General features: G+C 38.3%; 1 protein-coding gene, 1 non-coding gene and 1 pseudogene across 6 annotated transcripts; 2 read left to right on the top strand and 1 right to left on the bottom strand.

Annotated features, from left to right (window-relative positions):
* Positions 1–16384: 16384 nt before the first annotated feature.
* LOC131910128 (U6 spliceosomal RNA) lies at positions 16385–16491 on the bottom strand. Its single transcript, XR_009378994.1, has one exon. It is a non-coding gene; the product is annotated as a U6 spliceosomal RNA (small nuclear RNA).
* A 38019-nt stretch (positions 16492–54510) lies between these two features.
* On the top strand, positions 54511–112035 carry Lnpk (lunapark, ER junction formation factor). 5 transcript variants are annotated; one of them, XM_059260720.1, is made up of 14 exons: positions 54511–54660; positions 60503–60591; positions 63854–63895; positions 64828–65015; positions 77464–77522; positions 82570–82610; positions 85646–85729; positions 85816–85867; positions 95786–95983; positions 101856–101961; positions 103439–103509; positions 104221–104391; positions 105860–105942; positions 111766–111883. In XM_059260720.1, exons 2-14 carry the CDS (start codon positions 60565–60567, stop codon positions 111772–111774), a joined length of 1131 nt encoding a protein of 376 aa, XP_059116703.1. In that variant the 5' UTR covers positions 54511–54660; positions 60503–60564; the 3' UTR covers positions 111775–111883. The 5 variants fall into 5 exon arrangements, with proteins under 5 accessions (XP_059116703.1, XP_059116700.1, XP_059116704.1 ...); XM_059260717.1 differs by lacking the exon at positions 105860–105942 and having other exon boundaries at positions 111766–112035; XM_059260721.1 differs by lacking the exon at positions 111766–111883 and having other exon boundaries at positions 105800–105906.
* Positions 112036–134579: 22544 nt separating this feature from the next.
* LOC131910196 (U1 spliceosomal RNA) lies at positions 134580–134732 on the top strand (annotated as a pseudogene).
* Positions 134733–144179: the final 9447 nt, after the last annotated feature.

Here is a 144179-nt window from a genome sequence, read left to right as displayed (position 1 = left end):
CTCACCATATGCCAGGCAAATGGTACCTTCATGGAGTAGTTCATTTATCATTGTAACACCGTAACATCTTTGAGCATATCTTACTGGTGGGGAAAACGAGGCAGAAAGAGGTAGGAACCTTTACCTAGTTTGACTGGTAGGGCCAGGATTTGAACTCAAGCTATCATTTTAGGAGTCTGATAAAATAACTGCTCTGCTTTGCTGCCAATGGTACAGTAGCTTTCAACGAATCCTTGCTGTACTACAGAATACCACAAGCGAAATCCATAGCCACATGGGCTTTCCTGGCAAAGAGACACAAGAAGCTGGGCCAGCATGGGTTACTCTGGTGGTTCTGGCCACTGTTAGGTGTTGTTATACCCTTGTAAAGATTATGTCCAGCACTGCTTATACTACACAATTATGTAAATGACATATGCAGTCATGATATTGAAAATTTTAAAAATTTCAAAGCATATAAATACTTCAAACCTGTTTGTCGATGGACTTCAGACTTCTTGATCAATAGAAGAAAAGTATCATTAATGGTATATATATATAAATGTAAAGGGGCTGGGTGGTAGTGGCTCAGGCTTTTAATCCCAGCACTTGGGAGGCAGAGGCAGACAAATCTCTGTGAGTTAGAGGTCAGCCTAGTCTACAGAGCGAGTTCCAGGATAGCCAGGGATACACAGATAAACTCTGTCTCAAAAAACAAAACAAAACAAACAAATGATAAAGGGGCCAGGGAGACGGCTCAAGGGCTAAAGGCACCTGCTACCAAACCTCAAGATACAAGTTTGAATCCTGGGACCCACCCATGTGGTAGAAGGAGAAAACTGATGCCCCCAAATTGTCCTCTGACATCTACCCGCACACTGTGGCACCTGTGTACCCACACCTCTAGAAAAAAATATAATGAAAATGATAATAACGGCACTGGATTGAAACACATCAAATATGTGAAATTATATGAGTTTTTCCTGACAGTATCATTGCCCCACATTCACAGATTACCACTGAAAAATGTTAGCAAACTCAAATGAAAAAAAGATCAGTAAATAAAAGGAGAAAGTTAAGAATTAGGGCTGGAGAGATGGCTCAGCAGTTAAGAGCAGCAGCTGCTTCTGCAGAGGACTTAGGTTTGGTTCCCAGCCCCTACATGGCAGCTCACAACCATACATAACTCCAGTTCCAGGGGAGCTGATGTCTCTTTTGGCCTCTGTAGGCATGCATACACATATAGTCAGGCACTCACACATACAAATTAAATATTAAAAACTTACATTACCTTCTGAAACATTAAAGCTATTTATTTATTTTTTATTTTTTAAAGATTTATTTATTCATTCCTTTACTTATTTATTATGTATACAGTGTTCTGCCTGCATGTCAGAAGAGGGTGTCATATCTCATTACAGATGGTTGTGAGCCACCATGTGGTTACTGGGAATTGAACTCAAGACCTCTGGAAGAACAGCCAGTGTTCTTAACCACTGAACCATCTCTCCAGCCCCTTATTTATTTATTTATGTATTTATTTATGTATTTATATATTTATTTATTTATTATTATTGTTAGTATGTGTGTGTGTGAGAGAGAGAGACAGAGACAGAGAGACAGAGAGAGACAGAGACAGAGAGACTGTTGCTGGAGAATTTCTCTCCAGCTCCCGCCACCAAGTCCCGCCAGTCCCAGAGCCCACTTATAAAATAAACACACAGACTCTTACATTATTTAAACTGCTTGGCCATTAGCTCAGGCCTGTTATTGTCTAGCTCTTACTCTTATATTTAGCCCATTTCTATTAATCTTTACTTTGCCACATGGCTCATGGCTTACTGGTACCTTACATCTTCCTTGTCCTGATGGCGGCTGGCAGTGTCTCTCCTCAGCCTTCCACTTCCCAGAATTCTTTTCCTTGTCCCGCCTATACTTCCTGCCTAGCCAATGGCCAATCAGTGATTTATTTACTGACCAATCAGCAACACACTTGACATACAGACCATCCCACAGCAAGAGACAGAGAGACAGAGACAGAGTCAGAGAGAGCCAGAGAGAGCCCCTAAGTGTCACAGTGCATGTGTGGTCAGAAGACAGCTTTGGAGAGATGATTGATTCTCTTTTCACTGTGGGCTCCGGGCATGAGATGAGAGCAGAGCTCAGTTCCTTAGGCTTGTGTGCCAAGTGCTTTTACCAGCTGAGCCAACTTGCCTGCCCTATATTGTCTTTTGGAGAGCAATCGTACTGTGGTATTGTGGAGAGCAGATGATGAGTGAATGTGTATAATTGACAGGAGCACAGCCATGCCCCAAACCCCAGTGCCTCAGGCCCATGCAAATGGCAAGGCCTTCCCTAGGCCAGGCTCAGAGGAATGGCAAAACCTTTCCTTGGTCCAAGTTTGGATGTTTATGAATGGTTGGTTGTAGTTTTTGTTTTGATTTGTTTTCCCCTTACTCTTTGCTCTTTACTTGTTTGTGGCCCCACCACTCAGCTCCCGAGTAAACATACACAGGGTCTTATTCTTTCTTATGAATGCCTGGCCATAGCTTGGCTTATTTCTTGCCAGCTTTTCTTAAATTATCCCAACTATCTTTTGCCTCTGGGATTTTACCTTTCTCCATTTCTTTTCTTTACTTCTTATTCTGTGACTTGTTGTGTAGCTGGGTGGCTGGCCCCTCTCCTTCTCCTTCTTTTGCTCCCTAAACCTTTCTTCCCAGATTTCTGCTCCTATGTATTCTTTCTGCCTGTCAGCCCTGCCCATCCTTTCTCCTGCCTCACTATTGGCTGTTCAGCTCTTTCTTAGACCAATCAGGTGTTTTAGACAGGCAAAGTAACACAGCTTCACAGAGTTAAACAAATGCAACATAAAAGAATCTTTGCATCATTAAACAAATATTCCACAGCATAAACAAATGTAACACACCTTAAATTAATATTCCACAACAGTCGGCCTTTAGCTAAAACCAGTGTTTGAGGAATCTATCTACATCATCTTCCTTCTGAATGACTGCAACCTGAGACTGCTTTCCTGCTGAGACCTCCTATGGAGATGAGCTGACCCACTTCCTTCCAGTTCATCTTGTATGTGACAAAGGCCCGGAGCTACCAGGTTGCTTTTAGTACCTCTCCATCAGAGTGCACAGCCCACTCACTCTCAGACTTTCTGTATGTGTCTCTGTCATTCATTCACTCCTTATCCCCCCACTCAGGTCACTCCCCGATCCATGCAGGTCACGGAAAGTATGATTAATATACAAAACTCTACCCATACTTAATGTATACAAATCTGTGAGTTTTGACACATGCAAATACCTGTAATTACAACTAAACTAAGGAACATATTGAACAGCTCTCAGGATCTCCTTTTAATCCTTGTGTGTAGTAAAAGTATTTAACAAATTTAAAAACTTTTATGGTGCTGGGTTTTCAACTCACAGCCTTCACACATGCTCTGCCAATGACAAGTGGGCCACCACTGAGCCCTGCCCTCAGTGGCCCGTCCATCAAAATTTGAAGAGTACACACCGAAACTACATGAAGGAGATGGTTAGAACTTATTCGTTTAGCACACCTTGAGTTTTAACCTATTGAATCCATCGTTTGTCTGCCAACCACTACTTGTATTCAATGATTCTAAGCACTTGAGTATTATAGCTATCTCATATAGGTGAACACCTGCACCATTTTTTTTCTCTTCTGATTAGCTTATTTTACTTAGTTTAGAGTGCTCCAGGAGCATCCACATTGTTGCAAATGGAAGAGTTTTTGTCTTTATTTCTGAAGTCCAAAAAATAAATACTCCAACATATGTGTCATCCCATTTTCTGTGTTCATTCATTTCTCAATGGACTTTTGGGTTGTTTCTGCATGTTGGCTACTGTGAATAATGCTACATGCCTGCTTAGACATCACTTTGACGTCTTGATATGCATTCTTATGGACATGTAGTCAACAGCAGGTCTGTTGAATCATATAATAGCTCTACTTTTAATATTTTGATTAACTTGTATACTATTTTCCATAGTTGATAAAGCATTTTATATTCCTTTCTTTTCTTTTCTTTTAATTTTTTGAGACAGGGTCTCTCTACATAGCCCGGGCCAACCTGGAGTACACTATGTAGATCAGGTTGGCCTTGAACTCACAGAGATCTGTCTGGTTCCCGGGTGCTGGGATTAAAGGCGTGTACCACACTGCCCAACCCTCTGCTTGATTTTTAAAACGAGTTTCTATTATTATGTTTTTTTTTATTGTTGTGGTTGAATTGCAGAAATTTCATTCCTACTTTGGAAATGAATCAGTTTGCAAATATTGTATATCATTTTTATAGGTTGTCTCTTTTTCTGTTCTTTATGTCTTTCTCTGTCCTTCTTTATGGAAGTGGTACCATGAACATAAAGAAACTGATAGTGTCTCCTTATCAACATATCTCAACATAGAAATGAACGGAAAATGATATTGTTTTGCAGCTCAGGATGATTGGGCATCGACACGCTGACACAGGAAAGGGAAGCAGCAGGCAGAACTCTTCCTGGTGAAGAGCACAGCAGACTGTCCAGCTGTGCCGACGGAAAAAAAACCGAACTTGAGTGTAGTTAAGCTCAAAAATTCAAAGTAGTGTAATTTACAGAAAGCACAGAGGACTGTTTGTTTAAAGAAATTTATCAGCAAAATCTAGTTAATGGGAAACTTTAGAGACAATCTTATTAATTTTTTTCTTAAGAGTTACATTTATTTGTGGTTGTATGTATGTGTATATGTACGTGTGGGCATGCACACACCTCAGCACATATGTCAAGGTCAGAGGACAGCTTACAGGAGTCTGTACTCTCCTTCCATGCTGTGGGTGCTGGGGGCGGAACTCAGGCAGGAGCCACCTTTACCGGCTGAGCCATGTCACTTACTACAGTCCAATTGCTTGACCAAAAAGATTGCAAAGAATAACAGAAAAGGGAGGATCTCTGAATAAAAGGATAAAGTACTGGGGCTGGAGAGACAGCTCGGTGGTTAAGAGCACCGATTGCTCTTCTTGAGAACCTGGGTTTGAATTCCAGCACCCACATGGAGGCTCAGAGCTTCTGTAACTCCAATCCCAGAGGTATGACACCTCTTCTGGTCTCTGCCAGCACCTCATGCATGTGGTGCACAGATCTCCATGCAGAAACACCTCCTACCCCCCCTCCCCCACCGCCAACACACACACATTACAAAACAAAAAAGATGTGATGCACAGACCTACAGGCAGGAAACACACACACACACACACACACACACACACACACACACACACATTGCAAAAGAAAAAGATGAAAGACAAAGCCCAGCTTGGTGGTTCAAGCCTGTGATCCCAGTGTGAGAGCACGAGTCAGGAGGATTGCAAGTTCAAAGCCTGCCTGGGCTGTAGAGTGAGATCAAGGCTACCCTGAGAAATTTATTGAGACCACATCTCAAAATTAAAAAAATAAAAATGAAAGTGAGGTGCAGATATATCATAGTGGTAGAATTAAACCAACTGACTGCAGTATGTGAACTAATTTTGGGAACTTGCATAATATTGTTGAGACTGGTGGAAATTTGCACACTGAATACTTCATGGCAAGACATTACTATTTTTATATAAATGTAATGATATTTTAGTTAGATTTTTAAAAAAGATTTATTTATTGTTATTATGTATACAGTGTTCTGCCTGCATGTATGCCTTCATACCAGTGGAAGGCACCAGATCTCATTATAGATGGTTGTGAGCCACCAAATGGTTGCTGGGAATTGAACTTAGGACCTCTGGAAGAGTGGTCAGTGCTCTTAACCTCTGAGCCACTTCTCCAGCCCCTTTAGTTAGATTTTTAAAGGAGTTCTTCTTCTTCTTCTTCTTCTTCTTCTTCTTCTTCTTCTTCTTCTTCTTCTTCTTCTTCTTCTTTTTCTTCTTCTTCTTCTTCTTCTTCTTCTTCTTCTTCTTCTTCTTCTTCTTCTTCTTCTTCTTCTTCTTTTTTAAAAGATTTATTTACTTATTATGTATACAGTGCTGTGTCTGCAGGCCAGAAGAGGGCATCAGTGGTTGCTGGGAATTGAACTCAGAACCTCTGGAAGAACAGCCAGTGCGCTTAACCTCTGAGCCATCTCTCCAGCCCTAAAGGAGCTCTTCATAGAAAGCAAGAGACAAGGTCATACTGTGTAGCCCAGGCTAGCCTCATACTTGCAACCCTCCTGCCTCATGGAGTACTAGTGTTTACATAAGAACTACATCACACTCAGCTTAGATTTCTTGTATGTTAGAGATATTTGCTGAAATTTCTTCAATGAAAAGATGTGATTACTAAGATTTTCTTCAGAGTAATATGGGAGGGTCTTAGTCACTGTTCTATCACTGTGAAGAGACACTATGAACAAGGCAACTTTTATAAAAGAAAGAATCTAATTGGGGGCTTGTTTACAGTTTCAGAGGGTTAGTGCATTATCATCATGGTAGGGAGCATGGTGCTGGAGCAATTGCTGAGAGCTACATCCTGATTGGCAGGCAGAGAGAGAGAGAGAGAGAGAGAGAGAGAGAGAGAGAGAGAGAGAGAGAGAGATAGACACTGGGTCTGGTGTGGGCTTTGGAGGTTTCAAAATTCTTTTGAAATCTCAAAAGCCCATCACCAATGACATACTTCTTCCAGCAAGGCCACACTCCTAATCTTTCTAAACTTTCAAAAAGTGTCACTCCCTGGGGGCCATTTTTATTCAAATCACCATAAGGAGAAAGGATAGATGGGTATAGAGATGGCTGGTATAAATTGGTTTGATAATAACCAAAGCTAGATGATGTGTCCACCTAATGCATTACCTAAATTTCTGAAATTATCCCCAGTAATAAGTGTTTCAAAATCTTAGCAGATACTAAACATGTTTTTATTTGACTTCTCATTAAGCTAAAATGAAAAGGACTAACAACATTTACACTGATGATGTTTGAAGCCATTATAAATCTTGTTCACTACCAATGGTCATTAAAGTCATGTATCACTTTGGAAACTCTTTACAATGTTGAACATATATCTATCCTACTATCCAGACTTTTTGTTGTTGTTGTGCTGTGATATGCAAAAGAGTGAACATGCCAGGCATATATTCAACCATGTGGTTATAACTTCAGTCCTGTCTTTAAACAGATTTTAACAAGAAAGCTTGTAGCCATGCTGCCCCTGATGTCTTGTTTCCAAGAAGAATTTCCCTTATATACTACTGTGGGCTGTCTTTCTGTATGCTGTGAATATGTGTTGCTCCCATTGGCTAGTAAATAAAGTTCTTTTGGCCTATGGCAAGGCAGCTTAGAGGCAGGTGGGAAATCCTAGGTGAGAGACGGGAAGAAGGGGGAGGGAGACACCAGCACTATCAAGAGAAGCAAGATGTGAAAATACCAGTAAGTCACAGCCACGAGGCAACTTATAGATTAATAGAAATGGGTTAAGTTATAAGAGCTAGCTAGCAAGAAGCCTACCATAGGCCATGCAGTTGGTAATTAATAATAAGCCTCTGAATGATTACTTTATAAGCAGCTGTGGGACCTTGGTGCTGGGTGGGACAGGAGAAAACTTCTGACTATGATATACAACTCTACCCATGATGCTCATATCTCCTTGGCAATGCCAGTGCAGGTCCTATTACTTTTATCTTAAAATTTAATTTTTTATAATTATTGTGGGTATGTATAATGCTTGTATGTATGCATGCAGATATGTATGACATGGCTCAAAGGGAGGACAAAGAAAACCTTTTAAAAATCAATCCTCTTCCTCCATTGTGGGTCCTGGGTATTGAACTCAGGTCTTTAGGCTTGTATGGAAAGCATTTTTACCCCCACCCCACCCCTCTTACTTGCCAAGGCTATTAGATTAAAGGCCATCTCAGTAATATTTCCTTTGGATAATTTTCAAGTCCTGTATCATATGTCTACCTCAAATAGGCTGATTGTTTCTCCTCTGTGGTCCTATGACACTCTGGACATACCTTCTATTGCTTCCTCATAATGCTCTGAAATGATCTGAAATGGCTCCATTCTCCCACCAGACAATGAAATTTCTGAGCATAGGATTAAATCTTACTCATTTTGATATCTTGGCTGCAACCAAACAATCAACAAATTCATTTGTATTCTGACTTTTCCATGATTCTCCTCATCAATGAGCTCAGAGGACCAGGCAGGATGATTTATAATGTGTGGTTGAAAGACAAATATGGGAAATAATCCCATTTGAAGGCTGATTTCCATTCCAGTTAATTATCAGAGTCTAAGACGCTCAGACTTGGGAAAACAATTACAGGTAATCTAATTTAACTACCCACCTGACAGTTGGAGACCTTTCGATGTTTCTCTGAGTTGAGAAGCCCAGAACAGAGTACAGTAATGATGATAGGAAAGGGGGTCTCCTTAGTTCTCTGGAGAATCTGTCATTTCTACTTTCTTCTGGTTCAGGATACTATGTGTGGAAATAATGCAACAGAGTTATTTGAATCAGAACACACATGTTTACATACAGATACACATATAACCAGCCACATGCTGTAAGTTTAAATTTGAAAGTTTCTTAAGATAATGAATGGCAAGCAATTACCTAAAATGTTAAGTGCAAGTTGGGGACTGAGACAGTACCCAGAGAGAAAATTATTTGTAATTTGAAGTTAAAACCATCTGTCAAAGAAGGGGCTCAAAGCAAAAGGAAAGAAATCGGTAGACTCCACAGATGAAGGCAGAGGCGGAGAACCCACCCTGCAAGTGGCAGCCAGCTAGAACCAGCAGTCCGGGCACCATTTCGCTGATGAACAGAAAAAGCAGACTATGAACCTTGGGTCAATTGTGGAACCTTGGGTCCACCGCAGTGGCTTTAAGTATCCTGTTGGTCTCAGAGTTTTGGGAGCTCCTGAGGTCAAATGTTCTATTACAAAGTAAAGGATAGCCATACTAAAAAGCAGAAAACTTACTTTGTCCAGAGGCAATCTGATGCATCACTGTAAAGTCATTTTGGTTTTTTCCCCCAAGCTGAGTTCAAACTAGTCGTTCTGGGGGTTTTTTGATCTTAGTGTTAGCCCTGGGCTACATAAAACAAGTTTTAATCACCTGTCCACTGATATCCTTTGACTCTTTCTAGGCAGTCTGGTTATGTGATCAGAAATCTTGGAACTCATGAACACTGTATGCTTCACATACCATTGGCATGTGACACCGCTTCACAAATGGAAGCCTTTGGAGTGCTGGGTCTCCAGGCATGTGCTACCAGGTGTAGCTCTGTAACACATTTTGCAGTGACACAAACACATCACTTTCAAAGGAGTATCTAAAAGTTTGTGTACTTAACTATGCTTGGTTCACAATGGAGCACCTGGGCAAATTGAATAAGAATTCATGCAACAGTGCACTTAATGAAATGACAATAGAGGAAGTTGGTTAAAATAAATAGGAACATTGTGGTAGTTTGAATGTAATTGGCCCCATAAGCTCATAAGGAGTGGCACTCTTAGGAGGTGTGGCTTTGTTGGAGTGGGTGTGGCCTTGTTGGAGGAAGTGTGTCACTGTGGAGGCAGGCTTTGAGGTCTCCTATGCTCAAGCTACTCCCAGTGTCACAGTCGACTTCCTGTTGCCTGCAGATCAACATGTAGCAGCTCCTTCTCCTGCACCACATCTGCCTGCATGCTGCCATGCTCCCTGCCATGATGATAATGGACTAAACCTCTGAAACTGTAAGCTGATACCTCAATTAAATGTTTGTCTTTATAAGAATTATCATCTTCATGATTTCTCTTCACAGCAATAGAAATTCTAACTAAGACATTGTCTTAGAAGAATTTGAACTTGGCAGGGCAGGGACCTAGAGATAGATCAGTGGTTAAGAGCACTTGCTGTTCTTGTAGGTGACTGGAGTTCAATTCCCAGCATCTGTGTCCAGCAGCTTACAACTGCCTGTAATTCTAGCTCCAGGGGTCTGACACCTTCTTCTGGCCTCTGCAGGCACCCATCACATATATCCATGCACATACACAGAGAGAAAAAAGATAAATATTGAAAAATGAATTAGAATGGAAGGGTTCCATTACCACTTGGTGTTGGTTTATTGTTGTACCTGTGGTTTGAACATGACAATTAATAAATGGGACCTCCTGAAACTGAAAAGCTTCTGTAAGGCAAAGGACACTGTCAATAAAACAAAACAGCCACCTGCAGAATGGGAAAAGATCTTTCCCCACCCCACATCTGACAGAGGGCTTATCTCCAAAATATAAAGAACTCAAGAAGGTAGAAATCAAAATACCAAATAATTTATCTTATTGACAATGTTGTTCTCAGTTCTGTGCTACTGGTGTATTCAGGAAGTGGTCTCCTGTGCCAAGGTATTCAAGGCTACTTCACACTTTCTCTTCTGTCAGGTTCAGTGTAACTGGACTTGTGTTGAGGTCTTTGATCCACTTGGACTTGAGTTTTGTGCAGGGTGACAGATATGGATCTATTTGCAATTTTCTACAGGCCACCATCAGTTATGCCAGCACCATTTGTTGAAGGTGCTTTCTTTTTTCCATTGTACAATTTTGGCTTTTTTGTAAAAAAAAAAAAAAAAAAAAAGAAACAAAAAACAAACAAACAAAAAAACCCAGGTGTTCATAGGTGTGTGGATTTGTGTCAGGGTCTTCAATTTGATTCCAATGATCCATGTGTCTGTTTTTATGCCAATATCAAGCTGTTTTTATTACTATAGCTCTATAGTAGAGCTTGAAGTCAGGGATGGTGAAGTCTCTGGAAATTCCTTTATTGTACAGGATTGTTTTAGCTATCCTGGATTTTTTGGAGGAAAGCATTTTTTTCAATCCTCTCTGTCTTTCAGCTCTTACACCACCCCCTTTTGCAGTGTTCCCTGAGCCCAGAAGTGGTTGATATAAATGTCTTATTTAGTGCTGAGCACTAAACCATTATTCGTTCTCAGCACCTTGAGAAGCCATAAGTGTCTGCCTTCATGGGAAGAAGCATCTAGAATTAAGGATGAGAGTGACAGTTGTCAATGGATATAAACATATATATTTTGGAGGTGATTTGATGCAATGTTAATTTAGCTCAACAGCAGAATTAAGTTTCCCTTCAGTCCTGTGACATTCTCTACGATGGATTTTAGTGGGTTTACAGTTCTAAATATGGAATGCTCGCTGTGGAGTAGGTCTCAAATCCAATCAGAGAACAGTTGGTTGTCCCCATAACAACATGCCACTATTGCATATAGGTGCATCTTGTCTGGCAATGACCTACATACTCTTTTAAAAATATTTTTAAAAATTATTTTTAAGTAAGTGTATATGTGTGTGCCTGGTGCCTGTGAACTTGAGTACCGGTTCCTGTGGGGGTCAAAGGTGTCCTACCCTTCTAGAGTTGGAGTTGTAGGGTTGTGAGCCACCCTACAAATATATATGTGGGTATTTAGAATTGAACTTGGGCTCTCTGCAAGAACAGCACACACACTTGAATTCTGAGATTTCTCTCCAGCCCCACCTACACATTCCTAATGCTTCCTTCTGTGACAAAAATAAAGACAAGGACATATATCATTTAACTCACTCAGAGTAGTTTAAATCAGCATTTGTCTGTGCTGGCTAGTTTTATGTCAACTTGACACAAGCTAGAGTCACTAGAGAGGAGGGAGCCTCAATTGAGAAAAACAAACAAACAAACAAACAAAAAAAAACGCCTCCATAAGATTAGGCTGTAGGCAAGCCTGTAGGGCATTTACTTAGTGTTCGATGCAGGAGTGCCCAGTCCATTGTGGGTGGGGCCACTCCTGGTCAGGTGGTCCTGGGTTCTATAAGAAAGCGGGCTGAGCAAGCCATGGGTAACAAGCCAGGAAATAGCACCCCTCCATGGCCTCTGCAACAGCTTCTGCCTCTAGTCTCCTGCCCTGTTTGAGTTTCTGTCCTGGCTTCCTTCAGTGATGGACTACAATGTGGAAGTGTAAGCCAAACAAACCCTTTCTTCCCCAGGTTCCTTCGGTCATAGTGTTTCAGCACAGTGATATGAACCCTAACTAAGACATTATCCAACTGAATTCTATGGCGTTTGGAAGGTTCAAAAGCAGGAGGAGCAAGCAGTTTACACACTGGGCTGTTTCCCCAGCACTCGTTAGGTTTTAAAGCCCTTTCTTCAGGTTTGAATCTGTTCCTTTAAGTCTCTGACCTTTAAGCATTCACTTCACGGTCTCACCTTTCCTTGATTTCTTTTGCTTCCCCGTGCTCCTGTTGCTCTCTCATTGGGTAGCATTGGGGCTGTTCTTTCTTTTGGTGCTGGGGACCAAAGCTGGGGTCCCATGCACACTAAGCGTATGTTCTACCATGAGGACCCACCTCCTACTATTGGGGAAATCTTTTGAAAGCCCAAGGCCTGTGTCCAACCCACAATGATTCTAATGGTCCGGAATATAGCCCGGGTGACTGTGTCTGAGATTGCAGTGTACAATCCAAATAGAAAAACTGCTGTATGTCTTTTCTGCGGTGGACGAAGCTGACTTACAGAGAGCTTGTATGTCCTGCTATGCATGGTGGGTAGAACCAAACCATGTGCTCAGGCCAACCCTAAAATTGGAAGCCTCCTTAGTTTTCAATTTTAGGATAAAACATTTGAGAAGTGTTGTCATTTTGTGTCTAAAATATCACCAAAGAATATTTGTGTCTATGTGAAAATAAGACCATGTTCTTGTTTGCCATTCTGGTAAAGAGAATAATTTTTACTTTTTATAATATTTCATTCTCCCTTTTGGACTTAATGAAAGTGATTTAATTTTGAATGAAGACAAAATGCCATTTCTAAACTGCTGATACCTGATTGAACTGGCCTTCGTGTGTCAAGAATACTTACCAGCAACTCAGGATACCGTGTTCAAAGCAGTTTGCTGCTGTGGCTGTGTAGGGGAGGGAGATCAGTGCTGTACATGATCCAAATATTTCTCTGAATCACCAGAAGTTTGGCTGAGCACTTTTTTTTTTGACAGAGTTTCTCTGTGTAACCACTCTGACTGTCCTGGAATTCGATTTGTAGCCCAGGCTGGCCTCAAACTCACAGAGATCCTCCTGTCTGTGCCTTGAGTGCTGGAATTAAAGGTGTGTGCCACCACTGCCTGGCTTGACTCAGCACTCTTAACCCATGCTGTTCTCCATGAATTCAGGAATTACCGAGTCAACTGATTCATGGAGAGTAGAAGAACACTGTTGTCTATTGCAGTGTGACAGATTATCCCCAATCCAGAAAGCACTTTATGACATCTCATGGTTTTGAGGGGCGAGCTGAGCTTACTTTGCTGAATCCACAGTCTAAGTGAGATCAAGCAAGACTTCTTACAGCCTTCAGATAGAGGCCAGGCTGCTCTGGAGAATGGAATACAGCTTTCTCATGTTTGGGTAGTGTCAGGGTAGAGATGGAAGGCAGGATCCTGTTAAAACTGTTCACCAGGCATGTTACTGAAATGTGGCCTCTCCAGCATGCTGGTCTCAGGAAAAAGAAATTTAGATTTCTTTTTCTTTTTTCTTTTTAAAAATGTGTGGTATAACGTGCCAATTTCTCTTTGTATGTCTTTTATTGTGTGATAAAACATACTTTACATGAATTTTGCCATTTTAGCCACTTTTAGGTATCAGTTCAGTGGCATTAATTACACTGACAGTTATTCAAACATTTATTTCAAAACTCGTTCCTTATCCATAGAGATTCTGTAACCTATCTTAGTTACTTTACTATTGCTGGGAAGAGACACCATGGCCAAAGCACTTTCTAGAAGAAATTATTTAATTGGGGACTGCCTTACAGTTTCAGAAGGTGAGTCTATGACCCTCTGAGAGTATGTATGTGCACCACATGCATACAGGAACCCATGGAGCTCAGAAGAGGCATCAGAGCCCAAGGAATTGGAGTTATAGATGGTTGTGAGCTGATATGTGGGTGCTGGGAATTGGATCTTCGGTGAGAACAGCAAATACTCTTTACTGCTCAGCCATCTCTCCATCTCCCCAGACTAGGCTTTAAGTAGCCTCTTAAAAAGTGTAGATCGGGGGCTGGAGAGATGGCTCAGAGGTTAAGACCACTGGCTTCTCTTCCAGAGGTCATGAGTTCAATTCCCAGCAACCACATGGTGGCTCACAACCATCTATAATGAGATCTGGTGCTCTCTTCTGGAGTGCAGGCATACATGCAGACAGAACACTGTATACATAATAAATAAATACATCTTTAAAAAAGAGTGCAGATTGCCTGAGAGAAGGAGAAAAGCTATGTCAGTGAACAGGGGTAACTGCAGAGTAGATAACAATAAGGGAAATGGTGGCCGCGGTGATGTCTCATGATTTCTTATCCAAAATCATCCATTTAATATATTTAATGCTTCATAAATATCCAAAATTACTTATCGAAATACATAAGCCATTAAAAACACCCTCTCCCCCTGTCTTTCAAGGAACAAAACACACACACACACACAAAACCCAAATGTGTTAAGCCTGTGACACAAGCCAGTAGGCAGCAAAACACTGTGTTAATTTTGGAAGCCTCCCATATGTCATCATAACACACGAGAATGCGAGTTAATGGCTCTCTTGTCACAGCCCGTGTTGGCTGAACACTGATGTCACAGCACCTTTCTGGCTTAATTGTGCACTTCCTTGCTTCCTTTGGTTTCTGTCTGTCAAAACAAAAACATGTTTATGCTGGTGCACATGAGTATAAAAAATAGTTAGTGATGGAACGATTTTATACACTGGAAATACCTTTGTTTTTATTTTAAGGTTTTGCAGTTCTATGAATCACACCAGAGTCTTGCAGACACTAGGCATATTCTCTGCCATTGAGCTACATCAAGAGATCTGAAATATTTAAAAAAATCCAAACAAAGCATACATATATGCTGTTCAAAATTATCAGTGGGATCCTCCACTGCTCTGGATAATAATTTATTTTTCAAGTTAGATTCAGAGAAAAAGGTTTCAATGTGGGCATTCAAGCCATGTACAATGTGTCATTTGTTGAAATGGATGTGAAAAACAGAGGGGACCAGCTTTGAAGAAATTAGTGAAGTTGTACTGAGAACAGTGTAGTGTATCATTTACTCACCACATAGCAGTCTCGGAATGCACTGTGGGCCTGATAGCTCAGCGAAACAGCCTTCGTTTCCTACAGTGCATTTTCCCTTGGATAAAATATCTAAGTAACTGCGCTTTAGCAATCTGAAATTATTTAAGGTATTAAGTTTATGGAATCAGAATCTTTTGAAAAGATGTCTAAATGTTTGATTATCTACAAAGTTTTTATTAGGAAAGGTTGAACAAAATCAATAAAACTTCGCCTCCTTTAAATCAGTGTTAATATTGGCACTCTTGAGAATGCAGACAAACAAAATAGTCATTCGTCCTTATAAATCCTGATAGACAAAGACCAGCTTTCCTCACAGGCACTCTTGTTTCCGTGTTCAACACAACATAATGATATTATTAATTTAACATTTAGAGTGGTAAAAATGTCTACATATATGGAACTTTTAGTTTTGGGCTGTACACGTCAAGATAATAGAACATAACAAGATGACTTGTTATGTTAATGATGGAATAATTTTATATGCTGGAAATATTAAGAATATTAATATTAAGAATAAATGAAATGTAACTGTCCTGCTCTATGATTCAGAAGTTTTCCCGCTCCCTCCCTTCTTCCTCCTTTTCTTCCCTTTTGTTAAAGAATAATAGCAAAAATAATTGTTATCCTTCCTTTCTTTGGAGACAGGGTCTCACTCTGTACTCTGTTCTTGAATTCTCTGCAACCTTCCTCTTGCCTCAGCCTCCAAAGTGCTGCGATTATAGGCCTGAGCCACCAGAGGCCGATAATCTGAGGGGCCCTCTGTAAAAACATAAATTATCATTGTTTATGAGTATAAGGAATTCTGGTTATTGCCAAACTGCACTGGGGGAAAAATCCCATGAAGTTTCCACCCTACAGAAAGAACTGTAGGCAACCGAGGTAAGCTGGGGGCAGGAGAGGGGTCTCCTCCAGGGGAGAGCACACCAACTCGTTGTCCAGTACTGAATGGGCAGCCCTGAAAACATACCTACAAGTAGTACTCTACAGACTGGGTAAGTAATATTTAAGAATATATATGTATGCACATATATGCATGACATTAGTAGTTAGTAAAATGCAGTGAATTTGGAGGAGAGCAGGGAGTATATGGAAGGACTTGGAGGGAGGAAAGGGAAGGGAGAAATGGTGTAATTATTTAGGATCTCAAAAATAAAAAAAATTCTGGTTATTTGGTTCTCAGATAGAAACTTATGGCATTTGCCTCATTTCTATGTTGGATTTCATATATTTACAGTAACTCCAGTGAAATTATTCAGACCTGTCTTTTTTATTTTATTAAATACAGAACGGTTCATGGATTTGCATGTCATCTTTGCACAGGAGCCACGTTAATCTTTTCTGTATCGCTTTAGTGTTAGTATGTGTGCTACTGACGCCAGCCCAGCTCTGCTCTTGGTGGTCTGCTTGACTGCTCTTTTACTAGCTGTTTCTTTCAATACTAAAAAATTGCGAATGAAAAATTTCAATGTCTGGGCATGGTGGCACACACCTTTAATCCCAGTACCATGGAGGCAGAGGCAGGCAAATCTCTTTGAGTTTGAGGCCAGCCTAGTCTACATAGTGAGTTCCAGGCCAGTCAAGGCTACATAATTGCAATACATCTTACCCTATTTATTTTACTTCTGATTTAATATGCTATACTATTACCTAATATTATAACATTAAATTGAATACTTAATAATGCTACATGTATTAATGCAAGTAAAATTTCTCTGTCTAACATGCATATAATGTCTAGTATACATATATATGCTTGTTTTTTCTGTTTCTCTATCTGGCTTGCTGTCAGATAAATCAAGGTGAAATTACATGAGGGGAAAATATTCCTTTGAACTCCTCAATTTTTTAAAATACATATATGTATTACAGTTTCAAAAAGTAAGGGCAAATAATTAGCACTTTATTAGACTAGATGGAGGCAGTAGCATTGTACTATTTTTTACTTCAGTCAAGATGTTTTATTTAGGAAAGTATCTTGCAGGTCCTGAATTATAGTTAAAGTGTCATTGCTTTATTCTGACGGTACTGTTTGACCTTCAGCTACTATTTGTGCCTAAAAAAGATCAATGTAAGAAACACCCCTCTTGCCGGGCGGTGGTGGCGCACACCTTTAATCCCAGCACTTGGGAGGCAGAGGCAGACGGATCTCTGTGAGTTCAAGGCCAGCCTGGGCTACCAAGTGAGTTCCAGGAAAGGTGCAAAGCTACACAGAGAAACCCTGTCTCGAAAAACCAAAAAAAAAAAAAAAAAGAGGGCTGGAGAGATGGCTCAGTGGTTAAGAGCACCGACTGCTCTTCCAGAGGTCCTGAGTTCAATTCCCAGCAACCACATGGTGGCTCACAACCATCCGTAATGAGATCTGGTGCCCTCTTCTGGCCTGCAGGGACACATGCTGGCAGAATACTGTATACATAATAAATAAAAAAAAATAATAAAAAAAAAAAAAAAAAGAAACACCCCTCTTAAAAGAATATTATGACCAAGATTAGAGAATTCTAAACAAGCCCCTTAACATTTGGAAAAGGTAGTAGCACAAGAAAAAATATTACATTGTGTTTTAAGAAACCTAGTAAGAGGTCAGTTTCTTTGTGGTTCCTTTGCAGGAACTGACAGTTCCTCGTTGTGATATGTAGAAATCAGGGGTGTGGCTGCGAGGCATTTCTTTTTCCAGATGTTCTAATAAACCTACATATATTCATATATATTTTAGTCATAGAAAGACATAGAACATGTATGTGTTGATGACTTTAACTTAAACTACCTTGGGGCAAAATGTAGAAGCAGTAATCTGGTGTCTCATGGAATTATGAGAGCAGTGTTAGGGTCCGAAAGAAGTCCCCAAGAAAGACCCAACAGTCATGTGTGCAATTTAGCAAGGGCATTTTGTAGAAGTAACCGTCTTATTCAATAAGAAACACAGAACGAATGCAAAGAAGAAAGCCAAGAGGTCAGAGCAATAGCTAAGAGCTAAAAACCTTACCCTTCCTCTCGCGGTGGTCCTACCTCTCCGAAAGAGAGCTACTTCCTGTGTGTTTGTCTTTATAAAGACTTTCTGTTCTGCCTTCTCATTGGTTGTAAACCCAACCACATGACCACCTTGTCACTGCCTGTCTGTACAGACCTCCAGGTCTTCTATGATTGGTATTGAGATTACAGGCGTGTGTCTCCAATGCTGGCTGTATCCTTGAACACACAGAAATCTACCTAGCTCTGCCTACCAAGTGCTGGGATTAAAGGCATGCACCACCACCGCCCAGCTTCTGTGATGGCTTGCTATTAGCTCTTACCCCCGGACAACTTTATTTATTAACATACAAATCACATTTTAGTACAAATATAATATCACCATATTTCCCTTTTTCTATTTTAATAAAAAGAAAAAAGGAAAAAGGTTATAACTAACATAAGAAAACTATATACAAAAGTACAATAACTATATACCATATATACAAGTAATAAATACCTAAACAATGTCTGGTCCATTTGTATTTGACAAATTCAGAGAAAATAATTCCATTATCTATCCTGTTTTGGTAAGTCAAAATGTACCTAATTCACTTTCTATCCTAACTAATCTTCAACTTCCTCAGAGACCCAAAAAGGAAATAATATTACCTAACAAAAATAAAACAGGAAGTACATGCAAGCAACTTCCAAAAAATTTGTGAGTTGACAGAAACAGCCAGCTGCCTGGACAGTCACCCGAGGTTTCTCCGCAGTGTTGGGGCATCATCTTCAGCCTATAGGCTTAGCATATCTGACAGACTCATTTGTGAAGTAGGATGTACACAAGGTCAACAGTTCAACCTCACATTGAGTGAGAGCAGTCCATGTACCAGAAACACCTGAATTCCACTAGTGTCCTGTCATGATTCAGGATTTTAAATTCTGGAAATTGTTGATTTTTTTTTTTTTTTTAAATTCAGCTGTCCATTCTTCTTGGCTATGTTTGTGTGTGGCTTCATCTCAGCATCCTGTTCTTCTCCATATCCTTCTACTAAATGCCAGTCTACTATTGAGAAGTGTGAGTTTAGTTACTCTTCAAGAATAACTGTTTCAGCTGTCATTCCACTGCACATCAGAAGCCATTGGCCCACTGCCTGTTCAGCTGCCTTCGAAGAAAAGGGTACTGTACCTTTTCCGGATTGCGAAGGTCACTTCAGGGATGGTGCCATATTGTCCTGGCCTCAGAAGATGCCTTTTGATAAAGCCATAACCACACTTGTTTTGGCAAGAATCGAGGACAAAATGTAGAAGCAGTAATCTGGTGTCTCATTGGAATTATAAGAGTAGTGTTAGGGTCCGAGAGAAGGCCCCAAGAAAGACTCAAAAGTCACGTATGCAATTTAGCAAGGGCATTTACTGTTTCCTGTTGTTGGGGTAGCCAATAGCGACCGAAAGGGAGTTGCAAGCTCCCTTTAAGCAGAGTTAGAGGAATTCCAGGGAGGAGGGATTAATCTGGTGCTGATTGGTGGAGGAAAGATTAGTCTGGGAACTGATTGGTTGGAGGCTGTAGTGGTTAGGGGCTTGTTGACTGGGAGAGTAGAAAAAGCTATCTTTAGCTAGCAGAATGGGGGGGGGGACAGGGGGACGGGAAGGGTCACAACGGGACATCGGCTGGGGGGCGGGCATCTACTGAGCCAGCCGAATGGGGTTCCGGGGTACCTGCTGAGCCAGCAGAAGGCTGTGGGGCACCTGCTGATTGGTTGCCCCTGAGTTGTGATCTTCCCTAGAACTGCTTGCTCAGCTCCAGCCTGGTCCCTGGCAGGGATATTAGAAAACTGTCACAGCTCTGGTCTGGCTCCCCAGCCCTCTCAAACAACAGGTTTTGTCTTAGTTTTTGTTGTTGTTGATTTTTCGAGACGAGTTTCTCCATGTAACAGTCCTGGCTGTCCTGGAACTTGCTTTGTAGACCAGCCTGGCATCGAACTCACAGAGATCTGACTGCCTCTGCCTCCCAAGTGCTGGGATTAAAGGCGTGCGTCACCACGTATTTTTTTTTTTTTTTTTTTTTTTAAATTTAGGATGGAACCCTAGGCCTTGTATCTGACAGGCGACCACTCTACCACCGAGCTACAGCCCCTGAGAACAAAAGGTTTTAAGAGTCGAATTTTCATATTAAAAGTTGAGATTTGGAAACTGGTGTCAGCTCATCAATTGTTTTGAATTGGTTGCCAGGCAGCCTGAGCTATGGCAAATTCTGTAATTCTCATTTAATTCTATGTCTTAATTTACTAGTGACTTCTAATAAAAATATTACAGACACTAATGACATGAACTTGCAAGATGACTTATCTTCTGAGAGTCTTGTTTGTTTCTGAATGAGTAGTTAACTATGCATCTTCACACTCCCACGTTTTTATTGAGTGCTTAGAGGGTGCAAAACATGTTGCCTGAGTTATCTTCGCTCAATCCACATAAAACCGTTATAACGTAAGCATTATTATTTCTGTATTATACCAACAAGGAAACAGACTGAAAGAAGTGAAACCTTCCCAAGGAGCTGTTTATAAAACTGAGGATTGGGATTAAGGCAGGTCTGGCAGGCTCTAAACTATAGCTCTTTGAAGTATACCACTGTCTAGACAGTGAACTCATGATAAAGAATTTCCGAAAAACTAGAGGAAAGGATTTTGAGTGTTTTTACCATAAGAAATGATTGTTTAGGGGCTGGAGAGATGGCTCAGAGGTTAAGAGCACTGGCTGCTCTTCCAGAGGACCCGAGTTCAATTCCCAGCACCCACATGGCAGCTCATAATTGTCTGTAACTCCAGTCCCGTGGCAAAACACCAATGCACATAAAAAAATTAAAAAAAGAAATGATTATTTGAGGAGATAGATATATTCCCTTGGATTTATAAATTACATACCATAGACAAGTATTGAATCATCATATGACATTCCATAGATATTTGTAGTTTCTATGATTTTTATGTATCAGTTAAAAATAAAATAAAATTAAAGAATAAAAAAAAATTGAAGTTTTTTTTGAAGTTGAAGTTCTCAAGGCTGTGTGGTAGTTCTTAGGTATAGATTTTTTAAGTGGAAATGGAACACAGACACCTTATTGTCATGTCTTCTGGCCCAGAGCATTGCTCTGGCTTCCTGTGAAGTTGTTACAGTATGGGTTTGTGGGTGTGTTATGTGGCCATGAGTTGTTCATTAGCAACTCAAGAACAATGGCTTTACTGTGTACTTTGTCTTTACGTTTTTATTTATTTGTGATTATTTTAAAATGATTTTAGGCTAGCATTGTTTAATTCTAGAAAAGTCTGTTCTAAACCTTTCTACATGAGAAAAAAAACTAAGGAGTGGGAGAGCAAGTGACTCTCCTGAGCTGTAGAAACATGGAGACACACCTTCAAACCACATCTCTTATTCTTGATATTATTTATATGTACGGTGCTTGTAAAGCAGCTAAGTAAAGTTCTATCTGATGATGTTAATTAATTGTGATTTAAAACTGTCCAAGTAGGAAGAAGTACAGTATTTTCACATAAAAGCCATTCAAGATAGAATGTCATGTGGCAGACAGATAACAAGTGTCAACGAGTGAATGAAATTGTTTTAAACAAGGTGTAATTATTACTTGATACTTCTGAAGGCATAGAGATTGTCTACCCCAAGCTTTACAATGATACCTACGTGGGGAGAGGGGATGGTCAGTTTCTCTGTAGAGGCAAGGAGCTTCTGAAGACAGTAGTATCCACCCCTTTCACTGAAGAAAGACACTAAAATGACCTAGTTTCCAGAATCTCATTTGCTCACTGGAAATGTGATAAGCCTTATAGTAAGACATCATAGGCAACTTTCTTCTCATTTTCTCTTTCTTTTTCCCAGAAAGAGAGATAAAATAATTCCTTTTTCATTGTCAACTTCTCTGGGACCTTCAGTAGTTCCCTTTCTCTGCTGAAATCTAATTCTTTCTCTTAAGATAATCATGAGCAGGCTGGAGAGATGGCTCAGCAGTTAAGAGCACTAGCTGCTCTTCCAGAGGACCTGGGTTCAATTCCCAGCACCCACATGGCAGCTCACAACTCCCTGTAACTCCTGTTCCAGGGGATCTAACACCCTCATGCAGTCATACATGCAGGCAAAATACCAATGTATATAAAATAAAAACAAATAATTAAGAAAAAGAAGATAATCATGAGATACAACTAACAATAAAAAGTGCCTCCCAAGAACATAGAGAAGTTTCATGGGTTCCATAGGCAGGTGTTTGTTGACATGACTTCTGACTACATGCTTCTAGACACAGAATGAAGTGAAGCCGAGAATATTCTTGAGTCTTCAAACAGCTCTCTACCCCACACCTGCCCCAAGTACTTGCTCCATTTCCTGAAGCTGGGACAGCAATTAGGCCCATAAAAATGAAGTTCATTAATGAAAACTAATTGAAAATTAATTCACCATGACTCCAGGGAAGAGCTTGCATTTAAAACATTGTGTTGTTAGCAAGTGAGACTGTAATCATCAGAGCATGGCAAAATACTTCAGAATGACACATAGGTTAATGAGGTGGCGGAGCGTCAGAAAAGCAAAGGCTTGTAACATTAAAATAGCCACCATGCTTAGAACGCTGCCTTGCCCTTCCGCCTGCCTTCCCTTCCTCCTCAGCCCGCCTTCTTTATTCTGTTCTCACCTGACAGAGCAGATGCCACACCACTATCCCTTCACCCAATCATCTTTCCACAGGAAAAACTCGACGGTAATTCTTCCATTTTTGAGTATTAAGTAGGATTTCTGCAAGTGGCAATCTATCTACTTTCCAAACCCTTAGGAATCTTATTTTATGCATTTTAAGTGTATTCTTATAGAAAATTCAGACTTACATAAGAGAGAATAGTGGAATGAAATCCTCTCCCCTGCTTCCAACAGTCATTTACCAGAGACATATTTTAAGACATATTTCAGTAAATGTTCAAAGACAAAAATTCAGATTTCTGAGACTTTTGTTTTTGCAAGTTAGATACTGCATCAGAAACACATTGACTTCTTCTTCTTTTTGTCTTTATTTACTGGGCTTGAGATGTAGCCCAGGTAGTAAGGCATTTGCCTAGCATGTGCAAAGCCTTAGATTTGAGCCCTCCCACCAGGAAACAAAAAGTGTTAAAGTGTGGAGGTGTGAATGTAAGAGTGGTGGGGCGCTTAGTCCTGCATAGTTCACTTACATTTCTCCTAAGAGCTCATCTGAAGCACCCTCTGAAGGCTTTTTCATCTGCAAGTTTCTAATTTTTTGTTTGTGTGTATGGATTTAAATCATTAACATTTTGTTGGTTTTATTCACTTTGAGTGTGATTGTTATCCATGAATACAAGCTTTCAAGCTTTTTTAATTTCCTTTCCTTTCCTTTCTTCCCTTCTTTCTTTCTTTCTTCCTTCCTTCCTTCCTTTTTCTTTCTTTCCTTCTTTCTTTCTTTCTTTCTTTCTTTCTTTCTTTCTTTCTTTCTTTCTTTCTTTCTTTCTTTCTTTCTTTCTTTCTTTCTTTTTGATAAGAGTGGGTTCAAGACATGGTTTTTCTTGCTCTATAGACCAGGCTGGCCTTGAACTCACAGAGATTTGCCTGCTTCTGCCTTCTGAGTGCTGGGATTAAAGGCATGAGCTACCACACTTAAAACAATCTTTCTTATTTAGCTCTTGATATCATTCATAGTTAGTTTTGACATAAAAATATTGGTAAGAATCTACGGAATGATTACCTTTCCTCTCTACATTTATTTATTTATTTATTTATCAATCATCATCATCACTATTAGAAAGTGTTGAATAAGAATCATCATACACTGAATTTTGTCATGGATGAAAGAAAACGCAGTGGGTTGGCCAATGTGGTAGTAGAGAAGAGATTGTGATGTGATGAATCAATTCTTTTTAGATCACAAAAGAAAGAAAGATGTCTTAATGTTAATGTTAAATCATTAACAAAAGAAAGTTAGCGTTCCTATTGCTGTGAGAAAACACCGTTACCAAAAGCAACTTGGAGAGGAAACGGTTTATTTCAGACATGTCTGATCACAATACCAATGCAGAGGGGTCAGGGCAGGAACTGAAGGCAGGAGCTGAAGCAGAGGTCATGAGGAAATGCTGCTTACTGGCTTGCTCCTCATGACTTTCTTAACCTGTTTTTTTTTTTTAAATAATTTATTTATTTTTATTTTATGTGCATTGGTGTATGTTCATGTGAGGGTGTCAGATCTTAGTTACAGACAGTTGTTAACTTCCATGTGAGTGCTGGGAATTGAACCTGGGTCTTCTGGAAGAGCAGTCAGTGCTCTTAACTGCTGAGCCATCCTTCTAGCCCCTCAGCCCACCTTCTTATATAACCAGGGTCACCTGTCGGGGGATGGCACCACCAGCAATGGGCTGGTTCTCCTGCATCAGTCATTAGTCAAGAAAATGCCCCACATCACTCAGCAAATATGTTATTAACAGTATTTCAGATCTTCTGCAACGTTTTGAAACAAGACTTTTTGTTTTGTTTTGTTTTCTTTTTTCGAAACAGGGTTTCTCTGTGTAGCTCTGGCTGTCCTGGAACTAGCTCTGTAGACCAGGTTTCCTCAAACTCACAGAGATCTGCCTGCCTCTGCCTCCCAAGTGCTGGGATTAACAGCATGTGCCACCAAGCCTGTCGAAACGAGAGCTTTTAAAAACAAAGCACACAAATGAAACAAGGGAGTGTGGCAGAGTCAATGGTTAAACAGCAGATGACATTCCCAGCACTTGTCCAGGTAGGAAGAGACTGACATTAGGTTCGGACTTTGACTTTTCTTCTTAGTATTTAATTGCTAAGAAAAATTCTATATACTTCCATTTTTAGAAGACTTGATATAATATTAACATTCAAAACCTTACTCGATCCATCTTCATAGAGGAGCCAGAGACACAAAAATGATGTGGATGCCGGGCGGTGGTGGCGCACGCCTTTAATCCCAGCACTCGGGAGGCAGAGCCAGGCGGATCTCTGTGAGTTCGAGGCCAGCCTGGACTACCAAGTGAGTCCCAGGAAAGGCGCAAAGCTGCACAGAGAAACCCTGTCTCAAAAAAACCAAAAAAAAAAAAAAAATAAATAAAATAAAAAATGATGTGGATGATTTTGATGTTGAGTCCGTCTGTTAAATGTACCTGCTATACTTGGTCAGATGTTTCCCTCCCTGGATTGCATTTTTTCTGCATTTACAGCTTTAGGGGATATTATGTTGTCTGTTTCACGGGACATCTTTGCCCTTCTCTGGAATGTACAAGAATGCGGCTTTTAGTACAAAGCACAGAGTAATTTAGCAAGAGTCAGGGGCCGTAAGGGAAGGAGATGGTTGAACTACCGAGTCACAGTGTGAGAGGAGTCCAAGGCTGACTGGAAACAGCAGTCCAGAAAGTTCTGCCCTGCTGTACAGGAAGGCCAGGATAAACACAGCGTGTGTGCCTTCTGAGACCTTTGCCAAGTGGAACGCATCTACGTTCCTTGAGTTTCCCCATGTATCTTCCTAAACCCTGGACTTCCTGTCTGTACATTAAAGTCTTCGGCAGATGCCAACGTAGCGACTTTTAAAGCAGGAGCCATGTATTTGAATGACAGCATCAAAGAAACTATGTCCAAGTCCCTTTATTACCAACAGCTATCCGATTCAATGCCTCCGCTTTTCCTTGGATAACAGGCATGGAACTTACAGCAGAGACTCGCTCTTGGAAACAGTTACTGGTGAGAAAATAGAAAAAAGAGACCCTTGACTTAATTTTAGTTTGAGCATTTCAAAGCTGGTATTTGCAAACTCAGAAAAAAAGGGGGGGGGGCTTTTCATTAATCCAGTATTTTGGAAACAGTAACTCCTAGCTCACAACTGCATACAAATACAAAATTCCTAATGGGACTATTTTCTTACTAAGCCAGTAACAGTTTACATTCACCTAATGGCCTGGGGTTATGAGCAAACTACTCAATTAGAGAATTTAGGCTGCTTGCCCACATATTTTAGAGCAAATTATCCTTTCACAAATGCAGAACCCCTTATATAAAAAGCCTAACTAGTATTTCCTGGAAAAAAAAAACATACTATTCCCCAAATTCCCACCTTGAACCTACTAAGAGTTTGTCTTTCTGCTAGGGCAAAGATTTTTATGAAAATATTTGTTTTTATGTCACAAACTTCACTGTTGGTCTTCCTGCTGGCTTGTGTTTTGACCCTAAAGTAGCTGTGGAATTATAATCAAAACACTTCTAAATGAGGACTTTCTTTCTAAGGCCTTTTCTGAAGTTGAGGATTTCAGATTAGAAAGTATTGAATCTGGCCAATTCTTTGATAACAGATCTCGGCTTGGGGGGTTAAATGAATTTCATGGTTATTCTTAACACTTACTATTTCTTCTTAGGCCTCTTTCATTTAAAAGGGGGTCGGTGCTTCCAATCTATAAACACCCATTAAAAGTTGTCCACCCTTTTATACTTGGCTGCTGGTCTTAATTGTCTGCAGATGGGTGGAGCGCTGCATTTTATTTCAAAGGTAGAGATTTGCAAAATGTAAACGGGGCCTATTAAAAGTTCTAAATCAAGACTCTCAACATCCATTAAAAGGATCCATGTGTAAATGGGAATTGAACTCAACGGGAAAGTGTCTTTTGCTATCAAACATTTGTAGCTACTTTAAAGGAAAAGTATCTGTTACTACCAGTGAGTTGTTCATGTGTTCAACACAATGCGTTGTTGGAGAGTTATCTTAAAAATTCCAGCAAAGGTTAGAAGAAAGGAAATAGGAGCTGCTGTGCACCTTATCAATTTACATTGCCTTTAAGAGGAATAGAAACATTTGTTACACATTCCATAACAAAATAAAAATTCCATATATTTAGTCCTGTAGAGTATTGAATAGAGAATCTTAAAACGTGACTATTTCCAGTCCATCTATTGAACTATTACTTTCTATGCTATTAAAATTCCTTCCAAAAAGTGAATGGTTCTCAGTTCTGCCTGTGACTGAGAGCTGAACCCAAGCTCACAGATCTTGCCACTGTGGTGTTCTGGCTTATCTTGCCTAAGGGGTTGACAGTTTATCTCAGATCCTACTGTTTCATTTACCCCTCCTTCACCAGCCTTCCTCTTGCTTCTCATTAGCCCACCCCAAGGGCTGACAACTTCTAATCCATAAACTAAGCACACCTTAAACACAAAAAGGGTGTGCCTTTTATCTCTGCAAAATAAAACCCATTACAGATGTGATTTAATTTGATTTTCCTGGATTTAAAATGAAATATTCTGAATAGTACAGGACAATGCTGAAATCTTTGTCCTTAAAAAAGCAGCCTTATATAAGCACCTTCCAGTCAAGACTATAGTGGAATTGCTGTGGAATATTTTGTTCACTTTGGCTTTGAGACCCATAATTGATACCCAGTAGTCCAATAGAGCCTTGAGCATTTGATAAGTATATTGCCTTCATCCTTTCCCTAAGTACAATGAACCATTTAGTTTTAGACAAATAGTATTTCCCCCTAAACTCAGTTTCAACAAAGAGGCTACAGTGACAAGGTTTAAAAGATATTCTAGTCTTTGAGATTGCTATTTATTTATTACATTTGTCTGCGACGAAAGAGGAAACAATTTGGGTACCTCAATAGAAACATATATATATGTTTGCAAAAACACATTTATAAGCTTTAAACAAAATTTTACTTTCAAAAACCATTTCAATATTTGTTATCTTTTTTTGGGATAAGATCTCCGATAATTTTCCATGTGGCTCTTATTATGTGAATAGCTATCTAAGCTTGCATATGTAATTGTATGAATTACGAACTGTGACTTTATTTCTTTTATAATCTTTGTAGTTCTTGCCATGACTTTTACATGTCTATGTCTGGCATTATGTAGCTTTGAAACTGTGCCAAAAATATTTATTGTTGTATATCTGGCGTTCTCATTCTATGTGGTTGGGTTTGGTCTCCAAGCTGGGTAAAGCTTGTTAGCAGATACAGTTCTTGGCATTTGTGTGAAAATGTCTTAAGTAATTTTAGTATGTCCCTGAACTATATAGCCTTTCGCATTCCTTGAAACAAATATGAAGTTGGAATTCAATGCTTGAGTTATCTTTTTTGTTTAACTCATAAGGTGGGGAAAAAAGAAACAAAAATAACAATAACAAACAAATAAAACCACCTCAGAAAATGAAAGTATAGATTTAACTGCAAACTGGAACATTCTGAAATATTCACATGACAGACTGGATAAAATATTTCCTTATATGCAAATCCCGGAAAGCTGGGGCAGACACTGGTACCTGGTAGTGTTGGTATTTTGTGGTCATGTGAACTGATGATGGTAATAAAAAGCAAAGCATCCATGAACAATCCTTTCCTTAATCTCCTTGCAGCATGATTGCTTTATGGAAGTATTACAAAGACATTCAGATCCTGCGCTTAGGTTTGAATCTCACTCTTCTTCACACGGCTGTTTATTATACTCAGACGCAGCACCATGCTCTTCTATGGTTCATTCTCGATATACTTTTTGTACATAAGTACAGTAACCTATTAGCATTGTTTAAAGTGTTTCAAAGGTATTCTTAAGCTGGTAAAGTTCTTTACAAATGATTTTTCGATTATCTAATGTGCGTGAATGTTTTGCCTGCATGCACACATGCACATCAGGAGCCTGCCTGGTATATGAGCAGGTCAGAAGAAAGCACTGGGTTCTGTAATTGGAACTGCCGCTGCTTGTGGAGACACGTGTCATCTCAGTGCTGACAAGTGAACCTGCCTGTGACTCCAGGATAGCTGGCCCCCTCTTCTAGCCTCAGTGGGCGCCCAAACTCACGCGTTCAAACCCCACATACACATAATTAAAAGTAAAATAACATTTTTTAGAAAGAGGGGCTTGAGAGATGGCTCCGAAGTCAAGAGCACTTGCCGCTCTGGCAGAGGACTCGGGTGTGTTTTTCAGTGCCCACATGGCAGCTCACAGCCGCCTGTAACTCCATCACTACTGCATGTAACTCCATTTCCAGAAGATGTGATACATACTTCTGGCCTAGGCAGTCACCAGGTGCCAGGCACACACATGGAATCAGGGGTACCTCAGTGGTAAAGTGTTTGCTGTTCATGTCCAAAGCTCCAAGATTCAGCTCTCAGCATTGCAAAGAACCTTCTCCTGGGCTTGGCGGGAGGACCAATCAGGGAATGTGGGAGACAAGACAGGAAGAGAAGACAGAAAAGTAGGACAAATACCAGGCTGATTCCATCACAGGAGGTGGCTTCAGCCTCCCTCGACCGGCCCATATCTGGAATGTAAGTTAGGCACAGAATTGTCCTGATTAGGGAGAAGGGACTGGCCCTTCATATGCCTCCACCCAGCAGTTCCCCCAGAGGAGGGCAAAATGGGGGAAATGAAATGCCAGTCACCTTCTAGGGTTGACAAAATGGGATACCGTGTCTCAATGACATCTTAGGAAAAGAGTTGGGCGTCAGCTATTGGAAGCAGAAGCAGCAGACAGAGAGGTCAAAGAGGATTTGAAGCTGTTGCCAAGGAGTTAGTAAGTGCCACTCCGGAGGCAGCCTCCTGGAAATAGTGTTTCTCCACCTTGATGGTTGGAATTCAGGGTGACTGGACTTAGAGATAATAACAGTGACCTGAAGAATGTCGATACATTTCACCTGCTTTTGGGACCCTTTTCCTCCTACTAGGGTTACTAGGGTGCCTCATCCAGGCTTAACATGAGGGACTGTACTGAGTCATACTGTAACTTGATATGCCAAGTTGAGCTGATATCCCTGGGAGGCCTGGCCTTTTCTGAGGGGAGACAGAGGATAAATGGATCTGGGAGAGAGAGAGGAGGTTGGGGGAGGGACTGGGAAGAGAGGAAGGAGGGGAAACTGTGCTTGAGATGTAATATATGAGAGAAGAATAAATAAAAATAAAGAACGCTGATACGAAGTGATAGTGACAGAGGGTTCCCTGGAAGATGCCGAGGAGCAGAGATTTTTTGATGTAGATTATTCACCTAGGAAAAGAAGGCAAGGGAAATATGCCACTTTGAAGGCACTGCATGGTTTCTGCATCTTTATCACAGCAAACCTGCACTTTTCCAGTCAATACGATGTTTTATTTTTTACCTAAAATTGTGTGTATTGTTATTTTCCCTACTAGAACATGTGTTATAAGAGAGCAGGAGATTTGCACTGTCCTCATCGGTACCAGGTAAGTATTTACTTAGTGAATACCTGAAAGTGTAGGGCTGAAGTTGTAGCTCAGTGGTGGGGCACATACTCACAGCCCTGGGTTCTACTCCCAAACATCACAGAAAACCAAAAATGTAAACGTCTGTCTCTCCTCTGCTCTGCGATAGTGGACATGAATTATATCATAATGGAAGAACTAACTGCAAAGCCAGCTACGAGTGGTATGTAACAGGTGAAAAAGTTCAAGGAAAAATAACCTAGATAAGAAGGTGAGGTAGTGATATACTAAATATGGAGAGAAGATAAATTGCACACTGTAGAAAAAAAAAAACAACCAGGTGCCAGAGCGCCTTGTTCCGGGCTGTGGTGGATTGGAAAGGTGATTACAAAGGGCTTGCTGACCAATTGTTTCCCATGTCTTCAGAGGAAACCTCCGCAGCAAAGAGCTTAAACCGACCCGACAGCGATGGTGATTAAACATTAGAGAAGGTGCCAGGGGGATGGTGTAAAGTCTCTGTCTCAGGTGAATTTTAGGGAGAAACCATCCGTCCTAGACATTTTAGGCAGAGCCTTGCAAGGAGAGAGAGATCTGGACTAAATGATGCCTTGCTCTAGCTTCTTTTCAATTTTAGATGCCTATGCCACTATCTATGTAGGGCAAGGAGCGGGGTCTGGTAAGCACATCGTTCACTGCAAGGACCAGTCTGATTAACTGGCATGTCTTGTCTCTAACCAGAGAGTTAGATCTTAGGTTTGAGTTAGAGTACAGGGAAATGAAAGATTAGCTGACCAAATAACAATATTAAAAAGTATATCTTGCATCTAGACCTTCTAAGATACTAAGTGATTTCCGCACAATAAAAATGAACCAGAGAAGTCCTAAATCTTATTTGATACATTTTAAGTGCTATGCTTTATTTAGTAAGATTAAATTTAATAACAATGATATAAGCATAATGCTTTACTGTTGACAGGGAAACGCCACAGGAGAAAATAAAACTGTTTATGTTTATTTGTAAGATTTATTTACATTAGTGGTAGAACTGTAAAAATGTAATATTTATTAAAATACGAGGTTGGCATGATGGTGCATGCCTTTATTTTCAGCACTCAGGAGGCAGAAGCAGGCAGATCTCTGTGAATTCAAGGCCAGGCTGATCTACATAGTGAGTTCCAGACCAACCAGGGGTACATAGTGAGATCCTGTCTCAAAATAATTGTACTGTTTTAATGTTTCTCATTAATAATCACTGTAGTTGATTTCCCATCACTGTCACAAACACTTGAGAGAAGAACCCAAAGGAGGGAAGATTTTAGCTCACAGTGCCGGAGGTTCGTGGTCAGTTTGCTTCATTTCTGTGGGCCGGTGGTGAGACAGAAAACCGTGACCCCAAGAGCATGTACTGAGACAAAGTGGCTCACCTCATGGAAGCCAGGAAGCAGATGGATGGACTGGGACAAGTCGTCTCTTTCTAGGGCACATCCTCTGCTAACCTTCTTCCTCTAAGTAGCCCCTGTCTTATCAGGGTTTCTATTGCTGAGGTAGAACACCGTGACCAAAAAGCAAGCTAGCAAGAAAAGGGTTTATGTGGCTTACACTTCCACATCACTGTTCAACATCGAAGGAAGTCAGGACAGGAACTCAAACATGACAGGAACCTGGAGGCAGGAGCTGATGAAGAGGCCATGGAGGGGTGCTGCTTACTGGCTTGCTTCCTGTGGTTTTCTCAGCCTGCTTTCTTATAGAACCCAGAACCACCAGCCCAGGGTTGGAACCCCTCACAATGTGCTGGGCCCTTTTCCACCAAGAACTAGTTAAGAAAATGTCTTACAGCCAGTTCTTATGGAAGCATTTTCTCAATGAAGGTCCCTTCCTTTCAGATACCTCTAGTTTGTGTGTCAAGTTGACAGAAGACTTGCCAGCACACCCTCATCCTATTTTTTGCCACTGCCCAACAGTGCCATCTTGTTCTGAGTGCATCACAGGAGTCACACACAGAAGAAGTCAGAGCCTCTGTGTTCCCGTCACTTCTCTGAAGTACCAGCTCTCACTACCGCTGCTCTGAGAACCAATCCTCTGACTCATGAGTCGTTTTGCTCATACGTCAAACCATAGTTATGTGAGAAGCTCCCTAAAGACAAACTTTCATTAGAAGAGGGTGTTGCCTCTGTTTTTTTTTTAAGTTTGATTTCTTATTACTGAATAGTACCATAACAGTTGCTTTCAAAGTAAACATTTAAATTTTTGTAACTTTAAAATTCTACTTTGAGGGCTGGAGAGATGGCTCAGTGGTTAAGAGCACAGACTGCTCTTCCAAAGGTCCCGAGTTCAATTCCCAGCAACCATATGATGGCTCACAACCATCTGTAATGAGGTCTGGTGCCCTCTTCTGGCCTGCAGGGACACATGCAGGCAGGATACTGTATACATAATCAATAAAAATTAAAAAAAAATTCTACTTTGAATTTTTATTTTGTAGTACTCAAAAGAAATACAAAAGTAACTTTATACGTTTATATAAAACTGTATTTTATACTCTGGCACAGTGTTGTGGGAAACAAACACTAGAATTTATTTATTTTGGCAGATTTCCAATTTTATTATTACATAATTTTACATATCTATTTTAGTTCCTAAGATGGAATTTTTAATTCTTCCAGAAATAGTTGGAAATGTGTCTCTGTATTTTAAGACACTATAGTATAGTTCTTTCTTTACTTAAATACCAGATGCTAGAAAGTTACAACTTGGTAGGTCTTTATTTCATTGAGGGTGAAATTAATCTAACTAGGTATAGTAGGAAATCATTGACTACTCTTCAAGCAATGAAATTTGAGAGCGAACAATGCTCCTTTAAACACACAAAATTATGTTTAACCTCATTCAAAATTTTAAGAGTACAAATTAAAACTATAATTTTTTAACCTCTCGTTTCTACAAAGTTAAAAAATGATCACAATCTGGTCTGAGATAGAGAAAAAGGGTACATTTATGAAAGGCATGTAATTTAGTACAACTTCCATGGGGGTATGCTTGTCAATATACGTCAAAATTATAATTACACATATCTTTTAATCAGCAATTATACTTCCAGAATTTTTTTTTGTTAATAATGGATGTTGACACATAAAGAAATGGCACATGTACCATGTTACATACTGAAGTGTTCATTGTAATAGTGGGAGCCCAGAAGAAGGTCAATGCCCACTAAGTGAAGACTGGTTATAAATGTTACATCTGTTCAGTTGAATACAATACAGACACCAAAATGAATGAAAGTACTTTTTTTTCATTGAGAATAATTCTTAAGATATATAGAATAGTGCATTAGATGAACTCTGTGTTGAACAAATAATAAAAGCTAGGGATGTAGCTCAGTAGCAGAGTGCTTGCCTAGCATAAGAGAAGTCTCTTAGTTCCTAAAACATTACAGAGGGAGGCAGGAAGAGGAGGGAGCAGAGAGGGAAGAAGAAAAGAGGAGGAGGAGGAGGAGGAGGAGGAGGAGGAGGAGGAGGAGGAGGAGGAGGAGGGATTATATCTAAAAGTCCAGAGGGGACTGTCACATGTGTGTAGGCAGAGGGGCTAGGAGAAAGACTTAATTTCACTGTACATACACTCTTTCTACAATTTAAAAATTTTGTATATGTGGTGATTTGAAAGAAAATGGCCCTGCAAGGGAGTGACACTATTAGGGGGTGTGGCTGTATTGGAGTAGGTGTGGTCTTATTGGAGGAAGTGTGTCACTGTGGAGACAGGCTTTGAGGTCTCGTATATGCTCAAGCCACGCCCAGTGAGACAGTGCATTCCTGTTGCCTTCAGACCAAGATATAAGGACTCTCAGCTCCTGCTCCATCACCATGTCTGTTTGCACACCAACATGTCACATCATGAGGATAATGGACTAAACCTCTGACCTGTAAGCCACACAGTGAAATGTTTTCCTTTCTAAGAGTAGCCATGGTCATGGTGTCTCTCCACAGCAATAGAAACCCTAAGACAGAAGTTGGTACCAGAGACTGGGGTGTTGCTGTGATAGGCTGGAGCATGCTTTTGTTTGGAGGAATGTGGACTTTGGATTAGAAAAGCAGTTGGATGCTTGAAGTGGGTCTTAATGGGCCATCCTAGTAGGAGCATGGAAGACAGTGGTGTTGAGGGTGATTTGAACTGTGACAGGGCTGGCTCAAGAGGGTTCACAGGAGAAGAATGTTAGTATGTGACCTAGAGACTGGTCTTGTGATATTTTGATAAAGAATGTGGCTGCTTTTTGCTCTTGTCTAAAAAATTTGCCTGAGGCTAAGGTGAAGAGTTGGATTAATTCCATTGGCAGAGAAAAATCTCAAAACAGCATTAACTCTGACAAAGATTTATAATGAAAAGGAGCAAGCTGAGCAAATAAAGATACAAAATGTACAGGTTGAGAAAAGAGACGCTGGGAAGTGGAATAGTCCTGTGTTCAAGGAAATACATGAATTAAAAAATGGATAAAGAGAGTGGTGACCTCAGGGCAAGATCCACCCAACTTGTGGGATTCCAACTGTCTAAGGCACCTTCTGATTGGTTTGATAAAGTGCTGAATGGCCAATAGCTAGGCAGGAGAGGATAGGCAGGACTTCTGGGGAGAGAGAGGAACTTGGGGAAGAATCAGAGAGACAGAGTTTCTCCAGTGAGACATGGAGGAAGTCAGATGTACAGTATGGAGGAGAGGTAACGAGCCACATGGCAGAACATAGATTAATATAAACGGGTTAATTTAAGTTATACCAGCTAGTTGGGAACAAGCCTAAGCTGAGGCCAAGCTTTTATACTTAATAAGAAATCTCTGTGACATTATTTGGGAGCTGACAGTCCAAAGAAAGTCTGTCTACAGCAACTCTTATAAAGGAAAACATTTAATTGGGGCCTACTTACAGTTTCGAGGTTTAGTCCATTATCATCATGATGGGAAGCAAGCATGGTGGTGTTCAGGCAGACCTGGTGCTGGAGGGGTAGCTGAGAGGGAGAGCTATATCCTCTCTGCTGACTGATAAAGAGAGAGGGATTAAGTGAGAGGAGGAGAAGGGGACAGGGGAAGGGAGGGGAGAGAGGGAGAGAGGGGGAGAGAGAGAGAGAGAGAGAGAGAGAGAGAGAGAGAGAGAGAGAGAGAGAGGGAGAGAGAGAGAGAGAGGGGGAGAGAGAGAGAGAGAGAGAGAGAGAGAGAGAGAGAGAGAGAGAGAGAGAGAGAGAGAGAGAGACTGCCATGGGCTTTTGAAACCCAAAGCCCACCCCTAGTGACACCCCTTCCTCCAACAAGGCCACACATGCTTTCAAATAGTGCCACTCTCTGGTAACTAAGCACCCAAGTATATGGGGGCCATTCTTATTCAAACCACCACAGTCATAAATAAAATTTGGCTAAATAATTTTCATGGAAAGCTAGAATGATTGGTTGGCATGCAGTGGACCATCTACAGGAACACAAAGTCTCTCACTACTGAATGAGATCAGTGAGCCATGTTGCGTGCATAAGGTTGAGAGGGACATTTAAATTGCTTCAATATAAAGGTACGTTTGTCTAGAATGAAATTGTGTCCAATAAAAAGTTAAAAATTATTTTTACTTTGGTAAAGATATTCTTGGTTTTTCCTTTAATTACACTTGTTACTTATTTGTGTGTGTGTGTGTGTGTGTGTGTGTGTGTGTGTGTGTGTGTGTGAATGGTATGTGCATGTGTGGACTCACGTGTGTGAGGAAGTCAGAGAACACTTTGCCAGGAGTCAGCTCTCTTTTTCCACTATTTGGTTCAGAGACTGAACCCAGCTACTCAGGCTTGGTGGCAAGTAGCTATATCAGCTGAGCCCCTTCTATGGCCCTTATTAAAAGCTTTTAAAAGCAGGAAATTACTTTTCAATATCACAATATATTTCAAAGAGATTTGATTGCATTGGTCTGCCCTGTACGCTCAACTTTTAGGATAGAAAAATTACTATTGGTGATGTTAAAAGTTGGCATCTGTAAAAATACCTTGCAATGAAGATAAAATTTAAAAATTTCTGGAAGTAATTATGAAAAGAAAAATTATTACAAAATTTTCAATCAGTTTATGATCAACAGTATGAAGCTAAGCCATACTGAAATGAAGCCTGAGGTGAAAGGGGAAAAAAAATCACTAATACTGATCCTGTATTTAAAGTTTGAAATTATATTTTATGGATTTTTGGCGCTGATTTTAGAAACTAAATTAAAATCTCATTCATAATGATTACTTTGTTTTAAAGTATCCTTTTATGTTCTTTACTTAAGACAAATACTGCACCCATTTTATCATAGAACGTTCTAGAACTTTCATCACTCTAGAATTGATAGGAGAGAAATAGGAGCGCTTTTTTAAAGGATTTTATTGTGTATGTATGTGTATCTCAGTGAATTTATGCATACCACATGTGTTTGTGCAGGTACCTACTGAGGCAATGATATTGGGAAGTGGATGAGTTTTGAGAGATTGTGTGTTATTGACATGAACACAGCTGTGTCAAGGACCCTGGTGCCTCACACCCTGGGAATGGCAAGGCCTTTCACTGGTGGAGTATGGACATTTACACAGTGTGTAAAAAGTGAAAAGCATCAACTGCCTCTTCCTCTTCCTGGATGTTGACAATGTGTCAGTGTGGTTGAATGTATCAACCACATGACTACAGCCTGATTGCACTTCCTTACAGAGCCCTCCTACTGAAACTAGCTAGCTCTGCCTCCTGCTTCGTGCTGCCTATAATAAATGCTCTGGGCTGTGGCTGGTGCCTCTCCCTAAGAGCATGTGGCCCACTTGATTCCAGCTTTTCTGTAAATGTGTCTGCCATTTCTTCATTCTCCCATCAGCCCAGTCAGGTCAATGACAAAGTCAAGCAGGTTGTGGCACGAAAAGGCACTGGATTCCCTGGAACTGAAGTTACCACCAGATGTGGGTGCTGTGAACTGAACCTAGGGCCTCTGCAAGGGCAATAGGCATTCTTAATCCTTTAGCCACTCTGCCTGTCTCTCTCAAGCACCTTTTGGCTAATATTTGAAGACTACTATAAAGATGAATAAATATAAGGCTACTATAAAAATAAATGACAAATAATGACTTAATGAACTATTAAGTTTAAAAAAAAATCTGATCCTTGGGTGGTGGTGGCTCATGCCTTTAATCCCCTTGCTCTGCCTTGTGAGTTCGAGGCCAGCCTGGTCCACAAAGTGAGTTCTAGTACATCCAGGGCTGTTATACAGAGAAATCCTGTCTTGAAAGATAAACAAAAACAAACAAACAAACAAACAAACAAAAACCCCAGACAATTCAGGAAATTATATATTCTTATCTATATTTGCCTTTATAAAAATGCAGACAAAGAAGTTAATAATTTGCTTCTGATACACAGTTTTTTACTGAAGTCTCCGAATATGTTAGATTCTTCCTCAGGAGTTAGATATTTGAGCCATGCTCTGAAAGAAGTGTGTGGATTCAGCAGAAAGAGAAAAGGAACAGAATATTTTGAGCAATGAAAAAAACTCATTAAAACCTGGAACTAAAGTCTATAGGTAGTTTCACCCTAAAGTAAAAATTAAAAATTTAGGACCCCCCTTTAAAAAAACAGCACAACGTTCTGTGGAAGAAACGGTGATTCTATACTCAAAAAATCATTAAAAGATTTTTCCTGCATATATGTATGTGTACCACGTGTGTCTGCTATCCACAGAGGGCAGAAGAGGGCACTGGATCCCTGGAACTGGAGTTACAGTTGTGAGCTGCCAGGTGGGTGCTGGAAACCTGAACCTTGGTCCTCTAGAAGAGCAACAAGGGCCCTTTTTTTCGAGACAGGGTTTCTCCGTGTAGCTTTGCGCCTTTCCTGGAACTCACTTGGTAGCCCAGGCTGGCCTTGAACTCACAGAGATCCGCCTGGCTCTGCCTCCCGAGTGCTGGGATTAAAGGCATGCGCCACCGCCGCCCGGCTGCCCTTAACTTTTGAGTCCTCCCTTCATTCCCAAGAATCTGTATGTTTGCAAAACTTGCTCGTGCTGAAGTATTTTAAGTACTGTCAGTTGAAGATAGTGTGCCTTTGATTTCTGGCTTTCCTTTCATCACACTTGGCCTTGATGGCAGGGTTTTGGGACTGTCAAGGTGCTGTGGGGACCCATGTAAGAGGTGGCTGATCTGGAGACAGGCTGTGTTGCTTACGTGGGATTTTATTTCTGTGGTTTGTAGTCACTTTGGTAGTTCTTCAGGGTAAGAATAATTTCTAGTGATACTCTAGCTGCACATTGTGTCCACTTGCTTTGCTGTTGTGGTGTTATCTATCTATCTATCTATCTATCTATCTATCTATCTATCTATCTATCATCTATCATCCATCTATTGATTTATTTATTTGAGATAAGAGTTTCTCTGTGTATCCCTGGCTGTCCTGGCATAAACTCTGTAGACTGTCTTGGTCTTGAACTCAGAGGGCTGTCTGCCTCTGCCTCCAGAGTGCTGGGATTAAGGGTATGTGCTACCACATCTGGCTCCGTTGTGATGTTATGATTGGCACCTGGACAGCAGGGATAGGTTGATAGTGAGATAGAGACAAACTTTGCAGAATATGGAGACAGAAAGTAGTCTGGAAATTTCTTTCAGTCATCAGACAAGTAGAGTTGTAAATTGTAGGTTAAAATTTCACCAGCATGTAGTGGAATTTGGTTACTATAAAGAACACTTGCTCATACAATGTACACAATGATGTACATCTCACATAGTTTTTTGATAGGAACTATGCAAATTATTTTACTTTTATCTTTATTTTTTTTGTGTGTATATGTGTGGTGTGTGTGTGTGTGTGTGTGTGTGTGTGTGTGTACATGGGTCTAGAGGCTGGAGGCTGACTTCCTTGATTATTCTCCTTTCTCTGTATTGGGACAGGGTCTCTTGCTTGAACCCGGAGTTTGCTTCTTTGGCTTCTCTAGCTAGCCAGCTCACCCCCAGGACTTCCTGTACCTGCCTCCTGCACTGGGGTTATAGATGGCTGCCAAGCCCACCTGCCATTTGTGTGGGTGCTGGGGACCCGAACTCTGGTTCTCATGCTTTACCCGTCGAATCATTTCCCCAACCCCAGCATTCCGATTAAATGTTCGTAAGTACTTTTAGAAAGTCTTTTTGTTTGGTTTTGTTTTTCTGACAAAGGGTCTAATTCTATATCTATCCAGGCTGTCTTTGTACTCAAGGCAATCCTCTTGACTCAGATTCTCAAGTTTTAACATTATAGGTATGATCCATGACTCCTAGTGTAATCCTGTTTTATTAATAAATTGTTTTCATGACAGACATAATTTATATTTATACACTATATTTATGTATTTATTTATTATATATTTATTATTATTATACATTATTTGCATTTGGCGATTGCAGGTAGCACCAGAGAAGCATGTTTTCTTGTATTATATATAAATCAAAGAACAGGTGATAACTTCCCCTTTTATTTTGAAGTGCTGAAAGAACAGATGAAGCTATTATGTCTTACAGGGAACTGTCGGACGTTATTGATGACAATAATGGACATGATGCAAATTATTAAAATCCAATGCAACTCCTAGAGCTAGTTATTGATTTCAGCTAATTTTTGCATGAGACTTGAAGGAAAGATGTTCCAAATGAAAACAATGGTGGTTTGTGAATGATTAATTGAAATAATGGGAAATATGTATATACAGTGAGGGACTCAGCAAATGAGCAGTTGCCAACCATTGCTCTCACAGTGTAGGTTCTGTCAGATGTAAGCAATGTCATTAGTCGGCCATTATTGTGCTTTACTGCTCTGACTAAAAAGCTTATGAGTCGTTTTCAATTTTGTCACCAATGGAAAACTGGCCTACAGCTTTATTCAAGAACGTGGAGCATGGGCCAGGCCTGGTAGTGCACATCTTTAATCCCAGCACTGGAGGTGTGTGTGTGTGTGTGTGTGTGTGTGTGTGTGTGTGTGTCTTTGCGCGCAAAGACAGGCAATCTCTAAGAGTTCAAGGCCAGACTGGTCTACATAGTGACTACCAGGACAGCCAGAGCTACATATAGAGATTTTGTCTCAAAACAAACAAACCTCCAAACAAAAACAAAAACAAAAATCTTCCAAACAAAACAACAACGAAAAAGAATGTGGAGCAAAGTTTGGACAACAGTACCCTGTGGCTGAAAACATTCATAGTCACCCGACAAGACTGCAGCTATGAAACTTGGGGAGAAGCGCCCCCAGTACCCTTTAAAGATGGTAATAAGGCTGCAGGATGCACACCGCTTGCAGCTCAGTCCTTCACTCCACTGAGGGGGAAAAAAAAAATCTGTCTCCACAGTTGCTAACTACGTTGGCCTTTACCTGCTTCTTTTTCTTTTCAGGTTCCCCTCAGAATTGGGGATGTTAAATACACATGCTAAGTCAGGTTTTTAAAGTTGAAGTATAATCTAAGGCACTGGCTATTATAAAGCCATTCAAGTCTTGCTGCACGAAAGTCAAGTACATTTATACATTTTTAGATGCAAAATTTTATTTTTGAAGGCTTGGAAGGAAAACCCCAGTACAAACAAAACAAAACAAAAAACAAAAACAACCCTCTCCCCCCAAAAAAAACCCCAAAACAAAAACCAAAAAACCAAACCAAACCAAACAAAAACAACAAAAACCAAACCCAGAAATAACTATAAAAACTTATTCTAAAAGCTGACAAAGACCTGAAATTCGTCATTTTGATTGCAACTGAGAAAGACACTTTGGAATATTCCAGCAAGTCACTTAGGGAAATAAAATTTGCATGAAGGGAACCTTCTTTTATGTCTTTAAAAGTATTTATAAAGGACCAAGAAAAATTTATAAAAAGTGGAATATGGAATAAAAATAAAAAGAAAATGGCAAAAATCACTCTAACATTGAGCATAAATGTAAAAACCAAAGATTTCAAATGAGAATGAAGTCAGGACTGTACTAGAAGGAACATATTTCACAGAGAACCAATGAGGAGGCTCTTTGGTTGTATGATAATCCAATTAATGAGAAGAGGGGATCATACACACGCACATTGGAAAAGGATTGAAAATTCTACTTTATTTGACATAATAAAACAGAACAAAAATAATAAAACAATAATGTTACTGCAACAAAAACATCAAGGGTGGATAGTAATTGTCACTGATTAAAAAAAGTTTCTGATTGATTATTGCACAAAATTCTAAAGCCCTGAATTAAAAAAAAAAAAACTATGTGTATGTGTGTGTCTATATGTGTGTATGTGTGTTTGTGTATGTATATGTGTGTGTGTCTATGTGTGTGTGTGTCTATATGTGTGTGTATGTGTGTGTGCATGTCTATGTGTGTGTGTGTATGTGTTTGTGTATGTATATGTGTGTGTGTCTATGTGTGTGTGTGTTTGTCTATACATGTGTATGTGTGTGTGCATGTGCATGTGTGTGTGTGTGTGTGTGTGTGTGTGTGTGTGTGTATGTACATGTCTGGAGGTCAAAAGACAACTCTGCAGTAGCTTCTCTCTTTCCACCTTTACATGTGCTTTAGGGATCAAACTCAGGTCTTTAGGAAGACACCAAAAGCACCTTTACCCACTAATCCATCTCCCCCCGCCCAGCCCTGCATTTTTATAGTACAGATACAGAACCCCAAAGCACTCTTCCCACATTTGACATCTATCCTAAACATTTATCCATTATTAATGCAAAGTTGAAACATTACTATCAGTAATAATAAACCAAACTACTCAATTATGTTTCTCTTCTTCATAGGAGATATTAAAAAAACATCGCCAAATCAACAGATTATCAAAAAGTGTACAGGCTGAGGGTCGGGGAATTTTATTAGTGGGGTGGGAGTGTGGCACACCCCTTTAATCCCAGAACAAGGGAAGCAGAGGCAGGCAGTTTGGGGCCAGCCTGGTCTACAGAGTGAGTTCCGGGACAGCCAGGGCTACACAGAGAAGGCGGGTCTTGTAAAAGAGACATTACCGAAGCATTGGAGCTTGAAGCTGCAGCATAGGTCAGCAGTGGAGGACATGCTTAGAGAACTCGAGACTTTAGTCAGAGCTTCATGCCCTGCCCCCACCACCGCAAAGGAGGCAGGTGGAATTCCTGATGTCTGATATTTGATATCTGTTTGATAATTAACAACTTAAAGTTCTAAACAAAGCCCATGAAACAATCATCTGGCGACTTTAAAGAGTGAAGCATAGGTGGGGGCCGTTAGGAGGTGAGCTATTCAGGGGTGAGTGTCTCATTACTCCCTTTTACTCACGGCCAAGGGCTCCTGAGAGCACCACACATGCGAACTGCGGACAGTTACAATTCTGAGATCCTAACTTCTGTCCAGAAGACCAGGAAAAGCATTGCTCACAGGCCAGACTGCACATGGTAATGTATTTTTTTCTTGGCTAGTCAAAGGCAGACGAATAGTGGAGGTGAGTCTGTGTCCTCGTTTTCTGTTCAGAGGAGTCGAGAAGCAGGGACGTACTGACTCTCAGAGAGTTCATAGTTCTAAAAATCATTTTTTTTTCTCTTGCTGTTTCCTTTGTGGGTGGCCCCAGCTTGGGAAGCCTGGCAGCTTGGAGTGGAAGAGGAATCCTATCATTCTACCAGAAGATTAGGAAAAGGACCCCTGTGGACTGCAAGGTGGGGGAGAAATCCTGGAAGATAAAGGCTCGAAGGTGATCCTCCAATTCTGATGGTAAATCAGCATAATACTTGGTCTCACTTTTGAGCTGCACATGTGCAGAACAGACCCAAAGCTACACAGCCCACGGCTTTGACGGCTGACTATAAATCTCCAAAGTCAGACTAAACAATAGGTGGTATGTGAGATAAACATAACAGCTTAGCTAGACAAAACAAAACAGAGCAAAGCAGACACTCCCCCGACCCTCAAACACTGGACGATTACTTACAGGAGAGATGAAATCTGTTTTCTGATACATGTCAATGAACCAAACTATGAGGAATCAGTCAATGCCATCCAGACATCTGAAACTACATTTAAGTCAGGGTCTCCCCCAAACCATGCTTTGTTTATAATTCACTGGAAAGGGTGTTTTTTTTTTTCTTTTGTGTAGCCCTGGCTGTTCTGGAACTCGCTCTGTAGACCAGGCTGGCCTCAAACTCATAGAGATCTACCTGCCTCTGTCTCCCAAGTGCTGGGATTAAAGGCGTGCGCCACCAAACCTGGTCCATGCTCCACATGCTTGAATAAGACTATAGGCCAGTTTTCCATTGGTGACAAAATTGAAAGCAACTCATAAGCGTTTTAATAACAGCAGTAAAGCACAATAATGGCCGACTAACGACACTGCTTATCTCTGACAGATTCTACACTGTAAGAGCAATAGGTCCTTTTTTGATAACCATATTTTCTAATTCAAAAATTTAATGTGTATTGATGTATGTTTCCATGTATCATAATGTGTTTCTGGTACCTTCACAAGTCAGGAGAGGGCACAGGATCACCTACAGCTGGAGTTGCAGTTGTGAGCTGCCATTTGGGTGCTGGAAATTTAACTCTGGTTCCCTCCAAGAACAAGTGTTCTTAACCTCTGAGCCTCCTCTCCAGGCCCCATTATCTTTTTTTTTTTTTTTTTTTTTGAAGACAGGGTCTCAGTATCCCAGGCTGGCTTGAAACTCTAACTCTGTAGTCTGTGTTAGTCTTCAATTTGTGGCAGTGCCTGTTTCAGCCTTTCTAGTATTAGGATTATAGGTGCGAACTGCCACACCTACCAGCTGCCTCACCACCAACAACCACACATCACCACCAGCAGCATCATTCATTGTGTTTTATATTGTTTGGTATCCAACTAAAGATTTGAGCATGCTAGGTAAGTGCTCTATCATTTAGCTCCATCTTCAGCTAACACACACACATTTTATATGTGTATATATATGTGTGTATATATGTATGTTAGCAAATAAGTAATGTGTTTCATTGCAGCATTTTCACAAATAATTTGTTCTTATTCACCTCCCTCTCACTGCCTTCCCTGTCCCATGTCACCTGTCCACAAGCAGCCCCTCCTTGCTTTCATACATGTATTTGATCGCACTCCCTTGCCTGGTGTCCACAGAGGCCCCAGAAGGGTGTCAGATCCCCTGGAACTGGAGGTAAAGATGGTTGTTTGCTGCCGTGTTGGTGCTGGGGATCAAACGTGGTCCTCTGGAAGAGCAGCCAGTGCTCTTAACCACTGAGCCGTCTCTCCAGCACCCTGCATGTTTGATTCTGAATTTTGTGTGTGTTTGTATGTTCATTTATTTCTCTAGACTTGAAAATTTTTTCTGCTATAATTTTATAACTGAATTGTCCGTGCCCTTAATACTTAGCTCCTTTTCCCCATCTTGTAGATTCTTAGGTTTGGGCTCCTGAATAGTTCTTGGAAGTTTTGGCCATGCTCATTTTTTTATTTATATATGTCTGAATGCAATATTGTCTCAATCCTATCCTCTATCTCCAACATCTATTCTTTGGCTTAGTCTTGTCTGGTAGTGTTTGAATTTTTTACATCAGTGTATACTTTGCATTGTAAAAAACAAAAACAAAACTAAGTCCAGTGGTTGAGGGACAATGTTTTTAAACTAGAAAACAGAAAATGTATAGACTGAACTTGAGTATATACCTTATGTGAGGGGCAAAGATGACAGGCATGTTTGGAATGTGTGATGGAGAGAAAAATGCTGTGAAGTGAGCTTGGAGGATCAGGCAAGATCCAGATCATGGAAGATCAAAGCTGGGAGTAAGCATTTCATAGTATTTGAAATGGGAAGCTTCTATAGTGGAAGAATAGCATGATAGAAACTACATTTAGAGGGTCACATATATGCTGTCATATGGAGTTCGGGTAAGAGGAGAGGACAAAAGTCAGATATCTAGGAAGCTGCTATACAAGTTCTTTTGTTAGGTTTTGTTTTTGAGAGTGGGCCTCACTGTGTGGCCGTGGCTGGCCTGGAACTCACTGTGTACACCATGCTGGCCACTGTGTTGATTGACTCTTTCATTCCAGCGTGTCTCTTTCCTTCTTTTCCAGAGTCTGTTTCCTTACTGAAAATTTCCTCTATGATTTGGAATTTCACCTTCAAATTTCTTCTTCATTCATGCTGTTTAACTTTACTATGTAGGCTCCAAATTGATTTCCTTATCCATCTGCTTATCGAGTCCTTTGTGTGGTCACTGATCCTTTTAAAAACTTGTGGAACTTCAGCTCACCTTTAGTTTCCAGCACTGGAGTTGTTACAGAGGTGTGATGGTTTCATTTCTCCGATTGTGTTTCTTTGTTGTATTTTGTCTGCTGGGATGGATGTGGCCTCCAGTTTTCACCTTCCCTTTTAGTTCACTCCCCACTAATTGGTTTCATAGCTGTGATTCTTCCTAGTGAGTTGTCACCTGAATTTACGGTCCCCACTCTGCTTTAGGAAGGAAGCCTGCTGAAGTAGTGCACACCATGACTTGACATCAGTACTGGTGTGAACCTGCAGAAGCAGGCATTTACCTTCCATGGACCCCAGAGAAGGTGCAGAGACAGCAGCCCCAGGGACTGGATTAAGAAAAATGTAGTTGACAGTGTTTTTAGAACCGTCATGATTGATAGTTATGATGTAAGAAGAGGATGGGGAAAGAGAGAGCAAAGAATGAGCAACCTGGAAATTGCATGGTTAGAGGAAAGAGGACGATGAAAGAAAATAGTGGAGACACAGGGAAAAGGTCATAAAACAGCACTGAAAGGGAATGGTTAGAGGGAAGAGAGCTACAAGGGGAAGTACTGTATATACAGGGAAAGTGGTCATAAAAGTCTTTTCAGATGAATTACAGTCTAAAACAAAATGAAGTCAAAATGTGTTAATATGTGTATTTAGGTATGGGGTTAGTGGGGATAGTGGCCAGGAAGCTAGAAAGGGGCCATGGAATGGGCTTTAAGGCAGGAGGTGGGAGGGGAACAGAACATGGGATATAAAGAGGCATATTGGAGGGAAGGTTAGAGCAGAGATGGTGGTGGAATGGGAAGGGGTGTGTGTGTGTGTGTGTGTGTGAGAGAGTGTGTGTGTGTGTGTGTAACAACAAAAAAACCATGTTAAGAAAATACCATAAAGAAACCTGCTACTTTGTAAACTAAACTAAAATAAAAAAAAAAAAAAACAAAATTGAAGCTATTTTAGTATGGCTCTTTCTGGTAGCTGAGGTGAATGTGGTTTCTCCCATCTCATTTGTAGCAGGGTCTGTAGGAAGAAGAAGGCTGTTAGCTCAGTTATTCAGGTCAGAATTCTTCTCCAGCTTACTACACAGAGCTCCACTTTTACAGCAATTCCCCGGTGTGAGACTCTTGCCTGTCCTTAACAACTTTGTCTCTGGTGTGCTGGTGTGCTGGTAATCACACTTCCCATTCTTGGCTTTCTGTGGCTGAGGCTATAAGGGGTGTGGCAAGCTTGTCCACACTTGTGTTTACCTTGGTTACTGGGTGTTAGCTTCTGGCTGGGTCTTAGCTTCCCCCATTCCAAGTTCAGCATACTTAAGTTCCTGTACTCTTGCTCCCCTGACTGTGGTGAGGGTGGTGGCTTCTCTGGGCTGCTCTGGGCTCCTCAGCTTCAGGTTCCTGACACACTTCTCTCTATCTCTCTGCCTATATGTATCCTGCCCCTGAGCACATCTCCACAGTTCACTCAAGACATTTATAGATTTCATTCAACTTTGGTGTGTAGGCATTCTAAAGGTGCATACGACACTTATCTTGACTCACCTAGGTGACTACTTCAGAAGAGTGTGATGGATGAACCCAAATAGGCAAACAATGCGTATCACAGTGTGACCTTGAAGATGTCACTGTACAGAAAAGCCTCTCTGATGAACTATCAAAGGTATTTTGCTTGTAAGAAAGGTTTTTCTTTTTCTGCAGTTAAAACATTGCTTTGTTTAAAAAATTTTTAGTGTGTTCAAACACATCTCTATGCCATGGCACAAGTGTGGAGGTCAGAAGATAATCTGTATGGGTTGTTTCCCTTCCTCCACCACGTGGGTAACGATCAAACTCAGGAAGTCAGTCTTGGTATCAAGTGACTTTACTCACTGAACCATCTAGCCCCAGCCATACATTTAATACCTTGAAGTAACATCATCATATTGTTCTGTAGGTCAAGAATCCAGACAGTGTAGCTTAGCCTGTTCTGTTTTAGGTTTCACAGAATTTGAATATCAGCAGGGTGTGCTTCTTCTGCTGCCTGAGAAGAACGTTTCCAGGTTTCCTCGGAGTTTGAGTTTAATTCTGCCATTGGCAGGGCTGAGTTCCTACTTGCCAGCTGTTAGTCAGGCGAGCCTCTGAAGGGTAACTGCACTCCTTGGCTCCTGGCCCTTCCCGTTTTCAAAAGTCACAGATGAAGCACCAAATCCTTCTTACGATTTGACTACCTCTGATTACTTCCTATCTCATTTTTCCTCTTCTGCCATATCTCTTGGACTCCAGCTAAACTTCTCTTTTTGCCAGGGAAGTAGTTCAATTGGCTCCACTCAGATTGTCCAGGAGAATTTTCCCCTCTAAAAGGTCTATAGCTTCAATTTCTTCTGCAGATTTCCTTGACAGCAATACTTGGTTTATTATTTTATTGACTAACCAGAGGTGAGAATCTTACAGGAATACTTTTAGAATCCTGCCTTTTACAAAGTATGGAATATAATGAAAATGAGATCAAATTTGGAGATTCAGAGGCTTATATGGGAACACTGTAGACACAAACTATGTTCCAGAAAGGCTTACATGAAAGGAAATGAATATACACAAAGAAAGTTGAATGAAAGTCCAATTGGATATTTTTTTGGGGTGGGGTGAGGTTTTTGAAAACCTGATTCCAAAGATAAGACAAATAAAAGGCAAAAATAATAATTGACCACAGAAAGGCAAGTATATTCTGTAACTCTTTTTATGAAGTTAGCTAGGCTGCCGTTGATACTAAAAGCAGAGAAAGACCTTAAAGGACAAGTAATTACAGGTCCACACCATTTGTGAAAGCTCTCTACATCTGAAGCAGAATAGCATACGAAATCCAGCAATATACAAAAGGATAATAGATCAACAGAAAAGAAAACCAAAGTCACAAGTATTTCACACATACATCATGTTTCCAGTTCACATGCAAATGCTATGGTTATGCGTGTCCCCTAAAGGCGCATGCTTTTAAGCTTGCTTGACAGACTGCTGTTGGGAGGCAGTGGAGCCTTTCTGAAGAGAGTCCTAGTGAAGGAAGTCAGGTCTTTTGGGCTCTGCACATGAAGTAAGATACTGGGAGTCCAGTTCTGTCTTCTCCTCTCTTTTGTTTGCTTGCTACCACGAGGCAAGGTAAGCAGATTCTTCTACCACACATTCTTACTGTGATGTGCCTTCTTGTCATAGGCTCAAAATGAAACCCCAACAAAGTACTGCAGAGGGGAGTACGTCACCTCTTACTATTGTTCATTCTCCCCAAGGAGAGGGGTGAAGAACTTTAGTTTAAAATAATAAATTAAAAAAAATAAATTTCTAGAGCAAAGGAAAATACTAAAATTTTAGAAAAAAATTAAAAGTCTTAATGTAGAAGGACAAGAAGAGATCTCTGAAATAGGAAATAGGTATTTCTAATAAAGAGAAAGACCAATAAATTGGTTTCATTAGGAATTTTTTCCCATCAAGATATTATGAGTGAAGAGATGAACCACAAAAGTGGGAAAACAACTCACAACATATAATCAACCTAAGATTTATTTCCCCAGTATGCAATGCACTAACACAAATCAATAAGAAAAATACCAACAACACACTATACAAATGAGAAAACACGGAATAATGAGAAAACTTTCAGATGAAGGTGATTGGCTTTTCATTACAAAGAAATGCAAGACAGAACATTTCTTTGGTTGGTGTACTGTATCCATTAGATGGGTGAAAATCGAAGTATCTGAAAACATCACGTGTTGGTGAGGGCAGGCTGTGGTATGAGTTGCAGTGCCTTTATTGCACACGTAACATTTTCTCGTCTTTGGAAACTTAATGGCTTAACTACACAAAGCAAAGGCTTTTATAATATTTCCATTCACCATTGCTCAGCATGTATCAAATTAGCATGGCTTTGATTGCATTATGTTAGAATACTTGATTTTCAAAATTACTGCTTGAGTTGCTGGCTTAAGCCTCATAAAAACTGTTAAATTTTGTGTTGGAATTAGGATAAAATTTCAAACAGTATTGGAAATAGTCTCAAACATACTTCTGTCACTTTGCACTAAGTATTTATCATAGTACTGACAATAAAAATAAAAATCCTGATCAACTCTGAAAAATGTTGAAGATATTCTACAGCCTATGTAGAAGCTGTTCTCAACTTGTGAGTGGAGATCCCCAGTGTTGAATGATCCTTTCACAGGGGACACCTAAGACCATTGAAAACACAGATATTTACATTATGATTCATAACAGTAGCAAAATTACAGTTATGAAGTAGCAACAAAAATAATTTTTATGATTGGGGGTTACCACATCATGAGGAATTGTATTGAAGGATCACAGCATTGAGAAGGCTGAGAACCATTGTCCTATAGTATTAAAATACTTAAACAAGATTTAAAAATAAACAAAGCATATCTACCTCATGTAATGTGAATTTTTTTTTTTTTTTTGGGTGTTTCGAGACAGGGTTTCTCTGTGTAACAGCTCTGGAAGTAGTACAAAAAAGTTATCTAAGTGGGCTGAGAGCCATTTCTGTGACCAGGGCAGGAGTCCCAGGCTCAGTGCCAGGAAATTTATCTAGCTTGTAGCTTGCAAGGCCCAGTTTCCTCAGAGCTGCCTTACCGTGGAGGACCTAGGCCACCTCCATCAAAGATGAAGGGTAAAGCCTTATCCACAGGAGATGATACCATCTTCCTTTCTCTATGTTTTTCTTCTTCTAATTCCTAGTGATTTTAATTTGCAGGGGCCAAGAATCTGTATTTTTAAAAAATAATTTGTTAATTTATTCTGAAGGGTAGAGCTTTTGTGGCACAAACACCACCCTTGAAGTAAATATAATACTAGTTGTCTATAGTATGTTTAAAACTATAAAGCAGAGATAACGTTTAGAGTTTCTAAGAAGCCAAGAACATTTAACAGTCTAGTGCTCAGGCCAGAGGAAGGCATTACTACAAAGGAAAGGATAGCCATCACATCCTTTATGAATTTAAAATTGTAAGTTCCAAACAAATTATCACCAAATAAAATCAATTATGTACAAAGAAGTATATAGCTAAGCCAGTGAGATTTCTTCTCACTGTGCAAGTCTGTTTCATTCTTCAAAAATCAACTAAGTAATTCGTCACATTTACAGTAACAAGGAAAATCATGTAATCAGGTAAACACACATAGGAAAATACTGAAAAAACAGAGTAGCTATTTGCAACAATAGTCTTCTAAACTTCATAGAGAAAAATGTATAGGAATTGGTAATATAACTCAGAGACAGACTGCATGCTATCATGTTTGAGGCCTTGTATCTTCAACACTGCAAAACATACCAAGGAACAAACTCAAGCCGGTTGGTGGTGGCGTGTGACTTTAATCCCAGCACTCGGGAGGCAGAGGCAGGTGGGTCTCTGTGAGTTTGAGTTTTAGACACAGGGAAACTCTGTCTAAAAAACCAAAAACCCCAAAACAGAAAAGGAAACAAAAGCAAAAGAATGCAAAAAAAAAAAGAAAAAAGAAAAAAGAAAAGAAATGGCTGTATCTTCTTAACTCTATTTTATTTGTCTATTTATTTACTTATTTTAATATATAATCAATGGAACCTAGGTCCTAGTACATGCTAGACAAGTGATCAACCAATGAGCTACATTCCCAGTATCTCAATAACTGCTTTTTTTCTTTTGTTGAAAAATAGATTTTCCATGCAATATATCTTGATTGCCATTTTCCCTCCCTTCCCTTCTCCCAGTACCTTCCTACGTCTCTTCCAATCTGGATCTACTCCCTTTTTGCCTCTCATTAGAAAACAAACAGGTAGGGGCTGGAGAGATGGCTCAGTGGTTAAGAGTACTAGCTGCTCTTCCAGAGGTCCTGAGTTCAATTCCCAGAATCTACATGGCAGCTCACAACTGTCTGTAATTTCAGTTCCAAGGGATCTGATATCTTCACACATGCAGACAAAACATCAAAGCACATTAAAAATAATGATTTTCCCTTTTCTCAAAAGAGAAAACAAACAAGTATCTAAGGAGTAATAAAATATAAGACCAAACACATTGGAGTAGGTCAAAACAAACAGTAGGAAAAGAGTCCAAGAAAAGGCAAAAGAACTCACTATTGATGTACTATGCGTGTTCGAACACTCAGGAATCCCATAAAAACACAAAACTGGAAGCCATCATAGATACAAAGGACCAGCAGGGTAAAAAGAGAAAAAAATTAGAAAAACAAGAAAGGAAAAAGCCCAGCCAGGACATTTATGAGGCGAGGAACCTTGAAAGATGTCACTGAGTTTGTTTTGTGTTGGCCATCGACTGCTGGGCACGCGGCCTACCCTGAAGAGTGGTTTGTTTCCCCACCCATTGAGAATTGTCTGTATTTAATAAGTACCTTGATATTCTCATGCAGTTAGTCTCTGGCGCCATAGTACCATGCCTTGAATAAACTTAGTTATAAAAAGGATCAACAGTGACACTTATTAAAAATACAAATTTCAGGCCCCACAACAGACAAGTATCTCTAAGGGGAAGCCTGAGAACGGGTTTTTAACAAGGCCCTGGTGATTCTCAGGGAACCCTGGGACACTGCTATGGTGACTTCTATTTTGTATTTTCTATTCTAAATGTAAGACAAAACTGCTTACTTAGAGTAAGGACACTCCATTTGAAAGAAAGTGGCTACAGAAAGGGCAATACATTTTTGTCTAGCCCAGACTTCTTGGTGTTTCAGACCCATAAACCCAACTGTTTATACTTCCCTTTGAAGTCGTAAAAACACCCTAAACTCTTTGTTCAAGTCAAAAATCACCATTTTCCTCTAACCCTGGCTCTTTTCCAGTGTTCCCCATATCTCCATGATGGTATTAGCAGTGATCTAATGGGACCACCAGAAATCTCCAGTTATTTTAAATTTCTCATTCCTTAAATCTTGATCTGAATCTGTCACAGAGACCTCTCATTTTACTTTCTAGCTTGTTCCATTTGCCCTACTTGTTTCCACTTCCTTGTTCTTACCTCCTTTCACTTGCACTCATCACTTGCGTACCCTCACTGGTCCAGAGTTGACCACGCCCGCTCTCTCGCATTTTGTTTGGATCCCATCAAATCTGCTGTTTTCTCAAGGAAAGGATTAACTTTTGTTTCTTAAAAAACAAGGCCAGAAAAACAATCTTTCAGCGTGGTGCCCAGTTTCACACTGTATCACTGTCTCCCTGTAGTCTATGACCCAGTCACAATGGCCTCTTTTTAGTCTCTTAGGCTTGCAAATGCCTGCTTCTAACAAAAGGCCTTTGCATATGACATTCCTTGTGTTTTTCCACAGTTACGTTTCTTATTCTTCGGATCTAATTTGAGTGTGACTTCCTTAAGGAAGCTTTCTCTAACACCTCTGACCAGATTGATGAGTGCCCCTCCTGTAAATTTTCTTAACACTTATGGAAATTGATTTTTTTTTTTTTTTTTTTTTTTGTGGCTGAATTAGACCATTTAGGATTCCACCAGCTTGAACAGTTTGTTTCCTCTCTCAGAGTATTCTCTGGATTTCACTTCTTTAGATGCAATCCTGTTAAGTTTAGGCTTAGTAGGGAGCCATATTTGAGATCTGGATTTGCTAAAGCAGCCGCTTCACTGGCTCTCTGACATGGTCCCTGGCTGCTGTGCTATGTTCTAACACCTTGAACACAGGTTTACACAACAACACTTAACTTGCAGTTTTTCTCTCGCTCCTGTTGGATGCTTTACTACAGCTCTTGTACATTTCCTTATATTTAACCCAGGGTCTGTAGTTTAGCAATCCATCCCATGTTTAGTTCTCTGCTGCCTCCCCTTCTTGTCCCTTGACAAACTCTTCCTTTTTACTCCCTTTTTCACTTCTTTCATGGTACCGAGGACTGAACCCTGGGCCTTGGACACACTAGGTAAGTGTCCTACCATTGCGTTATATCCTCAGGGCAGCTCTTACCTCCCCATACAGGAGACAGAACGGCATAGTGCTATCTTTAACAGCGTACATATCCTCTCACTTTGTTTCCTCATTTGAAAAATGATACTTACTTTGAAAGATCTGGGGGATGATTTAGACTTTATGTTTTCCTTCACACCTGACTAGGTTAAAACTTTTTCTAACTTTATTCCCCTGGGACATTTTCTCTCAGGATTAGATTTTTAGACTCTATTGTAACCAGCTAGCTGTTCTCTGTCTTGCTGTTCTGTTTTTATTTTGAAACTCCCTTTATGATGACAGTCTTTGATGGCCCATTGAAAAACTAGAGGACAAAATATTAGCAAGAGTCAAACATGTTCTTTCCTGTTCTCTTGAGGAAAGACCTGAGACAAGATGCAGTAGCTGCACAGCAGCACAAGATTTCAATACTTAGAAGCTGCAAAGGCTAGGAAATAAAATGGTAAAATTTCCAAATCAAACCTGGTGAAACACGTGTTCATTTTCTTCCACACTTGTGAGGCGACTCACACTGCACACTAAAGTTTAGATCTCTCCTTCAATTCTTTTTACAGAGCTGTAGTGGAGGATTTTAGCAGTTAGAGAATCATCTTACCAACTCGATACACTACGTCTATGTCGTCTTCTCCTTCTTCGCCTGCGTCATCATTGTAAACATAGCATATTATACCCGTTACACCTTGGAAATCAGAAACATTTTCTTTAGTAACTAAAGTACAAGAACCCATAAAATGATTGCACACAGGACAAAACATAAAAGCCTTTGTTGAAGTTTCCCTTCTTCTTACGGGTACACATCTCTAGTTTTTTTTCCTCCTCATTCAAGTGTCGTTTATTATTGATACTTGACTAGGAAACTTAACATTCTTTAGGCAGTTTTCAACTCTTAGGAAAAATACATCACGATGGTATTAGGCAGGCTCAGTTATTTAGATCTTTAGGAGAGTGTTCTTGAGGTTCAGAGTGTAAAGGTGTAAAGCTCAGCCTTCGTTGCTACCCACAGGTTTGAAAAGGCCATCCTTTGCATTTGAAGTTCATCTCATTCTGGTGAGGTAAGCGCCCAGTCATCAAAGGACCTTTTTTGACGTCCATGAACAACAGACCTCTCAAGCCCTTACAGGATCTAGCCAGGCCTATATATATATGTCTCCACTGGCTTGGCTGGGACTGGTCTCTTCTGAGCTATGTAGTGTAAACCTTTTTTGCTGCTTGCTGGATCCGTGATAGCTGATCTGGGACCTCAGGTACCTGTTCTTTTTCCAGACACACTCGTCTAGACCTTCAACGCCCCTCCTCTTTGTCCCCTCCACTCTTCTTTCCGCTCAGAAGGACTGGGACACTCAGGATCAGTTTCTTTCCCCGGCGAGACCTGGGGGAGGGGGGGTTGTTCAGAAGCAAAGGAGGCAAAGGAAGACTAAGAGTCAAAGACCAGTAAGAGTCGTCGGAACAGCCATACCCGGCAGTGATCTAAGGACCGACAGCCTACACGGGCCGCAGAGGATACGCAGCCTGAATCCTCAGACCAAAGGCATCGCTCCGAAGCACCAACCGCTGGGCGGGCCGGGTCACGTGACGGGGGAAGCGGCGCGCGCCGGCCGCGGCGCCCATTGGCTGGCGGCGGGAGCGCGGGGTTTGATGGGAAGGCATGGGCCGGGCCCAGCTCTCTAGCAGTAGCTGCTGCTGCTGCCTGCTCTAGAGGCGGGCTAGGCTGTGGCGACCCGGGCTTGCCGGAGCGGACGCCGGGGCCGGGCGGGTCCCGCTTTCCTCAGGTAGGACGGTGAGGGGGGAGGGCCGCGTAGACGGAGGCGTTCCGGGCCGCGGGAAAGCAGTTCCCGGGTTCCTCGGCGCGCCGGCCCGGGTGCCTCCGCCCATGCCAAGTGGCCTAGGGCTCGGCGGCGGCTGGGGACACGCCGCGCGGGGCTGAGCCCCCGTCCACGGTTGCCACCTTCTCCCGTGGATTGCCCGGCACAGCGGCCCGAGCGGCGCCGGAGTGCACGAGACCCGGCTCAGCCTTCCCCCCAGGCCGGTGTTCTCCCGGCTGTGTTCTCAGGGGTTCCGCGCAGTGGTTGTCCGAAGCTCGAACCCCTGGCCCCCACCTGTGTTGAGAAGTGCCCTCAGGTCCCAGAAAGCACATTCCCTAGCTGAAATAGCCACCCCGAGTTCTCCGATCACCTACCTCCGCGTCCGCTTGAGCTGGCCGGATGGGAAGAATTGAAAACTGTCAGTGTCATGCTGCTCAGACCGCGGTGTGGGCGTGGATTGTGAGCGACTTGGAGGAGCCACTCCACGACCATTGTCCTTATTTATTAGAAGGACAGCGGCCGGCCTGAGGGGTGGAGAGGAAGGACGAAGATGAGTGGTGTTAGGGACAGCTGGGGCAAAGCAACTCCAAACGACATCAGTAGATTTAATCCTTTGATGAAGTCTTTTCGGACGGAGAGTTCGGACTGGTGAATTTAAGTTTTGTGTGTGCAGTTGTAAGCAACACCTGTGACTCACTGAGTTTTCCATGTTCTGCTCTTCCTTTTTGGCTTCTGGTTTGTTGTGCTGAGAGTCTATTTTCTGTCTCAGTGGCCTCGGTCTCAGCGTTGACAAAATTGCCCAGAGGTGTAAAGGATTATGCGTAAATTTAGTGTCAGGCATGTGTTGAAGCTGGCAGCAGGACTAATCCCTAGTCCCCAAAAGTCTCCATAGTGCCTTCTTCGGGGAACGGAGTTGATTGTGAATACATTTTCTTAAACAAGATTGGCTCATTTAAACGTAGAGTTTTTAAAAAGTTCCTTGACGTCTATTGTCAGCACAGTAGTGCTATTAATAAACGTATATTGTGTTTATATGTTGGAAGAATGCAAGGTAGGACAGGTGACTGTCATGAAGGTATGATTTCATATAGAAGTCCCCCCTTTATTTGTGGCAGTCATCTCACACATCTAAAGTGCTTTTAGAGATGTGCTTCTTTTCATTTGTTTTTGGGCAATAAACCTGGTACAAGAGATTTCAGAATTTCCTGTTTGGATATTTGAAAGTGATTTTGAACAAGTTGCATTGAATTCTAGATTGTGTAGTAACATGGAAGTGCTGTTGAAGATTGACTAGTTTATATTTAAGTTTGAAACTTAAGTTAAACACAAAACTCTTTTGCTATTTTCTATGAAGGCCTACAAGTTTATTATAATGAGAAGTGCCTGAAGAATATTGTTATTTATTTCCATGCTACAGTAAAGGAGAAAAATATTTTCAGTAAAGATACAAACTTATTTTTAAACATTTTAAGTTATGAAATAAGTGCTCATTTTTATAAAAAGTTAGGCATGTGCTTCATTTAAATTTTACATGTGGGTTTTTTTTGTAATAGCAGTAGTAATGGCTACAATTTATTAAACACTGTGTGCTGAACATTGCTAAGTGATAAATAATTTCATTTAACTTCTACAATTCCATGGATGTAAGTATTTTCACTGCTTTATAAACCAAGGCTTAGAGAGTTTACGTAATTTACCCAAGATCATATAGCTAGTATATAGCTCAACCATGTTTTGAATCATTATCCCATTGTTTTAATGTGATTTGAAATGAGTTGAGAATTCAAGAAAAACATTTAAGATTTTAAGTTCTGTCACTTAAACTTGAGTGTGAATAATAGAAAATATCATGTAATTTGGTAGGTAGGCATTGTTGCTTATGGAAAAACACTTAGGAGACTGAAGAGATGACTTAGAGGTTTGGAGGACCCACACAGTGGTTCACAGCCATCTGTAACTCTAGTGCTAGGGTATCTAACATCCTTTTCTGACTTCCCTGGGCTCGAGGCATACATATGGTGCTCATATACATGCAAGCAAAACACTCATACAAATACAATTAAGTAAATCTTAAAAAAATAGAACACATTTAGATGTACTCAGTCCTTAAGGTCGTGCATGCTAAGTCCCATTGTGATATCAGAGTTGGAAGGAAATGGTACAGTTTGGAGACAAGCTGCTTGAGGTCTAGTTAATGGCAAGTGAGTGCTTTGTGCTTTAGAAGGAGATGCTAGAGTTACTTGGCAACAAAGTAGAGATGGATTAGAAAATGGCAATAACTACAGCAAGAGAAAATTTATTCTGAGTAATTACTGTATTATCAGGTACTGGAGTAAATAGTGTAGGCTGTGTTATTTAAGCCTTTCAGCATTTAAGAGGATTCTAACTATCCCTCTTTTGCAAAAATAGAGAAATAGGGATGTTTAAGTAATTTAGTTGCTCATTGTTTCACAGTAAATGATGGGCAATCAGAATTGGCATTAAGATGTCTAGTTGGAGCCGGGCGGTGGTGGCGCACGCCTTTAATCCCAGCACTCGGGAGGCAGAGCCAGGCGGATCTCTGTGTTCGAGGCCAGCCTGGGCTACCAAGTGAGTTCCAGGAAAGGCGCAAAGCTACACAGAGAAACCTTGTCTCGAAAAACAAAAAAAAAAAAACAAAAACAAAACAAAACAAAAAAAAAAGATGTCTAGTTGGAAAGGACAGAAGTAGTGGGTGAGATAGAAAAATGAACTTAAAAGTATAGAAATATTTAATTTTTTTGTGTTTCCTATCTATTAAAAACTATATGTGCATATCATTTATAGTAAATTTGCTTCTTTAATAATAGAATTTGATAGAAAAAGTTTCTGAATCAATAAGGATTGATTCTTTGCTTATGAATATGAAAGCATGGATTTAATGACCATCACTAACATTTCAGAGGGTAAATTTAAAAGCACAGCTTCTTGCTTCAGGGAGACTAGAGACTAACCCATAGTTTGTTTCTTTAACACAAAACATTCTCCAAACAAATAATTGATATAAAAATAGATATTTATTATGAATTATGAGTATAGTTTATATACTCATTAAAAAGGTAATATACAGTAATGACTGTTTTAGGCCGTTGCTCTAAAAGTTCTAACTGGAGTCTTAGAAATTTAGCAAGCCATTTAACTTCTCTCTAATACAGATTTTGGCACTTGTATTTAATCTGATAAGGGAATTGGGATACCTGATACATTGCCATAAACACTGTCTCTTGTGTTTATAACTCATTCTCCACTTTAGCAACTCTTCTTATCAACTATTTGAGAAGGTCCAAGGTGCTTTCCTATATTTTGTTTCACTTGGTTTTTATTTTATTTTATTTTATTTCTTTACGGTGGTGAGAATTGAGCCCAGGACTCCACATGTACTAGGCAAATGCTCTGCTTCTGACCTGTATCCTCAGCTATCTATATCTTATACATAGATATTCTAGCCTATATTGATATATTCCAGCCTACGCTATATAAGTATTCTCCATTTCTTATTTTATGCTGTTGGGAATAACCGTTGCATTAAAAAAATTCAAAACTAAAATGCAATGTTTGGTTTTGCTACTTAGTATCTTTGGAGCTTACCATATTCTTCTCCAGCCTCAGGGTCTTAGTTTGTGAAGTGGAGGGACAGTATCTAAATGATTAAGTTCTAACAAACCATCTGTTTCAGGGCCCTTAGAGATCTGGAGCCAAGTGAGTACCTGATGCTGTCATTGATTTCCAACAGTAAAAACCTGTCTAACCCAGGCAGGGCATGATGGTGCAAATTTGTAATGCCATTGCTCAGGAGGCTGAGGCGGGAGGGGGAAGTTGAGGGTAGGCTAGACATGTAGGGAGACCCTGTCTCCAAAAACCCAACCAAAACAGAAACTTTGGTCTCAAGGTGTGATGGCTACGAGCTTGACGTAGAAGGATGTAGTTCTTTTAGAAATGGAACTATGTAGTCCAGTTGTGCATGAAACACTGTCAGATATCACATGCTAGTTTCAAAAGAGCGGGGTGATGTGTAATTTGAGAATATCAAATTAAGTAGTTCATCTGAATTTCTTTCCTTCTACCTTTCTTGGTAACTATTTTTAGAATCTTAAGGTTTTAAGATTTGTTTAATATCTTGTCTCAGAAATGTATTCTTTTTGTTCATTAGAGCTCTAGAATACCTCACTGTCACATTTTAGAATTTTGAATATTGAGCTAATGTTGCAGGGTTAATAATTGCCACTTATTTGTCATTTATAAAATTATGTTTGTATGTTTCAGATTGTCTTAGAACAGATAATATTTTTGTCCTGAAGAATCACTTTATACATGAAAGTGCTTTAAAATTAGGCATTCATTACTTTCCTAAGAAAAGAAACTCTTAAAATAGGTATGCCTTGAGCTAATTCTGATATATAAATAGTATTGAAGTTCTTACTGGTTGCTGATAATTATTTTTTATGGTTAAGATATGGGGGATATACCTATGAAAATAAGTGTGTGTGTCCATGTGTATAAATGAAGTAGCTTCACACAGATAAGCATATATTTGTAACCTGATAAAAACATGTCAATTTGAAGGTATAATTTTACCATTTCAACTTAAAAGAATAAGAAATTATATAATGATTATCTGTTAAATTGATTTATGATATTATCATTTCTGAGTCTTTATACAATGTTTGAGAATCATAGATAAACAAAGGGAATACAAAGTTAGCTGAAATGAAGGTTATCCAGCTTGAGGGTCTTAGAATTTTAGTAACACATGCTTAACTGGGTGTTGGACAGTAGTGTTTTAAGAAATAGGAACCAGGAGTCTGAAGGTAGGGGAACTTTAGGGCAGGTTTCTTAATGTGCTATTGGACAAATCACTAACTCCGCTGTCATCGAGTTTTCTTGTCTCCAAGGTGATTTACACTAAAGGCTGTTCTGTGACAAACTGTTGACATTGTTCACTTTAATTAACAAAGTTAATTAAGGCTCAGACTATTGAAGGAGTCATTCTTTTATAACAAGGATAACATAGGGAAACTACTTTAAAAAATAGAAAGTCTGTAGATATGTGTATACTTCTAAAGTGGTTTGTCATTAAAAATTTCCAACTCTGTTTTTACCTTTAAATATGTCCTCACTTTAAATATACCAGTGGCTATCTGGATGCAAGTTTCATTTAAGTGGAGGCTAACAAATACTTTATGGTATTTTAATGTAGTATTACAACCTAAAAATTTTAGAGAGAATGTGCTGGGTATTTAACTTAAAATATTTGCTTTGTTTCTAGCTGTGACTTCTTTTGGACAACCAATGATATTTATTATTGTGCCAAGTTTCTACAAATAAAAGATGGGTGGATTATTTTCTCGATGGAGGGTAAGAAAACATATTTTCTGTATTGTAAGTTTTCAAATCTAACATAAAAATGTTACATAAGTTTTTTTGTAAAGGTATCCTTTGGGGTTTACTTTTCAGTGAGTTTAATGTTATATATTTAATTTCATTTAACTCCATTTAGAGTTACTTCTTTGCACATTTTTTTGGTAGTTCTGTATATTTTATGGGTATCTAATGTCTCTAGTAATTCATTTTTATTTATGTATCTTATGCAAGTAGTTTTCTTCTCATCTTGCCCAAGTTCTAAGTTTATTTTAAAAGTAGTTGAATTTAAAAGTTTTATATTTATGGTTTTTATAGAGTCTATAATCTATTTATTAACTTACTTATCTGTTTATTTATTTAATTACTTATTTTGGAGACAGGGTTTCACTGTGTAGCTGTGAACTCACAGAAATTTGCCCTGCCTCTGCTTTCCTAGTTCTGGGACTTAAGGAATTGTAATTTTTTTTTTTTAGCATGTCAGATAAATTTGCTGGTGTCACACTAAATATGCTTTTAAGTGTTATAGGTTGAACAGAATTAAAAATGAAGATTTTATTAGTTAAGCCTTTAGAGAAAGTATCTCAAATTTAGAGATATAAAATATAAAGTATATTGATAAATATTCTTCTATTGTAAGAAGAGATAATATAGTCTAGGACAAACTAATTTCCTTATTTTTTTTCTTATTCCTTATCATACTAATAAAGACTAGTGATGATTTAGCCTTTGGCTTGTTAGATTAATCCATGTTTTAGATTTGTGTTAAATTGACTTCCTCTTTTTTAAAAATCCACAGGTAAAATTGTATGTATTTATCATATGCAACATGATGTTTTAAAGTATGTGCATTACATTACATTGTTTGATCTAGCTAATTAACATATGTGTTAGCTCACATAATTACACTTTTTTGTGGTGAAAAAAATAACATTCCCTCTGTTAGCATTTTTCAGGAATATAGTATGTGAGGACTAGAGAGATGGTTAAGGATTTAAGAGCACCTGTTGCTCTTGCAAAGAGCCTGAGTTCAGTCCCCGGTACCCCAATCTAGTTATTCCAACTGCCTGGAGCTCCAGTTTCAGGGATGTGGCACTTCTGGCTTGACACCTGTACTCATGTGTGTACACACAGGCACACATGTGTATGTGCATACCTAAAACTGAAATAAACTTTTTTGAGAAAGCTCAGAAAAAGATATGGTATATCACTATAAGCTATAGTCATCATGCTGTATGGATCTGTAGAATTTATTCTAGATGTAGTTTTGTATCCTTTAACCCCTAATCTTTCAACCCTCTAGCTCTCTACTCCAGTTTCCCTAGACTGGTAACTTTTTACTTCCTTCTTCTGTGGGATCAACTTTTTTTCATTCAATAGATGGATGAAATGACTCTTCTTTAAAAACCTATGACAGACTGAAAAATCTTATTATTCCTTTGTTTTTCTTATTTGGTTGAATTATATGAACTTCCAGTATTCTGCTTTGACATACAAAAATGGCAGTTTTGTGTGGTTCAACCTTATGTTAACAACTCTTGTAGGGACTATAGTGTAGCTGGAGTTTTTTCCAGTTCTGTCCAGGCCTGCAGCCACTCAGACCCAAATAAACACACAGAGGCTTATATTAATTAAAACTTTATGGCCTAATGGCTCAGGCTTTTTGCTAGCTAGGTTTTGCATCTTAAATTAACCCATTTCTATAAATCTATACCTTGCCACGTGGCTCATGGCTTACCGGTATCTTTACATCTTGCTTCTCATGGTGGCAGCTGGCAGTATCTCCTCACTCTTCCTTCCTGTTCCCAGAATTCTCCTCTCTGCTTATCCCACCTATACTATACTTCCTTCCTGGCTACTGGCCAATTAGCATTTTATTTATCAATTAATCAGAGCAATACATTCACAGCAGGATAAGCAGAGAGGAGAATTCTGGGAACAGGAAGGAAGAGTGAGGAGAAGCCAGCCCGCTGTTCAGGGAGCAGCATGTAATGGCACACAGGTAAAGCCACAGAAAATGTGGCAATTTATAGATGAACAGAAATGGGCTGAGTTTAAGTGTTGGAGCTAGTCAGTGGTAGGCCTGAGCTAATGGCCGAGCAGTTTTAATTAATATAAGCCTGTGTGTGTTTACTTGGATCTGAGTGGTTACAGGACCAGGTGAGACACAGGAATTTTATAAGTGGCTGTGGGACCTTGATGCCAGACAAGCACAGAAAAACTTTCAGCTACACTATTGCATTAAAATTTGTTATTGTCTTGATAAATGTTTTCTCAATTGTTATTTGAACCATTCTGGCTTATGTAAAAATACCTTTGGCAAATAATCTCTATTATAAATTATTATTAGATACTCTTTAAAAATCTAATCTTTACAAAGCTGTGTACTTGGGGCTGAAGAGATGGCTCAGAGGTTAAGAGCACTGGTTGCTCTACCAGAGGACCGTGGCTCAATTTCTAGCACCTATATGGTGGCTCACAACTGTTTATAACTTCAATTCCAGGAGATCCAGTGCCCCTTCTGACCTCCGTGGGCACCATGGATGCATGTATATACAGGCATACATGCAGGCACACACCTGTACACATTTAAAACAAGATAAACAAGCAAGCAAGCAAACAGCCCTCCCAAACTGTACTTTAGGAATCAGAAGGAACTTTCAGCCTACAGATTTTGACCTCCGGAGCCTTGTTGTGTGTCAGTGATGCAGTCAGTTAGTGTGGTGCTTACACAGAGCCCAAGGTGAACTTTCAGCGTTGTTGAATTAGACTGAAGGTAGGCTGTGAATATTTTGGTATATAAATCCCTTTGGATGAAAATTTATTTCTCTGTATAAAAGTCTTTCTGTTGAGGTTAAGAATGGTAAAAGTAGAGCTATCACAGTTGAAAGATTTAGAAAAAGGGTTATTTTAAGAATTCTACCTGGGCAGTTATGGCGCATGTCTTCAATCTTAGCACTTTGGAGGCAGAGGCAGGCGGATCTCTGTGAGTTCAAGGCTAGCCTAGCCTACAGAGCAAGTTCCAGGACAGTCAAGCCTACACAAAGAAACTGTCTTGAAAAACAAAATAAAACAAAAATCCTACATAGATTTAGTAATTATAATTTTTATAATTTTCCAATTTTAGTTAAAACAGGTAGACATATTGCTTGATAACACTGAGAAGCCTAGTTGCGAAATAAAATGTTTTAATGACTATAAATCCAAGTGTTTTTAGTAACAAGTTTTAATGCATGTCTTATTTCTGTTTCTAAAACAGGCAAAACCTTCAACAGTAGAAGTTCTAGAAAATATAGATAAGGTATGTTTGTTGACTCTAAAGTATTTTAATTTAATATTTTAGTAATTTTATATTAGAGAAGAGATATGAGAACTTAAAAGATATTATAGAGGAATCCTGAGATCTTTAGTGTTACATGATCTCAAAAAAAAAAAATCTGGTCTCTTAGTGACTTAAGAAGCCTGTATCAGGTAATAGAATATCAAGTAATAGAACCCAATAGAATGCAATTAGAGCTAGCGTGGTGTAAGTCAGTGTGACAGCTAGCATAATAAAGGTTGCACGCTACTGTGCAACTTTTATCAGTCTGCAACAATTCTATAGATTTGACATTTTTCTCTTATTTAAAAAGTGATTTTTCCCCCCTAGGACTATAGGGAATAGTGAATAGACTGAAATGGTACAGTTGCAGCCACTGTTTTGATTTTTTTGTTGTTTGTTTTTGGAGACACTCTCACTGTATTATTCTGCCTGTCTGGCCTAGAACTGACTATTTAGACCAGGCCAGCCTCAAACTTGGAGAAATCTGCCTGCCTCTGCCTCCCGTGTACCAGGATTAAAGGTGTATACCACCAATCCTGGCCCTACATTGTTATAATTTTTATTCTTTTTTTTTTCTTGCCAGATTTTTAAAGTCCGTATATGGAGAATTATTTTTTTTTCACTCAATAAGTATTTGCTGATATCTGTTTCATTTCTCCAGTTTTTACTAATTTGATAGATTAAAAATAATATTTAATATTTAAGTTTAAAAAATAATTTGTTGGGAAAGGCTTATTTAGTTTTTAACTTCATTTTTAGTTTTCTTTCCTTTATGTTTGCTTTGAAATATTAGAGCATTAAATTTCATTGAATTTTAGGAATCTTATATGATCTTTCTGTCATGTTCTTTCATTTTAATTTTTAAATGATTTATGAGATTTTAATAATATGGAATACTTCTCTCTTAATAGGAAATTGAAGCACTGGAAGAATTTAGAGAAAAAAATCAGAGATTGCAGAAATTATGGGTTGGAAGATTAATTATCTATTCTTCAGTTCTTTATCTGTTTACATGCTTAATTGTGTACTTGTGGTATCTTCCTGATGAATTTACAGCAAGACTTGCCATGACACTCCCATTTTTTGCTTTTCCTTTTATGTAAGTATTCTCTTTGCTGATCTTTTCCTTTTCTGACAAGATACTTTTAATATATTCATTCTCTTCTTATTATAAAATATTAATGTCTTAGATTGAATAAATTTGGATTATTTCTGAAGTTTGATAACTTAAAAAAATTGTAGTATAATTTCTATTCTATAGCCCAAAGAGTATATCTTAGGGATATTACCATTGTTACTAGTAGTATTTTATAGTTTTCTGATAGGTGGCTGTGGTTCCTGTAGGCCAGTGGTTCTCAACCTATGGCTAGCGACCCCTTCAGAGGTCAAATGACCCTTTCACAGGGGTTGCATATCAGATATCCTGTATATTACAGTTCATAACAGTAGCAAAATTACAGTTACGAAGTAGCAACGAAAATAATTTTATACTTGGGGATCACCACAACATGAGAAATGGTATTAAAGGGTCACAGCATTAGGAAGGCTGAGAACCACTGCTATAGGCATTGGGCATGGTATAGTGTATGGAGTATGGTGATGAGTATGGAGCGTTTGTAAAACTGAAATAATGTGTCCAAATGCTTCTAAGTATGTATCTTTCATCCTAACTCCTCTCTTTTTAATTATTGCTATAAGCTAATCATTCCTTCTTAAGTATTTCATAATCTGGCACTTTATAGGAGGTGTATTTCAGCTGAGGACTTTGGGAAACAAGTCTTTTCATTTAATTAGCAAACATTTATAAATAACAATTGTGTAGACATTGGGTTATAATAGTATATGGTGAACAAAATTGGAAAATTATTGGCTATAAATTTTAGGCTATGTATATTAAATAATAAATATGATGTTATGACAGAGAAATACAAAATGCTATGGGAACATTTAACAGGGGCCCTAACCCAGGCTTAGTGTGGGGACAGGGTTCTAGAAAGAATCTTGGTTGTATTTTCCATTGTTCTCAATTTATGCAGCTTAAAACAACACTCATTCATTATATCAGAGCTCTGAAGTTCAGAAACTCAGGCAGATCAACTGGGTCTTTGCTTAGAATCTCATAGGCCTGAGTCTCCAGAGATCAGACAGCAGTCTACTTGGAGTCTCTGGTGGGAGAAACTGCAGACTTAGATTGTTGATCAACTTCCGAATCTCTGATTTATGTGGGTAATCCATGATAACCTCCCACTTAAAATCAATAACTTTGATTATATCTGCACAGTTCCTTCACAGCACTTGTCTAGATTACTGTGTTATTTATTATATCACCCAAGGCTGCATTGGGAGGAAGGATTTCTGTGGAATTGTTTACTCCAAACTCCTGTAAAATTGATGTTTAATTTGAGGCTTGCAGAGTGGATATGTGTAAGGTGGTGTGACATGGCAGCAAGAGGAGTTGTGGCCATGGCTGAAGGATCATGGTCACATTGCATCTGCAGTTGGGAAGCAGAGTGAGGTGAATGCTGTTGCTATATTTGCATTTACCTTTTTATTAATCTGGGACCCAGCCCAGAGCACAGGTCTGTCCACATGCAGTGTAGCTTTTCCTACTTTAGTTAGGCCTCTCAGACATGTCCAGATGTCTTTCTCCTAAGTGATTCTAAATCCAGCCAAATTGACAAGATTAACCACCACATCATTATAGCCACTGAGAGTGTAGCTCTAATAATTAGAAGGAAGTAAGAGTGGATCTAGAGTAGGAAGCTAGAAGGATATTATAGTTGATAAAGAGAAATGATGAATGCTTTGTATTGGGTGGGTGGGAGAAGAGCAGATGGATTGAACGAAATTGATAGATTGGAGATTTAGAAAGTAGAATTGAGAGACTTTTGGTGATTGGTTTATTATGGGGTGAAGAGGAGGAATCATTTCAAGGGTAAAATTCAGTTTTATAGTTTGGGATGTTTGAGAGTATTATCATTCATCAAAATAGTGAACAGCATGAGTAGGAGCAAGTTTAGTGAACCACTGTATTTTCCAATTGGAGCTGTCAAATGGATGGTTAAGTATGAGTATGAAACTTAGAGAAAAATCTAATAGGAGATTAAAAATTTAGGATTTTGTAGCTTACAAATGTTAATTGAAGTCAGACCTGTAATCCCAGCTAGTTGGGGGACTGAGTCAGGAGGATCACAAGGTCAAGGCCTGCCTAGACTATAGGGAGAGTTGACTTATGCTGTGTAACCTACTGAGACCCTGTCTCAGAAATAGAAAGTACAGAAGGTATTGGGGAGCTATAGCTTATTGGTAGAACATTTGCTAGCATATGTGAGGCTCTGGGCTCAAGTCCTAGTAACACACATACACACACACACACACACACACACACACACACACACACACAAATTTACCAAAGCCGTCATCTCTTTATAAGTATTAGGCATCTGCAATGTGTTGGTAGTGGTCTAGACCATAATAATGGGAAAAGTAGTGGTAAGAGTCTACTTTCATGGACCTTGAATTCATCTGTGATTGACAGATGAAAAATAGAGACAAGTTAACAAAGACATAGTTAATTTGGAGAGAAATATGTGCAATGAAGGAAGTGAAATGATGTGATTAAAAAAAGGTTTCGGGCTGGAGAGATGGCTCAGAGGTTAAGAGCACTGACTGCTCTTCCAGAGGTCCTGAGTTCAATTCCCAGCAACCACATGGTGGCTCACAACCATCTGTAATGAGATCTGGTGCCCTCTTCTGGTCATACATGCTGTATACAAAATAAATAAATAAATCTAAAAAAAAAAAAAAAAGGTTTCTTGAGGAAGGTCCTGGTCCTGGGAGACCTTCTTTTAGGAAGTGGTGTGAATTGAAGAACAAGTATAGAAAAAGTTGAAATTTGTGAAGACTATGTGCAGCATATAGTGGCACATATACCTACAAAGTTACATATAAAGGATTATTTCCAGAATATTAGTGGTAATTCTTTCTAATGGTAGGATTTTAAGTAGTTCTTTTTGTTGGGGGATGTCTTTCTGTACTCTGAATATATGTTGTTCCCATTGGTTAATAAATAAGCTGCTTTGGCCTATGGCAAGGCAGCTTAGAGGCAGGCGGGAAATCCAAGGAGAGAGACAGGAAAGAGAAAGGTGGAGTCTGGAGAGACTCAAGCCAGCAACCGAAGGAGCAACATGTAACGGGATGCAGGTAATGCCATGGAACATAATACAAAACAAAGATTGATAGAAATAGGTTAATTTAAGATATAAGAGCTAGCTAACAAGAGCCTGCCATAGGCCATACAGTTTGTAAATAATATTAAGCACCTGAATGATTATTTTATAAGTGGCTGCAAGACCACAAGGCTGGGCAGGACTGAAGAAAACTTCTGGCTACATCTTTTATTCTGTGTTTTCTGGTAGTGTTTGAATTTTTTTTATATCACTGTGTACTTTACATTGTAAAAAAAAGCAAAGTCCAGTAGCTGAGGGATGATGTTTCTAAAATAGTAAACAGAAAATGTGTAGACTGTGAAATGAGTATATACCTTTGTGAGGGGCAAAGATGACAGATATGTTTGGAATGTGTGATGGAGAGAAAAATGCTGTGAAGTGAGCTTGGAGGATCAGGCAAGATCCAGGTCATGGAAGATCAAAGCTGGGAGTAAGTATTTCATAGTATTTGAAATGGGAAGCTTCTATAGTGGAAGAATAGCATGATAGAAACTACATTTAGAGGGTCACATATATGCTGTCATATGGAGGTTGGGTAAGAGGAGAGGACAAAAGTCAGATATCTAGGAAGCTGCTATACAAGTTCTTTTGTTAGCTTTTATTTTTGAGAGTGGCAGTGGCTGGCCTGGGACTAACTGTGTACACCAGGCTGGCCTCAAACCCACAGAGATCTGCTTGTTTTTGCCTCCTGAGTGCCAGGATTAAATGCTTACACCACCATGCTTGGTTTAGTAAATTTAATCTAAAGATAAAGATGGATCGGACTGCTCAGTAACACCAGAAATTACTAGATGACTTTGAAATGTTTTGGGAGTTAAAGTTGATACAATATGATAGGAGAAAATGGGATATAGAAAAAGAAGGTATTTCAGGTTTTGGTTTAGTCTTTAGTGAGGGAAATATTTCTAAATTTGTACTCCCAAACTCAAGATAATTAACTTTGCATGTGCGAAGGTGAACACATTTATTTCTATGTTCATATACGAGAACTGAAATTGAGATCATGTGTAACATTGAAGTTAATCTTCTGGGCATTGGCTGTGGGACCTCCTCATGTACTAGGCTAGATCTGCCTCTGAGCTGTGCTGTCAGCCTCGCTCTTAGCTTATTTATTTCCCTTCTTTTTAGAAATCTTGGATTTTTTTAAAAATTCCAAAGTAGATGAGCTTATAATGCTGAGCTCTTTTACATTGTTTCCTTTCTATTTTTCATAAAAATCAGGGAGAAAATAATATTAAAAATATGAGATAAGCTGGGCGGCAGTGGTGCATACCTTTAATCCCAGCACTTGGGAGGCAGAAGCAGGTGGATCTCTGAGTTCAAGGCCAGCCTGGTCTACAGAGCAAGTTCCAGGAAAGGCTCCAAATCTACACAGAGAAACCCTGTCTCAAAAAATTTAAAAAAAAAAAATAGATAGTTGATTTAAATATTTTCATAACACTAGGAAAAATACTCCTACTTGACATTCAATTCTATAGAGCAGTTGATTTTCTGATTAAAAAAGGTAATTTATAAATGCCCAATAGAGAACTCTGTTAACTCCAATTGCTGCCCCAAATTCTGCTTTGCTGGATCTGTCACTAAATCATGAGAATTACTTTTGAGACAAATAAATCACTTTATCATAATAATTATAGTCATTATCATTGCTGACACTGGGGATGGAACCCCAAGCATCAGTGAATTTCCACTGTGTAGCTGTGGAAATTGTACTCCCGCTAAGCCCCGGCAGTCCAACAAAACACCCAGATGCTTATATTATTTAAACTGTTTGGCCTAATGGCTGAGGCTTCTTGCTATCTAGCTCTTATATCTTAAATTAACCCATTTTTATAAATCTGTGCCTTGCCACATGGCTCATGGCTTACTGCATCTTCACATGCTGCTTGTCATGGTGGCGGCTGTCAGTGTCTCCCTCCGCCTTCCTGTTCTCTCAGTTCTCCTCTCTGTTAGTCCCGCCTATACTTCCTGCCTGGCCACTGGCCAGTCAGTGTTTTGTTTATTGACCAATCAGAGCAACACATTTGACATACAGACCATCCCACAGCACCACTGAGCTATATTCTTCACCTGAATCATTTTTAAAAGTAGAAAAACTTTACTAAGTGTTCCAGAATTGCCCTTGGTGGTAGAGTATCAATGCTCTGTAGCTGGAGTTTTCTCTAGTCCCACCCGGGCCCACAGCCACTCAGACCCAAATAAACACTCAGAGACTTATATTAATTAAAACTGTATGACCTAATGGCTCAAGCTTCTTGCTAGCTAGATCTTACATCTTAAATTAACCCATTTCTATAAATCTATACCTTGCCATATGGCTTGTGGCTTACCAGTATCTTTACATCTTGCTTCTTCAGTGTCTGGCTGGCAACTCCTTATCCTGCTTTCCTGTTCCCAGAATTCTCTCTCTTTGTCCTACCTATACTTCCTGCCTGGCTACTGGCCAATCAGCACTTTATTTATTAACCAATCAGAGCAACACATTCACAGCATACAGAGCGATATCCACAGCAATGCTCTATATAAGATGCTTTGAGAATTTACTTCATCTTCATGTTGTTATATAATGTGGATGAACTATAGATTCCATTATTGTTTTCTAGAACATAGACGTTAAGTGAATATTCATATTTTTTTTTCCATTCTTTTTGAAATTTAAACACTGCTTTTTTACTGCTGAGGATTAAATCCAAGCACGTATACATGCCAAACAAATGCTCTGCTACTGGAATATATTCCCATCATAAGGTTTAACCTGCCCTTTTCCTCCCCTGCCCAGTGCTAAGGCTCAAACCTCAGGGCTTCACACATACTAGGCAAGTAACTGCCACTGAACCACCCTCTAGCCTCACTAAATTCTAATCAAAATGCAGCATTTGTTTCATAGATATTAGGCTTTTCCACAGGGAAGGAAGGTTTGGGTAGGTAATATATATCTGCAGAAACCTTCTTTCCCTTTCCACAGGAAAGGAAGGTTTCTGCAGATATATATTACTTTTGGAATTGATTGTTCTGTTTTCTTTGAATCAGCATTTCAGTACCTAGTCTAGGGTGGCCTCCAGCTGATAATCCTCATGCTGGGATTATTGGTGTGTTTTACATGGCTGTCTGAGTTGCCTGTACAGACACAGACATATATGTACATGCATACATAATACTTTTTTGTTTGTTTGTTTTTAGTGGTGCTAGGGATTGTATGTGTTAGGCAAGCATTTTATCTGAGCTACAATCTTAAACCTTCTTTGGCTTTTATTTTGAGACAGGGTCTTGCACAAGGCTGGCTTTGAAGTTACTCTGTAGCTTGGACAAGGATTGGAACTTTTGACTTTCCTACGTCAGTCTCCTGAGTGTCTGCATTAAAGGCCTGCACTACCAGGCCTGCTTGTTGTATGTGTGTTGTGTTATGTGAGTGTGTCCTCCCTCCCCCCTTAATTTTATGTGGTGTTTAAGATCAAACCCAGGGCTTTGTACACACTAGGTAAATAGTCAATAAATTGCATTGAGCTCTAGTTGGTTCATTTTAAAGTGAACAATTTTAAGTGTCTTGTGTGTGTATGTGGTCATTAAATCCTCCCTCCCTCCCTCTTCTCCCTCCCTCCTTCCTTCTCTCCCTCCCTCCTACCTTCTCTCCCTTCCTCCCTCCCTTCTTCCTTCCCTGTCCTTTCTTCCTTCCCTTCCTTCCATCTTTCCACACAAACTCACAGGTGTGGAGGTCTGAGAACAACTTGAAGGAATTGATTGTCTCCTTCCACCATGTGGGGCCCTGAGGATATACTCAGGTCCTTAGGCTTGATGCCAAACTCCTTTCCCCATCTAAGGGTCCCGTAACAGTTGTTTTTTCTTTTCTTTTCTTTCCTTTTTTTGTTTTTTTTTTTTTTCACAGAAGTTTAAAATTTTTTTTGGTGAGATGCTGTTTGTCAGTTTTCTTTTTATGAATCTTGATTTTCTTGTCAAGTTTAAGAACCTCTTGCTTAATTATATGCCCCGAAGATTTCCTTCTGTGTTTTTTTCTAAGCCTTTTAAAAGAAATATATTGTACTTGTTTGTAATGTACTTTTAATTGATTTTTGTATAGGGATGAGGTATTGTTCGAAGTCCCCCCAAACCAGATGCTGCCTAGTGGGCAAATTTCTAGAAAGGAACTGTACCTTTAAAAACTATTTTAATAGATCTTTTAAAAGTATAGTATGCACATCTGTAAAGAAACATTATTTATACAACTAATTTGTGGTAGTAAAATTAAAAAGATAAGTGACTGTCTCTGGTTAAGTCTTTCTTTTTGTGATATTAACATACACACTTTCTATTTTATTTGTCCCTGGTGCGTGTCTGTTCATAATTTTCAATCTGAGAAAACAGTTTGAAAGTTAGTTCATGTTAAGGACTAGATTTTAGAAATCTTATGATCCTGTATACCAGTCTCTTTTTGAGTTTCTGGTTTAAAGTTTAGTGCACTTTGCTGATAAGAAGTTAATTTTAGTTTTGAAATATAATATACTTTTTTTAGTTTTATAAAAAAGACTTCCATATATTTTGTTTACTTTATTTTGTGCCATTATTTGTGGGAGATTTGTGTGGGATGAATGGAATGTCTTCACCTGTGTTCTAGACTGACTGGAATTTTCTTTACTATCTAGGCTTTTGTGTGAAGTGTTTGTATCTTTTCCTTGCCAGTGAAGTTAGGCAACAGGGCTGAATCTCTTTTCTCCCTCTTTGTCATAGAAACAATGCTCTTTGTAAATGCAATATTTCTGGATAATTTCTTTTTAATCTCTGCCTTTTCTGTTTTTTGTTTTTTGTTTTTTGTTTTTTTCCAAGATAGGGTTTCTCTGTGTAGCCCTGGCTGTCCTGGAAGTCACTCTGTGGACCAGGCTGGCCTCAAACTCACAGAGGTCCGCCTGGCTCTGCCTCCCGAGTGCTGGGATTAAAGGCATGTGCCACTGTCGCCTGGCTGTTCTTCTTTATGACTGAAAAAATTCCATTGTGTGTGTATGCCACATTTTTTTTTATTTTTCTACTGATGATCATTTAGGTATTGATTCTACAATTTAGTTATTGTGAATAGTGTTACGATAAACACTGATAGGCAAGTATCTCTGTTGTGTTGGCCTGGAGACCTTCTAGTAAATATCTTGGATTGATAGACCTGTGTCTTAGGGTAGATGTGTTGGCAAATTTTTCAGGAACTTCCATGATAGCTTACATGGCTGGATTAGCTCCCATGCCCACCAGCAGCATATATAAGGTTCCCTTTTATCTGTGTGCTTGCCAGAGCGTTTGCTGTTTTCTTAATGACTGTCAGCATAGTTTTAATTTGTGTTTCTTTGATAGCTAGTGAGGTTGAACATTTTCCATGTTTATTGGCCATTTAATTGGGGTGATGGCTTACAGTTTCAGAGGTTCAGTCCATTATCATCATGACAGAGAGCATGGCAATGTGTAGGCAGACGTGCTGGAGCTGAGAGTGCTACATCTTGCAGGAAACAGGAAGTCAACTGACTGTTACACTGAGGGAAGCTTGAGGAAAAAGACCCCAAAGCCTGCCCCCACCCTGATACACTTCCTCCAACAAGGCCACACCTCCTAATAGTGCCACTCCCTTTGGGGGCCATTTTCTTTCAAACCACCACACACATCTATTGATTTGGTGGTTTGACTTCTTGTTGTTTGATGTTTGAGTTCTTTGTATATTCTACATGCTGATCTTCTGTCAGATGCATAATTAGGCACCATTTCCCTCTCATTCTGTGTGCTGTCTTTTTCACTTAATTGTTTTCTTTGCTGTACTGCACCTTCACTTTTCCGAGATCCCAATAGTCAACTGCTAGCGTTATTTCTTTTGATACTGGAATCCTATTGAGAAAGTCTTTGCCTTTGTCTCTATATTGAAGTGTTTTCCCTTCTTTTTTCCTTAATAGTTTCAGAGTTTTAGGTCTTACAAAGATTGCTGAACCAATTTTAGTTGATTTTTAAAAAGACTCTGTGTGTGTGTGTGTGTGTGTGTGTGTGTGTGTGTACACACATACGTACGTACGTACGTACGTATGAGAGTGTGCCCGTGGCTAAGGAGGCCCGAGGATTTTGGATTCCTTGGAGATGTTTGTGAAGTGCCTGGTAGGGGTGCTTTGATTGGAACTCCTGTCCTTATGATAGAGCAACAGGCGCTGTTAACTGCTGAGCCATCTCTGCAGTATCTGGTGTTGATTGGCTTTTTTTTACAGGGTGAGAAGTAATGATCTGCTTCCCATTCTTCTGCTTGAGGATGTCAAGTTTTTCCTGTGTCATTTGCTGAAAAGGCTGTCTTTTCTTCAGTGTGTATTTTTGGCATCTTTGTCAAAAGTCAGGTGGGCAGGTGGCTGTCACTGTGTGGGTTTATATCTGGGTCCTCTGTTCCATTGGTGTGTGTGTGTGTGTGTGTGTGTATTGTTGTTTTTCTCTAAATCTTAATTGTTCGATTTTACCAATAAAGACTTGGGAGCCAGATGCTGGGGTGAAAGCCTGCTGTCTCAGAGAGGCAGAGAAAGCACCCAGCTGACCTTCCTCCCCTGCCGACTTTCCATAAAAGGACTTTCTCCTATGCCTTCTCAACTAAGATTCCTCAAACTGAATGTCCTCCCTTCTACTTTCTTTGTGTCTTTCTGTCTGTGCTCCTCTCTCTTACTCTCTGGTTTTTTCCTGTCAACTGGTTGCTTACTCTGCCTCTTAACCTATGGTTGACTTTATTTAATCCTGCCTGTTTACAATATTAAAGCAGAAAGCTCTAGTTGAGCCACACCACAACTAGAAACAGTTTTTTTTTTTTCTGCAGTAAACAATGTAATTTCAGGGTTCATAATGTGATCAAATATCCTGCAACATGGTATTTTTATTACTATAGCTCTGTAGCATAACTTGCAATTAGGTATGACAATATCTCTAGTGAGCATGCACGCGCGCACGTACATACACACACACACACACACACACACACACACACACACACACACACACACACTTTTTTGTGAGCAATGATGTTGGAAATTTGATGGAGGTTGTATTGAATGAGCCTGTATATTGCTTTTGGTAGTACAGTCGTTTTCTCAATCTTAATTCTTCCTGTCCATGAGCATGTATCTGGGGAAGTCTTCCCAACTTCTAGTGTCTTCTTAAATTTCTTCAGTTTTACAAAGTTTTTGTTGTAGAGATCTTGCATTTCCTTGGCTAAGTTTGTTCCAGAATACTTTATTTTTTTCTTGAGGCAGTCGTGAGTGGGATTGTTGCCCTGATTTCTTTGTCAGCACAGTTACTATTTGTACCCAGGGAGGCTGCTGATTATTAAATGTTAATTTTGTATCCTGCTTCTTTGATGAAAATGTTTACCAGTTTTTTTTTGTGGAGTCTTTAGGATCTCTTATGTGTGGAGTTCTATCACCTGCAAATAAGGATACTTTGGCTTTTTCCTTCCCTATTTGTAACCTTTTATTTCCTTATCTTGTCTTAGTGCTGTAGCTGACTATAAGCAGCACTCTATATCAGAGTAGAGATAGTAGACACTGTTTCTTGCTCTTGATTTTAGGTAATGCTTTGAGTTTTTCCCCCACTTAGTGTAGTGTTGGCTATAGGTTTGTTTTATATAGCTTTATTATTCCTTCTAGTCCTACTTTCCTCAGAGCTGGCCCCCGACCCCTTTTCAATGAAGGAGTATTAGATTTTATCCTGGAGTCTGTTAATGTGATGCACTATATTTATTGATTGTGTGTGTTGCACCATCCCTACGTTTCTGGAACAAAACCAGCTTGACATGGTAGTTGATCTTTTTGATGCTTTTTTGAATTGTAAATATTTTGTTGAGAATTTTCATATTTCTGTGTTCATTAGGGAAACTTGCCTATAGTTTTTTTTGTTTTGTCTTTTTTTTTTTTTTTTTTTTTTGGTATCAAGATAATACTGGCTTCAAAAACGTTTGGTAGGGTTATCTCCTTTTCTGTTTATGAAGTAGTATAAGAAGCATGGATGGTGGTTCTTAAAAGTTAAAAAGAGTTCACTAGTAAACCTACCCGGGCCTGTTACATTTGAGAGATACAGTTCTTTATTATTATTTATTTAATTTCATTGCTATTAATATTCCATTTAATTTTTTAATCTTTTCATTTGTGTTTGTGGGGTGTTGCATACATGTCATGGCACATTTATGAAGGACAGAGGATAGTATTGTGGGGTTGGCTATGTGGGTTCAGAGGAGTGAACTCAAGTTGTCGGGTTTATGGCACTTTACCCACAGAGCCATCTGGTTGGTCTGGTCTTTTCTATATTTATACTGAACTGAAGAAATGACCTTGTGAGAGGATTATTTTGAGTTTCTCTTAATTCTTTTAATATTTTTGGATATAATAGGAGTACAAAGCCTAAAGAGTTATTACCATAAAATCTTTTTTGAGACAGGATTTTTCTGTATAGCCTTGGCTGTCCTGGAACTCTCTCTGTAGACCAGGCTGGCCTTGAACTCACAGAGATCCACCTGCATCTGCCTCCCTTGTGCTGGGATTAAAGGCATGCGCCACCACCACCCGGCTACCATAGAATCTTAAAAGCAGTCATTTAGCTAATTTTTATCAAGTGTTTATTTGAAAGTAAGGCTCTCCCCTCCCCTGGCTAATTTCTTTCTCCAGATAGTTTATTCTGTTGAATAAAGAAGATCTCTCCAGTGAATTGTGTAATAATGCTCATGTTTGGAAAAGAACACGCTTGCCTGTTAACACAAGGGAACATATAATAAAATTTTTTGGAATTGATACTTATTTAGAAAGCATCTTGAGGTTGGAGAGATGGCTCAGTGGTTAAGACTTTTGCTGCTCTTGCAGAGGACTTGAGTTCAGTTCCTAGCATCTATGTTAATAGGTTTACAACTGTAACTTCAGCTACCTGTGATCTCATACCTTCTTCTGGCCTCCATGGGCATCACCACATATAGGCACATACAAATAAACAGACACATACAAATAAATAAAAATAAAATAAGTATTAATAATAGAAAGCATTCTGTAATATTGTTCTTAATGTCTTGGGGGATTCATAGACCCTTTAGATGTTGACAAAAACAATGGTTTCTGTAGAGAAATGTACTCACATATACAAAGGCAGTTGAAGGCCCATGGAGTTTAGGTTGAGAACTCCTCTATTGAAAGCTCAGGCAAGTTTCTGGTATTCCTCGACAGAATATAGTATTTTTTTTTATTTTCAATATATATATAGAGAAATACCTAACCCTAATTCAATTCTATGGATTCTGATTCACCTCTTGTAATGATGATTTTGTTTTGAATTTTGCTTCCTCTCTAGCATCTGGACCATAAGAACTGTGCTTATTTTCTTCTTTTCCAAGAGAACAGAGAGAAATAGTAAGTTTAAGTTCCATAATTTTTTATAAATATGTATTAAATAAGCAAACATCTTACTGTGTGATATTTTATAAGCCAGTTATGAAATGGTTTATGAGATCATAGTGTGTATGAGATCATAATGTGGTATCAGAATTGTTTGCTATACAGTAAAACAAAGTTTATGAATGTAAGAAATTTCTATTTTTAATATGTGTCAGTTCTTATTTAGATTTTTTTTTTACACAAAACATTTTCTTAAATAAAGGCAAATTGTATTTGTTAAATTAGTCTTTGTGGGAAACATTGGTGCAGATTAAAATCTAGCACACATATTCTTGTTCCTTTTATTCCTTTTATTATTTTATGTATATGGGTATTTTACCTGCATGTTTGTGTGTACCATGTGTGTGCTGCCTGGTGTGCTCCTGTGGAGTTCAGGAGAGTTCATTGGACCCCCTGGTTCCAGATGGTTATGAGTGGCTGTGTGTGCTGGGAATCGAACCTGGGTCCTCTGGAAGGGTAGCTAGTGCTTTTAACCACAGAGCCATTTCTCTAGCCTTCTGACTTTTAACTGTATTACTCTCATCATCCTCACAGCCCTTTAGCTTTCTTTTAATTAAAATATAAAAATATAATAATCAACTTCTGTGTATGTTTTATCTATGTGCAAGTTTTAAAGATTTTCAGGTCTTACAAAATATCTTAATCAGTTATACATTTATTGAAAAAAATTTTCATACAATATATTCTGATCACTGTTTTCCTTCCCTCAGCTCCTCCCAGATCCTCTCCACCTCATACCTAGCCAACTCCACACCCTTTTTTCTCTCTCTTTAGAAAACAAATAAAAAAAGCAAGAATAAGAAAAGCAAAAACAAAGAAAAATCACAAGAAACACTCATACACACACTCAGATACATGCAAAAACAAAACCCATAACACAAAATCAAAAATTATGATAGATAAGCAAAAGACCAGTAAGAAATATATGTCCAGACAAAGCAAATATGAGACAGAAAACCTATAAAAAATAACCCTTAAGTGTGGTTAACATGCCCAGTGAGACTCTACTGGAGAAAACTAATTTTTCCTTTACAAGAGATGTCATTTGGAGATAGCTTTTTGGTTAGGGATAGGAGATTGTATCCACTTCTACCTTTGCACACTGAACCATGTCCAGCTTGAATCTGTGCGAGCCCTGTGCATGCTGCCCCAAGGGATTCTTTGTGAGTTCATATCCATCCTGATGTGTTTGGAAGACACTGTTTCCTTGGTGTCACCCATCCCCTCTGGCTCTTACATCTTTCCACTGCCTCTTCTGCATAGCTCTCTGAGCCCGAGGGAAGGAGTTTGATGAAGACATCCCATTTAGGACTGACTGTTCCAAAGCCTCTCACTTTCGGCACATTGTCTGGTTGTAAGTCTCTGTGTTAGTTCCCATGTACTACAAGAGAAAGGTTCTCTAATGATGGTTGAGTGAGGTACTGATCTATGGGTATGGCGTAATGTCATTAGGAGTCATTTTATTGCTAGATTCCTTCAGCGTAGTGGTTCTCAACCTTCCTAATACTGTGACCCCTTAGTTTCATTCCTCATGTTGTGGTGAGCCCTAACCATAAAATTATTTTTATAGCTACTTCATAACTGTAATTTTGCTTCTGTTATGAATCATAATGTAAACATCAGATATGCAGGATATCCGATATGTGATCCCTGTGAAAGGGTCATTTGACCTCTTAAGGAATTGCAACCCACAGGTTGAAAACCACTGTTCTGGCAGAACAATAGTATTTGGTTTTCTCCTAGGTCCATGGCATGTCTAGTCTCAGGTTTTTGGCCACCTGAGCAGTGTCAGGCATGAGTTCCAGCTTGTGGAGTGGGCCTTACATCCAAGCAGAGAGCGATTGGTCACTCCCACAACTTTTGTGCCATTACTGCATTAGCATGTCATGCAGACAGGTCACCATGTAGATCATGGCTTGTAGCTGGGTTGACGTTTGACTCTTTCCTCTATAGTGTGTGCAGTATCTTTCAGTACCATGAACACTAGTCTTCCCTAGGAGTGAAGGCTCTAACTAAGCACCAGCTTGACTTCTCTGTGTTCAGTGAGAAATATACATTCATCTTAAATGAACTTTCCATGTGGTCTGCTTCTTTTTCTTTTGTTTTTTCCCCACTGTACAAAGTTTAGTATACTGAACTCTTAACATACCTATGATCCTACTTACAGTTATCATCTCATGGGCTGTCTCAATTTTGTTTTTGCCTTCACCTTCACTGCTTACATTATTTTGAAGTATATCTTAAAATAGAGTAATTATAATATAATGAATTAATCATACTTAGAAATATTAATAAAATATTAACACGAAATATTAAATATTAAATTTCCAGTAGTTTAAAAAGTGCTACTTGCTTTAAAAATATTTTGTTTGATTCAGTATGTAAATAAGGTTGTACAAATAGATGGCCTTTAAAGTGTCCTCCTTGCATGTGACCTCACTTCTATCCAGTTTAGGATATGTGGTCTAGCCCAACAACCACTATTTTCAGACACCTTTGCTGTTTTTTTTCCTTCACACCTTTCCTTATCATACTTATTTGGGAAACCCTACCCTGTTTAAATATATTACATGCTTAATCTTCAATAAACATTATTTGAATACACTTAATTTTTCCACTTAAAAACACTTTTATTTATTGTTTGTGTGTGTGTGTGTGTATGTGCCTGTGTGTGTTTATATGCCAGATGTATGTAGTGTAGGTGTCTGCGGAGGCTAGAAGAGGGCGTTTGATCATTGGAACTGTAGTTACAGGTGGTTGTGAGTTGCCTGATATGGGTGTTGGGAACCAAGCTCTAGTCCTGTGCAAGAGCAGCAAGTGTTGTGCAGCTGCTCCTCTCCAGGTCCTTAAATACACTAAACTGAAATCTGATTACCAACCAAATCTGTATGTTAGTTGTTCTCTAGTCCATGTATTTTTTTCTTTAAAAACCCTACGTTATTTATTTATTGTGTTGTGTGTGGGCATACATGTGTGTGGGTGTATATGTCCATACTATACATGTTTGGGTGTATATGTCTACACTATACATGTGTGGGTGTGTATGTCCACACTGTACATGTGGGGGTGTATATGTCCACACTGTACATGTGGGGGTGTATATGTCCACATTGTACATGTGTGGGTGTATATGTCCACATTGTACATGTGTGGGTGTATATGTCCACACTGTACATGTGTGGGTGTATATGTCCACATTGTACATGTGTGGGTGTATATGTCCACACTGTACATGTGTGGGTGTATATGTCCACATTGTACATGTGTGGGTGTATATGTCCACATTGTACATGTGTGGGTGTATATGTCCACACTGTACATGTGGGAGCTGGAGAACAACCTTCAGGAGTTATTTTTACTGATTATTTCTACAGAAAAACTAGAAACTTAATACATTTGTAAGGGGATTCCTCTTTATTAAGGTTTTATTTAATGTGTATGTGTGTTTTGTCTGCATGCATGTATGTGCACCACGAGTGGAGGTCAGAAGGAGGATGTCAGATCCCCTGGAACTGGAATTAAAGATGGTGGTGAGCCATCATGTGGGTGATGGGAAGTGAACCTAGGTCCCATGCAAGAGCAACAAGTGCCCTTAATCTCTGAGTCATCTCTCTAACTTCTCTTATTTTTCCAAAATTATTTATTTTTATTTAAAACATTATTATTTTGGGGACAGAGTTTCAGTTTGTAGCTCTGGCACCTAGAAATCCTTATGTAGACCAGGCTGGCCTTGAACTCACAGAAATCTTTTTGCTTCTGCCTCTCCTTGGAATTAAAAGTGTGCAGCACCATGTCTGGCTTAAGGAATATCTTTTGAAGTGATTCTTCATGTTTCATTATGCCAACTTAAATAAGCAGGCAAATTTTAGAAATCTTTAATTTTGAAAAGCTACTGATATCCCTTTGTAAGTCTCTTCTCAGATATAATAAAGATTTTCAAAAGCTTATTTTTTATTAAAATGAGTAACATACTTCTTAGAAACAGAATATCTTTTTACTATATAAAAAGACACTTGGTATTTGTAAATTAATGTGGGTGGAATGTTAAAAAAGTAAAAGTGTTGTTTCTGAAAACATTAAGAATTTTTGTCTAGGGGCAAGAGAGATGGCTGAGCAATTAGGAGCACTGGCTGCTCTTCCAGAGGACCCACGTTCAATTCCCAGCAACGACATGGCAGCTAACAACTGTGGTGATATATTGTGTACCCCAGTAAAGCTTGCCAGAGGATCAGAAGACATAACCAGCTACTAGATTAGAAATAGAGGCCAGACAGTGGTGGCACACACCCTTAATCCTATTACTTGGTGTGGATCTCTGTGAGTTCAAGGCCACACTGGAAACAGAGCCAGACAGTGGTGGCACATGCCTTTAATCCCACACACCTTTAATCCCAGTACTGAGAAGCACACACGCCTTTAATCCCAAGAAGTGACAGCAGGGTGGAGAAAGGTATATAATGCATGAGGAAACAGGAACTAAGGCAGTTCAGCTGAGACCCTTTCAGGTGAGAACTCAGAGGCTTCAGTCTGAGGAAACAGGATTGGCTGAGGAGTTGGTGAGGTAAGGTGGCTGTGGCTTGTTCTGCTTCTCTGATCTTTCAGCTTTCACCCTGATATCTGGCTCTGGGTTTTTTATTAAAAGACCATCTAAGATTCAAACAACAACTGTCTATAACTCCAGTTCTAGGAATTCTGACACCCTCACACAGACATACATGCAGACAAAACACCAATGCACATAAAACAAAAATAAACTATTAAAAAAAGAATTTTGTCTATATAAAGTCCATTTAAATTTTTCCTGAATCTTGAAATGTATAATACAGGTAGAATATGAAATGTATGGGTAAATATTGATAATTTTTACTCTATATATGTGATAAATTTAGAGAAATTCAGAACATTTTCTTGTTTGTCTCATGTATTTTATTTATGATGATTGAGTCTCATATCTAAGCATCTTAATATTTGATTTAGCTTACATTTGCATCTTGTTTTCTAGATGAAGCATTGGATGATTTAAAATCCCAGAAGAAAAAGATAGTAAGTTAAATTTTATTTAATGTTAATTTATATAAATAAGTTAAGAACTGGATAATTAATGCTTATATATTATACCTTAGTGACTCTTCAAGGAACACTTTTGACAGTATTTTAATGTTGAAATTATTATGATTTTTTTTTTTTTTTAGTTAATAGTAATACTCAGGAAAAAGTAGGTTTTGAGATTCTGAGAACTTATGTTAATTGGAAGCTAAGAAATAAGCAAATAATTGAAGAACTAAAGGAGGCAGAGAAGGTATAAAGGTGAGCCCCAAATGGAAGGAATGTATTGTGTCAATTCTTAGGTCTCCTTAGTACCATAAGACAAACAGAAAGAGAGAGAGAGAGAGGGAGAGAGAGGAGAGGAGAGAGAGGAGGGAGGAGAGAGGAGGGAGAGAGAGGGAGAAGGAGAGAGGAAGGGAGGGAGAGAGGGAGAGAGGAAAAAGAATATTAGTTATAAGAGACAAATTCAACGTGAAAAGACTGAAACAAGAGGGAATATGATATTTTCTTCTAGTATCTTCTACTTTACTCCAGCATTGGTGAGCACATAGATACCTGTTGTGAGGCTAATTAGTGAATGCTTTGGGTGTTTGGGGAAGAGTACTAGAGTAAGAAAAAGGGCCGAGGTATTCAGAGGTCGACATATGAAAGTCTGTAAGTGAGTTGATCTTGGGGTTTGTCTTAGTGGTTTTACACATTTTCTTAGTATTAAAGTGTGGAAATGGTGATTGTTGATAGCATGATGTTATGTAGAAACTCATAAAATGAAATTTAATCAAGTATATATGGTCTGTTTAATGTACTTTTGTCTAGAGTATAAGTTGTATTAGTTTTCTATTGCTCTTATAAATAAACGAGGTATTTAATGTAAACTGGTGATAATTTACTTTGCTTCCTGACTTTAAAGGTTTCAGCCCTTGATCACTTGCCTGTGGTAGCATAGTACCTCAATGACGGGTGCGTGTTGTATGAAAAGGATTTTAAGTAAAAGTTAAACATAAAGGGGAATGGGTTTGTACCTATTAGTGCCTTAAGAATTATCTTAATTGAAATAAATAAATGAAACACAGACACACAGTGAATACTTAAGGCTGACTGATCTACTAGGAATTACAGTTGTTAAAATAGCATTTTGACTTTTGAGTTTTGTGTTAAAGATTATAGTTATATATAATCTTTAAAATTTTAAAACATTTTTATCTTTTAAAAACTTTCACTGCATATATTCATTATATTTATTATGTTACATAAGGACATATTCATACAAATATGTATTGTATAATGAACACATTCCCCTCTCATATCTCCCTGCTCATCCCACTTCCGTTAGTCCCCTTTGTTCCCATAGACAGTTTCACTTTTTCTTCCTGTCATGTATGTACACATGGTTTTGTGTTTGTCTAAAATCTGAGAACCACATACAGGAGAAAACATACAATACCTGTTTTTTCTGAGACTAGCTTAATTTTCTTAATATGCCAGTCTTTGTAAACCTAGCAGTAGATTTCATCCATACCTGTACTGACCAAATCAGTAGCTTCTTACCACATTGACTATTTACATTTTTATTATTTATTGTGAAATAAAACTGTAAATTTAATTTGTAGGTCATAAAGCAACATTTTAAGTGCTCACTTACCATATTCTATTGTGCCAGTGTAGAGAATTTCTGTCATTACTGAGAGGTTTGTTATAGTACAACAGATCTAAAAGTTATTAGCATCAGAGGTTAAATTCTTTAATATCCATGATGACATTGATTTGGGTATATATTTCATGATACTCTTTCTCTACCTCCATTCTTAATTTTCCCTAGTCCAAAATGAATTTTACATCATAAAATTGAACTTGCTTGAGAATTTATTATAATTTTGAAATAATTAGTAAAATATTTCAGTTTTACTAAATTAGATTTATAAATCATCTAAGGACTTGGCGTCTTAAATGTTGAACATTTAATGGGGAATCAATTAACTTCTATTGTGTTTCTTTTAAAGCTATGCTTTAACTAAGTAAATGTTGTCTGGGTTGCTTTTTAAAATAAGTATCCTTGGAATGAACATGACATATAATGAATATAAGTGGTTATTGGTCACTGAGAAGGAAAAGATCCTGTTCCAGTTTTTCCAAAAGCATTTTATATTGCACAGTAGTTATTTGTCATAACTGATTATTTTATACTAAATTTCAACTTTTTCTGCTGAAATGATATTTTACTAGTGATTACTTTTAAAATCAAACTCCTGTTTTAGGCTATAAAGTGACTTGAGAGCATTGTAAATAAAGTGCTATAACAATGAAGTATTTTAATTACAGCCCCTAGTGTGAGCATAAAACTCAGTAAAAATTGACTTACGTTCTGTGTTTGGTTTTTTCTTCTAAAGTTGTTTGAATCTAAGTAAAAAAAGAGGAGGGGAGGACGTTAGCTTTTGAGTCACTTGAGCAAATTCCATGGCTGCTCTCCCAGTTAGTGAGTTCTCATTGCATTTGCAGCAAGCTAATTGCTTCTGCTAATAAATAATCTAAAATCGATGCTGACAGCAGTTAATTGGCACAGAGATTTTATTTTGTAAAGCTCTTGGCTAACGACCTTCTTAAATTAATAGCATTAAGTGCTATGAGGAAATAAATCTGAGGAATTGCCTGTCATTTGCTTGTCATGTCTAATAACTTCCAATAATGATGGCTGATAGATTTTTGCACATTCCATTATTGAAGTTGGTGCATGTAATTATTCTCCTCATTATATGTAAACAATTAGCGATATTTGGTATTTCCTTGCAGTAAAGCTGCTAAATACAAGCAGTGTTATTAGAGGTTAGGAACTATTTTAAAAGCTTGGATTTTAATGATTTGATTGTTGGAAATCTTTCTATTTAGATACATTTGTGAATATAAGTACAAATAGGAGAGGAGTGACTTTATTTTGTTTGATTCCAAGATTGATACTTTAATACCCCTTGAATAAGATTTATAAAAATAAATAGTATATGTTTCAAAATATAACAATTTATGGAAATTTTTGTTTGTAGCTTGAAGAAGTCATGGAAAAAGAAACTTATAAGACAGCTAAGTTAATTCTTGAAAGATTTGATCCAGACTCAAAGAAAGCAAAGGTAAAACTGTGACATTACTGTTTTTTCATTACAACTTATACATTGTATTAGGGACTGTATAACTTAAACATTATTGTAATTGACAGGAGTTTGAGCCGCCATCTGCTGGAGCAGCTGTAACTGCAAAACCAGGACAAGGTAAATAACTTTGTAGAAACTGCTGCTGCTGTTGGAAAGATCCATATTTACCCAAGTGAGTTCACAAGTGTGTGTTGGTGGTGTGTAAAAAGTTAAATGCTTTTATGTTAATTTATACTTGATAATCTGACATCTGACGTAGGCTAGATAACAATAATTTTTATTTTGTGGGAATATGTTGATAAGTTAGAATATTAAATATTTATTGAGATTAAAATATATAATTGATTTTAATCTTGAAATTTAATTTATTTCACTTATATTTTATGAGCTTTTTCCCTTGCAAATCATAATCTTTGGAATATCCGTTATTAATATCTCTTCATTTTTATGATTTCTTTCTGGAGAATGAAGATCTTTGTGATGGTTAAAAAAACTTTAAAATAACACATTTACTTAATACAAAAGCAAAATAATTTAAAAATGAGAAAAAATAAAATTGAATATATATGAAATTTTTTATATCATTTACATAGAAATATATAGAAAGAAAAATTTCATGTAACAACAAATTTTTGGAGTTGTATTACCTACCATACTGTCATCACCAATACATTAAATACTATATAAAATTTCAAGTCATTTTATTTTACTGTGAATTATTTAAATTTAGTTTATTATTATTATGTGTATGTGTGTGGGAGGGGGCATGTGTACCAGGGCTTATGTGTAGATGTCAGAGGTAACTCTGGAGTTGACTCAGTCCTTCCACCTTCCTGTGGGTTGTAGAGATTGAGCTCAGATTCTCAGGCTTATGGGTAAGCCTCCTCAAGTCATTTTAAATGGTATATAAAATGTCTGCTAAAGTGGAGTGTGAAGATATCTTGAGTTTCATTAGTTTTTAATCTTTGTAGTTTTCTACTAGAGTCTGGTAAGTTTTTAAGATTTTGTGGCATTGAGGAATATAAAATACATAGAAAACTGCAACTCTTGTCCTTGCAGAATTGAAGCCTGGTTTAAAAGTTACAATACCATTTATAACTTTGAGAAGGGAATCTTTTTATAAATATCCACAAGGACCATGAAGATGAAATGAGTCACATTTTAGGTTTTCTAATTGATATTGCTGGTGGGAAGAATTCACTCAGTCTTTATAACTAGGATTTTGGGTTAGAAAAATATTAGCTTGTTCTTTATTTTTTTTCATTGCTTTTTTTGGTAAAAGTAAAAGTTCACATGATTAAAATAAATTACATATATGTGTTTCTAGTGAAATTTCCATATTTACAATCAGTGTTAAGTTTTTCTATAATTTATACATTTGTTAAGCAATCCTAGAAAAAAGTTTTGTTACATGTAAAACATTGTTTGTATATATACTTTTAAGAAGTACTACTTAAGAAATACTGAGTTCATAGAAGCAGAGAGTAATATTGTTGTTTCCAGAGATATAGAGGTGATGGGAGCAATAGGGAGAGATTGGTCAAGGGATGAAATTTTAGTTATATAGATGAATGTAATACATAGACAGCTAACGGATAGGGTAGTGACTATACTTAGTAATGCTGTATTGCTTACTTGAAATTTGCAAAGACATTGGACTTTATGTGTTCTCGCCATATACAGGAAAACCGGTATGATGGATATGGCTAATAGCTTGACTGTAGGAATCATTTAATAATGTGTAAGAAGTTTTTTGACTAAGTAAGAACACTAGTAAACATGTTTTTCAGTGTGGTATTTTACAGAAAGCCATGGCTGTTACTGTCCTAGGTATTTTAGTATTTAAAATAGCAATTTTAAGAATTTAAACTTTTCTTAGAAACTTTAGAGACCCAAATAACGTTTTTCTTCTGACACGATAATTATAGAAAAGCTGCTGCTGATTTCATTTGCTTTTGGATAGTCTTAGAGAGAATATTTAGCTATATTGTGATCAGTCACTTAAAAAACGCATTTAAGGAGCAGGCAAGAGGACTCTGGTAAAGGCACTTGCTGCCAGCTTGATGACTTGAGTCTATCCCCAGGATCTACATGTTGGAAAGAGACAACTGACTCCTGCACGTTGTCCTCTGACCTCATATGCATCATGGCATACAGGACACATTCCTCTCCCTCAAACTAATAAAGACGTTGAATTAAAAAATGTATTCAATACGTACAGGCAGATATCTTGGAGAATAAAGAGATGAGGGTATCATTTTTTAACCTAAAAAATTGATAACTGTGTGCAGCTGTACATGCATTTGCATGTGGACCGGGGACACTCTCATGCTGTCACTTCAGGTGCTGTTTACTTTTTTTCGGAGGCAGGGTTTCTCACTTCCTTATAGCTCTCCAAGTAGGCTAGGTTGCCTGGCTAGCAACCTAGAGATCCACCTGTTTCTGCTTCCCCAGCACTGAGATTACAAGGGCAAGTTCCATGTCCGGCTTTTCATTTTGTGGGTTCTGGGGACTGAGCTCGGCTCATGCTACTTGCACAACACACATTTTACGATTGAGCCATTTTCCTAGTCCCATCTCCCTCAAAAAACTTAAAACTTTAAATAAAAAAACATTACTTCTTTTGGGTGTCTTATTCTAGAATATCTTACTCCTTTTGGCATATAATTACTGTTTTGGATTTTTTCTTAACATTTAAAAGTTCTAAATTTTGTTATAATTTCCTTCTACCTTTCAGAATTGCATTTTAGTTATGTTGAATCTTATTCAGTATCTTTTAGTTCATATCTTTATTTGTTTATTGGAGACAGGGTTTCACTCTGTAACTCAAACTAATCTGGAACCCGTGGTAGTCCTCCTGCCTCAGACTCCTGAGTGCTGGGATTGCAGGTGTGTGCCACCTTTCTTAGCTTCCTGTTGTTATAGTTGTTGGTTTTGTGTTTGTGTTAGTTCTGAGCTTCTGTTAGTTTGAATCTTGAGTTTTTGCTGCACTTGCATGCTAGCTTTCCCCCTTTCCTCCCGTCTCCTCTTTTCCCTTCTGCTCTCCTTCCCTCTTACCTTCTCTTTTTAGTCTGATTTTTGGTTAACAGAAAGTGCAATAAAGTGCTGATACATATATTGCATTCAGATATGGCCCTTGAAGTGATCTACTCTCTAAAAGGATTTTAATTTGAAGTGTCTATTTTGCTAGCTCTCTTGCAAATTGCTGAGCTGCAAAAACTGATGCGTGTATAATAGATATCTTTATTTTGTGTAACTGAGTTGTTAATGATGTTTACTATACTTAGACTGATTACAGATTTTGAGCATAGTTTTGTTTGAGTTGCCTATTGTTTGATTTATGTTAAAAGAAATATGTGCTTACTGTGCTTACTGGATGATTAACCCATCTTCCCTGACATTCTCTTTCAGTGTCAAGTAGATTTCAATATATTTATTTATTTATTTATTTATTTATTTATTTATTTATTTATTTATTTATTTATTGGTTTTTCGAGACAGGGTTTCTCTGTGTAGCTTTGCACCTTTCCTGGAACTCGCTTTGTAGACCAGGCTGGCCTCGAACTCAAAGAGATCCGCCTGCCTCTGCCTCCCGAGTGCTGGAATTAAAGGTGTGCGCCACCACCACCCGGCTCAATTTATTTTTTTAAAGAACAGCTTTGATTTGTAGACAAATGTTAAAGTTCCTGTTTGTTCTTGTGCCAAGTTTCTCCTATTAGAACAAGAAGGTATGTTTGTGGCCATGTGATACATATGTGTTGTTAACTGAAGGCCGTACTGTACCCTTTCCTGTTCTCTGATACCATTTGAGTTCTATGTTATGTTTAGTTGTCTGTTCTTCTTAGACTGCTTTTAACTGGAATGGTTTCTGGATTTTTCTTTATTTTTTGATGACCTTGAGAGATCTTTCCCTAACATTTTTTGGTAAGGAATTTTTAGAGTGTTGAATCTTAAAAAAAATTAGTTATCATTTGATATGAAGGGTTGAGCATATAAAGTAAGGATCTGTGTGTATATACATTAAATAGAACCTTTTGCTACTTAGATGCTTGTATTGTCATGGACTAGAAGATGGAAAGATTTTGTCTCACTATATTAAAAAGCAATAAAGCTTGGACAGAAATAAAAAATGAAATTTGTCACAGTATAAACTCCTGAGTACCGTCTATATTATAGAGAATGGGAATGATAAAAAATTAAATTTCTTTCAAGATCTTGATTATACAGGACTAAATTTTTTAAGGACTGAGCTTTTTCATTTTCAAGATCTTGAAATCCAGGACTATATTTAATTCTAATGTATTGTCCTTAGTTAGGGTTATCATTGCTATGATGAAATACCATGACCAAAAGCAAGTTGGAGAGGAAAGGGTTTATTTAGCTTACACTTCCACATTGCTATTCATCATCAAAGGAAGTCAGGACAGGAACTCAAACAGGTCCAGAACCTGGAGGCAGGAGCTGATGCAGAGGTCATAGAGGGCTGCTTACTGGTTTTCCCCTCATGGCTTGCTCAGCCCACCTTCTTAGAGAGCCAGGACTGCCAGCCCAGGTGTAGCACCACCCACCATGGGCTGGGCCCTCCCCCATTGATCACTAATTGGGAAAATGCCTTACAGCTTGATCTCACTGAGGCCTTTCCTTAACTGAGGCTCCTTCCTCTGATGACTCTAGTTTGTGTTGAGGTAATACATAAAACTAGCCAGTACAGATGAATAGGAGATTTTTAAGTTCACATGTGCGTCATTCCTGTTGATTTAGAGGGCCATATTTCCTTGGTATCCTCCATCCCTTCTGGTTCTTACACTGGATCCCCCTCCTTTTCTGTGGATTCCCCAATCCCTGAAAGGAGGAATTTGATAGATCTCATATAGAGATGTTTTGAGTCTCTCTCACTCTGCATATTGTCTGGCTGTGGGTCTCTGTATTTGTTCCCATCTACTGTAGGAGGAAGCTTCTCTGATGATGGCTGAGGAAGACACTGATCTATGAGTAGAGCAGAACGTCACTAGGAGTCATTTTGTTGCTGTGTTATTTTAGTAGAACTGAAATACTTGGTTTTTTCCTTGGTCCTTGGGCTATCTAGTCTTAGGTTCTTGGTCACCAAAGCAGTGTTAGGTATGGGTTTAATCTAGTGGAGTGTACCTGAGTCACATCAGATATTGGTTGGTTATTCCCACAAGCTTTGCCCCACCATTGCATTAGCATGTCTTGTGGATAGGAGAGTGTTGTAGATCAAAGGGTTTGTAAGCCAGGCTGGTGTTTGTTTCTCCTTTGGTAGCATGCAGAGTACCTCCTGTACCGGAGACAATAGCTTGTAGGGGAAAGTCTCTATGTAGGTACCGGCTGGATTTCTCCACATTCAGTGATTTGTTGTAGGTGCTGTCTTCAGCAGTAGGGCCTTGCCACCAGTTTGTGGAGAGCAACCTATAGTGTTGGCAAGAGCCTGGGTTGTTTGGGGGTTCCCATGGGACCCCTTTGACCAACAACTCAAATGTAATCCATTTCTGGTACTGGAGGCTTCATTTGGTGATGAGAGCTGTCCAGTTGAGGTGGTTTTATTTAAATTGCCTTCATATATTTATATATTTTAGGAAGCTTCTTCTGCATTGGGCTTCTGTACTACCCCTCAAATGGCCCTTCATTTTAGCTGCCTATCCTCATATCCTCTCTCATCTGTCTCCTTCCCCCTTCCCCACTTGATCCCCCTGTTCCAGTTGTCCTCCTCCCCCATCCCAACTATAATTATTTATTCTGTTTCCATTTCCTAGGGAGATGTATCTGTTCCTGCTAGTCTCTTACTCTATACCTACCCTCTGTGGTTCTAGATTATACCTTGGTTATTATTGACTTAACAGCTAATATTCACATATAAGAGAATACATACCATTTTTGTCTTTCTTGGGTTACCTCACTTAGTATGCTTTTTTTCTAGTTCTACCCATTTACCTGGGACTTTTACAATTTCATTTTTTAAAAATCAGCTGAGTAATACTCCATATTGTAAATGCACTATATTTTCACTATCCAATCATCTGTTGAGGGACATCTAGGTTGTTTCCAATTTATGACTATTATGAATAAAGCAACAATGAACATGGTTGAGCAACTGTCTCTGTAGAAGGATACCCAAGAGTGCTATAGCTGGATCTTGAGGTAGATCGATACCCATCTTCCTGAGGAACCTTGCCACATTGATTTCCATAGTGGCTGTACAAGTCTGCAGGCTCACCAGCATGGATAAGTGTTCCCCTTACTCCACATCCTAGCCAGCATAAGTTGTCATTTGTTTTATTGTCTTAGTCATTGTGACAGGTGTAAGATGAAATCTAAATCAAGAAGACTTTTTTTTTTTCCTTTTCTTTTTTGTTAGCTTGGAGATTGGGTAAAACAGAACAAAGCTGAGACATAAACTTAGGATATAATCCAATATAGATATGAGAGGAGGACATAAATCATACAAAGTTATGGCAGCGTAAATGAAAAAGAAGCAACTAGAGCAGTGGTTCTCAACCTATGGATTGCGACCCCTTGGGGAGCAGATATTTACATGAAGATTTATAACATAGCAAAATTACAATTATGAATAGCAATGGAAATTTTGTGGTTGAGGGTCACCACAAGAGGCGCTGTATTAAAAGGTCGCAGTGTTAGGAAGGTTGAGAAGCATGGAAAGTAGACTGACGTGGTTTGATGGTGATTACATTTGGAAAGTAGTGGGTGGTAAGAGGAGTCAGTAAATCATCTAGATTTTCTACCGAGAATCTTAAGAGGGGTTACAAAAATAATGTCTGGTAGAATAGCTTCTAAGACATGGTGTCCTTTCTCTGTGAGTATCTGCAAGCAACTATGTGCTTGCACAGTCTTTCCAGTATTGCTAAGGAAATACTTCCATGAATAATCTACAGTGTCTATGAGCTAGAAGTTGATATTCAAATCACTATTGGAAATGCCTAGGTCAATTTTGAAAAATTAAGTTATAGTTATTTTTATTATAGAATATTTAGTTCAAGAATTAATAGAAAACTACAGATTTTAATTTTTTTTTTCTGTTTTTCTTTTCGAGACAGAGTTTCTCTGTGTAGTTTTGGTTCCTGTCCTGGATCTCACTCTGTAGCCCAGGCTGGCCTCGAACTCATAGAGATCTGCCTGGCTCTGCCTCCCGAGTGCTGGGATTAAAGGCGTGCGCCACCACTGCCCGGCTCAGATTTTAATTTTTGCATAGTTAGATTTTCACTAAAGAACCTCAAATAACTTGTGAACCATTTAATGTATAAATTAATATCTATATTTTATTTTATGTAATCTGTATGAGTGATTTGTCAGCATGTATATCTGTACACCGTGTGTGTGCCTAGTGCAGGAAGAGGCTAGAAGAGGTTATTAGATCCCCAGGAACTGGAGTTACAGACCACTGTGAGTTGCCATATGGGTCCTGAGAATCAAACCCAGGTCCTGTGGAAAAACAACCACTTCTCTTAACCACTGAACCATCTCTTCAATTCCCTAATAACCATATTTTTTAAAAAAGAAATTTTTAGAGGCTAGAGAGATGGCTCAGCGGTGAAGAGCACTTGTTCTTAGGGAGAACCTGGGTTTCCTTCCCAGAACCCACATGGTGACTTACAACCATTTGTAACTCCAGTTCTGGGGATCTGATGAAGACACTAGGCATGGATGCGGTGGGCATGCATACACAAAGGCAAATACATATAAAATAAATAAATAATTTTAAAAATATTTGTTTTTGTTTTATACAAATGTTTTATATGTATACTTTTTTTTTCCATTTATGTACGTGTGCTGCATGGCTTCCAGGTACCTGTGGAGGACCGAACAGGGGACTGGATCCCCTAGAACTGAGGTTATAGACAGTTGTAAGCTACCATGCAGGTGCTAGGAACTGAACCTAAGTACTCTGCAGGAGCAACCAATGCTCTTAACTGCTAAGTCATCTTTCCATTTCTTGTAAAATATAATCACTGTAGATACTAGATTGCTTAAGAGCACTTACATTCTTCTTTTAGTTTTCACTTTTCCAGTATTAGGAATTGAACTTAGGACTTTGCTTGTTCTTGGCAGTTGTTCCACTACTTAACTATAACCCCAACCCTTGATTTTTTTGACCCTGGGTCTTCCCATGTAGCCCAAGCTGACTTTGAGTTAATCCTCGCCTTTGCCTCTTTATACTACTGGGATTCCATGTGGAGTACTATACTTGGCTTAGATTGCTTAATTTTTGGTTATTGTAATCTATGAAACCAGTTTATTAATGCTAATACTAATAATGACTACTTATTAAGTACTTTTCATGTGCTTGGCTAAGCTCTTTTTGTTGATTTTCTCATTCTTTACAATAACCATAGCGATTCACTATTTTCATTATGAGGAAGCAAAATTGAGAGATGTCATCAATTTAGAAAAGGCTGTGTGCATATGAAGAAACCAATATAGCTGAAATTAAGGAAGCTTGAATAGAGAGTCTTCTGGTCATAACATGATGCTTTATAATTACTTGTAAACTTTATTTTCTTCCTTTTTGTTTAGTCTAACATAGTTGGAGTTTGTTGGCTTAATTTTGAATTTAAATCCAGTACAGCTAGGCATATTCTCATACTTGGTAACTGAATTTTATTGACTGATTATTAATAAAAGTATTAAGTCATCCTTCTGTCGAGAATTTACTTTAAGACTGGAGTGTAGCTCAGTTGATAGAATGTCTGTGTAGCATATGTGAAGCCCTGGGCCTGATGCTGCATGCCTCTAATTCTACTACAGGGAGATGGAGGCAGGAGGATCAGAAGTTTCAGGTCCTTCTCAGTTACCTGGGGGAGTTTGATATATGTACCCTGTCTAAACAAACAAAAACGGTTTTTAAATTGTCAGGAAGAATCCAAACCAAAAGTGTTTAATGCACTTTTACTGTGTAGACCAATGAACATATGATTTCTTTAGTTTTAGCCCAATAATTTAGGCTTGTGATATATAGAATTAAAAAGTTACAAAGGGTGTCTTTACTTGATATCTAATGCTAAGGTGTAAAAGGGACTGCTAGAAGTTCATGTATGTCATCTAGTAGGGATCATGAAATAGTCTGTGCAGCCAGTTAGTAAATAGCTTTGAAAGCCATATGGTCCTTTTTGCAAGTGTTTGAAAGCAGCTGTAGATAATATGTAAACAAGAGAGAGAATACCATCCAATAAAACTACAAAACCAGGCAGCAGATTACATTTGGCACATTTGACCAATCTCTGCTCCAGAGAATCTTCTAATTTCTGACTGAAAGCTGAGGTTCATGTATGACAAAGCATGTATACACAGTGGGAGTTTTCCTTCTCTGAATGGATTGGTGCAAACAAATGTGCCAAAAGTCACCATAGTGTGAAGGGTAGGTGCCTAAATAGTGAAGCATCCTTTTTGAATAGAATTTTTATGACTACTTCAATTATTTTATTATTGCAGAATATACATGTATATATTTCCTCATTAAATTTGTTACTTTTAGTCTTGAAAAGCAAATCTACTGTTTGAAATTTTCACTAATTCTGATGTTTTCTTTTCCGTATCATAGTTAGGAAGGCTTATTATAAAAGGATGTGGCACATAACTGGGTGGTGATTTTGAATTTATTTTTAAGATGTCAGTAGATAGACAAATTAACTTGCTTTGTTGTTGTTGTTGTTGTTGTTTTTCCTCAAGACAGAGTTTCTCTGTATGTAGCCTAAGCTGTCCTGGAACTCACTGTATAGATCAGGCTGGACTTGAACTGACAGAGATCCACCTGTCTCTGCCTCCTGAGTTCTGGGATTAAAGGTGTGCGCCACCACCAGCTGGCTAGTTTGGTTGTATAAACATGTACAGTTGAATTACTGGTTATTAAAAGAGTTCTCTGGTTTTGGTGTTATGTACAATTCGCATTATAAATGGTTAGATACAGTGCCTTTTGGTGCTACAAAATTTTAGCAAATGTCATTTATGCTTGTGGCTAATATGGTGTATTAGACATTAAGTATAGACTATACTTATTATTCTCAGAGATTCGTCAGCGAACTGCAGCTCAAAGAAACCTTTCCTCAGCACCAGCAAGCTCTACTCAGGGTCCTCCTCCACAAGTTCCAGTATCTCCTGGGCCATCAAAGGATGCTTCAGCTCCTGGGGGACCTCCAGAAAGGACTATTGCTCCAGCCTTACCCAGGCGCCTTGGATCCCCTGCTACTTCAGTGCCTGGAATGGGTAAACAGAGCACTTAATGTTATTTACAGTTTATATTGTTTTCTCTGGTTACCAATAAAATGGGCCATTTTCAGACAGTATGGAAATGGCATTTCATTTGGAAATAGCAGAGCAGTTATCTGATTAAGCAGGAGTTCCATATTCAATTAGCTATAACTCTTTACAGCTGGCACCTTGTGATACCAAAACCTATTTCTTGAGCTCATTTAACTGTTATGGCTTCTTTGTTTAAATGGCAATAAAACTTTGTAGCATTCTGTAGTCTACAGTGTAGCATTATCTTTTTATATTCAATTCTTAGAATGGCTCCAGATTTATATATGGTAGGGATAGAGGAGAGCACTTTAGCAAGTACTCATATTCTTTGCTAATTCCTCGTATAGACACTAAAACTTGACAATTACCATATTTCAGGAAAAATATTCAAGCATTGTAGTGTCTGATATTACTTTTGTAAATATGAGCTAGTAGATTTTTTTCTCTTAAGTTGTGGAACTATAGTGTTTTCTGATAGGTTCCTTTTAAGTTCTCTTAATAGTGTGATAGATCTGTAGATTTTATTCAGGGGTGTAACATATGGCCAGCTACTTTTTTTTTGAAGTGTGATTAGGGCATGGAAATCTATTCACTGCTTTAGCAGATGATGCTGTTTCATGTAGATTTCCATGTCAGATTATTAAATAAGGGTAAACTATATTTTATTTATGGTATTTAATTCTAATACAGGTACTTTAGTACTTCATAACTAATTGCTACTATATAAATAGAGTAATGATTTTTGAGAGTAGACACTACTTTAATCAAGTGAGTTATTAGAGCATTTATGTAAATAAAAAGTCTTGCTTGTGTTCCTGTAAAAATGCAACTAACATTTTAGAAGACTAAGAAACTATTGATTTACAAATGAAAATAACTGACTATAAATGGAATCCATAAAAATCTTAGTATTTAAAATGATTTTAATAATACATCAAAATTTTATGTGTAATGATAAAAATAGCCATATATTTTGTGAAACTGAGAAAGTTTAATTGGTTGAAAACAATTCATTTTCCAGTTGTTATCTAGGTGATTTGAGATACCCATAATTTGTAAATTCAAGTTTTGGTTACTGAATGTAAGAACTTCGGGTTGAGAGTCTTTGACTCCCATGCAGCTTACCCACTTACATAGTTGTAAGGACGACACTGTATAGCATAGGGCTATACAAGCAACTGTAGCTTAGATTTCATGTACATGTAAGTAAAGCATGTGTTGCCTAAGTTTCTAATTAGTTTCTGTGGAAATACTGTTTATATTGTACATTGCCAAAAATATGAATTAGTTAAATAATTTACTATAGAGAAAATTAATAATTCATTTTCTATTCCAACATGTTTGTGAGAGAATCAATTTAATGTATATTACCGCAGTGCTCCCATATGTTTGAAAATTAATAACCAGCAGGTACTTGATAATTTGCCAAACTGTAAAGATGCCCAGTATTCCTACAATAATTGCTTTTGATGGTTATTATTTACTGTTCCCCATGACAACATGAGTATTAAGGTGCATTGTTTTCTTTTTCTTTTTTTTTTTTTTTTTTTGGTTTTTCGAGACAGGGTTTCTCTGTGTAGCTTTGCGCCTTTCCTGGAGCTCACTCTGTAGACCAGGCTGGCCTCAAACTCACAAAGATCCGCCTGCCTCTGCCTCCTGAGTGCTGGGATTAAAGGCGTGCGCCACCACTGCCTGGCCAAGGCGCATTATTTTCAAAGTTACCAAGTTATTTAACCAAGTTATTACCAAGTTGCAGGAAGCTTAAGATACTTTAATGAAATCTTTTATGTATCCAGATTGCTTTGTGTACATGTTCATTTTAAATATATAGAAGTAAAGTACTCCAGCAAGTTAAGTTGATGTGAATGCTTTCAAAATCCAGTTTGGAAACAACTGGGAATGTAGCTCAGTGGTAGAATGTTTGCCTGAGTACTACACTAGCTACACGTACATTTTTATGTTTCCTTTTTTTTTTTTTAAATTTAGCTAAGTATTTTCTGATTTCTGTTTTGATTCTGCTTTTCATCCTGGGTTAGTTAGATATGTTACATAGTCTTAAATGTTTTGTGAACTTTAAGATGTTTCCTGTTGCTGATTCTAATTCTTTTGTAGTCAGAAAATATACTGTGTGCTGTTTGGATCTGATTAAACATATTAAGACTTGTATAATGACCCATTACGTCATACCTTGGTAACTGCTTTCTCTCTGCTTGAAAAAAAAACATGTATTTGTTCCTGTTGGGTAGACCAGTTATAAAAGTCCATTAGATAAAGGTGTTAGTAGTGAGTGTTCAAGTCTTTTTTTTTTCTGATTTTATGTAGATTTAATTTTTTATCAATTATTGGTAGGAAAATGTTAAAACCTTCAACTGTAATTTTATATTTGTCTATTTTTTCTTAAATTTCTATTAGTTTTTGTTTCATGTGTTTGAAGTTCTGTTATGATGTACTTACATGTTTGGCATGTTTCTTTAAGGAAAAACTGTAACACTTATTCATTTATGGGTGTGTATGCATGGGTGTGTGCATGTGTATGGAAGTCAGAAGAAAACTTGCTGGATTAGGCTTTCTCCACCGTGTAGGTTCCAGAGATTGAACTCCTGACATCAGGCTTGGTGGCAAGCACCTTTACCCCCTGAGCCATCTGGGTGGCCCCTAGTTCTTGATAAGCTAATGCCTTTGTCCTTGTGAACTGTATAGTCATCTAAGGTTTCTTATGCTTCGTGTTAGCATAGTTTTATATTTTACTTAAAATTTATTTTCCCTATTCTTAAAAATATATACACAGCGTATATTGAAGAGTTGCTTCTTTGTCCAGTCTGACAGCCTGTTTCATTGTGGGGTGCTGACCATGATGCAGTGCTTATGTTTGGGTTTGAGCTTAAATGTTCCATGTGAAAATGAACTCATTTGTTCCACGCCTCTGCTACCCTTCTCCTCATTGGTTGCCTCCCCTTGAACTGAAGGTTTTTATGACTACAATTTAATCCTTTTTCACTGCTGTATTGTTTATAACACTTCTTTTGGCATGTGATTTTAATGGCTGTGTTGAGATTTAGTAAATACCTCTAATCACAGTTGTTCATGTGATATGATATTGTCTCACAGTTTTAAAGATCTGATGAAAATATATTTAACATTTTCCCTCTCTTGTGCTATTTATTTAGTATTTATTTTAGTTCTCTTACCTTTATTTTACATTTTACTTCTACACATATTATAAATCTCACAGTTATTTTTTATTTAATCAGTTGTGCAGTCTCAGTATATAGCCTTGGCTGACATGGAACCTGCTGTGTACACAGAGTTCCACAAGCTTCTGCCTCCCAAGTGCTGGGATCAAAGGTGTTCACAACCAAGTCCACCCTTCTATGTTTGTGAGCCTAGCTCCCGTGGAGGACAGAAGAGGGCATCAGATGTTACAGGACTGGAGTTACAGATGGTTGTGAGCCTCTATGTGGGTGCTGGTAAACAAATCCCGCTCCTCTGAAAGAGCAGCCAGTGCTTTAACAGCTGAGCTACCACTGGAGCTTAGATCCATTTCTTCTCTCTCTCTCTCTCTCTCTCTCTCTCTCTCTCTCTCTCTCTCTATATATATATATATATATATATATATATATATATAGTCACTTCCTTTGGCTTCAAGGACTTTTAAAAATTATTCTTGAAATTTAGTTTGGCCAATGATGAATTCTTTGTTTTGACATTTGGAAAAAGACCACATTTTGCCTTGTCTTCATTTAAAAAAGACATTTATGTTGGATGCAGATTCTAATCTTACAGCTTTCATTTTCAGAATGTTAAAGATAAGTTTCATTTTAGCTTGCATCTGATGAAAAGTCTGCTCTAATTTTTTCTCCATAATGTACCCCTTTTGGCCTCCTGTTAAGCAGTTTGATCATTTTTGGGGTGTGTGTGTGCAAAATTGTGTGTCTTGTGTTTGGGATTTGTAAGATTCTTTGATCTGTGGTTTTAAAACTTTCAAATTTGGAAAAAAGTTATATATTATTTATTCAATTATGTGTATTTTTCTTCTCCCTACAGAACTGTTCATTTGACTGTTTGAAATTGTTCTACAACTTACTGATTCTTCCCCCTGCCCCGTTTAATTTTTATTTTGTATGGTTTCTATTGCTATGTCTTCAAGTACACCAATATCTTTTTTTATAATGTCTAAATGTCTGTTTATCTCATCTGTGGATTATTTTTATCCTACACATTGTAGACTTCATCTGTGAAGTTTAATGTACTTGTAGTTTTTTCTCATGTCTTTACTTAGAATACTTAGGTTCTCAAACATGTAGAAATGTTTTAGTATTTTTACCTACCAATTCAGTCATATCTCAAACAATTTTTCTCATTATACATTGTATTTTTGTTTGTTTGTTTGTTTGCATGGCTAGTATTTTTTGAATGCCAGACATTGCAAATTTTACATTACTATGTTTCTTCTTTTTCCTCCTCTCCCCTCCCCCTTTTTTTGTTATTGTTTTTTGAGATTTTCTATTCTAGCTCTTGGAAGTAAGCACTCATTCTGACTGTGTGTGAATACTGTTTCCTTTAATCTTTTAGAGAAGATTTTTCTACTCTCAGGTAGATTTTTAGATACATGGGCTGGTCAGTAATGTGCTCAGTGTTTTCAGAGGCATTCTGTAGTGCTTAAGTGTAGCAGGCTTTCTTTTGGGCCACCAGCCAGCTCCCAGATCATGACATGGAGACTTATTATTAGTTCTGAATGCTGGGCTTTAGATTAGGCTTGTTTCTGGCTAGCTTTTTTTTTTTTTTTTTTTTTTAATCTGAAATTAAACTGTTTTTCTTCATCTACATTTTGCCTCAGGGCTTTTTACCTTTCTTTCATTCTTTATGTCCTACTTTTTCTGCTACTTCTGTGTCTGACTGTCCGGTGGCTGCCTGGCTGGCTGGCCCTGGCCATTTCCTTCAATTTCTTCTCCTCGAGCCTAGATTCCTCCTCCTGTTTATTCTCTCTGCCTGCCTCCTATCCCTCTACTGCCTAGCTATTGGCTGTTCAGCTTTTTATTAAACCAATCAGGTGCCTTAAGCAGGCAAGGTAAAACAACAACACATCTTTACATAATTAAACACATGCAACATAAATAGATGTAGCACATCTTTGCCTAGTTAAACAAATGCAACATAAACAAATGCAACACACCTTTACATAGTTAAAGTCATATTCCACAACACTTAAGTGAATTTTTTTTTCTTCATGTCGTCTTTGACACTGTCATATGAATTTGAGCTCGGTGGTTTCCCTAGACTTCCAGTGCTATCTTTTCAGCTCTGGGAGACAGCTGTAGTTCCTCTGTGGTTAGCTCCCTTCCTCTGCTTAAAAACTGTCTGTAAGCAAAAGGCTGGTCTGTTTGCAGGGTTTTTCTTGGTTTTTAGTTTTCTAAGGGAAATTTAACCTATATTGCTTGCTACACATGTTGTTAATTCTTAATATACTTCATCTATTTCTCACAGTCTTTGGGGAAGGTAACCCTAATCTGTTACTCTGAGTCCAAAGTAAAAGTCTCTAAATTATTACCATAGGCTTTTAGGAATAGGGTATTTTAAAAATTAGTTTATACAGAACCCAACATAGTTTCATATCGTAATAAATTACATTGGTGGTTCTGATGTACATATATAGTAGATTTTTATAGTATGGTTCATTAAACATTTAATGCTGTATAGAGATTTATAAGAGTTAGTATTTTATTGTTTTAAAATCTTTTAAATGTTCTAACACACCTAAATCACTTTGGCAGTTGAATTGAATCTTGTGTATGTATCTTATATATACAAATTTCATGTGTTTTTATTTATTTGCTAGGCCATCATCCTCCAGGTCCACCCTTAGCAAGACCCATTCTCCCCCGAGAACGAGGTGCTCTGGATAGAATTGTTGAATATTTAGTTGGTGATGGTCCACAGAACAGGTAATGTTTGCTAAGCTAGTAGATAAAGGGACATGAAACAACATTATTGGCAGTGTATGTACATATCTGTGATGTTTTGTGGCTTGTATGTGTACATTTAATTCTGCTATCATATTAGAGAAATTGAATTATTTTGTTCAAACTATTAAACTTGAAGAGAGCAAAAATAGCAAAAACCTGGTAGGTTAATGGGAAATTGATTTTTTAATGTGTATCACTGTTGTTGGTGATGATGGAAATACTTCCAATAGTAATGAAAACAATTTGCATTATTTAACTCTTACTATTTTTCAAATGTTTTTCAGATTATTGTATTACTTGGTCCTTACCATAAATCTAGGAGGGTAGTTATGAGTGTGCAAAGCATTTGTAGGCTTTCAAAAAAGGGGTAGTAGAGTACATGTTTGACAGCTTTACTTGTTGGTATTAGTTTCATAAAGGGAACATAGTTTAATTCTAGTATAAGTTGTATGTTATTCAAAACAGAATGATTTGATTAAGCCAAGAATCTGTTGGGTTCTGATTGTAGAACAGAAAATGAGAGTGATGTTTAAGTGTAACTGATAATGAGAAAGGTACAGGAACCACATCATATAAAAATTTACTATTGGCCTTAATTATATAGAATTAAATGTATTTATTTTCTGCAAGATTTCTCAGGGCTTCTTTTTATTTTATTTTTTATATTTGTTGTGAATCTCTAAGAAGGTTGCATCATTTCTGATTTTATGAAATCACAAATTTGGAAGCTATCATACCAAGGAATAAATCATTGAGAAATTTAAGTGTTCGTTGCTAAACTTAAAAAAAAAATTTATTATTTTTTAAGTTGTGTATATGTATGTGTGTCTGTGAATATTAATGTAGGTACACAAAGAAGCCAGAGGCATGAATCCTGGAGCTAGAGTTACAGGTGGTTGTGAGATGCCTGTTGTAGGTACTGGGAATCAAACTCAGGTCTTCTGGAAGAGCAGTATATACTATGATCTTAACTGCTGAGCTATTTCTCAAGCTCTTGATTACTAAACTTGTTTCTGTTGACTTAGGATATGTTCGACTGTTCTTCAGTTGATTTTTAATATCATGTATAAACTATATATAGATACATATGTACACATATGTATACATCTGTTTATATATACATATATACATTTAAATGCTTTATGTTCTGTGTTTGTTTTATTTTTAAGGATTTATTTATTAGGTGCTGGGAAAAGAACTCAGGATCTTGCACATGCTAAGCAAGCATCCTATCAATGAGCTATACTGCCACTTCTTAAATTATATTTCAAACTGGTTGAAATTTTGGTTTTGGTTAACTTCAGCTTTTGCTTAAGGAGTGTTATTAATGATTTGCTAACATTTGTTTATTATGGCATAGTCATCTGTTTTGATATAAGTCACAATGGCTGAGTGGCCTCTCTGGTGAGCTTTATATGTAGTTGTAACCGGTGTGTTATTTTCCCTTGTGGTATAGGTACGCCCTTATATGTCAGCAGTGTTTTTCCCACAATGGCATGGCTTTAAAGGAAGAGTTTGAATACATTGGTAAGGATTTTTGGAGAGTTAGGTTTAAATATTTTACTCTTAAATATATTATTCTCATCTACTCCCGTGTAATATCATTTTATTTTAGGTACTGCCTGTACATATTAACCAGGTACATTGTCTCCTTATTTAATACTAAAAATGAAGGAGAAAAGCTAACTCAATTCCTTTTTAAAATGCACAGCTTCTAGGCTAGCTGTTTTCAGATATTCTGCTACCCAGACCCACCTACAGGGAGTCTGATTTAATTACTGGGGTGGCATCTAAGCATTAACGTATACTTTTGAGATCACCAATTATTTTCACATGCAGCCATTATTAAATGCTCACGTGATAAATTTTGCTTTAGTGATATAACACTATATCTTCTTGGACAAGATTGTGGGTTTTAAAATATGTAATTATTCTATTGACTGGAAATGCAAGTTCAGTCAAGTATTTAATAATTTATATAGTTTTGCTATTAAACTGCTATTTAACTTGTTACACCTTTTCTACTTTAAAATTAATATTTGAATTCTCATAGTAATCATGTAGTATGCTTTGAAATTAATGTTGATTAGAACACCTATTGTAATAGTAAGGTAACAAATTCAGAAGTTATAAATTTATAACTTGAGTCTGACTATTTATAAAAGTAATCTTGTAAGTTATCTGGTTTGTTCTTGATTTGGTTGATTTTTTTCTTTATTCAAAAAAAATTCTATGCAGCTTTTCGATGTGCCTACTGTTTTTTCTTGAATCCTGCAAGAAAAACCAGACCTCAAGCTCCACGACTTCCAGAGTTTAGTTTTGAAAAGAAGCAGGCAGTGGAAGGCTCAAGTTCAGCTGGTCCCATGTCATCAGAAAGTGTACCCTTACCAGAGAGCCAGTTCAGTGAAGGTAGGAATCTGTTAACTGAAGTGTTTGTCTTGGTACTGTGTGTAGCTTAATAATAAGAGCACAATACTTATAAGATGACAATGGGTTAATTTATCAAGTTCTTCAGCATGCATATGTCAGCTGTTGCACTGATGGCTTCTTCTGTGATGGATATGATTGATGTGTTTCAGTTTTCAAATGCAGATTATGTTGTGATCAACAGCATTTAGCACCAGTTGGCTAAGCATTGTGTATGGAATGAACTCTTCTGAAGTCCAAGAGACTTGTTAGTGATCCTCTCGTGGAATCATTTGGTGTGTCTAAATGAAGCACTGAAATCATGAAACAATTGTTCTAAGGACAAAATATTTAGAATATGTGTGGGTAGAATAGGTGTATGTCTACCATTCAGGTTGGTCATTGGTAGAAATGACCAGAAAGCAGGAATGTTAGGAGTTGGAACGTCATGTTTGCATGTTTTGGACAATTTGGTTAATAGTAATAGCACTTTGTTTCATTTGGACAGTTTATTAGAAGTTCATGAGCTTAACAGTGCCAGTGATAAAGGAGTCACTTTGTTGTATGGAAATAAGATTATCAGAGCTTGTGTTTTAGAATTATTCTTGCAAGTCTATCTTAAGAATTCTTAAGGAAGTTTCATGAAAAAATGGAAAAGGTGAAATAGAAAACCGCCAGCTATTTCTCGTTATTAGTATTCACTCATTTTTTTGTTACTCAGTTCTAAATTATGAAGATGGCTAAAATTATGAAACAGACCATAGTATTTTGGTACTGTTGCCTAGTGTATAAAAACATCCTGGAAGTTCACAAATTTAGTAGCAATTATCATTTATATACTTTTGATTTATCTTTATAAAAGCACTAAAATTGCTTTAGCTGGATTATATGAAGCAGTGAATATTTTAGATATCAGAAGGTTAGTATGAGAGTCAAGATTTTTTTTTAAACTTTGAGGAATGAACCTGAAATATGTGTGGAATTGGGCTTGGCTTTTGGCTTACTAACAAGTGTCAAAGTGAACATGAATACAGACAGCTGTGACTGAGCCTGTGTCCTTCCAACGCTGAGTGAATGCATCTTCGTCTCCAAGTCTGCAGCATCAACTCCAAACACAGTGTCAACCTTGTTTTTGCTTAAGTCATGCTCTGAGCTGCATGCTGACACATGCAAACCATCTGCCTTGGCATTGCGGCCTCTTGGAACTGAGAATAAAGGGTTTTATACCGAAGATCTAGAGGAAAAAACTGAAGTCCCTTCCATGAGTAACTTTGCTTATGAAAGCTAAAGTGAATGCTTGAAAGCCAGTAGTATTTTTTGTTTGATTTTTTCTTAAAAGAGGAGAAGAAAAAAAAATCCAATAAAATATAAATCTTGATAATGGGTCCTATTCTTTATTTCTTCTACTAAGGTCAAGATGGATAGTTAGCAAACAACACACAGCTATACCTTTCCTTCTCATCTAATCTAGGAGGAACAATACCTCAGATGTCTCATTTTCTATCTGAAATCTCCGGAATGAAGTCTAACTGGCTCAAAGTGAACCCCAGTAAGGTAATGTTAATAGGTGAAGACTAAACTTGAGGCAGGGTCTGATGACTCCTTAGTACTAAAAGCTGAAGCAGTAATTCCATTTTGCTAAGGACGTTTTTAGAGTCGTAACTTCTTCATACTTCTCTTTGGATTCATCAGAGTGGCCGGCCACCTTTTTTCTTCTTGTTTCTTCAGAAGATGGAAACTTTTCTCCAAGACTCCTATTATTACACTGCGATACAGTTATCAGTCCAAAGATGGATCCTGTAGTAAATGTTGCCAAGTATTTCTGATGAACAAAGAGAGCTGCATTTATTTTAAACAGTGGTGGTTAAATTGAGCTATTAAATAAGACAGTATGATTTCAGTCATCAACTTTATACTAATAGCCAATGTAGTTGGAGATTAAAGTTCTAATTTCTAAATTCATCAGTGTTATAGGAAAGTGAGAACTGGGCAGAAATTTTGTTTTCCTTTTGTATTTTTAAAGCATATTGAAATAACTTCTTGAGAGCATGAACTGGTCAGATATGTTGCTGAATTTACAGAATTTACACTGGAAAGGTAACTTGCTTCTGATCAATGATCTAGAACTAAAAACTTTTCCTCCCAGTCTGTGCCACATGTCTCTGCAGTTAAATTTTGTCTGGATTCTGATATTAGAAGAATTCACATTTAGGATGAGGTTTTAAAAAGTTTTCTATCATTTAGAATTGGAATCTTGTCAAATTTTTACCAAAGAGACCTAGAAGAAATTCTTGTTAATCTTGAACTTTTTTACATTCTAGAATTGTAATCCAGATACTTTGATAACAGATAACAAAACCACAAGAAACTAGGTGTATTGCTGTATTTTTAAAATTGTACTAGATACCAAAAAAGGACTTGCTTTTAGATTAATTATTTCCTTTTATGATTAGATGATAATGTATAAATACACAATCCATAAATACATAAAAAATTAACTCTGCCAACTGACATTAAAGTAAGTGGTTGATTGTTTTTTTCCTATCCCCAAAACTGGGGTCAGCAAACGCACTTGCCATGAAAGTTTGATGAGGCAAGTTTGATCCCTTGAGTCTGTGGAAAGGTGGAAAGAGAGAACCTCTCCACAGGGTCGTCCTTTGGTTTTGACACGCATGCTGTGGCACATGCACCACCCCAGCACTAATAATGATGATAAATAAAAACCCTTTCCAAAGTGCTTCATAGCTAGCATTCTAGTCACAGATGTAGTCATCAGAACAGCAAGGTCTCCACATTCTTGTGTGAGTTTAGTGCTTCTGTTTTTGCTGCCATGTTTGAAAAAAATATTGTTTCCATTACTTAATTATGTTTGCCTAGGTCCCAGGTAATTGCTTTAGTTGAAAATAATCTTTTATTCATTCGATAATATGAAAATTCATGCCTTCTATCCAATACTGATAGTTCAGTAAACTTTATATAATATAAAATTTGATAACCTGATATCTATTCTTTTTTTCTTATTTGCAAAATACTGTTACTATTAGGTTACAGTGAATGAATAAGAATTGGTTTTAGTGTTTTTCTTATGATGCTCTAGGAAATTTTACCATTTGATAATGAAAATTTTATTGGCTCCTGTTTATATAAAAGACTCCTCATCAAAGCTTCAACCTTTGTTTATGTTGAGCTTTCTGAATAATTTGATCTTCTGATTCCCTTTTCTAAATACTTCCACCCAATGGTTTAGGTGGCTTAAGTCATTGCTCTGTAATGAAACTCTTAATTATTTTAATTGAATTGTTTACCAATGATAAATAACTAAATAATAGTCTATGTTTTGAATTTTAACTATTTTTTAAAAACTGGTTATAATTTAATTGGGTTATTTATTGAGTCATTTTTATGAATTGTGATGAAATTCATGCCTTTGTTCCTTAAATATACTGACCCTAAGGAAGGCAAAAATGTCTTCTTTACAACCTATGACTATGAAATTGTCGGTTTTAACTTAATAATGGGAAGGAATATGTATTGTGTACATGTATAGTGAGCACTGATATGTTAAGAAGGCCAAGTTTTGGTTTCTCTACAAAGCAAACAATTTTTTTTCTAAATTATTTAGTTTTCTTTCTTAAGAGCTAGGATAAAAATCTAAATTTAAGGTAAGGCTCATATGTTTTTGCACGTGTGTGTGTGTGTGTGTGTGTGTGTGTGTGTGTGTGTAGGTGAACCAATAGTATTTTTATTATACAGTTACATTGTTTTGAGTTTGAGTTGTCTAGCTGAGCTGGGGCTAAGCCTAAACAGTCAGTTACTAATTGCTATTTGTTTTGGTAGAAAAACACTGCTGTCTTAGTAATATTGGAGTGGTGGTGGATAGGATGAGGTCATTCAGATCATTATTTTGAGTCTTAGTCTTTTGGTATCTTATTGTCAAATACTAACGTCTTTTGAACTGTATTTTATATTACCAAACTAGTTTAAACTGAAGCTTCATTAAACAAAACAAAACTAATTTTTGTTTTTGTTGTAATAGGCAAATGATGCTCCCATAGAAATAAGTACTTTGGGGATAGTACATGGTCTTCTTATAATGCTCTAATGTTTAAATGTAAAATTGTTATGGATCTGTTAATACTGTGCACCTGGTCTTTTAGCTCTTGTTTGTATGGTTTCCTGTAAGGTAGACTTGGCCTCTCAACATCAATGCTAACTGGTTTGTGTCATAGGTGTGTAACATGCCAGTGTCTTTTTTAGTATTGTTTCCATCAAGATTGTTTTCTACAGATCAACCCAAGAGAAGAAAAGTACTTATAAATAGGCATTTCAGTTATTTCAATCCTTACTTATCATTTCACCAAGTTTTTAGTTTTCTTTACATTTTCTGAAATATAATTTTGACTGGAAACTGTGTCATGTTTTCTAATTATTGAGACATAATGCTATTTCTTTGAATTCATGTATTATAGATGTTTAAAATGTCTAGTTCCATTCTTTGGATTAGCTTTCTGTGCAAACCTAGAGTTTTAAAATTGGCTTTGACTTGGTTAAGTTTTTGAAGTTAGTAATATTGTGAAAATTTAATATAATAAACTTGGAGCTGTGACCCCTTTGCTGTTGTGTTAGTCGGGTTAGAATTTAGCCAATGGTGTGTGCCTGTGTTCACTTAAACATGGTGTGTGTTAGTTTTGCCCTATGTTGTTAGCTTTTTGTTTTTTCATTTTATATGGCTTGATGGGTTGGTTTCAGAAGGCTTACTACACAAATGACAAAGTTCTTGCTGAATAAATATTGGTTTATGGCCAGAGAGTTTTGGAAAACTGTGACTCTTAAAATTCTACTGTGAATAAATTCTGTGAGGGGTGAATTACAAATGGTTATAACTCCTAAGTTTTCTGCAGAAGAACTTGCTTTTGTAGCAGACATGATTTGTTTATATCCATAGAGTTTCACTTGCCCTTTCTGCTTCTCCTTTTTGCCTGCTCATTTAACAAAACTGAGTGACCTACTGCTTTTCTTCCATCAACCAGATTTCTCTAATCATGTATCACAAGTGTGATTTATGATCATTCCTCACTACTTTTTGTGATCACTACTATTTGGATTATCATACAGTAAGACATCATTATGCGGATGCCCCTAACTATGGAATCTGGGCCTTTTATTCTGTAAAAGGAGAAAGTTGTAACTAATCCTGTAGATGGGAGTCCAGGATATCTGTTTTAGGAGTTAATACCTTAAAAATATTTTCCAAGTTCTGACAAAAAGTGTGTTTGTGCTAAAACCATGGATTTCTAGTATTTCTACAATGGTGTGTGTATAATACACATAATTTTCTTGCAAAACTATTTAATTTGTGAAATTTTGCCTATATGTTACAAGGAATTTAGCTAGAATCTTTCCTTAAGCAGGCTGACCTTCCCCCAGATTTTTTTTTTGTATCAACAGCACTTGTAGTTTATCATAAAGAACATTTATAAGTATAGGAAATTTTGTCTTTTGCTTAGCTAATGTGGTTTAATTACTTTTCTGCTAGCAAGAATATTAGGTTTATTATGAAAGAAGGGAATGCCTTAAAGCTGGAATTTCCCTTTGACTTGAAAACTAGGTGACTCCAGGCCTTCGCTGCTTCTGTCACTTCCTCCTCCAGCTCATTCTTTAATATCTAAAGAATTTAAGAGAGTTTACTTCATAAACTTTTCATTAAATTATTATTAAGAGATTTAAATTAAAACTCAAAAATAATTAGAACTTAAAGGGAGTAAATTTTTGTGTAGAGACAAACTTTCTGTGTATAGATAGAAGGAAAAAGACCTTTCTTTCTCTTTGTCCTAGCACACTGAAGTATGCAGCATATTCTAATCCCTAAGTTTCAATAGTGAGGGCTTGGATAGGCATAAAGAGAGACAACATATACAGTTGGAAAGATGGATCTTGACTTCTCTCATCCTTGAATAATGGAGATGTATATAAGGTCTGGAGAGTACTGCCTGCATATACATCCATATCTACATGCACATATATGCATATACACAAAAGCATACACTTTTACATTGCTTACAGTTTTGCTTAGGTATAAGGAAAACAATTTTCTATTCAGTAACATGGGAGATTGTACATTTGTTTTGTTTCCTAGACTCTTGCCTTATTATCCTAGTTAGGTTTCTCTACTGCTGTGATAAACATTTTTAAAGAACGAATTTCATGGAAGAAACGTTTTATTTCACCCTATAACTACCAACTCCCTTGTCACAGCCCATCATTGAGGGATGCTGGGTCAGGAACTCAGAACCTGGAGGCAGGAACTGAAGTAGAGATTGTGGAGGGGTGCTGCTTACTGGCTTACTCCCTGTGACTTGCTCAACTTGGTTTTTTTTCCCCTATTCTTTTTTTTTTCATTTTTCTTTATTAAGAAATTTTCTACTCACTCTACACCACTCACAGATCCCATCTCCTCCCAACCCCCAGCCCTCTTTCCCAAGGCACCCCACACCCCCACACCCCCCAAATCAAGGTCTCCCATGGGGAGTCAGCAGAGCCCGGCACACTGAGCCTAGACAGGTTCAAGCCCCTTCCCATGGCACCAAGGCTGCACAAGGTGCCACATTGCAGGCATCGGATTCCCAGAAGCCTGCCCATGCACCAGGGATGAATCCCGATTCCCCTGCCTGGGTGCCCCCAAACAGTTCGAGCCAAACAACCATCTTCCATATCCAGAGGGCCTAGTCCAGTCCAATGGGGGCTCCACAGCCACTAGTTCACAGTTCATGGGCTTCCACTAGTGTGGCTGGTCATCTCTGCACGTCCTCCCATCATGATCTCGACATCCCCTGCCTGCAGACTCCCTCCTCTCTCTCATCAACTTGCTTTTTTTAAAAATATGACTCAAGGTCACCTGCCCAAGGGTGACACTGTCCACAGTGGGCTGGGCTCCTCCCACATCAGTCATTAATCAAGAAATGCCCTAAGCCCACAGGCCAATCTGATGGAGGTAGTTCTTCAGTTGAGTTCCCTCTTCCAGGTGTCTCAAGTTCGTGTCAAGTCATCAAAAAAAAAAAAAAAAAAAAAAAATCAGTGCGCTTACAGAATCTCATCCTGTTGGAGCCTTGAGATTGGATGCAGACCTTACAGATGGACCTTTAGAAGCTTATTGTATATGAAATTATAGAAGTATGGGTTTATTTCCTTCATTTTTTCCTTTATGCTAATTCCTAAGTAGTATGCTATAGTTCAGTACTTATTGTAGAAGATTTAAAAGGTAAGACTAAAAGGTAATAAATTTGTCTTAGTACATGTGTATGTTTATCTTTGATTTTGCCTTACTTAGCAGTTTTGACATTTGGATATTCCTGAAGTCTTATGTCTTTCTCTTTTCAGAATCTTTAGAAGAACAAGATGTTCTTGGTAATAGTACAGAGCAGGGAGATGACAAAATACCGGTGGCAGAGCAGACGAGCCAAGTGATTGAAAAAACATCTGGTTCAGAGGAGCCAGAGGCGAAACAAGAAGAGACAGAGAATGAGGAAACGTCAACAAATGAAGAAGCCAAGTCAACAGTTCTCAGAGCTGATTCTGTTTCTAATCTTGAACCAAGTGGAGAATCTTTGGTGACACAGTAGTAAATCACTCCATGTGCCTTCTACTGGATATTTGTAGTCTTGTTGATGTCAGTTACTGCTTTTTTTTTTTTTTTGTGGTACTCAAAAAAATGCCTTTTAGATATATGCTTAATACTATACAAATTCAGATTGCCTAGCAAGTTCAGTGTGTTCAAGTCCTGTCTACTGGGCATTGAAAATAAAAGCACGTGATATCACTGAATGTGCAGAGACCCACATAGCTGTTAGATTCTTTGTGCATTCTAAAGTTTAAAAAAAAACATTTTTGTTTTCTACACCTATAACTTGTAAATAATACCCATTTGACATAGGAACAATTTTGGCTAGGAATAATTTCTTTAATGGTGTTTAAGGATTGAAACATAATTAAGATTTTGAATACTTCATCATTGAATTTTAACTCCTGAGATATTTGCCAGTGGGAAGGATATATCTATTTAGGTGTTTACATTAAGTGATACTGAAAGCTGTAATCTTAATTACATAGGCATTGGTACGAATTGTCAATAAGAATGCAACTGAACAGTCAAGTGCAGTGTTTCTTTTGATGTCTTTTATTTTGCAGCTGGGCCAAAGGCATGTGATGTATATAGTTAGTTTATGTTTACATATTAACAAATAGGAACTATGTCTGCACTTGACTGTACTTGAATTCTTGGTATTATTTATATTTGTAAAATAATGATATATAAATGAATTTGTGTGTGCGTGTATTTTGGAAAATAAAGATGACCTGGCAATGTTTTTTCTTGGTTAAATATCTAGACTTCTTCATGTAGTGTTTTAATGGATGACTAGCTATCTGAAAAAAAAAAAATCTTGGTAGGGAGAGTTACTATGATAAATACATAGTAAATTATGTTTTTGTTTTTCATTTAGATTTTCAAATTCAGAGAAATAAGAAATTTAGTGTTTTTAATCAGAAGTTATAATGTTCTGATTTTGGAACACATTATGCCCTTTGTCGTTTTTAACTTTGAGAGACAAATACATTTTTGAACTAGGCAGTTAGCTGCTAATGAAGCTCGCTGGATTGAGTGTGTATAGCAAGGAGCAGGTGTGAAGATTTTTGATATAGACTAGTTAATCTTAAACACAATCCGATAATTGGTTCTAGCTTCCTTTTATGTGTCTTCTCCAACATTGAAACAATTGGAAGTGAAGTTATTATGCCATAGGGGAGACATGTTAGCATAGTGTGTCTGGTTTAAATTAAATATACTTTTATCATTTAAACGTTCATTTTTATGATTTAATATCTCATCTGACATATATTAAAGAACCTAGTTTGTTAATAGTCATTTTAGTTTGGTGCCCATAAATTCAAGGATGTGGAACTAGACTTGAATGTCAGCTTTGTAATCCTGGGCATTTCACCTAACCTCTCCACATTTATTTCATCTGTAAAATGGGAAGAAGAATATCTGTTTTCCATAGGTACTGGGATGATAAAAATAGTTTATATGATGTGTCTAGCTTTCTTGCTGGATAAGTAGTAGATATTAGAATACATGGTATAAATTATTATTATTATTATTATTATTATTGAAACCCTTGTGAAATATGGAAGGGCCATAGATTCCTTCTATGGCAGGTAATGAAACTTAAAAAACATGAACATACAGTTCAGTTGCTCTGAACAGAAACGGCTTTCTGCATAAATGTCATATGCGCGTGTCTAAATGATAGATTAAAGAAATGGAGAACTGAAACTATGAATTTAACCCTTCTTAAAAAGCTGTGTTTCTTTTTTATGAGGGTGAATGTTTCACTTGCATATATGTTTATGTACTGCATTTGTGTCAGGTACCTGCGAGGCCAGAAGAGGGTACTGGATCCCTTGAAATGAAAGTTACAGATGATTGTGAGCTTCCACGTGGGTGCTAGGGATCAAATTTGGCTGGAAGAGCAGGAACTGCCCTTAACCACTAAAGCCATCTCTGCAACTTCATGTAACATTTTTTTTTTTTTTAAATTTCACTAGCTCTGTGTGTGTGTGTGTGTGTGTGTGTGTGTGTGTGTGTGTGTTAATCGTACCTTGTTGAGTCTTTTTAAAAACATCTGATATACAGTGCTTGAATATGAGTACCTTAGAGAAAAGGAATTTAATGATGAAACCGAGGAAATATTATAAAAAAATCTCCAAAAAGAAATACAAAGGGAAGGCTAGAGAGACGGCTCAGTGGTTGAGTGAGTGGCTCTTACGGAGTGCAGGAGTTCGCTTCTCAGCACCCAGCCTGGGCACCTCGCGCCCACCTGGAGCTCCTTCTATCTGGCCTCCTAGGACACCAAACTCATGTGCATTCTCTTCCTCACAGATACACATACTTAAACATAAAAATCCAGATCTGAAAAGGAGGTTAGTAAAGCTAACACAACAGAGAAGTAGTTAGTGTATTTGAAATCTCATTCTGATGTTATGACAACGGCTGAAGAGAATGAGACGCCCCATTTCTGATCGTCAAGACTAGTGTGAATGAGGGAAGCAAGCTGTCAAGCCAGAGTGATGGCTTCCCTGTCCACAGTCAACAGTCGTTTAGTGTCCCCTCGTTGTGTCCGATGTGACCTACAGACAGCGTTTGGCCTCTTCTCCCTGTCTTTCCCCACATCCTCCTCTCAATCCCGTGGCCCGCATCTCTCGTGTGTCCCTTTGTCTTTGCTCAGGGTCCTTACTGCAGGGTGTCCTGTTTCTCCTCAGCTCTCTCCACAGTTGGCCTCTCTTCAATCTGTGTGTTGAGGGTCTAGCAGGGCTCCACTCATTGAAGAAAAGTTCTTCACTCGTTCTCCTGCTTGGCAGCTTGATTTGCCTGAGTGCTCTTTTTTTCGAGACAGGATTTCTCTGTGTAGTTTGGGTGTCTGTCCTGGAGCTTACTCTGTAGATCAGGCTGGCCTCGAACTCACAGAGATCCGCCTGGCTCTGCTTCCCGAGTGCTGGGGTTAAAGGCATGTGCCACCACTGCCCGGCTGGCTGAGAGTTCTTTTTTCCTTTGAGACACATTTTTCCTTTTGGTTCTGGACAGATGCTACCATTATCTTCTGGTTTCTTGTTTTTGGTCCTTTGAATGTTGGTATTCTCTGGCTTTTACCTCCTGTCAGCTCTTCATTCTGCACATTCATTCTCTGGGAGCTCTCATCAATGCCCAGGTATTTAACAATTACTGTCTGTCTATGAATGTCAGCTCTCTAGCTTGCTCTGTTTCTTTTTCTTCATAGCTCTATATTTACCCACCTACTGCCATGGCATTGTGAAGTCAGTATATTTGAAAAAGAATGCTTATTCAAACTTGTTTCTCATTTCACCAAATAGCACCAGTATTCAAGCTAGAATTTAGAGTCTGTTCCTTCTTCCTTTCTCTCTGTAGTCCAACTGTCCATCCCAACTTCTTAACCTCCCTGCCCCCTCCCCAGAATATTGCAGTATAGCCTAGCTTGGTCTGGAATTTGTGACTTGTGGCCTCAGCTTCCTGGGTGCTGGCATCATTTCTGTGAGCCACTATGCCTTGCTCTCTTAACCCCTTACATTTATTTTATTTCTCTGTCTCATTTGAATGATATTAATAATAAATTTGCATTGTTCCATCAAACAACATCTGCCTGCTGTATATATGTGTGCTTACACACAAGTTTTTTTTTTTTTTTTTTAACAGTCCTGTGAAGATTTTATATATTGAGTTATGGGAAAGAAACAAGATGTAGAGAGAATAAGCAGTTTTCTCTGAGTGAGTTCTACATCTGGTATGTGGAAGTCAGAGATCTGAATGTAAACCAATGACTAATGGTGACTTCTTTCTCGTCTTTGGAGTTGAACCCACAGCCTCATACATGTTAAGCACAGCTCTGCTATTGAAATACTCCTCTAGCTCCTAAAAGCCTTACGTTTAATCATGGGATTGCCTTTTAATGCATGCCTCCATGGCCTCAGGTTATGAAATCTACCTTTTAAACTGTCTGTCTTCATCTTGATGCTTTCCTATCCGTTCTATGCAGTTCAGACCTTGCTCCTGCCTTCCATGTTTGCCGTGTTTGAGAGATCTGAACTTAGGGTCTGACCGACACAGCCAGTCCAGTTTCTTCCTCCTCAGCTCTGACATCTCTTCTAGCATTACAGCTAGTGTCACTGTCACCTCCCCTCACCACACACATACTCTCAGTATACATACATTGTTATTTTCAGTGCTGATACATACAGAATTTCTCTCGGCCTCCTAGATGTCTCAAGCTCCTGCTCCTGAAATACCTCCTTGATGTAGGTCCTCAAGGAACTCAATATATAGTTGTTGAATTGGAGTAGCTCCACTTGGAATCCAAGGTTGGACAGTTTATTATTCATTAAACTATGCATTTTTTTATCATGTACTCATTGTGCATACACGCCTTCAGAGTAGAGTCAAGTCTGTAGCTGTGTGTATGTATGTGTGTGTGGGAGACTGATTTTAATTATGTAATGATTGTCATTAAATACTATATGCTGAGTTCCAATGCTGAATGATTGTCAATTTTAGGTCAGGAACAGCGAGCATCTGAGCTAAGTCAGATCTAACTTACTGTAGGATGATTCTATTGAACCATTAATTTTTCAGTGTTTCAATCTTGGTAAGTTTAGGACTTCTTTAGCAACTTTACTTCTGTTTCCAACTGACAGTGCCTAAATTATGAGACGGCCTGTTAGATTTTTGTATGTAAAGGAGGAGGACAGGTGTTTTGAGTGGCTGTGGGTAATGAAACTGCTGCTCTAGGACAATAGCAGAAAAAATGTAGAAGACATTAGATACAGTTCAAGAACCATCAAAAAAATAATTCAAGTTCCAAGTAGTAATGAATCAGAGTAGAAATGGTTGTGTATTGAGACCTGTTAGATCATAATTTTATAATTTGATGTATTTCAAGTTTATTAAATTTCTAAGTGTGTTAATACTACTGGTCAGTGGATAAATATATTTTAATTTAGACAGACAGTTATATAAATATGGAAAGGTTATGTCTTTGGAAACAATAAAAACTGAATGCAGAATTAAAACATTATTTAATTGACTCAATCTGTGAGCAATTTGTCTTATTATTATTAGCTTATTTGAACTAGTTGGCATTTTGTACTTCCATTTTATTTTTTACTGTTACCTTTAACCTTTCTAGGGCCCGAGAGATGAATCAGCAGGTAAAGGTAGGCACCTGCTGCCAAGCCTGATGACCTGTTTGATTTCCAGGACCCACATGGTGGAAGGGTAGAACCACCTTCCTCAGGCTGGCCTCTGACCTCTGCATGCCTGCTGTGGCTCATGTATGCCCACACATATACACAAATGAAATCAATGGAAAAATAAAGACTTTAAAAGCATTGCTGAAGTTGGAGCTGAGAAAGCATTTTTTGTAAGCATGAGTACCTGAGTTTGAGTCTGTAGCTCCTGTGTAAAAACTGGGCATGGTTCCCTGGGGCTGTCATCCCATCACTGACGGGTGGTGACAGGTGGGTTCAGGAGCATGCTGCCCCCCCCCACCTTTTTCCTCTGGCATCAAAACTGATAAATGTTGCAAGTACTCTTAGAAGATTAAAAAGTGTTCTTAAAGCATCCCTCAGTCCAGGATTGTGTAAAAGAGGCCAAATTTTTAGCTACTCAAGACTTTTACCAGATCTCTGGCATTTGATTTAGGAAAACTTGAGGAGAATGTATTTTCATGGAAATAAATATTTCTCAGTCTGCTTTGAAGGCAGGGCATTTGGTGCACATATTTGTAATGCCTCCTATTGGTCAAGCTTATGCTCTAGGTACTAAATCTCGTACACTCTTAGGATTCTCCCAGTGACTTCGAGGAGAGAGCAGTGTCACGTGGAGATTAATTTCATTTCCTAAAACTATTTGGTTTATGGGGCTGAAAATAGGATTTAAACATGGGGACTGCAGCTGCTTTCTTCACCACCTGTGAGCTCTCCTTTAGCTGAAGGAATTAGGCTAAGGCTCTTCAGTTTTTCATGCTTGTGTAGTATTTCACAAGTCATTCGTGCAGGAAACACCTGGCTGCTTGTTATTTCTGCTTCTCAGTTCTCACCGAATACTGGAGATAGACCATGTTTCTTAGTTATTGTCTCCCTTTTTTTTTTTTTTTTTTTTTTTGGTTTTTCGAGACAGGGTTTCTCTGTGTAGCTTTGCGCCTCTCCTGGGACTCACTTGGTAGCCCAGGCTGGCCTCGAACTCACAGAGATCCGCCTGGCTCTGCCTCCCAAGTGCTGGGATTAAAGGCGTGCGCCACCACCGCCCGGCTTATTGTCTCCCTTTTGATCGCAAACCAAAGTAAACCAGAACTTGGCACAGGATGTGATACAACTATAATCAGAAAGCAGATTCCTATTACTAAGTGCTGGACTTGCCTTTGCCAATACCAGAGGTCGATGTGCTGTTTCTGCCTGAAATTCCTGTGAATGATGGAGTTAGGACTAGAAAGTGAGTACTTGCCCAAAGCACTACTGAGGGCTAGGATATATTGTCTTTGTCCTCTTGGTGCCCGACATTGAAGAGCTCAATAACATGAATGAACTAAGCTGGAGACGGCCTAGGCACATATGCTGCGGTGGGAGAGTGGAGAAAGCATGGCCCTTGCTCCAAAAGCCTGTTACCTGGGCTGGGTTTATGAATTTCCTTTTTCCTGCTTCCTCTAAAATATTTAGAGAAACCCATAAATATTCAGTTTTACTATACACCTCTCTCTGGCCTTGAATTTGCTCTGTAGACCAGGCTGGCCTCGAACTCACAGAGATCCACCTGCCTCTGCCTCCAGAGTGCTGGGATTAAAGCCTGTGCACCACCACACCAGGCTCTATATTGATTTTTACTTACCTATTTCCAACCCATTTGATGCTATGACTGATGTTAGCTTAGAGCTTTTCTTAAATTCCTGCTTTTTGACATCTGGATCTAGTGGGGCCTAGAATCACATATCCCCTTGTATGCAATGATTCAAGAATATTTTCTTTCTCAGTATATAGATTTTAAAGTTGGGTATTTGCCTCAAAGAAAAACATAGGAAAAGGAAATGGATCCTGTGCTTGTACAAGTATAATTAAGACATTCCAATGTGTGTTTTATGAACTATAAGCTGTTTGCTAAAAGTGAACCTGCCTACTCATGTCTTATTGTCCATAGCAAGAATTCCAAAGGCTTTCCTTACTTTCTAGGAGTTGACAGATTTTTTTTTTAAGTTAATAGTGCTTTGCTTTATACAATCTTTCAAAAAAAATTAAATAAAATTTGGAACTTTTATTCTCAACTGTGTGTTCACATCGCTACAGTATATGGATTTTTCAGATTCGAATGCTTTGGGTCTTGTAATTAAAACTGAATACAGATTGAAATAAAATTGATATCTTGAGACCTATTTTGGTTGAATGTTGTGATGGATTCTTGCTGTTCCTATCCAGCACATTTTTTCTTTTGAATTTCAAGAATCTTTTTTTTTCAATTCTTTTTAATTGTGAGACCTTTCTTCCCTTAAATACAGCAACCTCCAGTTTATTTCAAAATAATGATAGGCAAAATTGCTCAGTTGTTAAAGGCACTTGCTGCCAAGTCTGACTACTTGAGTTCAATCCCAAGACCCACATGGTGGAAGGGAAGACCTGATTCCAGAAAGTTTTCCTCTGATCCCCCATATATGGGTCATGACACAATACTCGCATCCCAAATAACTAATATATTAATAAGCCATAGAGATTGTCTTTCTGCTCTTGTCCACTCTTCCTTCCTAGTGCCCCCTGGTCACTGATGGAGAGACCAGCAGCTGTTCAGATTTCAGTAGATTCTGAGAACCAGTTTGTCACCCAGCAAACACTGGTTTTGACTTCAGGATGCCACACAACTACTAGATTGTATGTCAGCAGGGTTGTTGTGTGAGGAGCGTGAGAAACAATGACTTGTCTTCTGATCAAGAAGGTACGTTTCAGGCTCCTGCATTCCAGATGAGTAGTGAGGGGTATGGCAGCTGACACTTCTGGTCTCAACAGTGCCTTCCACAGGCGTGCAAATGATTGGTGTACTATGGGTTTTTATTATCTCTAAAGAGTGATTTATGTCCTTATTTTTGCATTATTGTCCACCAGGTACTGCCCTCTGTCAGAGGGCCTGTGCTGTTTAATTTTTTAGAACTTTGTCTTCATTAGTATAGCAATTTTTGCTTGTAATCATTGTACTAGACCTCGCTGATAAGCCAAGACACTGTGAGATTCATAGTGCTGACATCTAACCTTGCCACTGCCTTCTTGACCCTTCTGCTTCCGAAACATGGGTTCATTTTTTTTTTATAAAACCAAGGTAAAACTCCATCTATTTTTCACACATATTGTGGGCAGTTTAAAGGTTGGTCAGAATCAAATATTGTGCTTTCAAATCTGATAATGTATGAGTGCAGAAGGTTGACCTTTGCTACATAGTCATACATCAACGTGACATGAGCAGTAGATGCAGCAATTACCTTTAGTGTATTGGAATGGTGCTTTGGCTGCTATTTTCTGTGCAATTATTGCACAAAATTTAAAAAGGCGTTTAAGTTCCAGTTACGAAATTTGTAAAGATTCGAATTTTTGAAAATAGTTGTAATTTATACATTTATTTCCAACACAAGCTTGGTCTTCATAAGATCCACTTGTTTACTAATAAAGATTGTTAATTATTGCTCTGATAACAGGCAGATTAATCTAAAGCTATTTTGTGTTTTAGGAATAAGTTTTAAGACAGCTCAAAGGAGTTTTACCAAATAATTTTTAATCCATATGCCAGTGGTCAACTAAAAGCATTTAGTGATAATAAGGGCCCTGTTGTAATAACGCAATGCTGCATATAGGTTCTGCCATCTGTAGGATTTTTGTTCTAGTGTGTTCATTTAATTATTCATTTTCCCTTTGATGAATGTTATCTATGAGCCAGGCATGGGAGATAGAAATGGTATTAGGGTCCTATTCTCAAGAGTTCATAGTGTCTCTGTTTTGTCTGATAGCCTGGTTCAACCATAGGAAGTTCTGAGATGAAAACACAGTGACTTCACTTAATTAAATGCTAAGTGAAATGTACATTGGCCAGTGTGGCCCAGAATGGTAAAGTTATTTCTGTAGTTCCCACCCTGTCTTCATTTCCCCGTGATTCAGTTTACCCCTTTACTAGTTCTCTTTAAATCCCTCCTTTTCTGACATAGAAGTTAGTAGGAATTGAAGGAGTTCAGAGGCCTCTGGGCCTCTGGGAATGCTTTTTTTTTTTTTTTTTTTACAGTTTTGTATGTGTACACACGTTGATCCTGGAAGAGAACACAGATGTCATTTAATTTTCTAAGAGGACCAGGAGTCAAAGAGGGGAGGTAGTTTTGCCTTGGGGAATACTTAACTGCTAAATGATTACTCAGCATGATAGTAGTGTTTAGACTGATGTAAAAAGTTGAATCTTTTTTCAGGTGTTAGAGAATTCTTCAAACTGTCCTCATGGACAGAAGCCACACTAAGTGGTAAAATTAATGGAAAAGTGTGTTCAGTGTGTTTTTGGAGTCATGGTAGCTTTTTTGATGATCACTTTTGTATGGAAGAATGGCTTGAACTGTGTCGTATTTTTAAGTTTTGAAAATGAGGTTGAGTATTGTGAGGAATCCTAGTACATTTGGTATTATAAACACGGTATTTCTGCTTACTCCATTCTATTTTATTCTTTAGTTGTTCCAGTTCCTCCCTCCTAGGAAGCTCCTGCTTCTGCAATGATGTCATGAAACTCATTTTTCTCACTCACGTCTGCTTTTCTCTATCTTGTTTTTGTCCTTTCTGTTCTGGAGAGTCAAGCCAGGGCCTAGAAAGCACTCCACCACTGAACTTCATCCCCAGCTCCGAACATTTCTGCCTAGCTATTTGACAGCTTTCTATATTTTTAACACATTATTTTCTCACCTGTGGGCTTTCTTTTTAGTATTTAGTCCTTTTGGTTTGTATATTGTATAAATTATTTAATACTGCTATATAATTAACTATATTCTTAAAGCAAAGCTGGGTCTGAGCAAGATGCTCCATGGGTGCCACCAGAATTGGCTTCTTGTAGCTATTTTTACATGAACTGTGGTTACCAAACTCCAGAATCAATCACTGTCCACTTGTTATCATCTGAGGCCTTGTAGACATCTGCCACCAAGAAGAGACTGCGGCCCTTTAACCTGCTTTTTACAGACCTGGAGCAGCTGCCGATGTAATGAGGTTCCCCTTCCATGTAGACAGCTGAGGACATGGATGCATGGATGGATAGTCTCAGTTCTTGCCTAATTTCTCCTCCTTCATTTCTTCTGCATTTGTTTTTCTTTCAGTTTGAATTATTTAGTATAGTGAAAAAATAAATGATCAGAATGGAAGAGGAAGAGTCTTTAATTCCTTTAAAATACTTTTAAAGTTTAAAACAATGGTGTGAGAAATGTTTGTTTAATATTAGGAGAAAAGTGGATACAAAGTTACAGTGCATATGGTCTGAACTTGCATATAAGAATTCAGATGTGTGCGTGTGCGTGTGCGTGTGCGTGTGTGTGTGTGATGTTGGACATACATAAAAAGAACTTGAAAGAAATACAACAATGTTTTGACTATTCCCACTGTGGGATATGCATTACTTTTTTCTTTTTTCCTTATGTTTTCTAAATTCACTATCAAAATTCACTACTTATTCTTTATTTCTGGCTATCTACATTTACTATTTTAAAATAAATTTAAAATCTAGAACGATGGCCTATAGCAAATCACTGTTCCAGAAAGATTGCCAGATCTCAGTTCATACTCTTAGTTTCAAATTCAGAACATTTTTATATGTTTAAGTCTTTTGGGAAAGAGTTGACTTAAATTCAGCTCTAAAGTGGAAGAGACTCAGAATCTGGGGAGGAAAAGAATTTATGTGAGCAATAAAATCTAGAGACCTCTGTTACCTGGAAAATGGAGAGGAGGAATGAATGTTTTATGCATGATACAGGGTTAAGAATTAGGAAGGAACTAGAGCTCAGCTCACTTCAGTAGCTTACAGCACTCTCAGCTTGTCTGGTGCTGGGAAGGGCCTTCTGCCCACATTTGCATATTTCCTTGGCCTTCTTTTATGTGCACATATATAGAGATGCACAGCTCATTAATTCTTCTAATTAAGAGAAATGAGTCAAGGCTTTTGTCTTCTAGTAAGTACTTATTTTATTATATTCAATATGGTGCCATAATCTTTGATCCTTTAAAATATTTCTTTGGACATCTCACAACTAAGTTCTTATGGAGACTATTTCTTAATTGTGTTCAAATAATTTCCTAAAGTTTGCTTTGGATGTAAATTTAGAAATGATTATGCTACAATATGTAGTAATGCATGCTAGTATAGTTTTGTCTAGAATTCTCATGCAACAAAGAACAGTTACTACAAAATAATGCAAGCCTCACCAATTGAGAATTTATGACAATTTGTAATAAATTTGAAAATTAATTTCACTGTTTAGGGGATTAAAATACAGATAGATTTATAGTATATGTGAGATTTTGTAGGGCTATTACTTAAGAGTTACATGTTTTAAATGTCTGACTATGTATAACAGTGTAATTGGAGGCATTTTGATGTATTAGTTTCCTATGAGATGGAACTGTTATTCATTACTTAATATTTGTCCAGCCTGTTGTAAGACCTTTTATATTTACAGTATTATTTGATCCTTAGAATGCTTTTTTAGAATGTATAATTTTTATTCCTATCTTGTAGATAAGGAAACTGATGTTCAAAGTTAACTAACTCATGTAAGATCACTCAGTAAGTGGTAGAGGTAGGGTTTGAACTTAGGTATCCATTGTGTAAGTATTTCATGTATCTTCCACTCTTTTTTTAAACCTATTTTTTTTAATTGATTCTTTGTGAATGTCACATCATGCACCCCCATCCCACTCATTTCCCAGTACTTCATGTCTGTCCCCCACCCTTGTAGCCTCCCCTCAAAAGAAAATAAAAGCTATACAATGATTTAAAAAAAACCACTTTGCTCCTCCATCTTGCCCTTCTCTCCATCACGTATTGTTTGTCATAGTGGTATTGGAAGCTGCAGTGTGTCACATAGTAGACCCTTTTGCCAAAACAGTTTTACTTGCAAATATTTATTACAATGAGTTGTTGGTCTGGTTCAAGGTCTCTAACTTCTAGTACACCATCAATACTGGACCCTCACTGAGACTCTTCTCGGTTATCCTGTTGTTGTTCTGTCATGGAGATCCTTTGGCTATGGATCTGCAGAACTTGTCCCTTCACGTGCTCTAGCAGGTCATAGATGGTGTAAATATTGGGTTGGGCTAACTCAAAGCTCTGGATGTGAGCCTGGGTAGCCTAGGTTGGTCTGCCAGGGCCTCCTCCTGGAACTGCCCCTCAAGTGAGGGGTGGGGCTATCTCTCCAGCACTCACACCAACGGGCCAGCTCTCTGGCTGCAGTGGCCACTGAGGGGTAGCTCCAGTTCTCCCAGGGCTGGCAAGGGATGAGGCCAGCTCTCCTGGGCCCAGGCCTCTGAGGCCAGCTCTCCTGCATCCACGGCACTGGGAACAGCTTTCCTGCTGCAGCAGCCATTGAGGAGCAGGGCCAGCCCTTCATGGCCAGCAAGGGGCAGAGCTAGTTTAGCATAGCCCTCAGACATCAACATAGCTTTGGGTGACAGTCCGGACCCCTGCATCCACATGGCCTTGGTGGTAACACAGGCCACAAACGTCAACACAGCCCCTGGCTGCAATAGGGCCATGAACCCAGATGTGGGGCCCTCGGCTGCCTCTCAGGCCCAGATGTCATGATGGCCTCTGGTGGTGTCCCAGACTACAGATATCTGCTTGGCCTTTGATGATAACATGGGCCATGAGACATCAACACAGACCCTGGCTGTGATAGGGCCACAGCCCCAATATGGCCCTTGGTGGCAGCACAGGCCCAGACATCAATTGGCCTCAGGTGGCAGCTCAGGCCACTCACACAGGCCTGGTCCTCATAGCCGTCATGTCTCCAGTTCTGCCTCTCTCCACAGCACACATTTCTCCACCACATATTTGCTCACTGTCTCTTGTATCTTCCACTCTTAACCATTTGGTAAGGTTGGATTTTTACTAACATTTTCCTTTACCTAATGTACTTTAAAATGATTAAAATATACTGTGATAATAATTTATAATGTGTTACTCAGTATTTGAAGAAGTAAAGAATACACTGAAGAATTTATTGACCAGGTTTTCTGAAGCTCTGTTGCAGATATTATTAAGAAACTAAAAAAGAGTATCTACTGCCTACTGACTTCGCTACTTAGCAGTAGGGAGTACTGTGTTTGTTCTGCTTGCACTATTCACTGTAACTCTTCTAGGATATCACAAAATGGAACTAGTTTGCAATAACACAAAAGATAAGTGAAGTTGCTCTGTGCATAAATGCATAAATCATATTTCTATTCTTGATGTTGAATAAATTTCTAAGACATTTACATTCTTGGATTCTGTGTCATTTAATAAATTGTCTCTCAGCTAAGCATGATGTTGTGTGCCTGTAATCTCAGGTCTTGGGAGGCTGGGGTAGGTGGATCACAAGTTCCAGGCCAGTCTTGATTACAGGACAGTTCTAAGACTAGAATGGACTATATAGTGGACAACTGTCTGGAAAACCAACTAGCCAACCAACCAACCAACCAACCAACCAACCACAACAAAGCACTGTTGTGGGGTATTAGTTTAAAATGTTTTACATTCGTTTATACTGTGGAATATTTGTTTAATGATGCAAAGATATGTTGCATTCTTTGATGTTTCATTCGTTTAACTCTGTAAAGCTGTGTTACTGTGTCTGTCTAAAACATCTGCTTGGACTAATAAAGAGCTGAACAGCCAATAGCTAGACAGGAGAAAGGATGGGTGGGGCTGGCATGCAGAGAGAATAAATAGGAGAAGAAATATAGAGAGAAGGGTGAGGAGCGAGGAAAGGAGGAGAGGAGAACTGTAGGGGCCAGCCACCTAGCCATCCATGGAGTAAGAAGGAAAGAAGATATATTGAATAAAGAAAGGTAAAAAGCCTAGAGGCAAAAATGTAGTTAAAGAGAAACAGGATAATTTAAGTTAGAAAAGCTGCCTAGAAACATGCCAAGCTAAGGCCAGGCATTTGTAAGTAAGAATAAGTCTTCATGTATTTATTTGGGAGCTGGGTGGTGGACCCCCAAAGAGTAAAAATCCAACTACATTTTAGTGCCCAATGTGGAACCATATTTCCATGTAGGGCCTGAGAAGGTAAAAAGAAAAAAAAAAGATGATATAGCTCCTTTAAGAGTTTTTACCTCACAGCAAGCCCTTGAGCAGGGGGTACGTTAAGTTAAAAAAACACTGAGTAAAAAATGCTTGACACAGTGCAAGCGTGGGCATTCTAGATCTCTGGGGGGTTGAATGCAATTCCTATCAAATGCACTTCTGACTGGGTCTTGAGCTTTAGGCTTGGCTCTCATGAACCTAGAATCGGGCAGAGCCAGCCACCAAAAGCCACACGGGGGACCCAGCTGTACCTTAGTAGTTTTAACTTTGCTCACACGGTTAAAAAAGGCTAAAAGATACACAGTAAATAGGTCCAGATGGAAAAACCTCTAAACGGTTCCAGTGTGTTTTACAGTGTGTAGAAGCTTAAGAAAGAAATAAAAAGAGTATGCACAGTCATAGAAAGAAAAACAGTTTAAAAATAATAAAATCTTTAAAGAGAGAAGTAAAGTAATATATAAAAAAGAATAATCCACATAGAGATGCAAAATACACAGGGAGTCTGGCTCCTGTATGTTATTGTGTTGATTTTGAATTTTTTGATTGTTAATAAGCAAACAACAGGTGCTAAGAGATATGAGATTGAAAGGACTGTTGAAATAAACCAGCCTAGATATTTTAAGAATGCTTTAACTTTAAAATGGAAGTAAAAAAAAATGTATTTGTCAAATGGAAGTCAAAAATGCTTTGGAGAAGAGGTTTTGCTTTCATTTCCATAGGAAACAAGAGGCTGTGGATTTGTTCCAGGATAATGTGGATCTAGTTTGATCAAGGGAGACTGGCTGAAACTTGACAGGGGATATATCAACAAAGATTACTGATTACTAATTAAAGATTACTCCCCAGGTCTTGGCCATTATCTCAAATTTCCTCAGGGACCCTTAAAGATGTCTTTGCCCACAGACAACAGGAAGCAGTCTGGAGAACATGATGCTCACATTCCCAAGAGATGGGATGGGTGGTCTTTGGTTATTTGGTGGGTTATAGATGTTTGTTATTTAAGAGAATATAGGAATATAGGATAAAAAATGACTTATTAATCTCAGATATTTTGCCCTGGCATGGATTTTGGTATATTGATACAAATTTAAAGTTAATTTTGTTATACTGTATACATGTTTCTACTTTTGTTTGGGGTATTGTGCTCATGCAGCTCATTTAAAAATGTAATGTGTAAGTAGGAAATGAGTTAATAGTTAATCTATAATAATCAAACTTGTAGTCATATTAGGTATGTTTTCAAGATTAAATGGGTATATTTTAGACAGACGATTTTCAAACACTTCAAAGACCTATAGAATATTGCATTTAACATGTTTAATAATCTAAGGTTTTCATGTCAATGAGACACATCTGCTCCTGGCAACACCAATTTACTTCATAAAAGGATGATGAGCATCGAAGAAACTCCATAGGAGTTTGCTTTCATTGTGGCAAGGCTAGCCATTTGGGCAAGACACTTCTTTTGCCTTGATTGCTTGACAGTATGCTGTATAAACTGGACATGCAGGACCCACAGTAAAGTGACTGCTGAACTTTGCCAAAATAAGGTAGGATGGTTCTTCAGGGTTCCCGCTTTATGGAAGAGTTTGCCAGGCATTTTGTAGGACACAGAAGAAATTCCTTCAAATTTTCTGCTTCACTGAAAAATCTACCAGATACTCTAAGCCTTTAGGCTGAAGATGGATGTTCCAACATTCCAGAGGAATTTTGGGTGACTGTCCAGGTAGTCAGATGTCTCTGTCATTTCTAAAGTTTTGGAAGTTGCTTGCAATGCACTTCCTGTTTACTTAGGTAATATTACATCCTTTTGATGGAGTTAAAGACTAAATAATTAGAGTTTCTGTTTTTCTTAGTTATGATAGAAAGTAAATTAGGTATAAAACTTTGGAGTCACTGAGATGGGATGAATGGTGGAGTATTTTCTCTGAGTTTGCAGAATATAAATGGACTGAAGATTGTAAATGTAATTCTTACTTGAGAACTGTTTTTGCTGCATATAGTTTTACTATGTTAAAGTCAAAACCTTTCATTTTTATTTAGACAAAAAGGGGGAAGCACCTTTCCAATAAGGTATTCACTTAAATCATTAAAAGAATTATACATTTTATTGTCTCATCAAAATGTTTGTTCTGAGTCCACATTGTTGGTTTGGTTTATACAAAATATGCAGACTTTTGCACAGACTGGATGTTCACTGGGGAACCAGTGTTGTTTAGGTAGCTTCAACTGTCTGTCTGTACATTGCTTCGCAAACAAACAGTAGTTCTCCACAGTTGAACTTTTTTTGTTGTTGTTGTTAGTAAGGCACTATGCTAAAGTATCAATATTCACCTTCGCTGGGATTTAAAGTTTTTCACCAGAATGCTAAAATCTTAGTTTTAGAGTTTTGTTTTAGAATTTCTTGTCCTCCAGGTCTTTGCTTTGGTATAGTAGAAGCTAGGGAAGGAGGGTATGGGTGGCTGCTATCCATAGATCCCAACCCCAGAGTTTTACCCAGAGGAATAGGCGTTTCTTCGTTTAATTTGTGGATCTGTAAAGCCTGTGTGCCTGGCCCCTCTCACCTTATGTTCTCAGGTGTTATTCTTATGTTTCTAGACTGTGCTCACCCCACACTTTCATCTCGAGTACTTTACATGTTCTGTTGAATCTGAGGTGAGGGTCAGCCTTTCCCTTAGTTCTTTATGAACGTACATATGTTTTTCATAATTCCTGTTTATATGTAATTCTTATACTGTGCTAGTTGCAAAAAGCATACTTTCTACAAATGCATATTGTAGCAGATTATTGTCAGATGTTTGATAGATAGGCAAATGTGAGATTCTGGGAAGAGAAGTGGATTGTCCTCTTCCAACAACTTCTGTGGACACTCCGAAGAGCAGTCCTAGGACCTGACAATCAGCCTTTGCAGGGAATGGCATCCTTTCCAAAAGCCCAGGGAACTCTTTTTAAAAAACTTATTTTAATTTTTATGCTGTGCTTCATAGAATCTCCAGATTCCGTGTAGTTATTTCTCAATCATTTGACTCAATTTCTTTTGCCTGAGAAGATTGTATCTTTAATCATTTAAGTATAGCTAGTGCATGAGAATTGTAAAGTAAGATGAAGCTAAAGAGTGTTGTTGGGGTCTTTTACTCTTTTGAGGGTCCTGCCACCCAGCTCCCAAATTAATCACACATGGAGGCTTATTCTTATTTATGAATGCCCAGCCTTAGCTTGGCTTATTTCTAGCCAGCCTTTTGTAACAACTCATCCCATCTACCTTTTTTTTGCCCCTGGGCTTTTCCCTTTCTCATTTCTGTATACCTTTCATTATTTCCTCTTGCTCCGAGGCTTGCTGTGCAGCCGGGTGTCTGTCCTCTTCCTTCTCTGGCTACTTCTTCTTTCCTCCCAGATTTCTTCTACATATTCTCTCTGTCTGCCAGCCCCACCTATCCTTTCTTCTGCCTTGCTATTGGCTGTTCAGTTCTTTATTAGACCAATCAGGTGTTTTAGGCAGGCAAAGCAACACAGCTTCACAGAGTTAAACAAATGCAACATAAACAAAAGTAACACACCTTAAAATAATATTCCCCAAGACAAGAGACTCCTGATTGAAAGCTAAAATTACAAATGCTTAAAAACCTTTTCCAATAAACCCATATAAAAACTTTCTTGTATTTGTTTCAATGATTTATACTGTTAAAAAGATACAGCACAAGATGTAGCTCAGTGTAAAGAGCTCTTGCCAGCATGTGTGAGGCCCTGGAATCCATCCTTAATACCATAAAAGTGAGCGAACAAAAACAAAATTTGTACTTTAACTTTTGACTTTTAAAAGTTATGACTCCTTTCAGATCTCAATTCTTGTTGATTCAAAACAATCATTACCTCTTTACTTAAAGGTGTTTGTTCATCTTATTAAAATTTCTGCAGAACTAGAGAGATGGATCAGTTGTTAACAGCACTCAATTCTCTTGCAGAAAACCTAGGTTCGTTCCCAGTATCTACAGCTTACAACCATCTGGTGATCCCTGTTCCAAGGGCTCCATCACTCTCTTCTGGCTTACTTGGGCACCAGGCATGCACATGGTGCACAGGCATATATACATGCAGACTCATACACATAAAATAATAAAAAATAAATGTCTTTAAAAAATTATGTCTATTTGTTGTAACAATATTCACACTTCATAATACACAAGCATAAGACCATGAGATGTGTCATTGTAATTTAATTATGTGATAGGTTAACTTGTAATTATTTTCTTTTTTAGCTCTGAGGCTTTGCTTGCTATGATTATTGACTCAATCTTTAATGTAGATATGCAGCAACTTTAAATGATACACACACAAATAGATTCTATAATAAACTTTAACACCCAGAAGCCACTAATTTGTATCCTTACTGATGAATCATGTTTTATAATACTTAAATGTTATGAATTAGAATTTATAATATAAATGTTTTTGCAAGATAGATAGTGATAACTCTAGCTGTGGGCTCAGCTTTTCTCTCAGATCCAAAGCCCTCTCATGTCTTATCTAGGCTGTTGGAAAGGCACTTACCTGCTCTCCCATCATCGCTCTTCATATTTATAGTGGAAGCCTGTCTTCACAATGGCTTACAAGTCCTACACTGTCCATCCTTATGTGCCTGATGGTGATCCTCTTCCTGTATTCCTTTTTTCTGCCTTAAACTTATCTGGGATACTCAGATACCAACTTGCTGTCTCTGACTTGATCATATCCTTTTAAAAATATTCCTTCACTCCCCTTTCTTGCTTTCTTTATTCCATTAAAACCAATTTCACTATTACTAGTATCCAGTAGCAATATTGTCCTTGTCTAACATACTGTGTGTGTGTGTGTATATATATATGTGTGTGTGTGTGTGTGTGTGTGTGTGTGTGTGTGTGTATAAAACTAGATCATCTCCCCATCCTCAACCAGTAGAAAAAAATGCTTGTTGCCAGAAATACCTGAAGTTCTGTTCTATGCCATGTTTACAATACCTATAAGATGGTTGGTTGTCAATAAATATTTGAATTGTCTAGGTATAATCTATGAGCTCCTAAGCATTAGTAAGTAGGCTAGATTTTCCTGGGTCTCCTGCAGGGGAGAGGAATAGGATGGCTTATATAAAGGAGCTTCTCCTAATTACTCCTTTCCTGGAGCAATTGTAACCAAAGTATTTAGGCTTAAGAGAGTTGCCCCTTTTTGGCCGCTGTTTTATTCCTTTTATTCTTTGAGAATTTTGTGCAATGTTTTTTGATCATACTTACCCCTCCTCCAACTCTTCTCAGATCGCCTCCCTTCCCAACCCACCCACTTTGTGTCCCTTTTCCCCCCTTATCAAATCCAATTTGTGCTGCCCATATATTCTTGGATGTGTGGCCTTCCACTGCAGTGTGATCGATTTACCAAGGGCAAATCTCTTAAAGAAAACTGATTCTTGTCTTCCAACAGCTATCAATTGCCAAAAGCTCCTTCGAGAGAGGTGGGACTTCATGTCCACCTTCCCTCTCCATGCAGGAATTTTGTCTGGCTTGAGCTTGCATGGGGCTTGTGCATGACATCACAATTGCTGAACTCCTGTGTGCAGCTGCTCTGTTGTTCCCAGAGGACACTGTTTCCTTGTACTCATTCACTACCTCTGGCTCTTATAGTCTTTACACTCTGTTTTTCACAATGATTCTTGAGCCCTGTGAGGAAGGAATGTGATATAGATATCCCATTAGAGCTAAGCATTCTGCAGTCTCTTGTTCTCTGCACCTTGACCAGTTATGGTCTCTGTGTTCATTCGCATCTAATGATGAGGATTGAGATATGCATTAGTCTATGGGTATAATAAAGAATCATTAGGAGTTGGTTTAATACTATGTCCATTTAGTAGAATAATAGTAGTAGGTTCTTCCCTAGAGTCTATGACTGTCTAGCCACAGATTATTGGCTTGACAATGGTGCCCAGGTTTCATCTTGTAGAGTGGAACTTAAATCCAATTAGAAAGTGGTTGGTCACTCCATGGTGTTCATGCTACTATTACATGAGCAGGCTTGTCTTGCCAGGCCAGACATTATTGTACCTTTCAGGGTTCTTAGCTAAGATTGATGATTAGTTTTCTCCTTTGGTAGTGTGCAAAGTTAGCCAATAGGGATGAAGATTTGAAGCTTGATATATCCATGTTCTATGACTCAAGTACATAGTGTCTTCAGCAATAGAGTCTTACCATCAAGTTATGGAAGTTGATCAATAGCATTGACAGTAGCCTGTAATATTTGGGGGGTCTATGGGAACTCACTGGTCAACAACTTCAAAAGAAATAACTTACTCTTGGCACTTTTAAAAAAGTGCCTGTCATGTCTACATGTCTAGTAGGATCATTGTCATCCTGTTACTGGGTAGACCTACTCTGTCTATCTATCATCTATCTATCTATCTATCTATCTATCTATCTATCTATCTATCTATCTATCTATATGTAAATTCCATTAGGAAGCTTCTACAGTAGTAGGTTTCCATTTGGCTTTTCAAAAGACCTTTAGTGTTAGTTGTCTTGACCCATGTTCCTTCTTTACCTTGCTCTTCCACCCTTTTCTCATTCAATCCCCCTACTTTTGCTATTATCTCTTTATAACACCATATTCTAGTTTTCCTTCCTTAGAAGGTTCCCTCATCTTCCCTTGTCCCTTGCTAGCTGTCCAACTAACATCTAAATATAAGAGAAAACATGCAATATAAATATATATATTGATTCATACTGATGGCAAGGTCCTATTGCTGAAGACAAAACTTAGGTCATCAACCACGGAGAACTTGAATTGGTGCCCAACTAGTAGCTTCACTCCTACTGACTAGTGTTTATGGTGCTGGAAGGTACTTTGCATTACTCTGATAAGAGTAGAAAAGTAATCATCAATAGCAAGTCATGATGATTGTTTCTAGCTCCATCAATTTATATGCAGATTTCGTTTTTCTTAACAGATGAATAATATTCCATTGTGTAAATAAGCCACACTTCCAATTGATTCATTAGTTGATGGACTTCTAGGCTGTTTCCATTTTCTGGCTATTATGACTAGAGCAACAATGAGCATAGATAAGCCAGTACCACTATAGTAGAATGCAGTCTTTTGGGTATATACCCAAGAGCGGTATAGCTGGACCATGTGATAGATCTACTTTTAATTTCTTTGGGAGTCTCCACACTGATTTCCATAGTGGCTGCACCAGTTTGCACCCCCACCAGCCATAAATAAATGTTCCCCTTGCCTTATACCCACACCAGCATGTGTCATCATTTTGTGTTTATCTTATCTATTCTGACTGGGGTAATCTCAAAGTAGTTTTAATTTGCATTTCATGGATGGCTTAGGATATTGAACATTAAAAAAATGTTTCTCAGGCATTTGTATTTCATCTTTTGATAATTCTTTGCTTAGTTCCATGCAACCATTTTTTTTGAGTTGTTTTCTTGATTTTAATTTTTTGAGTTTGTTTTTTTTTTCTTTTCTTTGAGATAGGGTTTCTCTGCATAGCTTTGAAGCCTGTCCTAGAACTCACTTTGTAGACCAAGTTGGCCTTGAACTCACAGAGATTCACTGCCTCTGCTTTTTAAGTGCTGGAATTAAAGGCACCACCACACCCGGCTGAGTTTGTATATTCTAGATACTCTGTTAGATAGTTGGTAAGGATTTTTTTCCCCATTCTGTAAGCTGCCTCTTCACTTCAATAATGGTGTCCTTTGCTGTACAAAGCATTTTCGTTTGATGAGGTCCTATTTATTGATTGTTGGTCTTTTAAACATTTTATTTATGTGTATGTTTGTTTAACTGCATGCATGTCTGTGTACCATGTGTGTACCTGGTGCCTGGTGTTATAAAAGGCCAGAAGAGGGTGTTGAATGGCCCAGGACTGAAGCTACAGAGAGTTGTGAGTTGTTATGTGGGCATTGGGAATGAACCTAGGTCCTCTGGAAGGGCAATCAGTGCTCTTAACCACTGAGCCATCTCCCCAGGTCCCAAACTGTTGATGTTACTTCCTGTTCTATTGGAGTCCTGACCAGAAAGTCGTTCTGTGCCAATAAGCTCAAGTTATTCCTTACTTTCTCCTGTTAGATTCAGGGTCTTAGTTTGGAGTTCAGTTTTGTGAAGTGTGATAGATGAGGGTAAAGTTCCGTTCTTCTCCATGTAGCTATTCGATTTGACCACACCACACTTGGATAACACTAAAAATATATTTTGTAGGTTAGTGCAGCATCATCAGGCACACTGATCAAGTTAATGAAAATCTGAAATTAAGACATATGAAAATATACTTACCTGGCAGGGGCGATACCATGATCACCAAGGTAGTTTTCCCAGGGCGAGGCTTATCCATATGGGCTGACCCCTGCGATTTTTCCAAATGTGGGAAACTCAACTGCATAATTTGTAGTGGGGTGGACTGTGTTCACACTTTCCCCTGGGGTGGGGGGAGATGTACAAAAATCCCAGGATGTGGCGGCTCACACCTATAGTCTTGTTACCTGAGGCTGAAGTAAGATTGCTTTGAGTTTGTTTGAGGCCAACCTGGGCTTCATTGTGAGTTATATGTCAGCTTAGGTTACAGAGTGAGACTTTGTATCAATAAAAAGATAATAACATAGAACAAAAGATGAGGAAGAATTTTGAGGAAAAGTTTTATTAAAATGATTTTTAATTAAAACAATTTTATTTAATGTATTTATTTAAAATGCTTTTCAATAGTAATATCTTCCAGTATATGACTTATATGGACTCAAAGAAGTAATTGCTCTCCTTCCCCCACTTCCCTTCATTTATGAACAGTCTCTACTGCCATCCCATCAATGATGGTAGGCTAAATTTATTGTCAAAATGGTGGATTATCCAGGCTTCCTTATCCTTTGTTTGCTTCCAGACTTCTGGACATTTCTCAGCTTGTTATTTTCCACTGTGGTAATATATAAGTTGAAATTAAGGTAGTCAACGTTACAACTTCTGGCAAATAGCTGGGTGGAGGGAGAAGAGCAATTACTGACTGGAAGGAAATTTAGAGTCCAAATGGATTGTAGTTGCATGCATTTCATTAGCACACGTAATTGATAGCAACGCTAATGCATTAAAATGATTATTCTTTAATGCCCAGCTTGCATTATTAGCACATGTGTATTTCATTAACATACATAAGCAAGAGCATTTATACATGTGGTAGCAAATTAGCTTTGGAAAGTCATTTTGTAGTTAGTGGGTGTTTGTAAGGCCGATCCACTAGTGTATATGTAAATGTAAACACCTCTGTATGCTACGGTGACATCTTTAAGTAATTGGAAAGTCAGTATAGAAGTTGTGTCCAGCCTTAAGACCAATCTCCGTTAAAAGGTTATACCTTTTAATAGCTGAATAGGCTGCCCCCTCAGACATACCTCAGAGCAGAGAATTTATTATGTAAGGTACGATCTCATTGGGTATGCAAGGTAAATAACCTCATTAAGAACGGAATCTGAAGGAGATGCAGTGCTATTCAAATAGGGCAAAGAGGGGCCAACTAGGTAGAACAAAGGCAGTTATGGAAGTCAACCACTGCTTTTAGTTCATGGGGAATGGATGACCAGAGCTGCTCCTTAAAATCAAGATGAGCCAAAGAAAGAGGCCTGGCGAGATGCATTCTTTTGTTCAAAGCAATGTATTGGAACAGAGCCTGTCGGTTGTGAATTAACTAAGCCATCCCCAAAAGGTAGAAAATGTTTGCTCTCACAAGTATATCTGTAAAGAGCTGTAAATGAAGACATTCTCCTGGGCATGTTTCCCCAAAATGTGGACATCCCCTGATAGATGACTTGAGTACCATTTTCCTGTTTCCCATGCCTTCTCTTATGCTAGAATTTCTTTGTTTTATTCCATTTTAATCGAAAATAAAGTTATTTTCATACACTGTATTCCAATCAGTTTCCCTTCCCTTATTTCTTCCCAGATCCTCCCTGCCTTTCCATCCTTCCAGCTCCATGCCTTCTTTTTTTTTCTTAAGAAAACAAACAGACAAGTAAAAAAGACAAACAAACTAGGATAAATGCAATCGTTCTTTAGATGAACGATCTAAAGAAAGGAAGAAAGAAAGGAAGGAAAAAAGAAAGAACATGAGAAATACACATACACACATACTAAAAACTCAAAACCATAATGTATAAGCAAAAGACCAGCAAGGTAATTAAAAAATGTGCAGTCACAGCAATATGAGACAAAGAAAATCTCCCAAAATCCTTTGAGCTCATTTTGTGTTGGCCATCTACTTCCGGGCATGGGACTTGCCGTTAAGTGTGGTTTGCTTACTGAATGAGGCTGTTGGAGAAATGAAGTTTTCCTTTTTGAGTTGTTATTAATTGGAGACAGCGTGTGTTAGGACTGGGAGCTTGTGTCTACTTCTCCATCTCAGCGCTGGGACCCTGTCTGCCTTGGACATGTGCAGGTCCTGTGCTTGCTGTCACAGTCTCTGTGAGTTCCCATGCACATCAGTCCTGTTGCCTTTTTCTTGGTATCATCTCCCTATGGCCTTTAAAATCTTTCTGCTTCCTGTTCCCCAAAGTTCCCTGAGTCTTGAGAGGAGGGCTTTGACGAAGACATTCTGATTAAGATTGAGTGTTCCAGGGTTTCTCACTCTCTGTACATTGCCTAGTTGTGGATCTCTGTGTTAGTTACCGTCTAGGAGAAAGCTTCTCTAATGATGGCTGAGTGAGACACTTACCTGTGAGTATAGCAGAATGTTGTTAGGAGTCACAATATCGCTACATTCCTTTAGTAGAACAAGAGTATTTGGTTTTCCCCTGGGTCCATGGCCTATCTAGTCTCAGATTCTTGGCCACCCAAGTAGTGTCAGACATGGGTTCCATCTCATGGAGGGGACCTTAAATCCAATTAGATAGTGGTTGATGCACAGCTTTTCTGCCACTATTGCAACAGTGTATCATTCGGGCAGGTCACCATTGTAGACTGGACAGTTTGTAGCACGGTTGGTGTTTACCTTTCTTTGCTAGTATGCAAAGTACCTTTCATAAGCATGGGAAGGCCAAGGCACTAGTGTGACTTCTCCATGTTCACTGAGACATAGATAAGTGTTGTCTTCAGCAATGGGGCCTTATTGGTTAGTTTGTGGAGAGCAACCAAGAGCCTGGGCAATAGTCTGAGTTGTTGGGAGCTTCCATGGTTTATACTGGAATTTAAAATGGAGAATGCGTCTTTTTATTGAGGTAACAAGCACTATTCTGTCACCAATTAATATTCGAATTTATTGTCTTCTATAATATCTATATAATATCTATATTTATTGCTACTTACTCATCATCCAAAAGTTAAATTAGAGCTGACAAGTTGGCTACCAAGTCTGAAAACCTGAATGGTAAAGGTACTTGTCAGGTATTTACCTGAAAACCCGAGTTTGATCCCTGAGACCCACATGATGGAAAGAGAGAAACAATTCTCTAAAGTTGTTCTCTGTTCCCCACATGTGTGCTGAGGTGTGTATATGAATGCGTGTGCACATGAACAAGTGCTAAAAATTAAATTGCATTGGAGCCTCTAGAATGAAACATTTCAAAAGTAGAAAAGCCAGTTGGATATTGGAGATTACTTTGTTTAGGCTTCTTACATTTTCAGACTGTCAAAAAACTCATGCACATAGGACACTTAGATATCTCTTGTCTTCCAGAAATACTTTATCTACATTCGAACAACCACTTCTCTAGTGAAGTTTATTCCATGTCTTTCATGGCACTAGTGAGATTTTAGGCAACTACAAATAGGAAAAAGAGCCTAACACAACGCCAGAGGCATCTGTTGGTTATATACGGTATTTTCTCAGGTAATTATTTCATCTCAAATCAGCAGTAGGGGAATGCAGCAAGTTTCACAACAACACAGAATGTAGGTCTTAACTACTAAGAGAAAAGTAGCCATACGCCTAGAACAGGCACTTGTTCTGTGTCTTTCTATACCCTTCAGGTGCTTTCTCTCGTTTCTACAAATTGTCTCCAATTCCTCATTTTATCCCTTTAATCAAACTTTCTATTCCTACCTATCTTCTTACTATGGTAATGTATTCATTTTTTCCTCAAAATAAAAGTTATTATTTTTATAGTATCTTTTAAATCAGGATGTTGGCTTTTGTGAGAATATATTATTAGTTTTATTTTTTGTTGACACTTTTATTACAAATGCTTAAGCTTTGGGAGGTCTGTTTTTAACTCAATTTTCTCTCTAAGTCAAGTGATATCATACATGTGAGTATTTCTCGAGCCACACATCTCTCTCAGGAGCATCATCTTGTTTGTTTGATGAATGTTCATGTGGCTGTTATAACTGGATATCTTCAGGACTTGTCTAAGAAAGCCAAGCTAAAGATGGAACAGAACCATCCATTAAAGAACCTAAGGTTTAAGAGTAACAGAACGTCTTCAAAACTTGTTCAAACTCTTGTAATTTTAGTGGGCTTTAACTTTTTAAAAATTAATGTTTTAGGTTAAAATAGGAAGTGTGTGTTTCATGATGGAATTTTCATAAATAAATGCTTTATGCTTTGCTTTAGGTTTTCCCCTCCTTCACACCCCTTCCTGTCCTCTGCCCCTGCCCCGCCTTTAGCTGGTTCTCCTTCTTCCCAGATATGCCCTGTTCTGCTTTTATACCACAGTAGTCCATTACCTTCTTCCCCTCCCATTTCTTTTCTTCCATGAGCTCAATCCCCTTCTAGCTTCACACACACACAGATATAAATATACACATGCATACACTACAATAACTTCACATCTAGGTTTTGTGTATGGGAGAACATGCAGGGAACTAACCTTCTGAGACTGGCTTATTTCACTTAATATAGTCTATCCATAGTCCTACAGATATCACTATTTCATTTTTCTTTACAGATACATAAATTTGGACTACATATGAATACAACATTTTCCTATCCACTCCTCTGTTGATGGACATTTAGGCTAGTTTCATTTTCTTGATATTGCAAAAATGCAACTCTAAGTTTTCAAAACGTTCACCAATGATTGTCTGGATTTTGCTGGAATCTATAACTTCCTGTTTCAATCTCTAATTTTATTAAGTTACAGAGTCAACTCTTTGATCGATTCTATGTATTTTTTGTCTTTATTACATTAGTTTCTGCTCTGAAATTTAATTCTTGCCACTTACTGCTTTGAGGATTGAATTGTTAGTGTTTTTCTAGAATGCTCAGGCACAGTATTAGGCTATTTCTTTGCGATCCTTCTGATTACCTCATGTGTGCACTTGCAGTTATACACTCCTTTCTTAGAACTGCTTTAGCTGTTCTTAGCTGTCTCAAAGATTCTGGTAAGTTACATTCTCATCCTCTTTAAGTTCTTCCATGATTTCTTCAATAACTTACCGATCATTCAAGTGCGTATTGTTCAGCCTGCATGTATTTGCATGGTTTTTACGCGATTGAATTCTAGTTTTATTGCAGTATAAGCTGATAAAATACAAGCAATTGTACCAATGATTTGTGATTTAGAATGAGGTCTATTTCAGAGACAGTGAATGTGCTACTAAGAAGAATGTATATTCTGCAGCTTTTCCATGGAATGTCCTTTACATATCCGTTAAGTCATTTTCTCTGTGGTGTGGTTTAACACTGAGGTTTCCTTGAGTTTTTATTTTAGATGGCCTGTTAGAGTTGAGAGCACCACCACTGTTAATATATCAGAGCCCACCTGACTTTTTATGTGCATTGATGTCTGTTTGGTGCATGTATATTTAAACTTGGTGTATTTTCTCCATGCATACCATAGAAGTTCAGAAGTTCCACAAAGTTTGAGTCTTAGTGTAATGCTCACACTCTTCAGCCCTCCCCTCCCCAGCAAATGAGGATGTGTAAAATGCTGCCTTAGACTAGAAAGGTACCTTTTCTGAACTTTCTTGCAATCATTAGAAGTAATTCTTGATGCCAAGAATATAGTTAATTGCCCAAAGCTACCGAAAAGAATTCTGAAATAGAATCTCAGCTTTTGTTCCTTCCCTGTCCACTGCCCTAACCCTCAAGACCCAAACTCTGTCTGCTGATGCTTCTCATAGCTAAGAACACAGAGCGATTGTACACACATGATCCTGGGAGTCCTATTTCACCTCAACACAGTTTCCTGAAACACCAGATGTCTAAAGGAAACCCTGCTTGTGACACACTATGTTAACATTTCCGAATTAAATATCAGTGCATCATTAGGGACCTGCTAAGGCAGTGCCTTAATCCAAGATGGCAGCCATAATGGAACAGGGTATATGTATCTCTTATGTTTTGCTAGATGACAGAGTTTTTATGATTTTTGCAAATCACCTGGAAGCTGAGACAAGACAGATGGCATCCTAATTTAGAAGCAACCCTGTTTTATAACTAGTTTCATCCATGATGACATGTTTAATGACAGGTATGCAATAGATATGCAAGTGTGGACATGTTCAGTTACTCCAGAAAAGAATCACTGTGAAATCTTAGGTGCTCTGAACTAAATTTCTTTATATGACAAAGCCACAAAGTCAGCCTGGAATAGTGAAATTCCCATGAAATTAAATTGATCCTCGAATTATTGCCTAAATGATAGAACAGTAGGAGCTTAAGAACATATTAATGTTAATGGGAATTGCTCACCCAACGCTGTGCAAGGCCAGTTGCGAAGTGCACCGGGCATGCTACAAAAAGCCATTATGCTCATCTTTTCATAGATGCTTGGTTTGTTTTATTCTAAAAACATTTGAGGTTTAAAGTTTTTATACCATGCCTTATGAATAAGAGTGTAATGAGGTTGAAAACCAAAATAGTGCTCACCACTGTGCACAGACAGAAAAGAGCAGCTTTAGCCGAATGGTATTCATTTGAATCCCCTTTTCTAAAAATCCAATTTAATTTTTTGTCACTTGTCTCATTAACCCCAAGATTTAGAGAAATCAAATGCTACTTGAGTAATACGAGGCTGACAATTCAAAATATCTTAAAAGGGTTTGGTTTTTGCATTGATGATGTTCCCAAACATTTTACAATTAAATGTTCTCACATTATCAAATTTCTTTTCACAATGTATATGGTTTATCCCTAAGTTTGAATCCACCTGTCTTAAATGTATACTGAGCTTTTATTTATGCTTTGAAAATATAGCAGATAAAAGGAATAAGTGTTTCTGATATTATGTTTTGTCATCTCCAGCTAAGAAGATTGAAATCCTGAGAAACAATTTTCTGAAGAAATGAAATCGTATGCCCTCTGAACCCTTGGGGGAAAATAGCCTTTGTGTTTGCTCAGAATGCGAGACAGGGAAACGGTACAAGCGCAACAGCCATCCGTGCCCCGCATGTGACATTTTTGTCTGTGGTGTCCGAGACGATGTTTTAAAAAGATTTTGAGGGTTTTATTTGTTTGTTTAAGAAATTACTAGTAGAGATAATACTGGTCCAATCTTGCTGACAGGAGATTTTTCAAATAGATACGTGTATTTTCTGGGGAACTGGGGAGATTGCTTTGAAACCTTGATGTTGAATGAGTCCCAGAGAACACGTGGAATGGAGGCTTGGGAAGTGCTCTGTCGTGACAGCCTTTCTGAAAGCATTAGAGTGCCTGGACTGGTCACTCCAGTGTTTGAGTGGGTGTCTTGGTCTCAGAGTGGGTGAAAGAATTCCTTGAAAAGGAAGGAAATGTTTTAAAAGCCAGCCCCCGGCATTATTAATGTTATAACTGCTCGATTTTTCAAAGAGGAAATAATTACATTTAGAATTAAGAACTTCTGCACATTGCTCCCTCCTGTTCCTAATAAAATTCTGTCTGGCTAAAGCATGCTTCATTGTTTTTGATGCTAAAAATCAAGTTTTGATTGGAAAAATAAGCTTACATAGTATATACAAAAGCATATGACAGTGTATATATTGGTGTTATTATCGGACTTTAGGCTTAGGAAAAATAGTTTTCCTTATTTTCATTTATGAATCTGTTAGACAAATGGGATAAATCACACAAATAATATTTTGAAGTTTTACTTTGTAGCTAAACTATATATGAAATTTAAACAGTATATAACTGAGTAAAACTACCTGTCAAAGGCAGTTCATAAATAATGAAATAGAAAAACCTATCTTCATGTTTATATTCAATATTATTTTAATGCCAAATGGTTTCCTAAGCTCAATTACTCACCTTAATCAACAACTTTGGCTCTAAATATTTGGCTCACTCCAAAAGTTTAGACTTGTCTCCAATGGTAAAAACTTGGTACTGTTAAATATTCAGGGAACTAGATGAGAATCCAGGAAGGCTATCCCCAAATAGAGTTCCGGTATTGCTTTGAGAAATGGCTGCCTCTGAAGACTAATGATTTCTGAAGGGAAAAAGTATACATTTGGGGTTTACTCTCTGCTATGTTTAGTTAAAAATCAGTTTCTTTATGGTAGAATTGGAGCTTATATACCATTTGGACTTAGAAGGCATCTTTCCCAGATTCTTTAAGAACTCAGGAAACTGGTAGGGAAATGCTATAGTTTTTAGTAGATAGAGTTCACTTAACTCCCAAAGTCCTGGCAATAGAGGAGAGGGAAGCTCTAAGAACTTCAGATGAAGTTTGGCAACATTAAGTAAATTTTCAGTTGCTAATCACATTCATGAAAGAGTTTTCTGATTAGTTATTTATCTGCCTAATTAATTCTGTCTGTCTGTCTATCTGTCTTTCTGTCTATTTATCTATCCATTCAGTGACACAGCAACTTTTGTTTATAAAGATTATTTTGAGTATTTTTGTATGCATATGAATCTTTTATATTTGTGTTAGAACATTTTTTACTCTAAGTGGCCAAATTCAAATGAGATTAAGATGGAAGAGACTATTTGGAGGACCACAGGATTGTCTTAAATGCCTTAATTCAAGAAGAAGAGTCATGTTAGAACTCAGGGACAATGGGATCTAGGCATTCAAATCCCTTCAGAAATGCTCTCTGCAGTTTCCAACTGTGTTTCTCTTTGCCTTCTGGCTTTACCCCCAACAGCTATAGGCAGTGTTGCCTACATGGTGAAGGAAACAGTCAATGATGCCAACCAAGCCTACCATATTTCAACACAATGAAATTCACCAATTATCATGTCAGTTCTACTAGAGTGAATCACAGATACCAAGGACATCTTGTATAGACATGGCTGTCCCTATTGTGAGCACATGGTTGAAAAGGGAGGCGCTTAGGGGAAACATTCTCAAGAGAATGGAACTTTTGAGCAGAAAACATGACAGCCATCTACCACAATTTCTAAACAGAAATGCAAAGTCCCTGGAATAGTCAGTTGTGTCTCCCAGGCAGTACTGTAGACACACAGCATATTTTGAGAATGACTACCTTTCCAAAGACCTTTAAGTGTTGAAAATGTTCTCTAAACTGTAATACTGGTGAAACTAATCTCCCACATTTCTTTCACCTCATCCACTAAAGTATCTATGGGGATATTTCAGTTAACAACATGTGAATAGATCCAGTCTGCTTGAGTTGAAATCCACCCTCTAGCTGTGAGACCTTGGGCAAGTACCTAACCAATTGTGCCTCAGCTTCCTCACTTGCTAAGTGGAGGTAATACCTACCTCAGGGAAATCTGAGGATCTGACAAGAAGGCGATATTATCCCCTGACAAAAGCTAAGGGCTTGATTTATATTTTCTCACTATTATTTTCATAATTACATAATTAGAGGGATAAAATCTACTGGAAAATGTCTAAGGGTCTTTGTATAAGCTGATCATTCTTCTTGGGTACCCCTTGTCACATTTCATTGATGTCGAAGTTCCTGGGGTGCTGTAAGTCTGGCTTTGCTCTTTTGGTTGCTCAAAACGGTTTAAAGGCAGACAACACTGACCTACTATTTGCTGCGTTGCTGATGCGTC

The sequence above is a fragment of the Peromyscus eremicus genome, chromosome 4, assembly GCF_949786415.1.
Source record: "Peromyscus eremicus chromosome 4, PerEre_H2_v1, whole genome shotgun sequence".
NCBI lineage: Eukaryota > Metazoa > Chordata > Mammalia > Rodentia > Cricetidae > Peromyscus > Peromyscus eremicus.
This window is presented reverse-complemented; position numbering and strand designations above follow the sequence as displayed.

Coding starts and splice junctions, on each gene's coding strand:
- Lnpk (XM_059260717.1), top strand. CDS start 60,565: ATGGGTGGATTATTTTCTCGATGGAGG. Junction 85,730..85,815: donor CAGACTCAAAGAAAGCAAAG/GTAAAACTGTGA, acceptor TGTAATTGACAG/GAGTTTGAGCCGCCATCTGC. Junction 103,510..104,220: donor GGAAGAGTTTGAATACATTG/GTAAGGATTTTT, acceptor AATTCTATGCAG/CTTTTCGATGTGCCTACTGT.